Source organism: Macaca mulatta, chromosome 8 (genome assembly GCF_049350105.2).
Source record: "Macaca mulatta isolate MMU2019108-1 chromosome 8, T2T-MMU8v2.0, whole genome shotgun sequence".
Taxonomy (NCBI): domain Eukaryota; kingdom Metazoa; phylum Chordata; class Mammalia; order Primates; family Cercopithecidae; genus Macaca; species Macaca mulatta.
In genome coordinates this window covers 139,009,823-139,154,001 of record NC_133413.1, presented here as the reverse complement: position 1 = coordinate 139,154,001, position 144,179 = coordinate 139,009,823, and the positions used below count along the sequence as shown (strand labels likewise).

The 144,179-nt window shown below is 37.0% G+C and overlaps 1 long non-coding RNA gene and 1 pseudogene across 1 annotated transcript; one reads left to right on the top strand and one right to left on the bottom strand.

The window, feature by feature from the left end:
• Positions 1-46,814: 46,814 nt before the first annotated feature.
• On the bottom strand, positions 46,815-114,597 carry LOC144330637 (uncharacterized). The gene is made up of 4 exons (XR_013396972.1): positions 114,448-114,597; positions 96,435-96,493; positions 53,516-53,655; positions 46,815-49,864 (listed from the first exon to the last, which is right to left on the bottom strand). It is a non-coding gene; the product is annotated as an uncharacterized LOC144330637 (long non-coding RNA).
• LOC695121 (presenilin-associated rhomboid-like protein, mitochondrial) lies at positions 92,682-94,117 on the top strand (annotated as a pseudogene).
• Positions 114,598-144,179: the final 29,582 nt, after the last annotated feature.

The window sequence follows — 144,179 nt, the reverse complement described above, 5'->3', positions numbered from 1 at the left end:
AGTAGCAAAATTACATTATACATTAGGTATATGATATAATTATGTTTGTGCTTTTAAAACAAGAGTATACAAGATTCTTTCGTAGGGAGGAGCGGTCACTCCATTTATTCTTTTCACATTTAGAATTCTATGCCAACAAAATTCTTAGGCTATGCTGTGCCACAGAGCCTTTGCCTTTCCTAATTGACAGGGGCTTCCCTTCTCTCTCTAAGCCTTATCTTCTCTATTGCTTGATGATGTACTTCTCAGATGTAAGTCCTTGCAACATCCCAGTCAAGTAACAAGCGTGATTCCTGTTTCAAAGAAAGAATAAGGTAAGCTGGGTAGATAACATGCCCAGGATAAAAGAAAACTCTATGCTAAGTCAAAATTGGAACTTCTTTTTAGTAAACTACTTGCGAAAACTACAGGGATGTAATAATAAAAATCACACTTATATATTCATTAAAATAGCTACTACTTTGTTTGCCTCTATCAGAATGTCATGAACATAGTACATAGCTCCACGTGCCAGGAACAGGTTCAGGGCTTACTATGCACAGTATTAGGTAATAACAATGATAGATAACATACTGACTATTTTATATGTGCCAGGCACTTTGTTAAATATAATGATGTCTGTCTTCTTTCATCTTTAGAAAGAAATAATGCTAAATGCAATAATGCAGCATTAAGGCTGATGATATTATTCCCTCTTAGCACATGAAATTACTCAGATCCAGCCATGTGCCTATGTTCACACAGTTCAGAAGAGTCATATTTGTTGAGTTTTAAAATCTAAGTTCCAAACCACTGCATCTTTTTGTCATACTTAGCCCTCAAAACAACTATACAAGGTCAGTATTGGTATGTACAGGTAGAGAAACTGTATATATAACTTAACATTTTTATGCCTTTCACTCGTCCATAAACAAGCAATAGTGAGCAGGGATTTGACAACCATCTGAAAAAGCCACGTCCACGTGGTTTGTCAGAGATTTGCTTTCTGCTGTGTTGTTCTACAAGAAATCACTACATAGGCCTGTGTCTGTTGTTTTACCTCATATGCAGAGGCAAGTCATTATCTTATGTTGGTGCCAAAATCTCATACAATAGGAAGTTAAAACAAAATATTTGAGTATTTTCTATTTTGTTTATTCACTCTAGTGTATCTTGCCAGTTTAGTCTTTATTTTTGATATTAATATTTTTAAATTTCTCTTTCAAATTTTCTTCAGATTTCCCAATTCACATCTGATTTTTCTTCTGACTTTTATTTATGTAGTTCTTTAATGTCTTCTATAATGTTAAGACATTTGTTTTTAAATATAAAATTATAATTTTTATATTGTGCACAACTTTCTAGTATAATTTTATTGTTTCTAGGGATTTCATATCTGTTTTTTGTTCTACTTTTTTCTTATGATCACTTTGCATGGGATATGTTTTCAACATTTTTCTATTGGTTGGTTTTGTGTAAAGTTAATTTACATAAATTTTTAGAAAATATTAAAGTTCAGGGTAACACTTTTAACTTCATCTCCTTTACTGCTGTTTTAAGTAGTGTTCGAAACTATGGGAGCCTGCCTTCAGGGATTTCATGGCTCTTTGCTCTTCCTCCGCTTTTATCTGCACCTTCTCTTCTCTCTCTCTCTCCAGTTATTCAGTTCCATTTTGATTCAATTTCTATATATTTCACCTTGTGGAACCTTGCTCTGAAGACAAACTCTGGCTGGTGACTTTTGAGAGTCCATATAATCTAGAGTAATCCAGCTCCTTAAAACAGGCATTTCACACTCACCCTTTGCTGGAGTGGTAAAGAATACCTTAAGTTTTAGCTGATGTTTTCAAATTGCCCCACTTTGCTGAAGGAAATAAAAGCCTTTTAACCTAAGACATATTTCTTTGACATATTTTGAGATGCCTGTTAGAGGGCCAGCAAACAGAAATGGCCCTACAAAGTCATCTTCTGCTGGGAAATATACATTTGTAAAAAATCTGCATTAATGCAGTCTGGCCTTCCCTTGTCCAGATGTAGGAAAGATTAACTGACTCCGTCACCTTCAGATCTAAAGTAATATTTTACCGTCGATTCTCTCTGAGGGCAGCTACCAGTGAATTTTCATCTATATAACAAGACCACCTTTACCAGCCAAGTCTTCTCTGTCCCTCCCAGCCGCGCCTGCCTGTGACCTCCTAGGTCTGTATGGAGCCTCTCCTGCTTCTACAGTCTGCCTTGCCATTAAAACTTGATTTACCACCATAACCTCTTTTTGTCATGCTCCAATCCCACATTTTCTTCTCTAACTCCGAGATGGTATGCCAGCTTCTGTATCCCACTGGAGAGTTGGATCTTCATGGTGAAGACTCCAATGTATAAACTTTAAATAAATTTGAATACTTTTTCTTCAATTAATCAGCCTTTTGCCAGTTGATTTTTTCAGCAAATCTTCAAGGGCCAAAGACCGTGGCCCCTACCTTGCTATCCAGTATTCTATTCTCCTTGCTTTCACCCCATTGTTTCCCTCTTCTTCTTCTAGTGAGTTGCTGATTCTATTCAGGCTACTGGTGATTTGCCTTCACTTGCTTGTATTTTGGAGTTCCTGATGATACTTGCTTTTTTGGTAAACAGTGCCCACGAGATTTTGGTTCTCAGTGTTATTGTTTAATCTTTTCTGATAGTTTATTTTTATTTCTTGCTGCTTTTAAGATTTTTCTTTTGTTTTTGTAACAATTTCATTCTTTATTAGGTTTTTGGGGTTTGTGGTTGGCTGTTGAATCTGTGGTTTGATGACTTTCATAACTTTCAAAAAAATCAGCCAATATGATCACACATATTGCTTCTGACATGTATTATTTCTTTTCTCTTTCTGGGTCTCCAATTATAAATATAGCAGATCTTTTCACTATCTCTCATGTCTGTTATGTAATTTTATTTTTTCTTCTCACTTTTAATTTTCATTAAAAAATTTATTTTCATAATTTTTTATTTTCCACTTTTTATTCTCATTTTGTCCTTGTTGTACAACTGGAAAATTTCAACAGACCTAACCACTACTTAAATTACTTTATTTTACTGCATCTATACTGTTGCTTAACCAATTTAGTGTTTTTATCATAACAAATTTATTTGAATTTTCAGTTCCAAATTTCCATTTTATTTTATGGCTTCTAATAGTCACATGAAATTCTCAATCTTATTATCTGGTTTCTTAAACATACTATTCAGTTATTTTAAAATTTTTAATATTTTCAAAATTTAGAGATTTAAATAATTTAAAAATTGGTTCACCTTTGGATCTGCCTCTATTGCCTTCTTTTTTTTCTCTTGGTTTTCAACTTTTGATTCTAACTATTTGCATTCCTGGTATTTTCTTTATTAAATGCCAAATATTATTTATGGAAAATAGTAGCTACTCTGAAAAATGTTATTTATTTTTCGGGGAAGATTTAATTTTCTCTCCGATTGGTTGAGAAAGTGAGAGAAGTACCTTGTGACAATCAGGAATTGAACAGTTTAACGCTGGTTTTCAGTCATATAAAGGCTGATCTATTTCCAGTTTGTCCTCATTCATAGGATGTAATCTTTCAGGAAACTTAACTGAATATCTAGTGTTTACTAAGCTTCTTTCTCTTTACTAAAAATGGAACTGCAGTTTTTGTCTTCCAAGCACCATGATTTAGCTTATGTTTTATTCTGTTTTAGTGTCTTAGTTGCCACTTTCTACTTGACCTTTGCCTTCATGCATCCTAGGAATTGTCAAGTCTCTTCGTGTAAAAACACTAGAGAAAGTCTAACTCACTTCTGAACACAAATTTAATTCTCCCTTGTCTTATAAGACTGCTGAGAGTTCTGTGCCTCCCTTACTGTTTTTTGTTTTGTTTTTGAGCAGGGGTTTTTAACAGGCAGAAGAGAAAGAGAAACAGCTTCCTCCATAGAGGATGGTGTCTCCGAGTGGAAAGGAGCTGACCACCTTTTGTCTGGCTTCTTGGCCCAGCATAATTTAGAAACTGAGAACTGCCTTTAGGGGAGTGTCTTTATGGAATCTTGCCCCTTCCCATGCTAAATTTCGTGGTTGCCTTGTAAATGACTTCAAACATCCCCATTTTGTCAAAACATTCCTTTATAGTCATTTTTTCACAAGAATTACAATCATGTTTTCACAAAGCACCCACCATTTATACTCATATATTGACATGAATGTTTGCTTGAAACAATCTATTCTGTGATAGCAGCAACTCCTCTTTGTTATGCTATTAAATTATGAACTTCTGAGATTATTTAGTCAATATTTGCTTCTAGGTAAGCTGTATGTAGGTAGAGAACATCTTGTATTTCTAAATTCTAACCAGGATTTGCCATACACTGGCGTTCAATAAGTATCTGTTGATTGCTATTGAGTGAAAAAACTCTATTTTATTTTACTTTATTTTGTTCCTCATTAAGAACACTTTGAACTGTTATTATGCACCTAATTATAACTTGAGAAACTTTTGAGGTACAAAGAAATATAAGATATAGATTTTGCCTTCAAATAATTCATATTCTTAAGTCAGAGACTCCTGTAACTACAGATATAGTTAAGGCCATCCAGATCTGCCAAACTTATTAAACAACTGGAATCACAAAGCTTAAATTGACACTGCAGTCCTCCAGTCTAGGTATAGGTAGATTTTAAGTAACAAGACAATAATAGTAGTTTGGTTTGGTAGTATATTCCTAGACTGCTGTATGGAGAGATATTCTATGGCTACATATGGTACTCACAGAGTCCCAAGATTGATTAATCTTTCCTATCATGTGTGTTGGTCATGAGAATGGCAAACAATATTCATATGTTAGCATTCTCTGATAAAATCTGATACATCATGTAAAAAGCAGACAATTAAGGTTCTAGGAAATAGAATTTGAAAATAAGCAACAGGTTTTGGGCAAGTTGGAAACTTATACATAGTTGTGTTGTAGGCAAAATAGAACTTGTAGGAAACCTCGGTTCATGTTCCTGAATTTCTACTTGTATACTTAACATTTATTATTTACTACATCTCTGGCACAATTTCTAGAGTTTTACATGTATTGACTTATTCACTATTCGCAGCTTTATCAATAAGTTATTATCAGTTTATGATCTTGGCAAATTACCTGGATGCTCTGAGCCTTACTTCCTTACATGTACGGCATGGGTCACCAAAGCTACTTTACAGAGTTAACTCAAAGCTTATATGACATAATGTTTGAGAATACAATCTAAAATCTAAAAATGTAATATGTTATGATTATTTCTGGCCCATCACACTGTGATTGCTATTGAGTGAAGAAATAAAAAATAAAAAGCAAAATGACACAGGGTTCGAATTGTGTAGTATAGTGTGTAAGTGCTGTACTAAAGGAAGTCGTTGAGGGCTGAGGCAAGAAATGAATTCCTGGAGAACAGTGACTTTATTCATGAATTAAAACATGAGAAACAGGAAAAATTAAAGACTGTGGAGCAAGAATAAGAAATTATTTCCTGAAATACCAAGAAGGGTTCCCTGAGTAAAATGAAAAGTATACATTTAAGGAAAAAAAAACATATAATTATAGAATATAATTGAATATTTGTTTACACTTGAAATAAGTATGATTTTAATCACTGTATTTTTTCTAGTTATTACCACTATTTCTGTGCATTTTTTTTTGTTTATGCTATTTGACTGTGAGTGTTTTTAGGACAAGGGCTGCCATTCTTTATTATATCTCTTTACATATAGTGAAAAAATATAGTCATTGGAGCAAGAGATGTGAGTTGAAATCTTTGCTTTACTCAATTCTTGTGTGACTATAAAAGTTTTCTTTCTGGGTGTAACAGCACTTGCCTATAGTCCCAGCAACTTAAAATGTAGAGGCAGTTGGATCATTTGAGCCTAGGAGTTTGAGTCCAGCCTGGACAACATAGTCAGAGCCCACTGTAATAAATAAATAAATAAATAAATGTTTTCTCATCTATGTAATGGAGATAATGAGGCTTGAAATGACAGTGGTGAGAATCAGAAATGTATATAGGGTACACTGTTGACTGAGAAGTGGTATCCATTTGATTGACACCATCATTGTAATATTCATCATCATCATCATCATCATCACTCCATAATCATGTTCATTAGACCTAATACTGTCTTGCAAGGTGGACCAATGAATGTTTGCTGATTGAAAGAATGATGGAATAAGTGGATGAGTAAATGAATAAGACAAGATAGACTAGTAACAAAGCAAGATGCTATATTTTTCAGGGTCTTGAAATTTTATTTTTAGTAAGTAGGTCAAGACAAAAGATAAGTTAACAATGCTTAACTTTAAAGTCCTGCTTTCTGTGAAGTTTTCTAACAGTAGTATGTAAAGTTGCCTTTAATGGAGCCCAAGAAAAGGTCAGAGGCCATGGGTGGGAGTAGGGGTTGGGGGAGAATCATATTCTTCTAAAGGAACTTTTAAATACTTTGGCACCAAGAGAAAAAAAGAGAAAACACATTTTTTTTTCAGTGAGTGTGAGCCAGCAGCTGACCTTCCAGCAGAGGAGAGCAGGGAGTCCAACGTTCTCCTTCAGTAAGTCTATTGTGAATGGACTCTGCAACCCAAGTATCCCTGTTCAGAATCCCAGCATCTGTATCCAAATCTGACATCCATTTTCAGGAGTAAATATTTGCCACGGAAGCTTAAGATGTTATTTCACAGTGGAAATCTTATCAGCCAATTTTAGAAGAGTTTAAAGCTCATGACATTTCCTGTCTCTTTTGGGAAATTTGTGTATGCTAAAAAAAAATATTCTTAAGAATCAGAATCTTTTTTTTGTCCCAAAATAACATCAATTTTTTGCCTTCTCTTTATAACTTCTGATGTTGACAGTCACTTATGCTTGAGGATAAAGACATCAGCCTGAAGGGGGAAAAATCAGATGTGGAAAATATTTGTAAGATTTGAAAGAGCACCCTGTACTATATTTCTGATTCTGCTAAGGATCTTCTCATGATGAGTGAAAGGAAGGAAAACCCACAAAGTCAGCCTCTTGGGTGGGTGGAAGGGAAGAACGGAAGAAATTTTTAAAAAGATACCTCTTTGTTCAAAATGGAATCACTTGCTCAAGACAAAAGCAAAATAAAATGAAACAGGAAGAACCCTAAATTATAAATATTATCAAGAGCTTAGTGTTATTTACAAATTGATTTGAATAAATGCAATTGCTTTTTGTTTGCATCTCTATATATTTGCATTTATGTGTATTTTTATTGGTTTCATTAAAAATGTTTCCTAATCACAAAATGTGCTATAATTTATATGATAGTAAGAGTCTCAAACATAGAGAAATCTGGGCTAGTGATAGAGTAGAAAAAATGAACAACTCTTCACAGTCTTTGTTCTTTTGATCTTTAAACTTAGTTTTATCACTTTGAAGAATTGTAAATTCTCATAACTAATTTTATCCCATTACTCAGAGTAATGAGCATGAAACTCTCTTCCCATGCTAAATACAGTATAGGGGGGTATTTATGTCTCTGGTCATCCTGATTTGCATGAATCCTGAATGTGATCAAAAGAATGACAAGGAAGTTGGTGAAAATATTTGGTGAGGAAAGTATTGAGTCCTAGTTGAGTGTACCTCCAGGAAAATATTTTTAAAATCTTATTGAGTAGATAGTTCAGCTACCTGTGAAAATCAGAGGACAAGAAAAAATCAGGCGAGGTACTTTCCTGTTTCAAAAGTCATCCCTATTTTCAAGAAGGACACCAGGTGATATTGATGCAGACAGTTGGTTAGAAGGCTCTACTTTGAGAAACATTTATCTAATGGGGAAAAGAACAATGAATATCTGCTACTTGCCAAACATTGATAGGTGCTTTACCCACATTATAATCATTCTTCATGATTTTATGAATAAGTATTATTATTCCACATTACAGATAAGAAATTGAGACCAGAAATATTTCATAGTTAATAAGAGGATGAAAGATTTAAACCCATATTCTTCTCTCTATGTCTTGATTTATACCCAAACTTTCTCCTTTTGTTCGAATACGTTTGTTCAATTCTGAGCATCAGGAAATTATTTCTCCTTGGGAACAAATATGCAGTGTGTTTTCTTTTTGGTTCGTAAATGTATTTTTATATTGAACAATATCTGGACATCAGCATGCAGATCAGTCCCCATTCAGTGAAAGCAGAGAGAAAAATGTCTGCTGGGTCCAACTTGGCTCAGAAGCATCTTTCACCAACAGAGCGAAACCAAACCAACTTAGTTGAACTTTTTTTTTTGTTAGAATTATTCTTTGTCTTTTTTTGGTGTGAAAATTGAATATTTCTTACAAAAGAAAATTGGGGGTGAGGGGTTGTAATCAGTCTTGTGGATAATGATTTGTTCTTTTTTAACCCAATCATCTTATTTCTTATGGCTTTATTATCTTTGGAAAGTGGAAAGTTGTGTTTTGCTCTTCCTTTATATTAGTTTTTCTTTCTTTCTTCTGCCCAGATGCTAAAATTAGATTCAGGGCATCATAATTATGCCATAATTACCATGATCATATTTTTCTGCCATAGAAAATTAGTACGAATTTTGATTTTCTCCAAAACTTCAACAGATGCTCTTTTTCTATAGCATTATAATTTTTTTTTATGTGTATGAATATATTTTTTTAAAATTTATTTATTATTATTATACTTTAAGTTGTAGGGTACATGTGCATAACGTGCAGGTTTGTTACATATGTATACTTGTGCCATGTTGGTGTGCTGCACCCATCAACTCGTCATGTACATCAGGTATAACTCCCAATGCAATCCCTCCCCCCTCCCCCCTCCCCATGATAGGCCCCGGTGTGTGATGTTCCCGTTCCTGAGTCCAAGTGATCTCATTGTTCAGTTCCCACCTATGAGTGAGAACATGCAGTGTTTGGTTTTCTGTTCTTGTGATAGTTTGCTAAGAATGATGTTTTCCAGCTGCATCCATGTCCCTAAAAGGACACAAACTCATCCTTTTTGATGGCTGCATAGTATTCCATGGTGTATATGTGCCACATTTTCTTAATCCAATCTGTCACTGATGGACATTTGGGTTGATTCCAAGTCTTTGCTATTGTGAATAGTGCTGCAATAAACATACGTGTGCATGTGTCTTTATAGCAGCATAATTTATAATCCTTTGGGTATATACCCAGTAATGGGATGGCTGGGTCATATGGTACTTCTAGTTCTAGATCCTTGAGGAATCGCCATACTGTTTTCCATAATGGTTGAACTAGTTTACAATCCCACCAACAGTGTAAAAGCGTTCCTATTTCTCCACATCCTCTCCAGCACCTGTTGTTTCCTGACTTTTTAATGCTCGCCATTCTAACTGGTGTGAGATGGTATCTCATTGTGGTTTTGATTTGCATTTCTCTGATGGCCAGTGATGATGAGCATTTTTTCATGTGTCTGTTGGCTGTATGAATGTCTTCTTTTGAGAAATATCTGTTCATATCCTTTGCCCACTTTTTGATGGGGTCGTTTGTTTTTTTCTTGTAAATTTGTTTGAGTTCTTTGTAGGTTCTGGATATTAGCCCTTTGTCAGATGAGTAGATTGCAAAAATTTTCTCCCATTCTGTAGGTTGCCTGTTCACTCTGATGGTAGTTTCTTTTGCTGTGCAGAAGCTCTTTAGTTTAATTAGATCCCATTTGTCAATTTTGGCTTTTGCTGCCGTTGCTTTTGGTGTTTTAGACATGAAGTCTTTGCCCATGCCTATGTCCTAAATGGTACTACCTAGGTTTTCCTCTAGGATTTTTATGGTATTAGGTCTAACATTTAAGTGTCTAATCCATCTTGAATTAATTTTCGTATAAGGAGTAAGGAAAGGATCCAGTTTCAGCTTTCTACTCATGGCTAGCCAATTTTCCCAGCACCATTTATTAAATAGGGAATCCTTTCCCCATTTCTTGTTTTTGTCAGGTTTGTCAAAGATCAGATGGCTGTAGATGTGTGGTATTATTTCTGAGGACTCTGTTCTGTTCCATTGGTCTATATCTCTGTTTTTGTACCAGTACCATGCTGTTTTGGTTACTGTAGCCTTGTAGTATAGTTTGAAGTCAGGTAGCGTGATGCCTCCAGCTTTGTTCTTTTGACTTAGGATTGTCGTGGAGATGCGGGCTCTTTTTTGGTTCCATATGAACTTTAAAGCAGTTTTTTTCCAATTCTGTGAAGAAACTCATTGGTAGCTTGATGGGTATGGCATTGAATCTATAAATTACCTTGGGCAGTATGGCCATTTTCACGATATTGATTTTTCCTATCCATGAGCATGGTATGTTCTTCCATTTGTTTGTGTCCTCTTTTATTTCACTGAGCAGTGGTTTGTAGTTCTCCTTGAAGAGGTCCTTTACATCCCTTGTAAGTTGGATTCCTAGGTATTTTATTCTCTTTGAAGCAATTGTGAATGGAAGTTCATTCCTGATTTGGCTCTCTGTTTGTCTGTTACTGGTGTATATGAATGCTTGTGATTTTTGCACATTAATTGTGTATCCTGAGACTTTGCTGAAGTTGCTTATCAGCTTAAGGAGATTTTGGGCTGAGACAATGGGATTTTCTAAATATACAATCATGTCATCTGCAAACAGGGACAATTTGACTTCTTCTTTTCCTAACTGAATACCCTTGATTTCTTTCTCTTGCCTAATTGCCCTAGCCAGAACTTCCAACACTATGTTGAATAGGAGTGGTGAGAGAGGGCATCCCTGTCTTGTGCCAGTTTTCAAAGGGAATTTTTCCAGTTTTTGCCCATTCAGTATGATATTGGCTGTGGGTTTGTCATAAATAGCTCTTATTATTTTGAGGTACGTTCCATCAATACCGAATTTATTGAGCGTTTTTAGCATGAAGGGCTGTTGAATTTTGTCAAAAGCCTTTTCTGCATCTATTGAGATAATCATGTGGTTTTTGTCTTTGGTTCTGTTTATATGCTGGATTATGTTTATTGATTTGCGAATGTTGAACCAGCCTTGCATCCCAGGGATGAAGCCCACTTGATCATGGTGGATAAGCTTTTTGATGTGTTGCTGAATCCGGTTTGCCAGTATTTTATTGAGGATTTTTGCATCGATGTTCATCAGGGATATTGGTCTAAAATTCTCTTTTTTTTGTTGTGTCTCTGCCAGGCTTTGGTATCAGGATGATGTTGGCCTCATAAAATGAGTTAGGGAGGATTCCCTCTTTTTCTATTGATTGGAATAGTTTCAGAAGGAATGGTACCAACTCCTCCTTGTACCTCTGGTAGAATTCAGCTGTGAATCCATCTGGTCCTGGACTTTTTTTTGTTGGTAGGCTATTAATTATTGCCTCAATTTCAGAGCCTGCTATTGGTCTATTCAGGGATTCAACTTCTTCCTGGTTTAGTCTTGGAAGAGTGTAAGTGTCCAGGAAATTATCCATTTCTTCTAGATTTTCCAGTTTATATGCGTAGAGGTGTTTATAGTATTCTCTGATGGTAGTTTGTATTTCTGTGGGGTCGGTGGTGATATCCCCTTTATCATTTTTAATTGCGTCGATTTGATTCTTCTCTCTTTTCTTCTTTATTAGTCTTGCTAGTGGTCTGTCAATTTTGTTGATCTTTTCAAAAAACCAACTCCTGGATTCATTGCTTTTTTGGAGGGTTTTTTGTGTCTCTATCTCCTTCAGTTCTGCTCTGATCTTAGTTATTTCTTGCCTTCTGCTAGCTTTCGAATGTGTTTGCTCTTGCTTCTCTAGTTCTTTTAATTGTGATGTTAGGGTGTTAATTTTAGATCTTTCCTGCTTTCTCTTGTGGGCATTTAGTGCTATAAATTTCCCTCTACACACTGCTTTAAATGTGTCCCAGAGATTCTGGTATGTTGTATCTTTGTTCTCATTGGTTTCAAAGAACATCTTTATTTCTGCCTTCATTTCATTATGTACCCAGTAGTCATTCAGGAGCAGGTTGTTCAGTTTCCATGTAGTTGAGCGGTTTTGATTGAGTTTCTTAGTCCTGAGTTCTAGTTTGATTGCACTGTGGTCTGAGAGACAGTTTGTTATAATTTCTGTTCTTGTACATTTGCTGAGGAGTGATTTACTTCCAATTACGTGGTCAATTTTGGAGTAAGTACGATGTGGTGCTGAGAAGAATGTATATTCTGTTGACTTGGGGTGGAGAGTTCTATAGATGTCTATTAGGTCTGCTTGCTGCAGAGATGAGTTCAATTCCTGGATATCCTTGATAACTTTCTGTCTCGTTGATCTGTCTAATGTTGACAGTGGAGTGTTGAAGTCTCCCATTATTATTGTATGGGAGTCTAAGTCTCTTTGTAAGTCTCTAAGGACTTGCTTTATGAATCTGGGTGCTCCTGTATTGGGTGCATATATATTTAGGATAGTTAGCTCTTCCTGTTGAATTGATCCCTTTACCATTATGTAATGGCCTTCTTTGTCTCTTTTGATCTTTGATGGTTTAAAGTCTGTTTTATCAGAGACTAGTATTGCAACCCCTGCTTTTTTTTGTTCTCCATTTGCTTGGTAAATCTTCCTCCATCCCTTTATTTTGAGCCTATGTATGTCTCTGCGTGTGAGATGGGTCTCCTGAATACAGCAGACTGATGGGTCTTGACTCTTTATCCAGTTTGCCAGTCTGTGTCTTTTAATTGGAGCATTTAGTCCATTTACATTAAAGGTTAAGATTGTTATGTGTGAACTTGATCCTGCCATTATGATATTAACTGGTTATTTTGCTCGTTAGTTGATGCAGTTTCTTCCTAGCCTCGATGGTCTTTACATTTTTGCATGTTTTTGCAATGGCTGGTACCGGTTGTTCCTTTCCATGTTTAGTGCTTCCTTCAGGGTCTCTTGTAAGGCAGGCCTAGTGGTGACAAAATCTCTAAGCATTTGCTTATCTGTAAAGGATTTTATTTCTCCTTCACTTATGAAACTTAGTTTGGCTGGATATGAAATTCTGGGTTTAAAATTCTTTTCTTTAAGAATGTTGAATATTGGCCCCCACTCTCTTCTGGCTTGTAGAGTTTCTGCCGAGAGATCTGCTGTTAGTCTGAAGGGCTTCCCTTTGTGGGTAACCCGACCTTTCTCTCTGGCTGCCCTTAAGATTTTTTCCTTCATTTCAACTTTGGTGAATCTGGCAATTATGTGTCTTGGAGTTGCTCTTCTCGAGGAGTATCTTTGTGGCGTTCTCTGTATTTCCTGGATTTGAATGTTGGCCTGCCCTACTAGGTTGGGGAAGTTCTCCTGGATGATATCCTGAAGAGTGTTTTCCAACTTGGTTCCATTTTCCCCCTCACTTTCAGGCACCCCAATCAGATGTAGATTTGGTCTTTTTACATAATCCCATACTTCTTGCAGGCTTTGTTCATTTCTTTTTCTTCTTTTTTCTTTTGGTTTCTCTTCTCGCTTCATTTCATTCATTTGATCCTCAATCGCTGATACTCTTTCTTCCAGTTGATCGAGTCGGTTACTGAAACTTGTGCATTTGTCACGTATTTCTCGTGTCATGGTTTTCATCTCTTTCATTTCGTTTATGACCTTCTCTGCATTAATTACTCTAGCCATCAATTCTTCCACTTTTTTTTCAAGATTTTTAGTTTCTTTGTGCTGGGTACATAATTCCTCTTTTAGCTCTGAGACATTTGATGGACTGAAGCCTTCTTTTCTCATCTCATCAAAGTCATTCTCCGTCCAGCTTTGATCCATTGCTGGCGATGAGCTGCGCTCCTTTGCCGGGGGAGATGCACTCTTATTTTTTGAATTTCCAGCTTTTCTGCCCTGCCTTTTCCCCATCTTTGTGGTTTTATCTGCCTCTGGTCTTTGATGATGGTGATGTACTGATGGGGTTTTGGTGTAGGTGTCCTTCCTGTTTGATAGTTTTCCTTCTAACAGTCAGGACCCTCAGCTGTAGGTCTGTTGGAGATTACTTGAGGTCCACCCCAGACCCTGTTTGCCTGGGTATCAGCAGCAGAGGTGCAGAAGATAGAATATTTCTGAACAGCGAGTGTACCTGTCTGATTCTTGCTTTGGAAGCTTCCTCTCAGGGGTGTACTCCACCCTGTGAGGTGTGGGGTGTCAGACTGCCCCTAGTGGGGGATGTCTCCCAGTTAGGCTACTCAGGGGTCAGGGACCCACTTGAGCAGGGAGTCTGTCCCTTCTCAGATCTCAACCTCCATGTTGGGAGATCCACTGCTCTCTTCAAAGCTGTCAGACAGAGTCGTTTGCGTCTGCAGAGGCTTCTGCTGTGTTTATTATTGTTTACTGTGCCCTGTCCCCAGAGGTGGGGTCTACAGAGACAGGCAGGTTTCCTTGAGCTGCTGTGAGCTCCACCCAGTTGGAGCTTCCCAGCAGCTTTGTTTACCTACTTAAGCCTCAGCAATGGCGGGCGCCCCTCCCCTAGCCTCGCTGCTGCCTTGCCGGTAGATCACAGACTGCTGTGCTAGCAATGAGGGAGGCTCCGTGGGCATGGGAGCCTCCCGGCCAGGTGTGGGATATGATCTCCTGGTGTGCCTGTTTGCTTAAAGCGCAGTATTGGGGTGGTAGTTACCCGATTTTCCACGTGTTGTGTGTCTCAGTTCCCCTGGCTAGGAAAAGGGATTCCCTTCCCCCTTGCACTTCCCAGGTGAGGCGATGCCTCGCCCTGCTTCAGCTCTTGCTGGTCGGGCTGCAGCAGCTGACCAGCACCGATCGTCCGGCACTCCCCAGTGAGATGAACCCAGTACCTCAGTTGAAAATGCAGAAATCACCGGTCTTCTGTGTCGCTCGCGCTGGGAGTTGGAGACTGGAGCTGTTCCTATTCGGCCATCTTGCTCCGCCCCAGCATTATAAATTAATGCCAGAGAATATATAAATGTACACACCATTTTCCTGAACACGTGAGGGGTGTGATGAAATCACTGTTTAACTGAAGTTAATTGTTTCCAAGAATTATCATTTTTTATTGATAATTTCATTTCAGAGGGCCTAATTATTCTCCAATTGCATTTGCAAATTGTCTTATTTTTACTATTCAGGAAACTTATCTCTGCCAAAAAAACACTTCATTTTACAAATGAAACAGAAAACCAGAGAAGGGAAGTGACTTTTTCAAGGTCACTTGGCCAACCAGAAATAGAGTTGAGGTTAGATATTTTTATCCCCAAATTATGTTTATTGGATTACACTGGTTTAATCATACTTAAGTCTTAAGACCTAAGACTGGGAACTGAAGTCTGGTTAACCATCTTGCCCTTGTTGCTTTTGAGCAATAGAAGATTATAAAAGATAGTGGAAAGAGACTAAAGCACATCAGGCTAGAAAAGAAGAGCAAAGAGCTTAGTGCCTCAGTAACACCTTGGAAGATAAGACATTGCTGTTTGTTAAGAATTGAATGCTTCTACTTTCTTTTCTCGATGGTTCTTGGCTAAGCGCTGAGAGGAATGAGGCTTTAGGAATCAGTCACTCATTTAACAAATATTTACTGCCAACCTTCTGTGTTTAGTCCCCGGGGATACAAGATAGAAGATACTATTTCCCCTCTACCACCACCACACATGAGAAAGAGTTCCCATTCCAGAGGCAGGTAGAGATATATCAAAATCAGACACAAGATTCATTTTTAACAATCTCTTTAATTTTATTCCAAGATAATAAGAATTGCTTTATTTAAAATATTTTAATTTATATCTTTTAAAAAACTTTCATTTTGGTTCAGGGGTACATGTGCAGGATTATTATACAGGTAACTTGTGTGTCACAGAGGATTGGTGTGCTTGCATTTTCAGGTCACATATGAAAAATGTACCTCTTTGTTAGAGGTAAGAGAAGATCCTTTTAACTTCATGACAGCTGCTAGGAGGACATATAGAGCCATTAGCTACCACCCGATATTGGGAAACAATAAGTTCAAGATTTACGTAGAGTGTCCCTAGTTGATTTTCACTTGACCCATAAACAATTATTCCCAAATTTGTGTGTCAAACTCTCTTTGTCAAACTTAAAGTTGCTGTTTCAGCTCCAATTTCCACTAAGACAATGAAAAATGCTTCTAAAACTTTATATTTGCAAAGATTTAAAAACTACTAACTGAGGCAGGAGGGAAATAATGTTCATTCAAAATAAAGTTCAAATCTTAAACTGATAAATCTCAGAGGAACCTCAGATATTATTTAACTGCAATTACAAACTTGATTACATTTAGTTAAGTGCATTAAAATTATTTGTCCTCCGTTATGTGGCAGAAACTTACTAGGTGAATTCAGAAATCTAGCTTAGACATTTATTAGCTATGTAATCTTCAGTTAGTCATTTATCTGTTCTAAAACTCTTTCACCATTAATAGACAATGTGAACAATGTCATTTCAAACCCATGATGACATTATAAGGATGAATGAGATCATGTATGCGTGAAAAGGGCTTTGTGTGGTAGAAGGTACTTTATATATGCTAGCTCACACTATCACATCATACTATCATTAAAACATTATAAATGCTCTTACCCCAAGAGGTAGAACTTGCTGAAAACAAGTATAGTATAAAACAAGTATATGGGACTGTAAAATCAAACTTTTCCTTATTCAGCCACACCCACAAGCAAAAAACAAACAGACCAGCAATATGCAACCTTGTTTCCATATGAGAAAAACAATATGGGCACGTCACATATTGCATATTAGCTTAGGAAGCATAACATGGTAAACCAGGACAGGGAAAGACCCATCTCTCTTCATATAATAAGGCCAGAGTTGTTCATTCATTTGAAATAGGGTCAAAATTACATTTTAATAATTCTTAGGTTAGACAGAAATTTAGAAAAAGATGATTGATCTTAATGGGATTAATATATATATATATATATATTTTTTTTTTTTTTTTACTTAATTTAAGATGCAGAACCAGCGCTCATCTTGACCCCTTCCCTGGTGGGGTCAGGAGGCCCCGTCATTAGAGGGAGGTTTCCTTCTTTCATCATAATCTAATCATGAATTTAGATCACTCTGTGAGGTAAAAGGAAACATCTAGAAACAGTTACTTGATTATTTGAAGAGGAGTAGCCTTGGTATTCTATAAGGTGGGAAAACGGATTAAACGGAAGATTCAGTAAGAGGTCACAGAGAACAGCAGCATTAGAGAAAGTGTGAATTTTTACCTTGGGCAGCTCAAAAGTGGTAGAAAGTATCTAATCTTAGCATCAACAGAAGCTACTATTATCATTTCTCACATGCTTAGTATACCTTTGTCTCTATATAATTCTCACAAAATATAAATTTAGTGGATACTACTTTGCCCATTTTTTGATAAAGAAATAAGACAGACAAAGTGATAATGAAATTCACATAGTTAAAAAGTAGATTTGGGATTAAAACTCCAGTGTGTCTAAATCAAAGCTGTGTCTCTTACATTATATATAATGTGCCATTAGCCCTTTGAGATTCACCTAAGAAAACAAGCTTGCCTTCCTGTCACTGTGACCTTTTGGGAGACCAGAGTAATATGATTCATTTCTGTTTCTTCTAGTTCCTTAGTAGTATCATAGTTCCTTTTGCTATTATTCCCATAGGTCTTACACATTGCACTGATATTGTCTTCTTTCATATCCATCTCCCCAACCAGAATATATGCTGGAGTTTATCTTGTTGGGAACAACCCCAAGTCATTGTCCATCTCCAGGGTCGAGTAGGTTGCCATGCACAGAGCAAGAACTCTGGATATTTTCTGATGTCTATTCTAATAAAAAGATCTTCCATAGGCCAGTCCTGAAATGGAGTTAAGGTCATGTTAAAGTTCCTCAGCTACCTCTGTGGTTTTGGAACTACACAAGGCAACTATAAATGGACCAGAAACCAGAGTATCTGACACAAACTGCAACTCTCAGACATTTGCTAACTGTTTGAGTACCATAGCATTTTTCTATTTCCTTCAGAAGAGGCATTTAAAATGGATTTCCAGGAGAAATCACAAAGAAATGACCACTCCAGTTTTTTTACAATAGACTTGCTCATCTGTGGTAATGAACAGCCTGGCCAGAAACTGATGATCAGGACAATCTGGCCTAAAGGCCAAGCATGGATGGTGCTTCCTTTGATAAGCACTTTTTGGCCTTCCTTTTCCATTGGTGGTCAAGGATCGCAACCACCAAATAATAGTGCCAGTTATTATTATTTTTTCTGTAGTCACAGACAAAATGAGGAAAAAGCAAACTAAATGGCTGTCTTCACATTCCTTGAAAGAATGCTTGATATCAGACATTATGCCTGGCATATTGCATAGGTTGACACATTTAATTCCACAACACCCCACATGGTATATTATAGAGGTGGTACTTTGTGCCTATAACTAGAGAGTGCTTAAAACGTGCTTGTTGCATAAATAAACAAGATGCATTTCAGCCTGCCCTAGCCAGACTTATGTAGAAAACAATCCAAAACAAAAGCTTTCTGGGGGCTGTGATCATGCAGAAACAGGAGGAAAGCAAGAAGAGGAGAAAGGAAAAGGGTAGGGAAAGAAAAAGAAAACAGTCAAGGAGAGTGATACCAAGCTAGTGACTGCTTTGTGACAAGTGCAGCTGATTCCTTGGTCTTGTGAGATGTTTTCAAAGAAGCTATAGAAATTACTGCTTCAGAATAGCTCTGCATACAGCGAGGAAGAAAGAATAATATATCTTCTGATTGCTTTCTGTCTCTCATCTCCCACTGGTCAAAGACTACTTCATGGGACCTTAACCACACTTCTTAATCACTCCTGGCACGCACTATGAAAGGCAGAGTCCCATGGGAATTTTTTTTGTTGTTCAATGTGTAGTCATAGCAGTCTTTACAAGTCAGAGCTGTGCATGAGGACACTCACTGCAGCAGTAGCAACTTGGATCCACTACCTTTGTTAGGTTTTCCCCAGTCTGAAAGCAAGATAAGTGGCCTTGGCTATAGTCAGGATGGGTGGGGAGGAAAGGCATAATTGCATGGATTTAGGTTGGGGCATAAACTGCATACAATATACAGTCCTAAATGACTTTCTCCTGCCCATGTCTTCTACCCATGTTCAGACCCAGATACTCAGCTTCTTATAATAATCTTTCTTACTTACTTTGCCATAGACTCCAGACACTCAGCCTGATTTCCTTTCCTTCTAGCAGCTGCTATTATGAATTCTATACCTTAGGAGTTTTCTCTCCATGTTTATGTCTTGCTGAGTAATAGCATACTTCCACTTCAAATTCCTTCCCCAACCTCATCAGTGCCTCCTGCTATGGTTTGAATGGTTATCCCCTCTGAAACTTATGTTGAGATTTAATTGACATGGGACCTTTAAGAGGTGGTTCGGTAATGAAGGTATTGCCCTCATGAATTGATTAATGATGTTATCATGGAAGTGGATAATTATTATGAGACTGGGTTTGTTATAAAAGTGGGTTCAGTCCAATTTCTTTTCTCTGTCTTGCATACTTGCTTCTGTCTCTCACTTTCTGCCATGGAATAATACTCACCAGATGCCACTGCCATGCTGTTGGACTTTCCAGCCCCCAGAACCATAAGAAACAAATTACCCCATCTGTGGTATTCTGTTATAGCAGCAAAAAACAGACTAAGACACCGCTTTATTGCTGCTCTCAATGGCAAGCCTTTAAGTCAGGGGTGGACAGCAGGTATCTTTACCTACATTGGCTTAAACTATTATTTATAGTCTGATGTGCTGTGTAAGAGTAGTATTCTTGGGCCTGTTCAGGATCAGGCATTTTAAACAATCATTAATTATATATTTATTATACTTTGAGTTTTATCTCTCTGATAATGTGTGGGAAACCAGTTGGAAAAGACAACTGTTTACAAGTTAAAAATGTTAGGAAGTATAATATTTATTAAATTTTTAGTGTCATGATTCCTGGTATATGGTCTTTACTCTCTTTAAAATAGTGAATAGAAGTTCCAGTGGGTTTATACTCCTGTATTTTTGCAAGGACTTACTGACAGTCCTTTTACACAAAATGCCGTTATACTATTTTTAATGAAAGCTTTAGCAAAAAACATTGCCGTATTTTTCTCTGGGTACTCACCTGTCAACAATGAAGATAAAATCAAATTGAAACAGTAAGAATCCTTAGTCTCAACTGGGTAATTTGTAACTTGAAAAACCTCGATTCTGAGGTATCCTTAGATATTAAAGTTTTGGGGCATGTCCTTATTGTCACTGACTGAAATAGATTGGGAAAAGGTGATATGGGCCAAACACCAGGGGTACAAATTAATAACAATAAAAGTAGGTAGATTCTGGATATATTTTGAAGGTAGAGCCCATAGAATTTGCTGCTTGATCAAATATATATTGAGAGAAAAAAGTTAAGGCTTTTTTCATTCATTCAGCAGTTGAAGAATGAATAACATTTTTAAAAAACAGAGCAGAAATAATCTCAACCCAAAGCACCTAGATGAGAACTGGTTTTGTTTTTGTTTATTTTCCACCAATGACCAGATGTGACCAGTAAAAAGAATGTGGAGGAGGGTCAGACAGTTACCAGAGTGTAACAGTTAATATTGAGTGTCAACTTGATTGGATTGAGGGATACAAAGTATTGATCCTTGGTGTGTCTGTGAGGGTTTTGTCAAAAGAGATTAACATTTGAGTTAATGGACTGGGGAAGGCAGGTTCACCCTAAATCTGGTGGGCACAATGTAATCAGCTGCCAGTGAATGTAGAGCAGGCAGAAAAACATGTAAAGGCGAGACTGGCCTAGCCTCCCAGCCTACATTTTTCTCCTGTGCTGGATGCTTCCTGCCCTCAAATATTGGACTTCAAGTTCTTCAGTTTTGGGACTCTGACTGGCTCCCCTGGCTCCTCAACTTGCAGACAGCCTACTGTGGGACTTTGTGATCATATAAGTTAATAATAAACTCCTCTCTCTCTCTCTCTCTATCTATCTATCTATCTATCTATCTATCTATCTATCTATCTATCTATCTATCTATCTTTCTATCTTTCTATCTATCTATCCATCCATCCATCCATCCTATTAGTTCTGTCCCTCTAGAGAACCCTGACTAATACACAGAGTAAGTAGTGAGGGAATTTTGTCTTAGAGCACTTGAGCATGTTGTTTCCCTAATGCTATTTAAAGTATTCAGTATAGGAAGAAAGTTGGTTTTCCATGATAATGCTTCCAAAGAAATTGCTCTCCATAGAAAATGAACAACTTGAACGGGGAAGACTTCCACATTGGGTACGGAGGTCTAGAACAGAAGCAGGAAAGAGTGTAAAAAGTTTAAAATGACAAAAAAAGTTTAAAATGACAAAAAAATGACAAAAAGTTAAAAATGACAAAAATGCAGAGAAAAAATATGAAGATAGATTTCATCCAAAAAGAATTTCATTAAAATGCTCCATTCCCAGAGAAAAGCCTATTATTTTACCAAATTATTCCTTTACCTGCTTGCCTACCTAACTGATTTTCCTAAAGTTAAATATGTCTATTGACAAATTCCATCCATTTAGAGTTTCAAATTGGATCTTTCAATCAAAGAAGGAATCTGTAAGGGAAAGAGACCTTCGCAACTGTAAAAGAAATTCCAGCGTATTTAAAATAGTTGTGTTGCGGGGCGGTGGGGCAGCGGGGGTCGAGGAGTTGGCCAGCCAGTTTTACCAGAAACGTTAAAAAAAAAAACTCAATAGCATGAAAGTAAAGGACCAACAGAAAACTGACCCTGGGAAAGATATGGATAATTCAGGGAGGAAGAAAAATGAAAATAGTAACAGTGATAAGATTATTAGAGTAAAAAGACTTAAGTCGCTAATGTTGTCACATAATAGTAGGGGTACCTATTTCTTGGAAATTAGATATTTGATTGCCAAAAGTTTAATTTAGCTTGAAATTTTATCCATAAAATATGCAGGACAAAAAACATATTAGCAAAAAGGTAGCAAAAGTGAAGAAAATGTTGCAGAAAGTAGGGCAAAAACCCAAAGAAATATAAAATAAAAGCAAAAAATGTAAAAGTCATAGGGGGTATACCTGAGAGAATCAAAATCTACCTAAACAAAACTTTAAAAATAAAATACCAAGGTCATAGGATCTTTCGATGCTAGCTGGCAACATAGCAAGGCCCAATCTCTACAGAAAAAACTTTTAAAGGTAGTCACATGTGATAGTATATGTCTGTAGTCCCAGCTATTCTGGAGGCTGAAACAGGAAGATTGCTTGAGCCCAGGAGTTTGAAGCTGAGGTGAGCAATAATCACACCACTATACTCCAGCCTGGGCAACAGAGTGACACTCTATCTCAAAAACCAAAAATCAAAGTAAATAAATAGATGCAATGGAGGGAGAAGATAATCAGCAAATTGTTAGAACATTTTCCTGAGTTGAATAAAGACTGGCAAGAAAGCTAAAAATAGGAAAAAGAAAATAAAGAAAGAAAAGAAATGCCTAAACACATGCTACTCATTTTTCAGAACATTGCAGAAAAATTTAAAAATCTGTTCTTCCCGAAAGGAGAAAATAAAAAACTTTCATTAATCAGGCTGATATAATAATATATCAGCAATAACACTGGCTATTAGAAGAAACCCCCTTACTACATTAAAGACATATTCACAAACGCATGAACTCAGAAACAATAACACCCATGTACTGAATCTGAAAAAATTATCTAAGGATGTATTTGAACAAAACAACAACAAAAAGATGACATGAGATAAGAAGTTGTGGCCGGGCACGGTGGCTCACGCCTGTAATCCCAGCACTCTGGGAGGCCTAGGCGCGCGGATCACTTGAGGTCATGTGTTTGAGACCAGCCTGACCAACATGGTGAAACCCCGTCTCTACTAAAAATACAACACTTAGCTGGGCATGGGTGTGGGTGGCTGTAATCCCAGCTACTCGGGAGGCTGAGGCAGGAGAATCCCTTGAACCCAGGTGGCAGAGGTTGCAGTGAGCTGAGATCATACCACTGCACTGCAGCCTGGGTGACACAGCAAGACTCCGTCTCAAAAAAAGAAGTTGTGGCAGCTGGTTGTGGCAGCTGATATTAGGAGAACAATAAAGGAAGCTAAAATACAATTGTAGAAATTTGACAAATTCTTAAGAGTTGTAACACTCTTATTTGAGAAGCACATGGTTTATTTAGCAGCATATGGTAACATTTATTTCTCTTTAGGTCAATCACCCCCTTTGGCTCTGCACGATATTTGCATAACTACATTATTATAATTAATTTTATTGACTTAAACATTTTAGACCCAACTTATAGACAACTAAAAAAAGCACTTTAATATATTGATGGCGCTATTTATTGCTGGTAGACTTTGGAAACTTCACAGTAAAACAGATGATAATGTTTTCTTTTATTTTCTTGCTTTTGCTATTTGATGCAAATTGGGCTTTAAACATTGTGGCAGAAAATATTACATAAGGAAGCCAGAATTAGTACAGGAAAGATAAAAGCTATTGTGTATATTTTATACAGTTGGTATGAAAGAATAATTAATATGAATTCTGAATGTTGTCTAGAAGTTAATAATTACATTATGAAATTTACAAAAACATTTTTTAAAAGACTTTCACTAGTTAAATTCTATTTAAATTCCAAGTACTTGAAGATATTCAGTATCACTGATAGTATGGGAAAAGGAGAATCTCACACAGGCTTTGGGTAGGTACTAATTAGTACAAAAATTCTGGAGGGTGAAAGTATGTATGACTTTACATAGATTAATATAATATTTCCAATTTATGTACCTATCTTTCTAAACTATGTATATGTGCATATGTGTATTAGGTGCACATTTAATAGCAGAAACTTGAAGACAACTAAAAGAACTTACTTGGGAAAATGCTGAAATAAGTTATAGTTTCCCTATATCATATACTATAAAGTAAAGTATTAAAAAGAAGGTTGTAGATCTCTATGGAGTGACATGGAATCAAGTCTATAATATGCTTCTAATTTTTATTCAGTGTAAGTTATAGAACAATGTGCATGGTTTGATGCCATTTTTATGAGAAATTCATAACTACTATTTTGTTTCGTAAAATGAAAATATACATGTATCATTGATTAGTTAAAAAGTGTGTGTACGTAGAGAAAAGCTTCAATTAATATATAAAAAGGTTTCTGAATAATGAATCAGAGGGAACACGTTTCGCCAATCATATGGTTTCAGAAAATAACATTTTCCCAAAGATATTTCTGGCTTTTTCCCATTTTTACATTTACTCTGTTCTGGGTAGTTGGAGTGACTCATCTGATTGTGAAATTGAGAATCATTTGGACTTGCTTTGGTGCCTAACATCTTACGTTGCCCATGCCGAGGACTACCAAAGGCCAGGTAGATAAATCTACCCAATTCTGGAGTCCATTAAACAGGCCCATTTGGTTTTCATACCATGCAAAAAGGTGGCCTCCATCTGCCAAAATTATTCAGATACCAGATGAAAAAGAGAGGTGCTTAATATGTCTCCTCCAAGAGGCATATCTTGCACATTGAGAACATTGAGGAATGAACAAGTAAAAGAGTAGAAATTGGATGAAGACAATTTCACAAAGAGAAGCTTTTGGAGTGTCTAGGCAGTGTTGGCTGCAAACCTTGGGCTTTGTAATGGCAGAGCATTTAGGGCCTGACTGTTTAATTGGGGAGCTTTTATCAGTCCAAGTTTTTAAATGCTGCAGCTGGGCAAGAAGCGTTAAGCCAGCATGCTTTATTTATAGTTTGGGGAGAGACTGTAATTTGTGGTGGTTTTTCTTCCTGAGGCAAGAGGATTCTTAGAGAGAGACAATAATCTAAGCAAAAGTCAAGACTTAAGCAAAGGTTCTCAAAATCTGGGAAAGTCTGTGAGTGACCCTGGCAAATTCATGTGCAGAGAAGTAGAGATGCAGCTGTGGCAAATATTAGACTATAGGCAGCAAGCATTCATTTTCTCAACCCATGTTGACCTTGTAAGGTCCACATCTGCAGGCCTCTGCCAAGGTGACAGCCTCATGGTGCAGGCCATTGCAGCTGAATATGCAGACACATTTCTTCTTAAAAAGGAATGGTAAGGCAAAGATTCAAAAATATGAGAAAGACTTTTTTAAAGCTTTATGGGCAATGGTGGTCAAAAACATATTTACAACTTTTCAAGTGCAAGGAAGCTAAGGAAGCTTAGCTCAATGTGCACTCCAGAGCGCTAGTGAAATCCTGGCCTTAAATTGTCAGTGTCAGGCCAAAGTGCACAGCCCTGTGTGCTCTGCCTCTAGTGCCATGTTGGACTCATGGCCAAGGAAGGCTCTTTGGAGGTGTAACCTTTGGATCCCTGAGCATTATCTACATACTCAACAAATGTTCCCTCTCCATCGTGAGGCTTCTAGTTAACTCTAGTTTGTTAAGGACATATGAGGGAGAAAAATTCCTGGGGATCAGATATCTTAAGCCAAAGCATATCCATATCAAATGGTTATAAAAAGAGTTAATAAGGCAGAAGATCAAAATTTTCTGTCCATAGAAAATTTCTGTTCATTTTGATACTGTTTTGCACTCATTTTGGGACCATAAAGTGAGAAATACAAGGTTCAAGTAAGAAATGGACATTAAGAGCTTAAATTGTTTTCTGAGAAAAAGTAATATGGAGAATGCATGCAGGAAGTTTACCAGAAGATACACTTATAAGGAGGTGTGGAAGGCAGAAGACAGCATTAGTTGAAAACGATTCCTGACGTGGTGGCAACTGAGTTCTTAGCAGGTCCTACAGAAATCTCTGAAACTAGAATGGCCTTTCAGATTTGTCTCAAATTGCAGCAAGAAAACAGGACTTTGTATCCCTACATGTGTCAGTCATTGTCTGAGCCATAGCCTCCTGGGAAGGCTATGGGCTTCAGTGAAGTAGATCCTGTTAGGCAAGAAATAGCCCCAGTGAGAACTCAGCTGTCAGTCATCAGCAACTGAAGACATGGCTTTGTTGGCACTGCAAGGGATCTAGGTTAAACACCAGGGTATCAACTAGAAATAAATTATACACAGGTTGATTTTCTTCTAAAATAGGTGAAGGCATAATGCCAAAATATTGCTGGAAGATTTCTCTCAATTGAGTTTAAACTTGTAAGTAATTAATTCAGGAAATATGGCACAAACTGCCTAGCATTATGGTAAGACAATACCAAGTTTTTCCCTTTCACTCACATATCACTGAGTTTCTGCTATGCTTTTTGGCAATGGTAAATATTGTGTTCTGGGAACATAATTTTGCCAGTGATAATTGCTTTAGGGGGCTGAAGATTAGATTGTTTTTCAAATTTTCTGTGTGTGGCCCAGGGAACATCTGTACATATGAAGCAGAAGGTTATCTCCAATATTTTGCTAACTAAAAAAAACTTGTATGTTCTATTAACTCTTCAGACTCTTAGAAATCTACGTGTCACTGGACTTACATTTTCAGGAAAATTGAATAGAAATACTTTTTCTGTATTACTTCTGCTAAGTAAAACTAAACTCTGGATATTGTACATAAAGCAAGCATAAGAAGACTCTGAGCAGACCAGCTAGAAACCTCAGATCCTGAGGAATGACAGGGTGGTAAGTTAGCTAGGTTTTGTTTTTGCTTCATATATACCACACTAAGGACTAAAGAAGCCATCAAACTAGAGATACCAATGGGCACATATTTTTTCTTTTTTAACAAGCGTTTCAACGAAAGCCTGATCTCTGTAGCCAAGGATGAGAAAAGGTGCCAGTTAGCAAGACAGAAAACTTTTAGACAATAACAACACTACTCAAGCACAATATTGCAGACGACCTAGCCTTACTCCAAGTCATGCAAAAAAGGGCTGAGTGGTGAGCCTAGACTTAGTAAAGGCTGAGAGGTGAACCTCATGAGGATGTAACAAAATACCTCAATACCCCTGCTGGGGTGGTGTCGAGAAAGTAGAGAAATTGGACTTTATTCAAGCAAGACAATAACAAGGCCACTCTTTACCTGTAGACCATGTGGAAAGCTTGACTTTTACCTCTGGCTGGCAGCAATAAGGTACCCCTTATTTCCTTACTGAGATGGTGTCGGAAAAGGCTTTGTGAAGAGTCAAGATGTTCATAATCTTTCAGCAGTAATGGGACCATCCTCATTACAGTGTCAGTGGAGACTCTTTTGGGAGCCAAAACTCTCACCACAACTCAACAGTTACAAGAAGCCTCCCTCCAGGGTATCAACAGAGGCCAAGTGGGAAATTTGGTTTTCTGCCTTTACCTGACAGTAATGAGGAACTGTCTCCTTCTTCCAATGCCAGAGTGATATCAGAAAAAAAGCCAGTTAAGACAGAAGATTTAAATAAGAGATTCATAATCTCACAGCACAATTAAAAAATGCCAAGCTTTCCATTGAAAATCAGTCATTTTACAAAGAACCAGCAATATCTGAATTAAAAAGGCAGTAAATAGATTCCAACAGAGATGTCAGATATGTTAGAAATATCTGACAAATATTTTGAAGCAGCCATAATAAAATTGTTTCAACAAGTAACTACAAACACACTAGAAACAAATTTTATAAAATAGAAAACCTCAGAAAAGAATTAGAAAGTCTTAGCAAAGAAAGAAGACGCAAATAAGAACCAGATTAAAATTTAGTACTCAAAAATACAATAGCACATACAAAGTTCAATGGATGACCACACCAGCAGAATACAAGTGGTATAAATCAATAGGATTTAATTAACATTTATATAGCAGTCTACTCAGCAAGAGTGGAATACAATTTTTTTCAAGGAACCCCAAAATATACAACAAGATAAGACTATAGTCTTGGCCATAAGCAAACCTCGACAATTTTTAAAATGAATTTTATATAGCATACATTGTCTACTATAACGGAAATTAGAAATCAGTAAGCAAACTGGAAAACTGAACAATGGAAATTAACCAATCTGATGAGAGAGAAAGTAGATTAAAAATTAGGAAAAAAAGAAGAACCTCAGGAGACCTGTGGGAAGAAAGCAGACGATATAACATTTGTGTCAGCAGAGTTGTAGAAGAAAAAGACAGAGTAGAAGCTGAAAAAACCCTTAAATAAATAACAGCTGAGAACATTTTAAATTTAGCAGGAAACATAAACGAAGACATTCCATGAAAACTAAAAGAATTTGTCACCTGGAGACCTACACTATAAGCATGACTAAAGGAAAATTTCTAAACAGAAAGGGAATAATAAAATAAGAAATCTTGAAACAGCAGAAAGGAAGAACACAGTAAGGAAGCACACGGGTGAGTTCAACAGGTTTTCCTTCTCTTCTTGAGTCTTCTAAATTATGTTTGATGGATGAAGTAGAGGGTATAGCACTGTCTAAATTGATTCTCAATTTCTGTAGGTAAATATTTAAGTTGAGTGTAATATAAATGTGAGAAGGTAAAGGGACATAAAGGGAGATAAACTTTATATTTCACTAAAACTCCTAAAATGATGATACCAGTAGACTGTGATAAGTTATGTCATATAAACTTAATACTCAGAACAGCCACTATACAAGCCATATAAAGAGTTATATTGAAAAATACTATAAATAAATCAAAATGAGATCCTATAGTGTTCAAGTAAGAAAAAGAGGAGCAGGAGAAAGAAAACAAAAAGGAAAACCCAGAAAACAAAAATATAAAATGCAGACTTAAGTCCTAACATACCAGTAAGTATATTAAATGTAAACTGCTTAAACATATCAATGAAAAGGGAGTGTTTGGCTGAGGGGATTAAAAATTATGACCAAACTATATGCTGTCTACAAGACACTAATTTCACATATAACAGTATAAACAAATTAAAAGTAAAATAGTGAAAAATAATATATCATGTAAACATTAAAGGAAGCAGAAGGGGCTATATTAATATTATAAAAAATATACTGTAGAACAAAGACAATGATCGCAGACAGAGAAGAACATTATAGATTGAGAAAACAATATATAAGTCAAGAAGACATAACAATCTGAAATATGCATGTAACAAACAACAGAGCTGCAAATTACATGAAGCAAAACTGATAGAATTCAAAAGAGAAACAGACAAATCTGGAGTTTTAGATATAGACTTCAATACTCTCTCTCAACTGATAGAACAACTAGACAGAAAATCAGCCGGGATATAGAAAAACTCAATACCACCAGCAATCAATGGGATTTAATGAATATTTATACAGTTGTCCACCTAGCAGGAGTTGAATATTATTTTTAAGGCCCCACAAATTATATAACAAAATAGACCATACCCTTGATCATAAAACAAACCTCAACAAATTTTTACAAGATGGAAATCATATAGAGTATATTTTCTACTACAATGGAAATCAGAAATCAATAACCAAAAGGTAACAGCGAAATTGCCAAACACTTAAAAACTGAAGAACAGACTTCTAAATAATCCACGGATCAAAGAGAAATTTTCAAAGGAAATAAAAAAATACATTGACCTGAAATGAAATGGCAATACAATTATCAAAATTTGTAGGACAGATAAAGCAGTGATAACAGAGATGTTTATAGCTCTAAATGCATAAGTTACGAAAAAAGAAAAGTCTCAAATAAAAACTCAAAGTCTCCACTTTAAGAACCTAGAAAAGGAGCAAATCAAAATAAGTCCAAAGCAAGCAGAATAATAAAAATAATGATTATAAGAGTAGAAATTAATGAAACTGAAACAGGAAAAAGATAGAAAAACATAATGAATTAAAGCTAATTCTTTGAAAAAATAAGATAGATGAACAAACCTCTATCAAGACCAACAAATAAAACAAAGGAGATGCAAATTACTAATACGAAAAAGAAAATCAGGTGATAGCAGTACATTCTCTGCAAATCTAAAAAGAAAATAAGGAAATATTAGTGATTTTACATTTATAAATTTAAAGACTTAGATGAAAAGGACTAATTTCTTGAAAAATGCCAGCTACCACAATTCAACAATTGTAAAACAGATAATTTCTATAACTACTAAATAATTTAAATTCATAATTAACTCGCCTCTTTTAATATCTCTGGACATAAATGGTTTACTAGAAAATTCTACCACATATTCAAAAAAGATTAACACCAATTCTGCATGATTTTCCTGAAAATGGTAGGGAGCACTTCTCAATTAATTTTATTAGCTAGTATTGCTCTGATATCAAAACCAGACAAAGATGAAACAAAAAAAAAACGTACTGACAAATCAATATTCCTCATGAATTTAGATGAAAAAAATCCTTAGCAAAATATTAGCAAATAGAAGTTAGCAATATGTAAAAATTATGATATACCATAACCAAGTGGGTTTTATTTCAGGAATGTAATGCTGGTTTGATATTTGAAAATTTATCAGTGTAGTCCACCTTATTAAAGTTAAAAAAGAACACATGATTATATTAATCAATGCATAGAAACATTTAACCATCTTCAATACCCACTCACAATAAAAACTTTAGGAAAAATAAAATAGTGGAAAACTACTTCAACTGGTTAAAGAGCTCATACAAACAAAACACTATAGCTAACATTACAATCACAAAAGCCTTAAGATCAGGAACAAGGTAAGGATGCCCACTGTCACCACTCTGATTCACAATAGTGCTGGCCATTCTACCCAGTGAAAAAGGCAAGTCAAGGAGAAAAAATAAAAACAGAACAAGTGGAAAAACAGAACTGTTATTTCTTACAGAAGATAAGATTATCAGTGTAGAAAAAATTTTAAAAACTATTTAAAAAACTCATACAAATATAATGAGCAGAACTTATAAATGACTAAATGAGTACAGCAAGATCTCATGATATAAGATAAAAATGCGAAAATCAATTGCATTTCTATATACTACCTAAGAACATGTAGACACAAATTAAAAATACTAAAAAATGATGAAATACTTTGGTATAAATCTAACAAAACACATAAAGAACTTGTATGCTGAAAATTACAAAATATTGACAAAAGAAATAAAAGATCTAAATACATGGAGAAATATACTATCTTCTGGATTGGAAAACTCAACATAGCAAAGATGCCAGTCTTCCCCAAATTGATATTCATGTGTCAGGCAACTTTTATCAAAATCTCAGTGAGAGTTTTTATAGATATAGACAAGAGTATTCAATAATTTATATGAAAAAGCAAAGGAACCAGAATAGCTAAAAGTCTTTAAAAATGACTAATAATGTAGAAGAAATCAGTCTGATCTCAACTTCTTACATAATTACAGTAGTCAAGGATGCATGGTATTGGCATAGAAGAGACATATAGACTGAGAAATGAGAACAGAGAACCCAGAGATAGAGCAAGACAAATATACCCAGCAGTTTTGACAAACGTACTAAAGCAATTCAGTGGAAAAAAAGATTGCCGTTTCAACAAATGGTGCAGGAGCAATTGGATATCCATAGGCAAAAATCAAACTTCAACCAGATTCTCACAACGTATAAAAAATTTAACTCAAAATAGACCACACATTTAAATATAAAACATTACTATAAGACTTCTAGAAGAAAACATAGGAGAAAATATTCAGTCTTCAGGATCTAGTGCTAGGCAAGGGGATCCTAGATAAAAATCCCCAAACAATATTTATTTGAAAAATGAATACATTAGATTTCAACAAAATTTAATGCTTCTCTTTTGTGAAAGACTCCATTAAGAGGATGAAGAGAGAAACTATAATAAAGTAGGAGAAAAAAATATTTGAAAACCACATACAGTATTTGATAAAAAACTAGTGCTTAATATATATTACATATATTCTCAAAATTAAACAGTAAAAAACCAGCGTTATTAGAAAATGAAAACGATTACATCAGGAAACATTTCACTGCAGTGAAGATACAGATGGCAAATAAGCATATGAAAAGATGTTCAACATAATTAGTCATGAGGGGAATGGAAATTAACATCACTATCATATCTCTCTACACCTATCAAAATGGTAAAAATACAAATAGTGACAACATCAGATGCTGGCAAGGATGCGAGAAACTAGATTACTCATACATTGTGAGAATGTAAAATGGCGCAGCCAACTGGAAAACACTTTACTATTTTAAATTTTAAAAAATTGAAAACATTGTAATCTTATATGACCTAGAAACTGTTTCTGAGTGATCATCTTTGAGACATACTTTTATGTTCACGCAAAAACGTATACATAAATGCTTATATATTTATGTAACATGCTTATTACCTTTATTCATAATAACCCAAAAGGACTTTGATATCCTTTAATGTATGATGAATGATTAAACAAACTGTGGTACATCCATATTCTTCAATATGGTAGAAAGGAACAGTAAAAAGGGAATGTTGATACACACAACAATGTGAATAAATCTCGAATTATGCTGAGTGAAAAAAAAAAGCCAATTTTGAAAGGTAACATACAATATGATTCCATTTCTATAACATTCTTGAAATGACCAAATTATAGAAATGAAGGACAGTAGTAATTGCCAGGGAATAAGGAGGGCTATGAGTGGGAAGTAAGTGTGGCTATAAAAAGACAACATGAGAAATATTTGTGGAATGTTCTGTCTCTTTAGTCTAGCTATGTAAATCTTTTTGTGTGATATTGTATTGCAATTTGCAAGATGTTATGTTGGAGAAAACTGAGCAAAAGATCCACAGTTTCTCTGATTTCTTGCAATTGCATATGAATCTATTTTTTATCTCAAAATTAAAAATGTAATTTAAAAAACCAAGTACATTAGAAATTTGGTATGGAATTATTTCTACTTTGGAGGCCTTGAAAATACTACCCACCTTCCTGTAGCCATAGCTGCTTCAAATTCTACTGAGTGCCAAGAATGTTTCTAGTTCACAATGAGTGGAATTAGAAATTGGATAAGAATAACTTTTGGGCTTCAAGTTCTTTGAAATTTAAATCACAGATGACATGGGAGGCGGGCAGGGAAATGCTGGGTAGAGAAGGAAGGGGTCCCTGGTGAGAGATCCAGCCTCGGGCATGTGTCCACAGACCTAAGTGAGAACAGGCACTCCTGTTTTTGCACAAATATTGCATTTTCCAAGACCACTCTGACTTTCCACATCCTTCGTCTTGCCTCCATATAAACTTGAGACCAGAGCAGGCAGAGGCACAGAAGAACAGACCAGCAGACACCAGCAGACCTGCAGACCAGCAATGGCGGAATGTTGCGGCAGAGAAGGAGAGAAGAGGAGGGACATCTGGACACTGAGGGGAATTCTGCCAGGGACAGTCAGAGAAGAGTCTGGCCACTGGGTGGCCCAATTCCAGGGGAAGACCAGCTTCCCACTCCACTTCTTCCTTCTGGCTCCCAGTCCATCTTGCTGAGAGCCACCTCCACCACTCAATCAAACCTTGCACTCATCCTTTGAGCCCAAGTGTGATCCAATTTTTCTGGTACGCTGGGCAAGAACTTGGGATACAGAAAGCTGTCACAGTGGCCCTCAGTAGACAAAGGGTCTACTGAGCTGATTAACACAAGCCATCTGCAGAAAGCAAAGCTGAAAGAGCACATGCCCGTTTGGGCTTTGGGAGTCGCAGACTCTCACCCCTTGATGCTGCTGTGCAGCTGGAGCCCAGAAGGACTTCCTGCAGCCTCTGCGCCTTGTCTGCATGCTCTTGCTAGGGTTTTAAGCAGCAGGGCGACATGTCAGTATGGGAAAAGGATAATAAAGCATGAAAAAAGGAACTTTACAGGTGAGGAAACCTGAATGATTGTATTAGCTCATTCTCACACTGCCATAAAGAACTGTCCAAGACTGGGTAATTTATAAGGAAAAGAGATTTAATTGACTCACAGTTTTGCATGGCTGGTGAGGTCTCAGGAAACTTACAATCATGGTGGAAGGGGAAGAGGCAAGTCTTACATAGTGGCAGGCGAGAGAGAGTGAGCATGGAGGAGGAGGAATTGTCAGACACTTATAAAACCATCAGATCTCATGAGAACTCACTCACTATCACAAGAACAGCATGGGGGAAAACGCCCCATGATCCAATCACCTCCTACCAAGTCTCTCCCTCAACATGTGGGGATTATGGGATTACAATTCAAGGTGAGATTTGGGTGGAGACACAAAGCCTAACCATATTAAAGACTAAGAAATGTGAAAATAAATTTGATATTGCTAGGAACTGGAAAAATGAACGTTACAACAATGAGATATTCATGATCAGTTAGGAAAGGATTAAAACAAGTACTGAGACAAACAGAGGCAAAGATTTTATGCCAATAATGGGAGTCTAAATTGATATAACAACTTTGGAAAGTAATTCCCCAATATTTGAAAAACAATGTTGATGCACGTGTATGATATACTCAGTCATTCTATGTTTAGATAGCTGTCCCTATCAAATTCTTATATGTGGACCAGTTAATTATTGGGAGGCAATTATTCGTGGGTCTCTCAAGTTTCTACATATTTGCAAGCAAAGATACAAATTGTTGTTCTGTTCCAAATTATCTTTCCAAGGATGTTTGTAAGGTAAACAGACTTGGAAGAAAGAGATCATGTCTGTAGAGGGCAGGTTTACTTGCTATTTAGTACAATTAAAGTAATGTTTCCCTTCAGAACAAACTTCAGGTATATTTGTTTACAGCGCGTTACAAAAAAAATTAGGCTCCATAAACTCAGAGTTCTTCAGTTCTAATGCCAATCCACTGTGTATGTAGAATCCTCCTGGGTCTCTACAGGTTGCTCCCATAGAAACCGGGTACAAAAGAGAAATGGGTGAAAATATGCTAATTCTCATGCTGTCTGTTGTGCTATGAGTAATAAAAATCCTTTGCCTCTGTATCTTTTCTCAGAATTTATAAAACTGTGGCAGTCTAATTTAGCTTACAAACAGGGTAAAATTCCAGACTTTTAATATTCTTAACATAGGCTTGTGCAAATGAATTGCAGCACAGTTTATAATTATAAAAGATTAGAAATATAGACCAATAGAACAGAATAGAAAACTCTGAATAAAGGCACACACTTACAACCTTGTGATCTTTGACAAGGCCAACAGAAACAAGTAACGAGGAAAACACTCCATTCAATAAAAGGTGCTGGGATAACTGGCTAGCCATAGGCAGGATAATGAAATTGGATCCTTACCTTTTACCATATAAAAAAATTAACTCAAAGTGGATCAAAGATTTCATATATTTGAGGCTTAAGACCTCAAACTATGAAAATCCTAAAAGAAAATCTAGGAAATCCCCTTCTCCACATTGGCCTTGGTGAAGGATGTTTAGCTAAGTCCCTAAAAGCAATCACAATAACAAAAAAATTGACAAATGGGAGCAAATTAAACTACAGAGCTTCTACACAGCAAAATAAATTACCAACAGAGTAAACAGACAACCTAGAGAATGGGAGAAAATATTCACAAACTATGCATAAAACAAAAATCTAATATATAGCATCTATAAAGAACTGAATGCACCAAGCAAAAATCAAATAACCTCATTTAAAAATGAGTAAAGAACATAAATACACACTTCTCAAAAGAAGACATAAAAGTGGCCAAAAAACATTGGAATAATGCTTATAATCACTTATCAGAGAAATTCAAGTCAAAACCACAATGAGACACCATCTCATACCAGTCAGGATGGTAATCATTAAAAAGTCAAAAAACAACAGATGGTGGAGAGGCTGAGGAGGAAAGAGAATGCTTATACACTTCCAGAGTTCAGTCACTCTGGAAAGCAATTTGGAGATTTCTTAAAGCACTTAAAAAGGAGTTACCATTCTACCCAGCCTACCCAGTATATACCCAAAGGAAAATAGATCATTATTCCAAAGTGACACATGCACTTGTATGGTAATTACAATGCTATTCACAATAGCAAAGGCATGGATTCAACCTATATGCCAATCAGTGGTGGATTAGATGAAGAAAATGTTGTACTTAAACACCATGGACACTGCACAGCCATAAAAAGAATGAAACTGTGTTTTTTGCAGCAACATAGATGGAGCTGGAAGCCATAATCCTAAGAGAATGCAGAAACAGAAAACCAAAAACTGTATGTTCTCACTTGTAAGTACGAAGTAAACATTGAGCATACGTGGGAACAATAGACACTGTTGACTACAAGAAGGGGCAGGAAGGGATTATGGACTGAAAAACTATCTACTGAGTATTATGATCACTATCTGGGTGGAATATACGAATGTTACAAATCCTACACATATACATAACCTTGTATCTGAAATAAAAGCTGAAATTAAAAAATGTATATAGATTAGAATCAACAAGGAGGTATATTTCAAAAGTTGCAGAGCATAATACAGCAGTTAAACTGAAAAAAATTATGTACTGCTGTTTGTATAAGTCAGAACTAGTGGATTGTTGGCAATTTTATAAAGTTAAACCTAACATTTATATCAACATAAATAGATCTCAGAAACATAGCATTGAAATTTAAAGCTTTGTTGATGAAAAACCAATGTATGCAAATGTTTAAAATGAAACCATACTCTTTCTATTCTGACTGACCAAGGAGTATGTATGCTACTGTATTGTAGAAGGAGAGACACTGAGTTTGGCATAATAATTGTCCCAGACTGAATAGAATGATGATGAAAATAAGATAAATGCCACTGAGATTTCAACTGTATCTCCCAAATGCTAGTTCTAAAAGCAAGAAAGCTTAGAAGTAAATATACGCTAAGTAGTAGGTTTTTTTAGATTGTTTTTAGAGACAGGGCCTTTCTCTGTCACCCACGCTGCTGGAGTGCAGTAGTGTGACAATGAATCATTGTAGCCTTGAACCCCTGGGCTTAAGCAATCTTCCTGTCTCAGCCTCCCAAGTGTCTGGGACTACCAGCATGCACTACTATGCCCAGTTTTTGTTTTGTTTTGTTTTGTTTTTTCTTTTTTAATTTTTGTAGAGACAGGGTCTCGCAACATTGCTTAGGCTGGCTTTTGAACTCCTGGCCTCAAGGAATCCTCCCACCTCAGCCTCCCTGGGGCTGAGATTACAGGTGCACCACATCCAGGCATAAGTAGTTTGTATTGTAAGTGGGTATACTTTCGTGATTACCTTAAAACTTCTTTAACTCCACTTTATGTATGACATACTTGTTTCCTAATTAACATGATATTAAACTACAGTGACTATACAGAGGCCAAAAAGGGTGACCACAACTTGGAAAGCAGTCATCAGACTGGCTTTCCAAATCTCCAGAAGCAGTACCAACTCTCAGTCCCCTCATTTTCTCAGAAGGCCTACCTTGGTTTATAGGGCACTGTTTTTTCTTCTAGAAAATACACTATGAGTCACTCAGAGGTGTATGGCTTATTATAAAATTTTCACCATGTGTCATTAAATGTCATAAAGTTCAATATCAGGAAATTCTTTTCTCAGAATGAGAAATGCAAACTTTGGGGTGGTTTCAGGTTTTTATTTCTTTTAATCCTGAGAAAACCTTGAGTTGTACTTAAAAAAAAAAAAAAAATCTTTATACTGTGACCATGTCCCCATTAAGTTATCTTTCTATCTACCAGCTTTCTTGTTCGTTTTGCTTTGTTTTGTTTTTCAGTTTGCAATGCAGTCAGCCCTCTGTATTCATGGGTTCTGCTTCTGTGGATGATTCAACTAGACATGGATGGAAAATACTTGGAAAAAAGAGAATGATTGTGTCTGTACGAAATATGTACAGCCTTTTTTTCGGGGAGGGTCAGCATTCCCTTAACAGTACAGTGTAACAGCTATTCACATAGCATTTACATTACATTTGGTATTATAAGTAATCAGGAGATGATTTAAAGTCTATGTAGAGTGTGGAGAGGTCATATGCAAATACTAGGCAATTAGGAACAAGGGACTTGAGCATCCACGAATTTGGATATCCATGGGAGGTCCTGAAACCAATCCTCCATTGATACCTAGGAATGACTGTATATATTTCTAGAAAGGAATTAGAGTCTAAATAAAGTAAAAGCAGAGAATTATAACTGATTAAAGCTTAAAGGATTTTTTGCACCTATATTTTTATTTTACAAATGAAAAAATTGTAGATGTCTCTGGGTAATGGCTCTATGCTCATGTTTGAACTCTCATCTTCTGACCCACAAAACAATACTAATTTTAACATGCTAGTCTAGACTAAAATTCTAACTAACATTTACTGAGTGCTTACTGTATTGCCAGACACTGTTCTAAGCCTTTTTCCTGTATTACCTCATTTAATTCTCACTTAGATCTATGAGTTAAATATAGTTACTTTTTTCCAATTTACATATGAGAGAACTGGATGCCAGAGAGATGAGGTACATTTTCCATCAATACAATTTACTAAGTAAATTACTCCAGTATTGTTTTTGCATAGCTAGTATCAGAACAAAAACAGTTGAAGCCCAACATTTGACCATTATGATTTTACTTAGCACACACTTTATGCTATTTTCTTGCTCTCTCTCTCTCTCTTTCTCTCTCTCTCATTATTTTATTTTTATAATGGAAAACACTGAGCACATAATAGAATCTGTCTTACTTTCTACAACTGAAAGTCGTATCTCCAGCCTTATCGTTTTACAATCTGGCTGGAATATTAACCTCCCACTTTAACTAGTTGCTGATTTGTGCTTCCCATTGCCTATTTTTTTTTTTTTTACTATCAGTTACTAATAAATACTCTGTATTTACATCACTCTCTAAAAGCAGCTTATAACATCATGTGTATCTCAGACACAGAGTAGACTGTCCTGCCTCTCAAGAGAAAGAGAAAGCGCCACCAGGGGTCTAGGCTGAAGAGGAGACTATCACTCCGTGTCATGCCAACAGTTCCTGCTGACTCTTTCAAAGTGTCATTCATTGACAGTTGGCATAGAGTCCAGCTTTGATGTTGGAGATTTTTGTAAAAAGTAGTATGATTTTGAGATTTCCCTACACCTAAATTCTGGTTCTGGCACTGCATTATACCCACCAGCTTAGCGACTTTCACAAACTGTTTACTCTCCATTTTCTCATCTCTAAAATAGAAGATGGGGTGAGAGGGTGATGCATATTTTATAACTCTCTTGTAAGAATTAGAGATTACTTGTTTAAGTGTCTGGTATATAGTAGGAATATGTCTCAGTTAAATGCTTGATATCAAGTAGGTATTCAAAATATGGTAGTTATTTTATCTGTTTTTGTGTGCAGCAGAAGCAAAATTGCTAACTTACAGGGCAAGAGCTCAGTAGAGTTTTAATGTGACATTTAGTCCACTGTCAATGTGCTTGAGTCATTGACATGCTGGGCATTAATTCTTTACCAACTTGAGAAAATTTTGTTTTCTTTTTTGAAGTTTTAGTTGACAAATAATACTTGTATATATTTATGGAGTATAATGTGATGTCTTAGACAAAAATTTAATAATAAAATATTTCTGTTTGACAAGGGCTCTTTGAGTATGAGCTTTTGGAAAGATATCATCAGGCACCCTTATTCATAACACAATAATAATCAATTAATTCACAAGGCATTTCCACAGTGTGCGCAAAACAGATGTATCTACTTATGGATTCCAATTGGCTGTAGATCACAAATTATGATAGCTTCCCTAAAAGGAAGTCATACGTAGGAAGAAACCACAAGGTCAAAGATTATATAATTTTCTCTAAGGGTTGTTCCTACTGCTTGTTGCTGGGTCTCTTTTGCCTATTCCTGAATTGTTAGCTTCCTGCCAGGGATTCTGGATGTGATGCTAGGGAATGTTCAGAGTGTTAAGTTCTAATATTTCATCAGGCATACTCTGACCCACTAGAACTTTCTAAGTATGCCTGCTCTAAATGTTCTGCTTATTTCTGACTATCTTCTTTCCTTCTGTTGCCCACAGTTGAGTATTTTTTACTTCTGTTTTACCAGGATTAAATGAGTCTCTTCTATACAAGCTTATTGGTATTTCTTTGTATGAGGCATCAGGCTAGACTCCAGAGATAGTAATTTATTTTCTTTTAACTTCATGTAACATTTTAGTTAAAGGAATCTAGCAGAACTTTTAAAATCCCCTCTTTTTGTTACCAATGAATTTTGGAAACTGGAGCCTGTCCAAGCCAATATGAGTTTGAGGAAGTATTCAACTCTGGGAAAGGAAGGATGTGATCTGTCAGTGAAACTAGAAGCATGAAATGTGTAAACCTTTTGTGACTTCATTATTTGGTTGTTAAGGGGTGGTTTCAATATCAAAAGCTTACTTTTAACTCACATTTGGCAAAGTGCCTATGCCACCAATGTTAGTGGTAATAGAAGTGCTCAGTGGTTAGAACTTATTACAAATTCTTCTCTATGTGAGAGCTTCCAGGAAAGGAAAAGACACTTTATTACAGTACACTTAATATTTATTTAACATTCTCACCCTACACTGAGTACTAGGGTTACAAATATGAATGTTGCAGTGTAGTCCCTGAAAATGTAAGTAAAGTGAGTGGTACAATTAAAAGCAGGCAATTAATAAAAGAAAAACATCATGATTACTATCACTGTTCCTTGTATAGATTCAATAATAAATATATATATAGAGAGAGACAAAATAATGGAGGTTGTGGGAAGGAAGTATTTAACTCGACTTGGGAAGATTTGTAAATATCTTCAAATAAGAGGAGGCAAAAGTATTTGCCAGGAAGAAAAATTGGCAAAGAGTGATTTCAAGAACATGACAAATGCTCAATAAATGTTGCCTATTATTATTTTTGAAGGAGGTGGACCTTTGACAAGTTTTGAATGGTATAATGATACTAGGAAGGAAAAGATAGAAAATTCCAGGCTAGCAGAGGAGTTTGTGCAAGGGACAGGGACACCACACTCTATTGTGATATCCTGAAATGGCACTGAATCAATACTGCTGGGGGATACAGTGTGAATGAGATACACCTGGAGGGGCAGGCAGGCTGTCATGAAAGGTCATGAATGTCAGGCTTAAAAGCTTATTCCAAATCCTACTGATTATAGGAAGTCACTAGTAGATTTTAATATTTCAGGATAGGATCAATTTGCATTTTAGAATTGTTACTTGGGTGGCAGTAGAGAACTGCTGGTGAATGGTAAGAAGCAGGGAAAGTGCAGGGGTATCTGGGAAAAGTTAAAATAACAAAGAACCTGACAAGTCTATTTCTAGGTTTATGTCCTAGAGAAATCCATACCCAATACGGCATTTGTTCCTTTGTTGCAATGTTGTTGATAATAGCAAAAAATGTTGGGCACAATCTAAATATCTAGTGGCAGGGGAACAATTATATGAATACTACAATCTAAGAAAGTAAGCAGTAGATTATGATGAACTAAAATGAATCAGTTAAGTGTAAGTCTATTAGCAAGAGTTGTTTAATATGTGTGAGTAAAAAGAAAAAAATCAAATTGAATAATGTTAAATACAATCCTATGTTATTCATAAACATGTAATAAATAATACTATTTATGGACACATATACATGAAGCATATGTATAAAGTCAGGCCTGGAAGAAAAGTTACCAAATTTATTACAGTTGTTATATTATGGGAGGGAGGAGGAGCCTGAGATTGGAGGGAACAAGAAAGGAGGCTTCGAGTTTATCTTGCATGTTCTGTTTCTTAATAAGTCAAATTTTACAGCAAATTTAACAACATATTATTTGTGATTTACATTAGTTAGGGGCATGGGTTTTATTTATTTATCTATTTTTATTTTTAATTATTTTTTAGATAGTCTCACTCTGTCACCCAGACGGGAGTGCAGTGGCACGATCTCAGCTCACTGCAGCCTGCACCTCCTGGGTTCAAGCGATTCTCCTGCCTCAGCCTCCCAAGTAGCTGAGATTATAGGCATGCACGACCACACCTGTCTAATTTTTGTGTTTTTTTGTAGAAATGGGGCTTTGCAATGTTGGCCAGGCTGGTGTCAAACTCCTGACCTCAAGTGATCAGTCCACTTCAGCCCCCCAAAGTGCTGGGATTACAGATCATGTGTTTTATTTTTTAATGGTTTCTGTGCTTTCAGAAAATTTTCAAAAACGAAATATGTGTCTGATTTTGTTTAGTATACGTGTGCGTGTGTGTGTGTCTAAGATTCACGGACTCTAACTTCTCTCTCCAACTGTTAAAGAGAGGGTCTAAGTATGCTGAGACTCATCCTCTATCAACCCCCAAAGTTAGGAAATGGCTGGGAGGAAGAGTGGTAACTTCATCTTGAACCCAAGAAGGGTGTCCAGGGAGAGGGAGGGTTGCATACTACCAATTGTCAAATCTTTCACATAACATGAGGCTCTTCATAGTTTTCAAATAAGAGAGTCAATGAAGACCAAGTTCTTAGTTCATGAGGAAGAGTTGACTTTTCAAGGGGGCTTAATGATTGGGAGGTGGACATCGAGTGGGTATGATGGTTCAAAGATCTGTAGTAGGAGTGAGTCAGTCCCATAGGTTCAGGGATAGCATCTTTTGCCACTGTCAGAAAACAATAGCTTCTTTTGCAAATGGCCTTAAAATTCTGATTTTGAGGGAGAGATGGAAAATGCTATCTTCACAGTCGTATTCTCTTATTGTTGTTATTGAAAATACAGTCAAAGGCCCTTAAAGAGAGACACATAGGAAACAAGCTCAGTTTAAAAAACGTGAGGAAAATACTCTCTTGGGTAACTTGAGTTTTCAAATCAATTTAAGTCAGCAAATATTTTTACATTTCCTTTTGCTGAGTGTGTTTTGAAAATTATTCTAGATACTTTGCATTCAAGACAGTTCACAGTCTGTTTTATACAGGAAGTAAATACTAAGAGCTATATTATTTTTTGGCTCTGCTCTGCATCCTCACACAAATCTCATGTCAAATTGTAATCTTCATGTGTCAGGGGAGAGGCCTGGTGGGAGGTGATTGGATCATGGGGGCAGGTTTTCCTTTTGCAGTTATTATGATAGTGAGTGAGTTCTTGCAAGATCTGATGGCTTGAAAGTGGCACTTCCCCAATCATTCTCTCTCTCTCTCTCCTGCTGCCATGTGAAGAACCTTCTTACTTCTCCTTTTCCTTCCCCCATGATTGTAAGTTTCCTGACATTTCCCACATGTAGATTCCAGTGTTGGAAATTTTATAAGGAAGGATAGCTTTTCAACTGTCCTCAAAGTGCAGCAATTATAGACTAGGACATGAACAGGAAAAGCTGGCACATTTGAAAAGAATGTGACATATTGAAACATAATTACATAAGGTGCTGATTAATAATGTTCAGAAAAGCAAAGGATAAAAGGCAAAAACTTAATTCTAAATTCTATTTTAGAGTAGTTTCTAATATCAACTTTTTATATAGTTACAATATTAACTTTAAAACAAAAAAGATCTCTCTTTCATAGAAGAAGTATAACCTGGTTATTAAAGATAATTGTGGATGACTGAATAAGCAGAAATCCAATGAAGGGAGAAAATTATCCATTGTTCCAAATCATCCCAGTGTATCCATTTTTGTAATCTTGAACTAATAGTTAATTTAAATCTGTAACAGATACATAATGTTCAGGCACAACTAAAACTTATTTCTAGTGTTAATTACCAATATCCACCTGACTGGGGTATAGATGTGGCCATAAGCACTAATAAATGCTTGTTGAATTAAGCCAAAGAACTTACTTGGAAGGAGCTAGGTATATCAGTTCTCTAGTACTGTATTAAAAAAAACTGTAAAACGTTGTCCCTTTTAATATAACAATCAATTGTTTATGATCCTGTGGCCCAACAAATTGGGTTGGTCTTAATTGGGTAGTTCATTTGTTGGTCTTGGGTGAAGTCACTTATGTACCTGGTAGCTCATCAGAGACTGGATAATCCAAGATTGCCCCACTCACATTTTTGGTGAATGAGACTGGCTGTGGATTAATTGGTCTAGGGGCCCTCAGCTGGGATGATTTGTCACTGCTCCTCATAGCCTCTCCTCAGGGCAGCTAGATCAGGTTTCTTCACAGGATAATGGAAGCATTCCCAATGGACAAGGAAAAAAAGCTGCAAACCTCTTGAAACTTAGGTTTGCAAGTTACACAGTGTCTCATCTGAAACATTTACTTAGTCAAAGCGAAGTGTAAGGCCAGCCCAGATTCCAGGGAACAAGAAATATGTGCCACAACTTGATGGAAGGAGTGGTCACACTGCAAAGAAACATGTGTTCTGGGATGTGAAAAACTGTTGAGGTCATCTTTGCAAACTATGTACCAACCTTCATTCATCGCCCTTTGACAACTCAACGCTATATGCTTTATGCATGTTTATATCAGACTAATCAGTGCTGAACAAATGTGAAAGATTCTTAGTTTTGTTCACCTTGTGCAAAATTCAGTCATTAAAGTATAAGAGATATTCCACTGCGACTACATAAAGGTATGTCCAATAAGTGTTTCTTATTTTGAATATTTCTCTGTCTGCCTTTTCCCCCCAAATTTGTACAATGCATAAACTTCAGACAACAATGACTTCTTCAAATGAAATGGATGCATTCTAAATTATCCTCCCAAAAGCCTATGTCACCAAAGTGGGAGGGTCTGTTTCTATGTTCCTGACTTCTGTAAGAAAATTGAAATTTCTAGTTAAATGTTGCATTATGACATTTATCAATGTTATCAAATTTATAGAATTGAGGTGAGGATTAAATCTGGCAATGTAGAGCAGCAAGAACTGTGGCTACCTCTGGGAAGCTTTCAACCTAAGAGGAAAGATTGATACACACATGGTATCACAAGAATGAATCTTATCCTTTGAAATATCCAGCTGCTATATGACTCCCCAAAAACCATGCTAGTCAATGCTGACTCTAGGGTTTTAATGGGAAAATCTTTAAACATGAAGATTTTCTATTGAGTCTGTGTAGAGGATCATCCATCTATACATAGAGAGATGAGCACTCAAAAAGGGAAATGAACAAGTTCCAATAAGAAATTAAAAGATGAAGAAACCACAGGTAGTTGTAGAGAGCAAGAAAGGGCCAATATACTTCATAAATGTTTGTTCTCTTTTTCCATTTTGCCTCTCTGAATATGAGTTTTTTTCCTCCCTATAATGAGAGTTATAGATTATATAATTTTGGGAGTTCCATTGAACTCTAACATTTTATGCTCACCACATAGGCACTCAGTTGGCATCATAATTTCCAATGCTAGTGAGTCAAAACTGTTCCCCACAATCTCTGAGAAATAATCTACTGTTCCATGAAAAATAATTGTCAAATAACAATCTATTTGCATCATTTATATTCCTTCGAAATGATACCACCCTCATCCAAGAAAAGTTGATAAGAAGGGCCTAACCTTTCAGTTGACATCTGGGTATAGAATAGAAAACAAAACAACCAGTCACAATGTAAAAAATATGTAAATTATTGGGTAGATGGTCATTTTAGTGATATTGATTTTTCCAATTCATGATTATTGATGTCATCTCTGATTTTTTTAACATGTGTTGCAGTTGTCATTGTAGAGATCTTTCACCTCCTCAGTTAGATGAATTCTTAGGTATTTTATTATCTTTGTGGCTGTTGTAAATGGGGCTGTCTTCTTGATTTGACTCTCAGCCTGGACATTATTGGTATATAGAAATGCTACTAATTTTTGCACCTTGATTTTGTAGCCTGAAACCATCCTAAAATTGTTTATCAGTTCTAGTAGTCTCTGGAAAGGTCTTTAGGATTTTCTGGATATAGAATCATATCATCAGTTAAGTAAGATAGTTGGACTTCTTTTTTTTCTATTTGGATGCCTTTTATTTCATTTACTTGCCTGATTGCTCTGGCTAGAACCTCCAATACTACGTTGAATAGGAGTGGTGAGAGTGGGCATCCTTGTCTTGTTCCAGTACTCAAGAGAACCAACGTCATTCTCCACAGAATTAGGAAAAAAAAAAAAAAACTAAAATTCATATGCAAGCAAAAAAGAGCCTGAATAGCCAAAGTAATTCTAAGCAAAAAGAATAAAGCTGGAGGCATCACACTACCTGAATTCAAACTAGACTATAAGAGTACAGTAACCAAAACAGTATGGTACTGGCACAAAAACAGACAAATAGACCAACAGAACAGAACAGAAAACTCAGAAATAAAGCTGCACACCTACAGCCACCTGATCCTCAAGAAGGCCAACAAAAACAAGCAATGGGATAAGGACTTCCTGTTCAATAAATGATGCTGAGGTAACTGACTAGCCATATGCAGAAGAATGAAATTGGACCTTTACCTTTCACCATATACAAAAATTAACCCCAGATGGATTAAAGATTTAAATGTAAGACCTCAAACTCTAAAAATCCTAGAATAAAATGTATGAAATACCCTCCTTGACATCAACCTTAGCAAATAATTTTTGACTAAGTCCCCAAAAGCAATTGCAACAAAAATAAAAATTGACAAGCAGGGCCTAATTAAACTGAAAATCTTCTGCACAGCAAAAGAAACCACCAACAGAATAAACCCACAACCTACAGAATGGGAGAAAATATTTACAAACTGTATATCCAACAAGGATCTAATATTCAGCACCTGTGAGTACATAAATCAATAAGCAAAAAACAAATAACATTATTTAAAAATGGGCAAAGGACATAAGCAGAAGAAGACATACAAGTAGTCAAAAAACATGAAAAACTGTCCATATTCATTAATCATCAGAGAAATGCAAAACCACAATGAGACATCATCTCGCATCAGTCAAAATGGCAGTTAATAAAAAGTCAAAAAACAACAAATGCTGGAGAGGCTGCAGAGAACAGGGAATGCTCATACATTATCAGTGGGAATGCAAATTAGTTCAGCCACTGTGGAAAGAAATTTGGAGATGTCTCAAAGAACTTAAACCAGAGCTACCTTTTTTTTTTTTTTTTAATAAAAATTTGTGCCAATTTGAAAATACTAGCAGAAAAAACAAGTTGATTTCACAGAAGTGCAACACTTTGCTATTTAATGTAATAGTATGATTTGCAAATGTTTGTATAAGAAAATATATCCTCTAATCTGCTCTGTTGAGTTTTGTTCTCTTCTGCAATTTTACCCAAATCCTCCACATTTACTTACAGCATTCAGATCATTGTTTTTACCTGTCAAATACCGAAAATCCCAGTATGTTTATATTCTATTGTACTTTATACATTTCAAATAACCTTCAAACACACTGTCACATTTGATCATCAAACAAAACTTGAAAGATTTTTATGAATAATTAAATTGAACCCTTAAAATCCAAGTGACTATTCTCAGTTTACATAGCAGGTTAACAACATATTGAGGGTAAAACCAGACACCTCACCTAGAAACCAGGTTTTTCCTACTACATAATAAAGGGGAAGTTTTTGATAGTTGCGTAGGAGTGCCTCTATTTTAAAGACAATGTTACTTAACAGTTTTATTTATCTGATATTCAAGCAGTATAAAAAAGAAGCAGAAATACTTGGTGCCAGCTTGGCCACTTTGCTCTTCATCCCCCTATCTTTCGGACAGCTGGACAAGGCAACAGCTGCCAATCAAGACTGTTTTACCTGACACTTTCAGATCTACTGGAACCCAAAGATGTATGCCAGTTAGTGCTTGCTCTTGTTGAACAGACATTGTTTGAGTAGAGTATGGCACCAGTTTTTATGTAACGCTGTCATAAACCTTTTCATAATGCAAAAGTTAACATCAGAGCTAGAGGGTAAATCAGACTCACTATTGAAAAAAGTTTAATTTTGATTTGTGGAGCCAGAAGCTGCTGGTTATTGTCAGACAGGCCGATGTATAAATCCCAATTTTGCCCCCTCTCAATTGTGTCACTTCAGAAAAATGACTTTGCCTGCTCCAACTTCCGGTTCCTTTCCTTACATGGCAAGAGGGCCTATCTTACAGATGTACCCTGAAGATGCATTTGTGTTTAAGAAAGGGCCCTGCATGTTTTGGAATTTCATTCAGTATGAACTGATCCAGAAGCCACCTCAGTCCAGAGCCTGGTGCAATCCCAAGAAAAGAAGTGTCTGGGGTTAAATGATATCCATCTTCAATTATCTGAAGGACTGGGAGATATTATTCTGTATTATTCTAGAGACAAGAACTAAGGCCAAAATTTCCAAAGTTGTGAAAAAATAAATTTATGTTTGAAATTAGAAGCAACTTTCCAACAACCATAGCATTTAAGAGGTGGGAATATTGAGAGTGATGTGCTGTACCAGAGACTTCTGGAAAGGAATAGGCTGAATCACCACTCTTATAAAATTATAAAAAGAAGCCCCTTTTTCCTCTACCTTAAAAGATTCAGAAAATGTGTTGTGGAAGTTAGCAAGCATGAACGGAAATGAAATCCAAACTAGCCATCTAGAAATAAAGAAGTGTTAAGCACTGGGGAAGTGTAATGTGTATATCTCTCGCTAGGCTTAACTCCCTTGAGGCAGAAAAAGTAACTTCAGCACATTTATTTTACATGCAGTAATTTTGACATGGAATACATTTGACCTGTGTTATTTGCTAGGACTGCCATAACAAAGTACCATAACCTAAAATAGCTTAAGCAACAGAAAAGTATTATTGCACAATCCTGCAGGCTGGAAGTCCAAGCTCAAGGTGTTCACAGGGTTAGTTTCTCCCAAATATTGTGAGGGAAAAATCTGTTCCATGGTTCTCTCTCAGCTTCTTGTAGTTTGCTGGAAATTTGTCTTTTCTTGGCCTGTGGAAACACCATTCTGATCTTTGCCTTCATCTTCATGTGGTGTTCCCCTAGTGTGCATGTCTGTGTCTAAAGTTCTCCTCTTTATAAGAACACTAGTCATACTGGGTTACCTCTGGTCTTAGTTCTTCTGTCTAGATTAATATAGAATAACACCTCCCAGTCCTTCAGATAATTGAAGATTGATATCACTTGATCCCAGACAGTAATGACCTCATCTTAACTAATTATGTATGCAATGACCCTGTTTCCAAATAAGGTCACATGCTGTCATACTAGGAGTTAGGACTTTAACATATGAATTTTGGGAGGATATATTAAACCCATAATAAGACCTTATACATGGTAGGTGTTCAATAATGCTTTTATGCCAGAATACAACTAAAACTAGAGGGCTCAAACCTTAGAGTTAGAAAAACATGGATGAAACAAGCCCCATCTCTGCTAGGCCTGGTTCCCCTTTGTAATTCAGGCTTTTCCTGGATGCTTCTAGGGATGCCTGTTAGACGTAGAGTTTGTTTCGTCTGTTTATTTCCATCTCTGAGGCTCTATGACTTTGTGGACGGATAGGGAAAATACTGAGGAGAGAGAATTTTAGAATAATAAATGACTACTTACATAATTTAAATTTCTTTGCCTGCTAGGAAATTATTAATTACTACTGTTACACTATTAAAAGCAGAATACATAGAAAATAAATAGTTAATATTTACTAAGCACTTATTGTGTGTCAGATATTACACTAAGTGCATTATGTGACTAAATGGAACATATCTTACAACAACAGAGGTGTTGTTATTTATGCTCATTGTATTGAGGAGGAACTGAGTCCTGAATAGCTCAAGCAATTTGTCCAAGATCACATTATTTTAAAATGTCTTGAGGTTCAAAAGAGGTCTCTCTGATTCAAAGGCCTTACCTCGTAAGTCCTGCGCTATACTGACTATTACTTTTTTTTTTTTTTTACCATAAAACTCAAATAGAATGATCTGCTTAGTGGATCAGGGTGAAAGTGGAGAGTGGTGAGTAGGATGTGTGTTTATGCATTCATGTGTGAAGTCAATACATTCTAAAGAGGAAGGAAGGGAGGGAAGGAGACAGAGAATTGGTAGGAAGAAGGGATAATTCCTATGAATTTATTTTTAGGTAGGTAGTAGGTAGATGAGTGGTTACTTATAACCTTTCTTCAAATTATGTGTAGCTATTGGCACCATTTAGTAATATATGACAAAAGAACATTTCAGAAAATTTTATTTCCTAGAAAGGCACCGGGCCTTCTTTTCTGTGGGGGTGTGAGGAAGAAGCCACGTGTGCTGAGTTTTGCCTAATCTAGTAGTCTTCTCTGTGTCCTCGTCACAGCCCCTGAGAAGAAAAATTATTTTAGATCAATTAATTAAATAAAGGTGCAATTGAAGACATATTTCACCTTTCTAGGTTAATGTTGTGACAGTGAACAGAAGTGCTGAATACCCTGGGGACGTTACCTCACAGGCTCAATATTCCATTTGATTTCTGGACCGCAGAACTCTTTTGTGAACCTGACACATTGATCTTGGGAAGAAGGTTTGGAAACTAGCCGTGCTCTTCCCTAGGGCACATCACTAGTAAGTGGTACTGCTCTCCATGTAGAAACACGTTAAAGTGAATCCATAAAAGCTCTCCCAGTTTCTTCCAGGCTGGATGCTGAGGTTGCTTACTTTGTTACCATGGTTCTCCTTTTAGAAAATGGCATGTAGAGTATTCTAAAATGACAAATCCAAGTTTTCCCCATGTCCATTTCGATACTTCTGTTCATTCATCTGACATACTTTGTATATGTGCTCCTGAAGAATTTCACATATTAGTAGATGCAAAATATTTTCACTCTTCCCAACAAAACTATTTGATAGGCCTTATTTACCCCACATTACAGAGTTATATGGAGTTGAAGTGACTGAGGAAAAATGCCAAGTTTCCTGGTAGAAGCTTAAAGCATTTAAGCAGAAGCTATATGGCTGACTTTTTTTTTTATTCAACAGATACCTTTAGATGGCACTGGTGGTGAAGACAGAAAACTTAGTAATGCAGTAGGGCCCCTGCTTTATGCTTTTTACAGTCTATTCGAGAAAGAATTACAAATAGAGCAACAAATCACCATATGATTATAATTGCAATAAATATATCTGAAATGAGAGTGCATGAAAGAGAGACCTGGCTTGATCTGAGTGTTCAGAGAAGGCTCACTGAGGACATAATAATTAGAACAAGACACAAGGGATGAGTAAGAGTTAGCTGGAAAGGAAGAATGGCAGATGGAATAGCAAAATGAGCATCAGTTTTGAGTACTATGAGAATGAAGATCCAGGTGACTGAGAGGACATGAGGAAGGAGAAAGGTGGCATGAGGTTAGGCTGGGGTAATAGGAAAAGACCAGATCATGTAACTAAGCCATAGTAAAGCTGGTCAATGACCTAAGAATAATAGGAAGTTGTTGAAGGGCAAGGGAGGCACAGGGTCAAAAGAGTATTTAATCAATCACTCTTGATAGAATAGGAAGAAGAGGGGCAAAAGAAGATGGGTGAAGACTGGATGAAAAGATTCTGGAGATTCCATGGAAAAGATGTGGTAGCCTGCATTAGGGTCACAGCAATGAATTTGTAAATATGTGACTGGATTTTAGAAAATATTTAGAAGGAGTACTCTGAAGATTTAAGTATGAATTGGATATGCATCTGAGGACAAAGGAGATGTCCAGGATGACTAAGGTAATAGCCATAAACCAATGGGATGTTGGAGGTGTCACTTATTAAGAGAACCATTAGGGATGTAGCATATTTGGGGGAAAAATTATGAGGTCAGTTTGGGATGTACTAGGTTGCATTTACCTGTGGAAACATCCAGATAAAAATGTCAAGTCAGTGACTGGATAAGCAGGCACATATCTAGAGCCTGGAAAGCCATAGCCTTTGAGGTGTTAATGAAACCTTGGGCAGAGAAAATACGATCTAGGGAGAAGCTCTAGACTGAGGTGACAAAATAGTGATGAGGAACCCAGAGTTCTTGGAGGTCTGTTTATAAAGTAGAAAAACGACAACTGGGAACAGCTCTGACAAGCAGTGACCAAAGGTTTAGGTTCAAACAGGAGAACAGTGTATCAGGCAATTTAAAGGAGTTCCACCTCAAAAATATGGTGATCAACATTGCTCATAGATCCAGTAAAGAGGATGAGTGCAAAGACTGTGTGGAATTGGTGGCCTGAACATCACTGGATTCTTTTGGACAGACATTGACAAGAAGTGATGGGAGTAGAAGCCAGGATGGAGTGGGAGATGAGAAAATGGAGAAACATACACAGAAACCCCTCTAAAGGTGGTGAGAAAGTCAGAAAACTAGTACAACAGTTAAAAGGGAATGATCTGGGTGCTATAAGGGTAGCTTTTCCCATCACCTTTGGAACCAAATGACCTCCAAGAACATTTTCAACTCCTAAACTCCACCATAGTATCATAATTGTCTATGCCCCCCATCATCAATGTGAGTCTCAATAGTTATGTTTCCTAGAGTATGTATTCTCAACTCATGACACAAAGCCTGTCTGTGCTGTAGATGCTACTAAATGTTTGTGGAAAGATTAAAGCTATTATTAGTGTAGTGCCTGCTGGGTGCATGAAATACTCACAGGAAATAGAAGAACTGTTTGAGTGGAGGTCTAATCAGAATAAAGGCCAAAATCTTTCAAAACCAAATATGTGATATCTTTGTGAGCAGAATGACTAAGTGAGCTGCAGAGCCCTGGTAAGGGAATGTACACTTATTGGCCAATGAAACCACCAATGCAGATAGATACACATTAAATATGATTGATTTAGAAAGTACAATGGCCCAACAGCCAGAAGCCTTTTTAGGGTTTCTTTTAACAGTCACTATTGGAATGATCTTTTCTCATACTTGAATGCTGTGAAATTAGTGACAGGCCTCAATGTCTATAAGGAAATGATTGAAAGCCAGACAGAGTAAAGATGAAAGTGCCTTCCTTCTTGAGTTTCTAAAAAATATATTGACTTGATTGCTTATCAATAGCTGTCCGTTACTGGTTTTAAAGCCTGAGGTTAGAAAAGCTTGAGAAGAATAGTAGGCAGATGATTTTCTCATATGCTTAGTATTTGGAGATACTCAAAATGTATAAAAGGTCATGCAGCCTATTGTGTTTGACATTAATCTTGAGACTAGCAAACTTAGACCCTAAACTAGAATTAATAATGGTGGCTAACAAGCAGTTCTATCCCACTGTGCTTCTAAATTTGCCATTTTCTATGCCTAGTACACAATTTTAATGATAATAATAATAACAGTTAACATTTATTTAGTGCTTAATACCTGTCAAACACTGAATACGTATTATCTCATTGAACTCTGAAAACAATATCCGTTTTACAGAAGAAAAAAACTGAAGACAGGACAAATGACTTCATCAAGATGGCATAACTAGCAAACGGTTCAGCTGGGATTTAAATTTAGCTGAGATGCTGACCAAGAATAATAAAATATACCAGAATATTTATTCTGAAGTGAATGCAATCGAGGCAAATATTTACTAGCTGGGAAAAAAGTACTATCTCTGTCAAACCTAGCAAGGACTAGAGGGTGAAACAAGTACCCATACACACATCTAAAGGCCCCGCCTTTACTGAGAGAACAGAGAAAGCCTTCTGATACTCCTAGATGTCCCCCTGGGGAGAATGAAGGGGAGTGGATGAAAATGTGAAATATTGATAGTTTACATCTTAAATATTCTTTTAAACTGTTTGGATTTTATTAGTATTATAAAAACTGAGGTATTGAGATATGGCAAGTTTTTTCTTTCTACCCAGTAGATTTGAGGCTCAGAATCAATCTTAGATGAGCTATACACAAATTAAAAAAATGCATTCCTTTCCCCACATGCAGTATGGTGTAAAATTAATGATACTATTACATTAGGAACAGCAGGCTTCAATTCATTGCCTGTCTCCAAACAACATTGATTGTTCTCACCTATTTAGCATACTTCCTTTGATACAATTCCAGAAGTTTCTGTAGTTCTCCAGCTCTGTGATTCCTCTTTCACATTATGCCAGGCATACAACCTCCAGCAGCATGAAATCACTGTTGTTGTCATCAACACTTTGTGGGGTCTAGAACAGAAAATTCAGGTACACATATCAAGATGGAAGCCTCGTTGGGTGATGCACAGGAAGGAGTTGATGCTTCCCCATGGCCCTTTAGTTGCTGCGCTTGGGAAATCCACAGAGTGTGCAGATGCAGGGACCTAGGAACTAGAGATTTACAGCAATCACCTAAATAATTAAGGAGAAAAACTTTAATGGGGTCATTTTCTGAGTCAATTTAATCTTAGCCTCATGGAATCTCACCGTTGGGATAAAATTCAGAAATTGCATGGTGAATCTCTCTGGGACTGAGATTTATAGACGGGCACCCAAGGTGACAAGTGAAGTTAATGCAAGAATGAGACTTCTGGCCCAGGGATCTTTCAGTTGGTGACACTGTTGGATGATTTTAACCCTCAGTTATCGAGTGGATAAGTTTTATTTCCATATTTTCTAGATAACCCCTCCCGTTTCATGTATTCATGTGATAATCTATACAAGTTTAGAACCACTCATTGGTATATTGATTTACTGAAAAATTTCAGGACATTGTTTATTGCTAAGCATGGGACTAGGCACTGATTAGAGAAGATGATTGAGATATAAATCCTTCTCATAGAATTCAAGTATAATAAAGACAAATGTAAAAATGCAAAGCCACACAACCCAAATACATTAAATTTGCTTGGGAATTACTGCCTTATGGTGATCCCCATTGTCAGTGCATAAGGTTAAGATGGCTCAACCTGTATCTCTGTCCACAAGATTTGCCTAATATATAAATAAGAAAAGTATTACTCTAATAGAAATGCTTGATCGTTTAAGAGAATACATTATCTTTCAGCAAATCCAATGCTTTAATGCAGATACAAACAATGCCTGGGGCAACTTATTCACAGAATCGCAGGTTATTTGTAGCAGAAAAGGGCTACTTCATAAACAATCCTGCAGTTATTAGGCTGTTCTGCCAAGCACTCAGCTTAAAGAAGAGCTTCTAGAGCTACTGCCAGGGGTTACATGAAGGTCCAGTGGTCTCTGACTTGAGTTATGCCAACTCTACTCCCTTGGGTTTCGTTTTTTGGTTTGCACTAGAGATTTTATTTCATCGAAGAATTTGCTGCTTTAAAATGTATAAAATTAAAAGAATGAACTAATCCCTTAAATCTCAAAGCAGAGACATTTAAGACTAAGAAGTTAAGTAATTTTGACAAGGTCCTAATGCCGGTTAGTAGTCAAACAGGAGTGAGGCAAACATCCTTCTTGCCTGGCACTCTTTCCACCACACTTCCCTGCCTCCTTCCTTTCTTACTCATGAGAACCTGTCCCTGTGATGGAATGTGCAAATCATTGATTCTCATTCCCACACATATTCAGATAGTAGATTTGTATTTCTTTACAAAACAAGTCAGCCTCTGAGTCATTTCACAGAACTAAATGGGCTTTCCACTGAAGGCTTACTGAAATATGAAACTTGCCCTATCCTTGGAAGGATTATCTGACATTTGACAAAGCTGTTATCTTAATAAAGAGGGCCACACAAGTATAAATAAATGTATGATTCCAATGACCTGTTAAAGTTAACACAGAATGGAAATTATTTTTACTTCTCTGAGTGTAAAAAAACCCCAGCATTATAAGAATAAAAGTAACATATGAGGTAATGCTCAAGACAGGCCATACACATGCTTATTTACTTCAGAAATTATCTTTAAGAATGAACATGCAACCGCAAGTACCACAAAAAATAAATGAGCATCTGATTATCTATTACAAGATAAGATGGTTTTAATAGTTTAATCTTTCATGTTATAGGTAATGATTTTATTCAAGCTTGGTCATCAATAATATAATCATTCATGTACATCTAAAATGAAAGCATTTTCCATTTAATTTAATTAGTCCATATAAATCTACACATACAGAGTTCTGATTATGGCATAAACACACATACATGGACAAACAGTACACTTTGTAATTATGGATACACACTTACATACAGCAATAAATTCTCTTTAGAGTTGAAGAGACCATAAAGAAAGATTGAAGAACCATAAGTCAAAAAATTATAACAATATGAGGATTTTGCAGATTATGTAACATCTTGAAAATTAGACTCAAAGATGGTAATTTTCAGTTTTGCGTTCTCCACCACAGTGGTCTATAAATATTTTTCTGTAAAGGGCCAGTAGCAATTATATGGACTTCTGCAGGTCATATGGTCCCTATTGCAACTATTCAACTCTGCCATTGTAGAGAAAGCAGGCATAGGTGGTGTGTGAACAAATGGATATGTCTGTGTTCCGATAAAAATTAATAATGACTAACATTTAAGTTTCATTATAATTTTCAAGTATCATAGAATATTATTTTTGTTTTGATTTTGTTTTCAACAATTAAAAAAATATAAAAACCAATAGGTGGTGGGCAGAATTTGTTCTTCAGACGGTAGTATGCCAACTCTTCTCTATAGCATCAGTACCTCTTATCTTATCAATGATAGTGGTGTAATTGTTCTCTGAGGTATAATGTAGTGTGCTCTTTTATCCAGGGATGAAATGGGCTGTCTTGGGAAGTATTACATGCCCTCAAATTGAACCATTTAGGCAGAGCTGAGCTATGCGTCTATGTGAAAAACCTTTCAGAAGGTTTTTCAAACTCAACAGGGAAAGGACAACCTTTAGAATATGTACCCTCAAGCTTGGAGATTTCATGTTTTACTTTAGGCATTCAGTGGAGTGGTTAAAGACAACAAATTTGTGGATGAGAAGCATCTTTCACGTACTTACTCACATGGACTTCGTCTTTGCAAAACCCCTCTATAAATTTAAATTTTCGGAATACTTTAAATCTATTTCTTCTTTTAAATTAAACGCAGCATCATCATTTCAGTTCGAACCTGAATGTCATGAGCACCGAGTCTTGAAAAACCTGGGGAATAGTCATTCCTGCCAGAGGCAACAGCTGCTGCAAAGGCCATGCAGTGGGAAATAAATGGAAATGTTAGAATCAGGGATGAAATTTTTGCAAGGCTGAGTCAAAGCAACAGAGAGAAAGGCACAAGATGGAGCAAGCAAAGCAGATAGAGTCCAGAGCAGATCCTGGTTATGGGTTGTGGCCTTATATTCTACACATAGTATGAAATCAGTATGTATGTTTTATGCATATACTGAGAAGTCATTGGAAGGTTCTGGATACAAGCATGACAAGGCCAAAGTACCTTTGACTCCTATGGAGAAAACTAGGTTGTAGAGAATAAAAGGAAAAGCAGGGAGCCTTGTTAAAAGTTTGTTGCAGAAACCCAAGTGAAAGGTGACTTTGACTATGGGGATAGCGGTGGAGGTTGAAAGTAATGGATGAATTCAGATGTATTTGGGAAGAGAAGTTTCTGATGCATCAGTGTTGCAGCATGAGAAAAATAGAGAAATCCAGAAGACCTAGTGTTCTAGCTTAAGAAACTGGGTAGCTAGCATCATTTACTGAGAAGGGTATTTTCTCTAATGATCAATTACTATTAAACTGGTCAGATGATTTCATATTTGTGTTTTTCTTTCCTATCATCTTAACTACTCTATGGCTCAGGTTCTTCAGCTATGAAATAGGGACATAATAGCCATCCTATGTTATTACCCAGAAAATAAAATAATGTATATTATTATATATTATTATAATACTGACACAGTGTCTGATACATCATTAGCACTTTTACAAGATACTGTATTTATGTCCCTTGAAACTAATTAGACTTAATAGTGAGTGCAATTGATCAAATACCCATTCTGCACTAAGCAGGTGTTTTAAAATTCTTGATCTCCCATACTTACAACAATCATAGATATTTCTGCTTCCATTTTACAGATGACGAAACTGGGCCCCTGAGTTGGTGAATATTTTGCACAAGGTCAAACAACTCATTAGAGAGAGTCAGGGTAAAAATTCAAATTCATCTGACTCCAGTGCCCATGTACTTCCCCTCATAAAAGCCCTTCTCTCCAGAAGGAAAAATGTAATGAAAATAAAAATAATTACTCTTTTTAATAAACAACTGATGATAACCACATTTGCCTTCTATAGGGTAAAATAATGCACATCAGTGGGAGGATGTCTTTACATGACTGCCTTCCTTGTCAACATACGCGAAGCTATACCCACATAGTGAGTAATTTTTAAAAAAAGATTGTAGTTTCAAAGCTTCTATCAATTCTTTGGTTGCTCCAAGTTGAGAACCCCAAATAGATGGCCCTTTGTTTAAGAGAAGACCATAATAACCGTTTACATATTGGCAGAGCTGTAAGTTTGGGTGAAAAATAAATTGCTCTGTATATGAACATATAAAATATTTATTTATTTATTTTTTTTTTTAAAGATGAGGCAGAAAACAAAGGTAGAGAGAGATTCAAAAAATTGGGGAGAACATGAGGAATTTGAAAAGACAGTCAGTGTCTGGTCAATATGGCAGACAAGACGGCCACAAAGAAGACTTCAGACAGTGAAAAATTAACTTTCAAGAGTGAGTCTGCAGTTCTCTGGAAAATTGAGACTTCATTAGTAATTTTCAGGGGCTTTCTGCATAGTACCTCCAAAAAGAAACAAACAAATGAAAAACAAACAACTTCCTCTTCTCTCCGAAGCCTGAAGTTTGACTCAAAATAGGCAAAAGACTGGCTTCCAGATTTGGGTTGACCCAAGTTAGAAAAAAAAAAAAAAAGCCACAAATAGTGAGAGCTAGAATCTAGAAGAGAAACTTGGAATAAGAGAAGACAGGGGGAAATGTGTGCCCTTCCTCAACAGAAATCCAAGCACAGTTAATTTTAAAAAAACAAACAAAAAAAATTCTTTTTTGACACGGAGTATGGCTCTGTCGCCCAGGTTGGAGTGCAATGGCGCGATCTCTGCTCACCGCAAGCTGCACCTCCCGGGGTTCACGTCATTTTCCTGCCTCAGCCTCCTGAGTAGCTGGGACTACAGGTGCCTGTCACCACGCCCGGCTATTTTTATTTATTTATTTATTTATTTTTAAAGTAGAGACGGGGTTTCACCGTGTTAGCCAGGATAGTCTACGATCTCCTGACCTCGTGATCTGCCTGCCTCAGCCTCCCAAAGTGCAGGGATTACAGGCGTAAGCCACCATGCCCGGCCGGGATTTTCAATGTATGCAGGTGGCTTCTTGAATCTCTCTTCATTTGAATATTAAAGGAAAATGGTGAATGATGACCATCAGCTGGAGGGCTTGGGAGATACTCAGATCGGGTACTGGTCATAAAGAGGAATTCTGAAATCAGCCTAGACTCTCTAGCATGAAAGAAAAAAACTCTTTAAAAATAAGAGTTTTTCTGCATTTCTTTTCACTTCACTGCACAGTGTAGATTCCATCAACATCAAGTAGTTTTCTTCATGCAAGTATACTGTGATTGTTTAGGCTTACCATGTTTTCCTCTGTCTGAAAGGCCCCTTTCCATCTGCAACAATTCTATTCATACATTAATGTTATCTCCTTATGAAGACTTATTTTCCTGTTTTCTTGTTCCTTAATAGCACATTAGATCTATCTCTACTATAGTCCCTGCCCTCTGGACTATCACTACTTATAACATGACTGCCTCCCCATCTAATCTGTAAACTCCTTGAGTGAGGAGGCAAAACATTGTCCAAGCCTGTGTTTCAGAATGTAGGCAGAACTGAAACATAATAGGTGCTCAATAAATCTTTATCAGCTTGATGGTGTCTTGTTAGGTAACTTTGTTCAAAACTTTTTGGAAGAGAGCTCAAATAAGTGCTTAAATTTTCTCTGGATTCCTACCCCACCTCAGTCACCATCTGTGATAGAGAAGCTATAATTATATATTCCCTGGGAGGATTATCATGACGATAAAATCACAATCTCAGCCAACAAAATTCAGGAACGCCATGCTCAACTGCCTTGAGTTCTTGAGAAATGTAGCAATTTGAGTTTGCAGTTTAGCTGCTTTTCTCTTCTGAAGTATTGATTTCCAATTTGATTGTTTCATTTTGTTAAATTTTGAAATCATCTCAAAGAATTACACACACACACACACACACACACACACAAATTCTGTATACTCTTTCATCCAAATTCACCAGCTATTAAAAGCTTTCCACATTTGTTTTTATCCTTCTGCTTTCTCTCACATATATACTTATATATCTTTTTTCTTTTCCTGAAACAGGTGATAGTATAAGGCAGATGTCTTGCCCCTTTATCCCTAAATACTTCAGTGGGTATTTTTTTTTAATTAAGAGAATATTTATTTTTTAATTGATTAAACTTGGTGATTGCTTTTTAAATACATACTTTCAGTTCTGGCATACATGTGCAGAATGTGCAGGTTTGTTACAAAAGTATACATGTGCCATGGTGGTTCGCTGCACCCATCAACCCGTCATCTACATTAGGTATTTCTCTTAATGCTATCCCTCCCCTAGCCCCCCACCCCCTGACAGGCCCTGGTGTGTGATATTCCCCTCCCTGTGTCCATGTGTTCTCACTGTTCAACTCTCATTGGGTATTTTCTAAGAGCAAGAGCATTCACTTCCATTTCATAGTACAATTATGACAATCAGTAAATTTAATATTGGGACAATTTTAATTAACCCACTGATAATAATCAAATTTCAACAATTTTCCTAATAATATATTTTCTAGCAATTTTTCCTGGTCCAGGACCTAATTCAGGATTATATGTTATATTTTGATTCTGTGTCTCTTGGTCTTCTTATTGGGATATGGTTTCTCAGCCTTACTGTCTTTTATGACATGGACACTTTTGAAGAATACTTATCACAAATTTTGTAGACAGCTCCTCAGCTTGGGTTTTGTCTGATATTTACTAATGATTAGATTTATTTTAAACATTTTGGGTGGGAACACCACTAAAGTGATATCAGTGCGTCTTATTAGAAGCCACATCGTGACGGTTCATCTCATTCTGGGTGATGTATTCTCCACAAATGGTTTAATAATTGCAAATGGAAAAATTGTAACTTTACAATGGAGAAACCTGATGAACATACCTTAACCAAGTGATCAAAGTTAACATCATCTCTCTCTATATATATACCTCAATAAAAGGTTCAGCTATTTCGCGAGTTTATTTGCCACTCATGAAAATTACACTTCTAAAAAAGATACATTAAAAGCATGACTTTGGTGTTTGCAACAATATTTGCTCAGCACCCAGTGCATAAGATCTAGAATAAATTTTGTGGCTGTCCAACTAACTCCAAGTCCTTGCTAACCAGTTACTTACTGTTAACACTTCTACATAACTTTTCAAATTTTCCCATGACATGTACAGATGTAGAAACAAAAGTAACTTGACCGACATCCCCAAACTCCAGTACGATGCTGGAATGTGAATGTTCTCGCTTTATTCTTCAAGTCCAGTGTGCTTCACTCTGTAAGTGTTTATTTAAAACCAGTGAAAATATGGGTGCCCAACATTAGAAAACCACTTAACAAGAGCTATGGGAAAGGCCAGATTCGAATTATCTTTTCATCCTAATAGATAACACTCTATAACACCTTTTTTTTTTTTTTTTTTTTTTTTGAGACGGAGTCTGGCTCTGTCACCCAGGCTGGAGTGCAGTGGCCGGATCTCAGCTCACTGCAAGCTCCGCCTCCTGGGTTTACGCCATTCTCCTGCCTCAGCCTCCCGAGTAGCTGGGACTACAGGCGCCCGCCACCTCGCCCGGCTAGTTTTTTGTATTTTTTAGTAGAGACGGGGTTTCACCGTGTTAGCCAGGATGGTCTCGATCTCCTGACCTCGTGATCCGCCCGTCTCGGCCTCCCAAAGTGCTGGGATTACAGGCTTGAGCCACCGCGCCCAGCCTATAACACCTTTATACAACTGCAGAGATGGAGGGGATTGAGGGTTAAGCAGAAGTGACAGAAGGGGAAAGGATTACATTTTCCCCACAAAAGATTAGTTTTGCCTATGGTTTTATAAAATGCAACCAATTCTAATCTGGATGTGGGTATTTCTCAGTGACTGGGCCTCTGTTTGCAAGCTCAAGCCCCTTTTTCAGAGAAAGTCGGAAGCTGTGTTTCACTATAGATGGGAACTTAAAAGCAGCAGCTATATATAGCTCTATAGCCTTACACACACACACACACACACACACATACATGCACACACAGCCTCTAAAGAGCCCTTAACTTTCTGTTTCAATCACCTTTAGGTTCTACATAACCCTCATTTTCTGGCGGGAAACTTATTAAGCAAATTTTCAGAGGAGGTATCATAAAATGGAGGCCATGATGATGTTTCTGGTGCAATTTCCTGAGAGAGAATGTAGCATAGGACCAGACAGAGGGAAGGAGATTACAGGGCTCTCTACTTTTCTACTTGAGCTGAGCTAAAAGGAGTCTCCTTCCATGTTGGGTCTGCAGTGCAAACTCACCTATACCTGTGAAATCAGTGAGACGGGAAAGATGCTTTGCAATTTTCAACATTTGCAGCTATTAAAAGTGATTAGCTGGTTTTTTCTGACATAGCCACCTGAATAGGTGGCTATACCTCTACAGAGGGTAGATGTGGTTAGAAGATGCCTCCAAAGGAGAAGTGGAGCACAAAACACTGAATAGATATTGGAGTCCTTGAAAAGTGTGTTGCAGTCACTAGCAGGAATTGTTCCAAAGTGTATCTTTACTTTTCCCTCTTTGCCCCTCTGGGAGGATGAACCAGCCAGTGCATGAGAAGAACTTATCTAGATCACTTTATTTTTATTAGCAACTCTTGCATGCTCTGTCCAACAGCAGTCAGATGAATTATTCTTCCCTGGGCCACTTAGTCACAGCTCCCCACTCAAGAAGTGCATTATTTTCCCCTTGCTGATCCCAGAAGTTTGGCTTGTTTGCTCTCTTTTTCATAGCTGGCACTCTCAACTTCTCCGTAAGGGGCCTCTTTGTTAGAGTGGAGCTCTGCCTCTCCAGCTACCTGTTTTTTGCATCTCTTGAAGGCCAGGACACAAAACCAAAAGTGTAAGACCATGAAATTGCACAGGGCAGGCAGAGTGGTGAAGGTCTCAGACTCTGAAATCAAACATATCTGGGTTCAAATAGGGTTCCTCCTGTTGTAAAACTGTGCAATTTTAGCCAATTCTTTGTCTCAATTTTTTCATTTGTAAAATTAGAACAAAAATAGGACTAATGTGTCACAAAATGCAGGCAAGTTTCGTGGCACATAAGGACTTAATACATTTTAGTTATTAGTATTAGTGTGACCATCATTATAATTACTGTCATTACCATCATTATCATCATCATTGTCTTCTTTAATCATTATAAAGAAGTAGACAAAAAATGAAAATCGGAGATTAGGAAATTTTTAGAAATTTTAAGATCTTACTAAATTCTCACTGATTTTTTTTTCCTTAGGAATATGTCTTAATCCCCTTATTTAAATGGCATCACTAGAAACTTTTATTTCTCAAGAGAAGATGTAAATTTACATTGAGAAATCAGTAAGAAGAAGGAAAGGTTCATGTCTTCCCCACCCCCAACACCTGGTGCAGCTGGGCCTAAAGGAAGCAGAGCAGGGGTGTGGCCACCCAGGGTCTCCTGGCAGGCAGCCTCTCACTTCCTTTTTGCCCTGTACAGAGCTCAGCACTTGGACTTCCCTTTGCCTTCTAATTCCCACTCTATATTCACAGTAGGCTCTAGTGCTATGGTTCATTTTCTTAACTGCTTCCCTGTCTAGACTACAGGTGCCTCTGGAACAGGAAGTGTGTTTTGTTCAGCTTTGTGTTCTTCCTGCCAAGCACAATGTTGACTCACTGACTGGTTACTTTTTTTTGTCTACTTCCTCATAATGATTAAAGAAGACAATCATGACGATAGCAACAGCAACTACAATAGTGATCAAGATACTAATAACTAAGATTTATTAAGTCTTTCCTAGATGCCTTACCACTACCTCTCTCAGTCTCACTTGAAGTTCCTCTTCTATCAGTGCAGAGTCACATTAGGACAGAATCATAGATGTAAACAACTCCTTCCCAAACACACACACTCATTCTAATGGACAAATGGGCGAATGGGCTCTAAGAGGGACTGTCTGGCATCTGAGATTTCACAGCAAATGAGTAAAGTGGCAGCGGCAAGACCAGGATACAGGTCTCAGGGCTCCTGGTCCCACACAGCCTCTGTGTTCAAGGGCTGACGGGCTCCACTTATGATTTGGGGGAACCCCAGATAGGTGACTCACCACAGAGAACTACCTTGTTTCCACAGGAAGGATCACCTGCACTCCTCTGTCGTGCTTTTCTTGGTGAAAACTGCCCCTGAAATTCAGTGACCACATCCTCTCTTTGTCATTTACACCTTGCCGGGGTCTTCCCCTTCCTCCTTCCCCACCTCCACTTTCAGCAAAATCAGTTCATCCTGGATATCAGCCAAATTCTTCTGTTCTAATGCAAGGGCGAGCACTAAAAATGTCAAGTCTATATGATTTCAGAGGGGCCTTACAGAGGTCAGCGTCTCTAATCAAAGAAGTGATTGCATATCTTGGGGTCAGGAGGGCAGATATGAATGGCGGCATTTTCAGATCGTTATGGAGGCTGGGGAGTATTATGCTGCCAGACAGGATACAAACACGGCAGCTTGTACCCTTGAATGTGTTGATAGTCCAGACAATTGGTGAGTGAAACATGTATAGTCTAACCCAGAGGCTACATAATGTTCCCCATTAGTATCCAAAGTCTCAATCACACTACCTGTTCCTTCCACTGAAGTCGAAATAATAAAATTGGAAGTAATTGTTATCAGAGCTATTACTTGTTTATTGACGTCTTACTGTGTGCAAGTGAGATATCATGTCTATCACATCATGTATATTATAGTAAACCTCAGCAACTCTTCAAAGTAGGAGTTAATATGAAGAAAACCAAACTCAGCGACATGAAATAATGTTATATGATTTATAAGTGGCTCTGAATCCAGGCCTGCCATTCTCAAAAGCCTATTCCCTTGTATTACCCTATGTGGCAGTCATGATCACATAGATTTGTTTGGCAGAGAGATAGGAGGGCATGGCTTTAGAGACGGGACTAGAGGGAGAAAGAATGCCTTGCAAGAGATCGCCAATGGGAGGCCTATCGGTCCCTTTTGTGTTTTTCTGTTTTCTTTGGGTACAAAGGTGTTTGAAAGAGAAAGTAGTTAAGTAAGGCCAACTGCTATCAATCCAAGCAACTTGCTCCCTTTGTCTTACACCTGTCGTGGCTCACAAATTTATGACACTTGCCAGTAACTAGAGGCATTTGAGGATTTGAGCCTGGAGAAGAACTCAGAGTATAGTGCTGACCAATTGCATCCTGGGATGTTATGGCCAGAGAGATGCTTAGAACACTGAGACAGAAACTGCCTGTGTTGGCCCATTCCTGTGCCACAGCTCACAGCCCACAAAGCCTTTCCTAGCCCAGCCATCCTTTTATTCTTACCTCTTAGAGTCATCACAACCTTCTGGCAGGGCTTACCACTCCTACTTTCCTTCCTTGCAGTACTTTGGGAGCTATCATGACAGAGTCTGATCACATCATTGAGTGTATTGGGCAAAAATACGCTCCTTCTCTTGGCAAGTATGGTGTGCTTGTTAAGTCATGCACCTACCATAGACCAAGTCCAAGTACTTTTCTGTCTTTGTTGGGATGTTTACTCACTCATTTGTTTGCTAAGCGAATTTGTCTTTCTGCAAAGTCCAGTCATTCCCGTATCTCTGACATACTCAGGTTTAATCCAGAGCTCCTCAGCTGAACTTGCCATGTATCCTGACCATGCCATCTAATGCTACGTTTATTTGTTCTCTTCCCATAAGCTACTTGAGGATAAGGATTCTGTCTTACTTCTGAGTTTCTGCACCTTTCCTGGCATATAGAAGACAATTGATAAATGATTGTGAAATAAATAATGTGATTCTCTCTAATTTTGACAAAATAAGTGAATACCTCACAAGCCTTTAACAGAACAGACCCAAGCAATATGACAAGTTGTATGGTTCTACTCTTCCTTCTGGCAAATAATGTTCTTTCAAGGAAGAAAGAACAAGATGGGCAAAAACACAAAATAGGTAAAACAGTTTGGTGTCCACGTGCAGGACTGCAAGGGAATAAAGTAAGAGATGGCAGGGGTTTGGGGATGGGGGTAGGCAGCAGCCATGTAATGCTGTGTGCATTTCCCCTCATTGAGGGTTTAAACTGCTTTCTGCAGGAGAGGGAGCACCAATGAAATTTGAAATAAGACAACAATCATGCTTCATTTACTTGTTCGTTACAAAGAATCATGCAGGTCTCAAGGTTTACTAGTTTGAGTATCAGATCTCAAATTTATTTATTTATCTATCTATCTATCTATCTATCTATCTATCTATCTATCTATCATCTATCTATTTATTTATTTTGAGATGGAGTCTCCCTCTGTTGCCCAGGCTGGAGTGCAGTGGTGCGATCTCAGCTCACTGCAAGCTCTGCCTCCCAGGTTCACGCCCTTCTCCTGCCTCAGCCTCCGGAGTAGCTGGGACTACAGGCACCTGTCACCATGCTTGGCTAATTTTTTTGTATTTTTAGTAGAGGTGGGGTTTCACCGTGTTAGCCAGGATGGTCTCGATCTCCTGACCTCGTGATCCACCTGCCTCAGCCTCCCAAAGTGCTGGGATTACAGGCGGGAACCACTGCGCCCGGCCTCAGATCTCAAATTTCAACACAGGAATTTCAACCCATGGAATCATCACTCCAGTATATAACCAAGATATATTTATTTTTTCCGCAAAGGAAATTTCTGAGCCAATAATAATACTTGTGATCATCACTGCCATTGAACATTTACTCCGTACCAATTAACATTCTAAGCACCTTTCATGTATCAACTCACTTAATACTCCTCTTGCCCTTTTGGAGCTACTCACAGATAAGGCTCAATCACTGGTTACAAATCACTCAACTGGTATGTTCAGGAGCCTGTTTCCACCCCACGCTGCATATAATTCTGTTCTTCTTATTCAGTTCCCTGACCATTTCCCTTGTTCTCTGGAAGGCTGATTGCACCACAGTGGACATTCCTGGAGAATGGAGGTTTTTCTGTGCATGGTACGAGATAGGTACTCTAAGTGATGGCTGTTCTATGTATCAGATACTCCAAGAAAATAAAAAAAAAAAAAACAGCAGAAACTTAACCAGCCAAAAAGATATGTACAAAAGTCTATATATCCAGAAATTGGAGTTGCTGTGGATGACTCACTTACACCACTCCGCACAGCCTACAGGAACTATCCAGTGGCCTGAAGACAAATGCCCCTTTTGGGAAGGACAGAACTAGCCTGGGAGAAAAATGACCATACGTCAACATGCATAACTCATTCTAATGTCTATAAAGGGGTACCAAAGCCTTTTGTCATTTTGTAGCATAATGGACATAATCTAGGAAGCTTCTCTCTACAAAATTTTCAAAAGCAATTTCCCTTGAAAACTAAGTAGGGGGCAAGTTTCCTGACCCTATCCATTTATTTATTGAAGTAGAGTTTTTCTCATACACTATGTCTGAAATTCTCCTTCTTCTTGAGGGATATTGCTGGACTTTTGAATCCTAAAAAAATGTTTGGGTTCCCAGCCCTATCAGATACCAGTCTTGTATCAGCAACTTCAACTGTAAGATGAGAAGGATTCAGTAATTACCTTGCTTGCAACAATGCACTTAAAGCGAAACACAAAATATCCAACAGATATTGGTATTCTCCTGCCCTCTTTGCACAGATGCATGTCATTACTTGCTCATTTGACAGTGATTTTCTTTCTTTCTTCCTAAAAGTCAATTTTCAAGTTCTATCACCAAGGATTACTTAGGACTTCCTTGACCAGTCCTGCAGGCCAGTAAAATCAGCATTGACAAACTGGATCAAATTAAGAAGAAAGTGATCAGAGTTAGGAACACATTCAGAACCATAACGCGGCAAGAATTCTTCAAAGAAACGAATTGTTTGTCCTGGAGAGAAGACTATTTGTGTCATTGTTTTCAAATATGTGAATAATTTTTATGTAAAAAAAATTATTTTTAATGAAGTAATAAGTGGCAGAATTCAGACCCACTAGTGAAAAATGCAGGCAGCAGAATTTGGAACACCTGGAGAAAAGAACTTTGTGATAGCCACAGAAAAATACTGGTTGACTTGGAAGGTAGTGGGGTCTGGTAGAGGTGTTCACCTGGGGACTCACTGGCCACATGGTGGAGATGTTGTAGAAGGTATTCAGGTATCACCACAGAGGATGAACCCTACGACCTTGAAGGTCCCTTTGAACTCTGAAATTTTGTAAGCCTACAAATTCATACTTATTTGTATCTAGTTTGTGCTGACTGAGGACTGTTGCAGAGCGTATTGCAGCTTTCATAGAAATTTATAAGAAATGATCCTTGATTTCAAACAATAGAATCACCAATATTACAGCTGAAACAAAACTTAAGAGAGCACCTCACCTGACTCTCATTGTAAAAATGAGTGTGCTAAGGCCAAGAGAGTTCAAACCACCTTCACAAAATCACTCAGCAAATTGTCACCAAGTCAGAGCTCAAAATTTCAAATGAGAGATAAAAGATATAGGTTAGAACTCCAAGGAACATTTAGAGGAACACCTCCTTTTAAAAAGAAAGCTGCAATGAATAATCTCTTCTCCTGCACTTTACTTAGTAGATACAAAGTACACAGCTTAAAAAAAAAAAAAAAAAAAAAAAAAAAACTAACCAAGTGATCCATATTTAGCAAAAAGCAAGGAAGCAAGAAACAGAGTATTTATGCAGACTGCTCCTAAATTTTAGAGACAAATGGGCCTGAAATAGCAAATTAGTAAGATTTTAGAAAAGTTGCAGGAAGATAGTCCTTAACTTGAACTCCTGCCCTAGGAGACATCTGATAGGAGATTTGGGGCTTCTAAGGGAGTTGAGGAAGCCTATTTCAGGTAAAAGGTGTCATTCCTGGGCAAAAAGCAAACAAAATCTACAAAATACTTCCCCACTGTTGTAATGCAGAGAAAGATGCCTGTCTTAGGGTTTCAGATTGTGTGTGGAGTCAAGGAAACTTCTTACCCTTCAGCATGTTTATGTATTTGTGAACAGCAAAAAAGGAATTAAAGCAATTCTAACAGAGTAATTGATGGTGGCAACTTTAAAGACCAGAATAAATTGAGAAATTATACATATAGAGACATATAAATCTATGATACAGGAAATGACCAGTCTAAGACAGGTCCCCGGATCTAGTGAGATGTTCACATCTCCTAACACTAAGCTCCAGACCTCCAGTGCTGTAGACAGGAATTCACACAGCAGAAGTTATCACGTAATTAACACTTAACATGAATGGAACCCTGCCACACAGAAATGGCCAAGGCTTATATCCTGGGAATCATGATGAAGGTCAGGGCCAGCTCTAGGCGAGACTCAAACAACTCTCATTGCATTTTCTGCATTAGAACTAAATTATACATTTTCACATCTATCTTTCAGGTATAATGTGAATAGCTCAAAGTCAGGATCTATTGAAATCTATCTTTTGTTCACTGTGCAAAGCCCAGAACCTGCTATAGGGTAGATGTGCAATAAATTTTAGTTAAGCTGAAGCTATACTGCATTTCCCTGATATTCCCTAGTGCTAAGAAACTGTACATTAATCTCAAACTTTCTCTCACAAATATATCTTGGCACTAGGGATGTGTATGTAAATGTAGCATGTTTAAGCTCAGCATAACTTTGGCAATTTGTCTTTAGCATCGATAAGACAAATGGCTTAACTTCTCTAAAATTCAATTTCTTCAACTGTAAGATAGAGGTAATTATACTTACTTCTAGATTTCTGAAACAGTGGTGATTATAAAAAAAATTCTATATGCAAAGTGTCTAGAACAATGTTTGTCACAAATAAGCATTTAATAAATGATGTCGGTGACCATTATCAACAAATTATTCATTTTTGTCTCTTTATTAAGATCTGAAATAAGAAATCACTTGTGTTAACTTTAAGATATGAGCTCTGTGCCAGTGGGATCCGCAGAGAATTCAGGCAGGATTCTCATTCTCAGAGAGGACATATCTGTTAAGAGGACATATCTAGACCAGCACTGTAATAATACATATTCCTGTTTGAAACTGCTCACTGTAAAACATCATAGAAAATAATTATGTTGTTTAATTGAATATGCCATCCATTAACTTGGTGGGTAATTTTCGCCAAGTATATAATATTTTCTGTCACTCCCTATTTTTTTTACTTTAACTTAATTTAGCCCATGGCTTTATACTGCTCCTACTTCAGAACAGGATTTTCCCCAGTCTCTCTGTTTTGCTGAATTGCATCTTCACATGTTTCAAAAAGAGAGAACAAGAAATGAGAAGACAATGATCAAGATCCTTTCCATCTTGTTGCCTGTAAGAGATATTTTAAATTGAAGACATGAAAGGTTATATGACTAGTAAGGTACTGTACAGAGGGGGAAATAAGTAGACATAAGAAAAATATAAAGGTCCCTGGACTAAAAGAATTGTAGACTATAAACAGCCAGTTGTACTCTCTCTAAGTCTCCAGGCCTTTATCTACTAAAGGAGGAGGTTGGGCTATAAGACCCTCCCAGGGGCTCCAGAGGACACCAGTATTTTTGGTCTCTGTGATCTTCCTCTTCCCTCCTCTACCACTTTGGGGCTTTGAGATCTTAAGGTATTAAAGGAGAAAAAAAGAAACACTAAATAACAAAAGATCAATAGAAAAGCGCAACTTGAATTTAGAATCAATCATATACCTAATCTTTTGCTGCAAACGCCTTCAGGATACCGAATTTAAAGGCACTAAAATTAGTTTATATGTTTTGCATATTCAATGGCCAATGATGGGAAATTACTCAAGATATGAATGGAACAAAATTTTTAAACTGTTCTGGAAATGTTTGTACTTTTTTGAGATTGGGTAGTTTTGAAAATCTTAAATACAGATTAGATAAAAATATGTAATATAATTAAATACTATTAAAAATAGTACATTTTCAAAGTAGAAATGCAAAAAACTCATGAACAAAGAATATATTTTATACATAGTTTCTTACTCAAATCAGTTTTATATGAATGATATAACATTGCCATTTCACAGTTTGCAAAGAATTACAAGTTGATGCTCTGAGAAGTGATGGGATGTGCATATTGTATAACACAAGTACTTTTGGAATAAAGCTAGGATAAATCTCCGGAGTTAGAGTTTTTGAACTTGGGTTATACAATCAAGTTAAGGTTTTTGCAAATCTTTGAAATGACCAAATCAAATCTCAAGTGATTGTTTCGAGTTCATATTTTTGTGCTACTGAATAACAACTATAGACAACACAGTGTTTGGCGGAAGAAATGGTATCATGACATCCTTGAAAAAAGGTAAAGGCAAAGATAAAAACCTGGGTGAATACTTGCAGTTAAGAATGTGAAATAATATGATTTAGGGATGATTTAGGGAAGCAAAAGTTTTTTTGACCAAAAAAAAAAAAAAAATTGGCCAAGAATCATGGAAATGAAACCTCATGTAAGAGTCATGTTTGATGAGTTGCCTCAGGCACTGGAGTTGCCTTAAGAAAGTTCTCAGTGAACATCTCTTTGGGTCAGCTTCTGGATAAGTGAGTTGCACAAAAGCCTCTCTGACATAATGGGCTCCCAATCCTTGAGGAATCTACATTTGGGCATTAGTTCTCTATGATATAAATTTCTAGTCAATCATATTTGAGAAATCATCACTTAAAATTTTTCCTGTCCTTAATAGAAAGCTCTGTCAGTGCTTTGAAAACAAATATGCTCTATAAATGTAAAAGTCAACATTAGCATTGCCATTATCATTAACATTTTTTATTTTCCATCTAAATGCAATGCTTCATATTTGTGGATAACTTTCTTTCAAAAATCTCCAGATTTTGTCACTGGGCAAATGGTACACATTTGTTTAGAAATTGGTATAGGAAAAGTAAAATACAAACAAACAAACAAACAAAACTTCAAAAGATTTTCAGAAATAGCTCTTTCTGTAATTTATTTCAGAGATCATTGCTTTTATTAAAATTATTTTTGAAGTTTGTAACTAAACTTTAAGAGGAGAAAGATTTTTCGGTCTGTTGTATTAATATCATGTCTCATATTGCTTATTAAGTTTTCTTCAAATTTATGTGCCTTCACCAAATAGTTATTGATAGTTCACCAAAAAAACAGAAGGGAAGAGACATGAACTAATGTGTATTAAACATGAACTATTTGCAAGATATTGTGATGAATATTTTACATTCATTGTTTGATTAACTCCACCCATTATGAGCAAACTGACGGTCCTCTAAGAGCTCATAAATGACTCAGAAATAGTCACGCAGCTTGTACAAGATAGAGATTGGGCTTCAACAATTTCTGGAAATGTTTCAGGATTTCCCTTGGCCCTGACCCCTTCCTCTACCAAGTAATAATTTTTGAAAGCTGCGTATGAGAGAGGTGGAGTTTTTCAAAACTCAGTGGTTCCAGGCAAAATAACTGAGTGAAGTTTGTGAGCTGAGAAGAAGCCTGCAACATGGTAGAAGCTATCAGAAGGTTAGCACAGTCAGAGGGACAGATGTAATAGAAACTTCAGGTGAATTTAGACCACATGCGACCCTATGGACCATGGTAAAGTTTTTGGTCTTCATATTAAGGTAAATGAGAAACTTTTAATGGTTTCCTAAGATTATGACATTATCATATCAGTGACTTACGAAGATGGCTCTAGCCTGGCCAAGATAGTGAAACCCCATCTCTACCAAAATACAAAAATTAGCCAGGTGTGGCAGTGCAGTCCTTTAGTCCCAGCTACTCAGGAGGTTGAGGCATGAGAATAGCTTGAACCCAGTAAACTGAGGTTGTACTGAGGCAAGATTGTGCCACAGCTCTCCAGCCTGGGCATCAGAGCAAGATCCTGTTAAAAAAAAAAAAAAAAAAAAAAAGATAGCTCTGATTACTAAGCAGAGAATAAGTGAAAAAAGGAAAACCATTCAAATAGATGGCAGTGAGAGAAATTTAAGGGAAAGATGCTGGTGATTCGGATTTCACTGTTGGCTGTGGAGAAAGAAAGAAGCCGAAAGATTCGAGACATAACAAAAATCAACCTGGTTCTGTGGTTGACTGGATAGAGTAAAATCAGGAGAATGATTTCAGCCATGATATCAGGTTTCTATCACAAAAATATAGACAGAAATTGGAATTATGTATTTTTGATTAAAGTTATTAATCATGCATTTTTTATTAAAACCGTGTTTTTTAGTATCTCAGTAAATTAAAGAAGGATACACTGAAAAACTTTCTAATCTAGAAATGTTCAACTAATCAATCTAGACTGAAGAATTTCCCAACATATATGTGATGTGCATGTTCTCAGGAGATAGCATGCATGTTCATTCCTTCTAAATCAATGTCTACACTGGTAACCTTAAAATATCAAAGAACAAAAAATAAATAATTCAATTCAGAAACACTTGTAGTTAAATGTGGCTGAATAAATGCATGCCATTATCTGTGCCCTTTTCTGAAACAAAGTCATGAACTCCAAAGACAAAGAAAATGGAAGAGAAATTAACAGAGAAAACAAGGATGAGGAGAAGAAAGTGGAAGAGGAGAAGAAGGAAAGGAAGTACTGAAGAATGGAAGGAAGGAAAAAGAGAGGGAGGAAGAAAGAAAAGAGAAAGAGAAAAGAAAGAGAAAGAAAGAAGGAAGGAAAGAAAGAAAGAAAGAGAGAGAGAGAGAGGGAGAAAGAAAGGAAGGGAAAGAGAGGGAGGAAGGAAGGAAGGAAGGAAGGAAGGAAGGAAAGAAGGAAGGGAGGGAAAGAAAAAGAAAGAAGGGTAGGTGGGCAGAGAGGGAGGGAGGGAAGGAAGGAAGGAAGGAAGGAAGCAAGGAAGGAAGGAAGGAAAGAAGGAAGGAAGGAGGGAAGGGAAAGAAAGAGAAAGAAGGGTAGGTGGGCAGAGAGGGAGGGAGGGAGAGAAGGAGGAAGGGAGGAGGGAAGGAAGGAAGGAAAGGAAGGAAGGAAGGAAGGAAGGAAGGAAAATAATTCATGATTGGGGGAAGATTAAAAATGAAAGGAGAAAATAACAAAGCAGAGAAATATCATTCATCTGTACAGAGGAAACCCATAGAGGAGCAAGATAACATGTAACAGTACTCACAAAGTTCCAAAAATTAGCAATATCATGTGCCAGCAAATGTGAGAGTTAGTAATAATACTCCAAATAAGGGGATGTGTTAGACAACCAATACAATTGTGGTCTTACTTCCAACATCAGGCAATTCTTCTACTCCATTCTAGTAGAAATTTCATTTGGTAGATTAATTGAGACAGAGACCTCAGGGTCAAGTATACTTGGCACGGCACAGGAAACCAGGAGGATTAACGACAATACAGAAATGGAATGAGGCTACTTTTAGCTCCCTTTCTTTGCTAGGTTCTGAAAACCTGGGTAATCAATAACTACTGTCACCACCACCACCACCACCTTCACTTCCCATCCTACCTCATTCTCCAAGGTCCCCACCATGTCTTCCTTAAGCAGAAGATTGGTAGAGTGTTCACTAGAGAAAAGAAATAATCCCTGAAAATATACTTGTAATTATTTTTATTTGAACGCATCTCAATAAATAAATAAACTGGTCCCTACGATGTCATCTTATCCAAAAGTTTATCAATTAACAAATCTAACCCATGCATATAGAGCTTCTCATAAGTTTTATAGCACCTCATTCTCAAATATAAATGAACAGCCAAATAGTATCAATAAATTTAAAATATCTTCCAATTTGAAAGGCAAAGGACAAAATAAATAGGAAGAAAGCAGCTTGGAGGAAATAAAGACAATGCAGATAACAGAAAATGAATATCTTGAAAAATGCTATAGCTAATATCCTCAGATAGAAAATAGAAGATAGTCTGTCCATAAAACAAGAACAGGCTATTATAAAAGGAGCAATTAGACGATAAGAACTATTTTAAATTAAAAACGATGGTTAAAAAAGTCTCAACACTATATTAAAAATTAAAATTGATACAATTTCCCAACAAGTAATACAAAAAGATAAAAGAATGGAAAATAAAAAAGATAAAGTTGCTTAACAAATTTAAGATATTCAAATTGTTAGAGTTTTAGAAGAAGAAAACAGAGAACAGAAAATTATACAAAAGAAAATGAATAAAGAAAATATCTCGGAATTGAAGAACGAGTGTCTCTGAAGTGCCAAGAAAAATAAGTCAAAAAAGACGCACACCAAAGTATATCATCATATAAGCTCAAAACACAAGTGTAAAGAGAAAAATTCTAAAATTTTGAGGATAATATAGAAAGTTCCACATTAAAAGAAAAAAAAAAGCAATAGCACTGGACTGGACTTCTCAAAAGCAACACTAGAAGCTAGAATACAATGGACGAATGTTTTTAAAATTCTGTAGAAAATAATTTTCAACCTATAATTATTTACTTGGTAAAATGAAAGTTAAATATAGGCCTTGAATAAAATTGCAAGGTTACAAACCATGGACACCATATGCAAGCTCACAAAATTATCAAAAAATAGATGATGCAACCCCTGGTTAAGATAAGGGGAAGTCTCAGGATGGCAGCTGTGTGGCAGACCTATGAACTAGCCTTTCTACAGTGGCATGGTAAAAAGAGGGATACTCTGGAAAAAGATCTCAAAGAAAATGGAAGGCATGGGATAATTGATATGCTTGAATGTTAGAAACATTTTACATAGAAAGACTTTATATTACTTTGAAGGGCTTGGGAAAAATATTGATAAAAGAAACATAAAAGCCAAACAATAAACAAAAAAATAACTGCAGAGAGAAAATTTACCCAAAAGTAAACATTGTGTATAATTTTGAATTACTATTGAAAATACATATTTTTAAAAATCCAAACACCAACTAGCAATTTTACTAAAATTATTATGTTCTAATGATAATAGAAGTAGATAAGGGAATTAGATAAAAATTACAAATCATTTTCACCAATCTACAAAATCAATAAAAAATACACAAAATTGATAAATCAAGAAATTGTTTTGAGAGCAAAATATTTAGTATGAATTAAACTGTCAGGAGGACACAAATATAAGTGAGTAGAGGAATTTAAAAGCGAAGCATATGGCATAGAATATGTTTTTAAATTATAGTCTTATACTTTGATTTTATTTATTAAAATGTAAAACGTTGGGCCGGGCGCAGTGTCTCATGCCTGTAATCCCCGCACCTTCAGAGGCCAATGCGGGTAGATCACGAGGTCAGAAGTTTGAGACCAGCCTGGCCAACATGGTGAAGCCTTGTCTCAACTAAAAATACAAAAATTAGTTGGGCGTGGTGGCAGGTGCTTGTAATCCCAGCTACTTGGGAGGTTGAGGCAGGAAAATAATTTGAACCCAGGAGATGGGGGTTGCAGTGAGCCAAGATTGTGCCACTGCACTCCAGCCTGGTTGAGAGGGCAAGACTATGTCTTTAAAAAAAAAAAAAAATTAAGTGTTTTAGATATATACAAATATAAAAAGTAATTTATTAAAAATGTTGGGGAAAATAGTTGGGAAATCCTCTTGTAGTTAAAATGAATTTAGTTTTACTAACTATGCTTAGAGTTTTATTAATAAATGTATTTGCAATATCAAAATGATCTTTATATTTCTTCTTGCATTTTACTCATCAAATGCAGAATATACTGATATAATGGATAACCCCAAGAAGCTAACTTTCTGAAATGAGGCCTAGTTGAGCAGTTTTTCATGTAAAATAAGGGTCAAAGTAATTTTGTCTCAAATCAAGCATTATCAACCATTATCTAGACTTTTCTTGAGCAGTCTTTCTGTCATAAGGAAATAGCAAAGCATCAATAACAAAATGCTATGTTTGACAGTGGATCAGATAATAGTCACAGCATTATAAATAAGTTTCAATATGTGCTTAGAAAGTATCCTTTTATTGATTGAGCAAATATTTGTTTGATTATTTGTCCATGATAAAATTGAAGCTTGAGTTGGATGAACATAATCTTAATGGTTGTAATAATGGTCAATAAAATTTTCAGAAACCTTTTTACTCAACATACAGACAACTATAACTAATAATAACAAAATAACAATGACAACAAGGTAATAATAACAGATAACCTTACAGAAACAAAGCTGACAGCCAAACTGGATGAAGTGATAAAGATCACTGAGAATTAATAATTTTGATTTAACTAATATTTATTGAGCACACAATATGTACTAAGAACCATATCTGGTACTTTGCAAACATTATCCCATTAAATCTTCAATTTATTGATGAGAAATCCAAGATCACAGAAGCTAGGTAATTTTCCCAAAAATTATACAACTAAAAATAATTATAGAACCAGGGTTCAAACTTGGCTCAATCTAAATCTAAAATCCATTCCTTTCTACTACGTCAGAAAAAGTTTTTTAATTGAAGTCTTCAGAAGGATTACTTTTGAGACAAAACATGAGATGTTGTGACTACTTCTAAAAGAAAAGAATGAATGTTAACAGAGGTTTACAAGAGAAAAAGTGTTTTGGTTGTGGCTCCCCAATGAGTCAGTTATGCACATATTGAGTTAAAGAAGGAGAAGAAAATAGAAGATGACCATGATCTCTGATTAGATATTTGGTTAGCTTGATAGAAAATGAGTACTGAAATAAAGTAGAGATGGAGATGAAGATCAAATAACAAAATAAAGTTGGAACAGGGAAAAATAGAATGAGAGAAGATAAAAAAAGGGAGAGAAAGAATAAAATGAAAAGACAAGAGAAGAGACAAGAAAGAAAAGTAAATAGAAAAAGGAAAGGAAAGAGAAGAAAGGAGGAGGGAAAGGAAGTGAGAAAGCAAGAAAAAAATCAATATCTCTCTTTGTAATAAAAATAAATGGTGTGAAATCACTTACGGAAAAGTTGAGTAGATGTAATTTTCCCTAGTCTTCCTGCTAAGTAAAACAAAAAAACTCTGCATATTATACATAAAACCATTATAAGAATATTCTGACAGGTAGAGTGAAGGCAGACAAGCTAGGGAGCAAGGAATGATATGGTGATGAGTTTCCTGAATTTTATTTTTGCTTCACATTTCCCAGATTAGAACTGAAGAAGTCAGCAACCCAAAAATGTCAATGGGCACAGATTAAATAATTATTAATAATAATAAATAAATAATTAAATCTGTTCTCTTGAGTGAAAAGATCAGGAAAGGAGCCATCTAGCAAGTCAGAAATATTTTACACAGTAAATGTACTACTCTAGCCAAACATCAAACACCACAGTATACGTTGTGGCTTTATCCTTACACATGATAACAAAGGCTAAGTAGAGAACTCATCTTTCACCCTTATCTGGCACTAGCAAGGTATTCTAACCTCCCCACTGCGGTGGTTTCAGAGAAGTCTGTGTAGGGAGTCTATGCTTCCATTCCCACCTGACAATAATGCAGCACCCCTACACTCCCTCCTGGATTTATGCCAGAGGAATCCCTGTAGAGAGTCAGAACTTTTACTACTGCCCAAAAATAACAAAGCTAAAACCCTTGTGGTGTTGATGGTAGAAGATGTGCTGGTGTTGAACACATCTTCTTTAGAACTTTTACTACTGTCCGACAGTAACAAAGCTAAAACCCTAAATGGTGTTGATGGGAAGAAAAGATTCTGAATCATTATTGCCAGATGAAAGTAGATGTTCAGATTCCCTTCTTAGCCTTTGTTGACACCTAAGGGAGGAGGCTCTTTGGTAATGCTGCGGATAATGGAAGTTTTGGCTCCTCACTAGGTCTACGCTGATATCTCCCAGACCAGGAGGGGTAGGAGTGCATCAGTGGAGAACCAGTGAAGAGCCAAAACTTCCACTATACCCAGCGTTAACAAACAGCCTCCTCCCTTGAGTGTCAACAGAGGCTAAGAAGGAATTTTGACATCTACTTTCATCTGACAGTAATGATGCAGCATCTCTTCTTCCCCTGCTAAAGTACTGTCTAAATAATTTAGCTAAAATATAAGATTTACATAATATCCAGAGTCTTATAATACTGCAGATGTCCTAGGTTTGAAAAATAAGTAATTTGTCACAGCAGAAAAACAGGAAGATCTCAAACTAAATAAAAAAGACACTAATTAATGTGAAGACTAAGGTGAAAAAGATACTAGCATTATCTAAAAAAAATTAAAGCAGACATCATAAAAATGTTTTAACCAGCAATTACAAAGATTCTTTAAATAAACAGAAAAACAGAAAGTCCTAACAATTAAAAAAAAAAAAAAATCTCCAACTGGAAATTGAAGACATTAAGGAGAAACAAACAAAAAGGGTAAGCCTAAAAATATAATAACCAAGTTAAAAATCTCAATGAATGGCTCAACATCAGAATGGAGGGAAAGGAAGGAATAATCGAACTGGAAGATAGGACAACAAAATTACCCATTCCAAGCATATAGTGTTCCTGGAAATAAGTAACAGCCTCAGAAATACATTGAACTATTTTTTAAATGCTAAAAAATAGGGGGGCTAAAAATTTCCAAAATTTGAGAAAATACATGTAGAGATTCAAGAAACTGAATGGATTTCAAACAGAATAAATCTGAAGAAATCCACAACAAAATACATAATAGTCAAAATTCTAAAAACTAAAATTAGAAATCTTGAAAGCAGTGAAATAAAACACCTTACCTATGGGAAAAATACTTCCAATAATAACAGAGTACTCATTAGAAACTATAGTGGTCAGGAGAAAATTACAATAATTTCAAGTATAAATGTTTCTTGACTTATGATGGGGTTACATACTGATAAACCCATCATATTTTGAAAATATCATATCAAAAATGCATTTAATACACCTAACCTGCTGAACATCATAGCTTAGCCCAGTCTTCCTTAAATGTATTCAAAAACCTACATTAGCTTATAGTTGAGCAAAATTATCTAACAAAAAGCCTATTTTATTGTGTTGAATATCTAATGTAATTTATGGAATATACTACTAAAAGTGAAACACAGAATGGTTGTATGTGTACTGAAAATGCAGGTTTTACTGAATGAGTATTTCTTTTGTGCCATAGCAAAGTTAAAAGTAATAAGGTGAACTACCGTAAGTTCAGGACCATCTCTTTTAAAAAAGAAACAAAACAACAACAACAAAACAAAAAACTAACAAACGATAAAACCCTGTCAACTTATAATCCTATATGCAGTAATAATAAATTTCCGTAATGAAGAAAAAATCAAGACATCTTCATATGAATGAAAACTATCAGAATTTGTCACTAGGAGACCTACCCTAAAACATTAGGTAAATGAACTTACCTGAACAGAAATCAAACAATAAAAGGAACGTAGGAACATCAGTAAAGAAAAACAAACAAACAGAGTAAGCAAAAATATGGATAATTTTCTCCTTCCCTTGAGATTTTGAAATTATGTTTGATGATGGAAGCAAAAGTTGTAATACTGTTTAATGTGGGTCTAAATGCATGTGGCAAAAATATTTAAGACAAATATATTATAAACAGGAACATAAAGACTTGTAAAAAGAGGTAAACTTTCTACACTTCACTTAGACTGGTAAAATGATGACACCAGTAACTCTGTGAGAGAGTGTGTGTGTGTGTGTGTGTGTGTGTGTGTGTGTGTGTGTGTATTCAAAATGTATTTAACATGCCTAACCTATTGAACATCTACAATTATAACTACCTACAATTATTACATATTATATAATAACTAGATCTACAATTAAAAATAGCTATACAAGAAGATACACTCAAAATGCAATCGATAAATTAAAATTGAATTTTAAAATATGTTCAAGTAACCCACAGAAAGCGAAAAAGCCAGGGCAGTGAAAAACAATAACAAAGAGTAAATAAAAAATGAAATGAAATATTAGAAATTTTATAAAATGAAATGAAAAATTACTCTTTTTAGTCCTAACATATTAATAATTACATTAAATTCAACCAATTAAAAGACAGAAATACCAAGAGGATTAAAGACATGGGTTAACTATATGCTGTCTACAACTCTTTTCAAATATGACATTGTTAGAAAATTGGAAGTAACTTAATAGAAAAATATACAATGAAAACACTAAGTAAAAGAAAACAGGAGTGACTAAATTAATATCAGATAAATTATATTTTAGAGCAAAGGAAATTAGATGAGATAAGGAGAGATATTATATAACTACAAAAAGATTACTCCACAGAAAAGTTATAGCATTTCTTAATGTGTATGCATTAAAATACATAACTGCAAAATATAGAAAGAAAAAATTATAGGACTCCAAAGAGAAATAGACAAATCCATAATTATATTTTCTAACTTCAACATCTATTTCTCAAAAATTGATAGAACCACTAGACCAATAATCAGCAAGAATGTACAAGCACCATCTATCACCAGGATCTAGTTAACACTTATAGAACACTCCACCCAGTATCAGCAGAATACACATTATTTTCAAATGGCCATAGAACATATTCCTTGAGGCATGATATCTAGAAACATTTAAAAACATAAAATTAAAACTAACACATTTTAAAAATTGAAAATAACTGTTCTCAGACAACAATGGAATGGAACTAAAATTTCATATTAAAGTGATATCAGAAAAATCTCCAAACATTTGTAAAACAAACTGTGTACTTTTAAATAGTATGTAATAAAGAAGGAACTCTCATTGGAAATTTAAAAAATTGAACATAAAAATTAACCTTATGAACATAAAAATTCCACTCTGTTTCCAATACCACTTTTGTTTGACGATTAACTGGAATAATTCACAGAACACGGAAAAGCTATTGTACTCACCATTATAGTTTATTACAGAAAAAAATAGATGAAAAATAGCAAAAAGAAAAACACACATGGGTAAAATCCAAGAGAAATTAGATGTAAGTTTACAGGTGTCTCTTCCTAGTAGTATTACATAGGGTTGTACTTAGTTCTCCTACTAATGATGTGTCATAACACATATGGAGTATAGCCTACCAGGTAAGCTTTCCTGAGTCTTGGCATCAGGGGGCTTGCAGAGAGGTGGTCAGTTACATAGGCATGCAGCACCTTAGCAACTGACCTCAGTTATTCAGTCGCCTACCCTCTAGAGGTCAAACTGACATAGCCTGATCAAGAGTCTCAGACATATAAAAACTGACATTTACCATAAACCACATTGCTAGCATAAACTATCAGGATTCAACAGAGATCTATAACATGGGCCACGATCTCAGAGACCTATAGTATAAACCAAGATCTCAGGCATACACAAACACTCTTATTTGATAGAATATTCTAAGGGATAAAAAGTTACCTCCCAGCAGCCATTCAAGACCAGATCCTTCTTTCGAATGTGTAGCGTTTGACACACAGGTCTGCTAAGTTAATCTTCTGCTACACAACAATATATCACAATTTGTGGGACACAGCTAAAGTGTAGCTGAGAGAAAAATTGACATCACAAAATGCATTTGAAGTATTGTAAAGAAAAAATAAAAGTTTAAAATCAAAAGTCTAAAGTATTATTTGAAGAACCTGGAGAAAGCATACCAAAATAAATCTAAAATAAGGGAATCAGAGTCGTGACGGGGTGTAAATCAGGCAAAAATCCACTGCAGGAGACAGTTCTGATTAGTCCATTCTTGCTGCAGTTTCTGATTCTGTGCAGAGCAACAGCCATGGCCACTGTCTGCACCATCACCTCTGCCTTCATTGTTATTGGAGGTTAAGCTGTCCAGACTTTGGCATCACTGCTGAGGAATGAGGAAAGGAGAATAGACTCTGTGATACACCTTGGCCTAGGGCCTTGCCTTGGAGCTGTAAGGAAAAACATTCTCCCCTACAAAAGCAACTTCAAAAAATTGGAACAAGTGACTTCTACAACAGATATGTAGAATCAATGGAGGACACAGAAAACATGAAAGAGTAGAGAAATATGACACTACCAATGGGCAACAGTTGTCTAGCAATAGATCCCAATAAAAAATAATTTCACAAAATTCAAGATAAAGAATTCAAAATATTGGCTTTGAATGAAATGAGAAGCTGAGTAAGATGAAAGAAAATCTGAAATCAATACAAAGAAAGCAGAAAATCAATTAAGAAAATGAATGTAAAATTTACCAAGGTAATAAATATATTTTAAAAAAACAGAAATTCTGGAGCTAAAAATTCAATGAAGGAAATACTAAATACATTAAACACCTCAATAGCAGACTAGACCAAGCTGAAGAAAGTCTTTCAGAACTTGAGGACATGTCTTTTGAAATAATTCAGTGTGACAAAAATAAGAAAAAAAATAAAAAAGAATAAACAAAGCTTTTGAGATATCTGAGATAACATAAAGTGACCACACTTATCAATTATTGGTATTCCCAAGAGGAAAGAGAGATCAAAACGTTTAGAAAGCCTATTTAAGGAACTAATCTATGAAAACATTTCAAGTCTAGCAAGACAATTAAACATCCAGATATAGGAGGCTCAGAGAGCCTCAGGCAAATGTATTGCAAAAAGGACTTCGTCACATCATATTATATTTAGAATGTCTAATGTCAAAATGAAATAATTTTAAAATTAGCAAGAGAAAAACATCTAGTCACCTATAAGAGAGACTACCTTAGACTAACAGTAGACTTTTCATCAGAAATCTAAGAAGCCAGAAGCAAATGGGAAGACATTTTCAAAGTATTGAAAGGAAAACAGTGTCAGCCAAGAATTGTACATCCTGCCAGAGCAAGGTTCATAAATAAAGAAGAAATAAGGTATTTCCTAGATAAGGAAACACTGAGGGAATTTGTCACCACTAGACTAGCCCTACAAGAAATACTCAAAGGGGTGTTAAACATTAAAAACAAAAGATCTATAGTTGCCATCAGAAAAGTACATGGAAATATAAAACTTACACTTCTTATAAAACAATCATATGAAGAAGGAAGAGACAGGAATCAAATGGCAACAGAATAGAATTTCATCAAACCACAAAGACAAGAAGACAGAAAAAAAAAGTTATACAGCTTATAAACAATTAACAATAGTACAGGAACAAAGCTTCACATCTCAGTTTTAATCTTGAGTGTAAATGAGTTAAAATGTACCACTTAAAATATAGACATTGGCAGAATGGATTTTTAAAAAGCATGATGCATCTGTATGCTGCCTACAAGAAATTCATCTTACCCAAAAAGACACATATAGGCTGAAAGTAAAGACATTAAGAAAGATATTCCATGCAATTTGAAGCAAAGGCCATCAGGATTAGCTACACTTATTTCAGATAAAACAGACTTTAAATCAAAATTGATAAAAGTGACAAGCAAGATTATTACATAATGATAAAGGGATCAATTCAGTGAGAAGATATAACATTCTAAATATATGCACCCAACATCAGAGCACCCAAATTTACAAAACAAATATAACTAGACATAAAGAATTAGAGAGCAATACATTAATAGTGGGAGACTTCAACACCTCACTCAGAGTAGTAGACAGATTGAGACAGAAAATTAATAAAGAAACTTTGAACTTAAATTAGACTTTAGACCATGTACACTTAATGGTCATTTACAGAACATTCTACTAAATGAATGCAGAATATAATTTTTTTATCAGCATATGAAACATTTTCCAAGACATACCACATATTAGGGCATAAAGCAAGTCTTAACATATTTTTTCAATTGATATTATATCAAGTATCTTCTCAGACCACAGTGGAATAAAACTAGAAATCAATACCAAGAACTTCAGAAACTACACAAATACATGAAACTTAAACAGCATGTTCCTGAACAATCATTGAGTCAATGAAGAAATTAAGATATAATTTTTAAAATTTTTTAAATAAATGAAAATCATGCACAACATACAAAAACCTGTGTGATACAGGAAAAGCAGTGTTCAGAGGGAATTTTATAGCATTAAATGCTTACATCAAAAAAGTGGAACGATCACAAGTTAGTAATCTAATGTTGCACATCAAAGAACTAGAAAAACCAGAAAAGCCAAAGCCAAAGTTATTAGAACAAAAGAACTAACAAAGATCAGAGCAGAATAAAATGGAGACCAAAAAAATTACTAAAGATCAACAAAACAAAAGGTTAGTTCTTTGAAAAGGTAAACAAATCGATAAACCACTAGCTAAACTAAAGAAAAGAGAAGACTCAACTATGATCAGAAATGAAAAACAGACATTACAAATGATACCACAGAAATATAAAAGATCATCAGAAACTATTATGAACAACTATATGCTCACAAATCCAAAAACCTAGAGAAAATAGATAAATTCCTGGAAACATACAATCTGCTGAGATTGAACCAGGAAGAAAGAGAACTCCTGAACAGGCTAATGATGAGTAGCAAGAATTAATTAGAAGAAAAAAAAAAAAAAAAGCCCAGGATGAGATGGATTCTACCAAAAAATACAAAGAAGGGCTAATACCAGTCATCCTGAAACTATTCCAACAAGTTGAGGAGGAGAGAAATTTTCCTAACTCACTCTACAAGGCCAAATATCCATCATGAAAATAGACACAAATATCCTCAACAGACTATTAGCAAATCAATGGCTGAGTGTGGTGGCTCACACCTGTAACACCAGTACTTTGGGAGGCTTAGGCTAGAGGATCATTTAAAGCTAGAAGTTTGAGACTGGCCTGGGCAACATAGCGGGACTCCATCTCTACAAAAAATTAAAATAAAAAATAAATTATTCAGGCATACTGGAATATGCATGTAGTCCTAGCTACTTGGAAGCCTGCAATGGGGAGCTCATTTGAGCCCAGGAGTTCAAGGATGTGGTGAGACATGACCATGCCACTGCACTTCAGCCTGAGTGACAGAGTGAGACCCTGTCTCACAGAAAAAAAAAAAAAAAACTAGCAAATTAGATGTAACAGTGCATTGAAAAATAATAAACACATTATGATGAGGTTGAATTTATCCCAGGGAGGTGAGGATGAGTCAACATATATAAATCAATAAATGTGATATACCACATAAACAGAATTAAGGACACAAACTATATTATCATCTCAATAGATGCAGAAAAAGCAACTGATAAAATTCAGTGCATTTTATGATGAAAATTCTCAACTATGAATAGAAGGAACATATTTCAACATACTAAAGGCTGTATGTGACAAATACAACAAACCCACAGCCAACATTACAGTTAACTGGGAAAAGTTGAAAGCGCTCCCTCTAAGAACTGGAACAGGGCAAGGATGACCATTTTCACCACTCTTATTCAACATAGTACTAGAAGTCCTTACCAGAGCAATCAGGCAAGTGAAAATAAAAATTAAAGGCATCCAAATTAGAGAAGAGAAAGTCAAATTATGCCTGTTGGCCAATGATATAATCTTATGTCTAGAAAGCTCTAATGATGCTACCAAAAACCTCTTATATTTGATAAATGAATTAACATTTCAGGATACAAAATTAATGTACTGAAATCAGTAGTGATCCTATACACCAATAATTCTCTAACTGAGCACCAAATCAAGAAGGCAATCACATTTACAATAGGTATAAAAATGTCTGGGAATATATTAAACCAGGGATATGAAAGATCTTTATAAGAACTACAGATCACTGATGAAATAAATTATAGATGATACAACCAAATGGAAAACCATGCCATGCTGATATGGTTTGTTTGTGTCCCTACCCAAATCTGACCTTGAATTGTAGCTCCCACAATCCCCATATGTCAAGGGAGGGACCTGGTGCAAGGTAATTGAATCATGGGGGCAGGTTTTTGCTGTACTGTTCTTGTGATAGTGAGTAGGTCTCATGAGATGTGATGGTTTTATAAAGGGCAGTTCCCCTGCACATGCGCTCTTGTCTGCTGCCATGTAAGATGTGCCTTTTCTCCTCCTTTACCTTCCACCATGGTTATGAGGCCTCCCCAGCCATGTGGAACTGTGAGTTCATTAAAGCTCTTTTTCTCTGTAAATTACCCAGTCTCAAGTATGTCTTTATTAGCAGCATGAGAACTGACTAATATATATGCTCATGGATTGGAAGAATCATTATTATAAAAATGACCATACTGTGATATGGTACACATGTGTAATATATGGAATAGATATGGCATAGTATTACAGGTATAATATATGAAAGCACTTTATCTTATATAATCAGATTCTTCTAGCTAATCCGTATGCTTAAATTTAATTGTGATATTTCACTTGAAATAGCACTTTACTGATTACACCAGCTTTTACGTATTATTAAATGAGCCAGATTACATGAATGCATTTGGAAAGTCTCAAATGCCACTGAAAGGCAAAATACTTGATGGGTTATTAACAGTTATTGAGCACTAGTGTTTTGCCAGGTATTCTACGTGACATGTGCAGGTGGAGGACATGATCACTGCCTTGGAGGACCTCAGATTAAGCAATTTAAACAGCACAGTAAATGTTGCAAAGAGGGAAACACAAAATGATATGGAACCACATACAACAACCACCTAGCCTAGACTTTGTGAGAATATGTATAACTGCCTACCAGTAGTGACATCCAAAGTCAGATCTTAAAGAAAAGAGTTATACAAATAGAGGTAAATGAGGATTTTAGGCAGAGTACACTACAGATGCAAAGGAACCACTTGCATGAAGTACCATTTAAGATACTGTATTAGTTTGTTCTCATACTGCTATGAAGAAATACCAGAGACTAGGTAATTTATAAAGGAAAGAATTTTAATTGACTCACAGTTCTGTGTTGCTGGGGAGGCCTCGGGAAACTTACAATCACGGCAGAGGCAAAGGAGAAACAGGTACCTTTTTCACAAAGTGGCAAGATGGAGTGAGTGCAAGCAGGGGAAATGCCAGACACTTCTAAAACCATCAGATCTCATGAGACTATCACATGGGAAACCACCCCCATGATCCAATTACTTTCCCCTCGTCCCACCCTTGACATGTGGGGATTATGGGGATTACAATTCAAAATGAGATTTTGGGTGAGGGCACAGCCAAACCATATCAGATATTGACTAAGAAAATATACTGGAGAACTCAGAGTTCTTGCTTCTGAACCAGCTCTGACATTTACACTGTTGTAAATGTATGAAAGCAAATCAACCCCTATGAGCCTTAATCCCCCTATCTCTAAAATGGGAGTTATCATATCTTCCATAAGAGGTGTTTAAGAGCTATATAAACCGAAGAAGAGAAAATATGTAATGTGCCTAGAACAGCAGACAAACAAAGGTGCAGTGCATAGTGGCTCTCACTAGTACGATGTATTTTGATATATCAGTGCTATGGAAATATACTTAGTAACAATTCTCATTATTAGTCCTAGCACCTTGTTTATCACAACGTTCTCCGAATTGCATAAGATACAAACACAATCCAAAAAAATTGGAAATATAGCCAATTAATTCATCTCTGAGATATTTAAGAAGACTTCAAAGATGATGCACATTATGAACATTATTGAAAGTCTTTTTGGTTCTCAGGAAGAGAAATATTGTTGCTTCCAATTGTGTGCATGGGAAGAACTCTTGAAGTTCTTTTTGATGAGAATAAGAGCCAGTAAATAAGAAGGGTAGCATTATAGCAAGTTGTCAAAGGAAGCTGGAAGAACATCTTCAAATGGTTTTTGGCCCTCAGACCCTCAAAGCAGAACTTTTTTTTTTTCAATACTGTCTAGTTTTCTATTCTAAGTATTTCCTCAAAAGGATCACAAGGTTAAACATAGAAGGTGGCTTATTAATGACTTTCAAAGGATAGCGCCACCCCTATATGGTCCATTCAGTGAATGAGTTCTACAATGGCAGAGTGCTTTTTATTGAGAGGAAACACTCAGCCTGCACTCTGGTCAGGATGTTTTGTTCTCACGGAATTGCTGCTTTGCTCTTTCATCAATGGCTGTTTTATTTTTGGCTCAGTTCCATTGCCAGAAGAACCATTGATCAGCAGTGAGAGGAGGCCTTTGATAGGTGGCCAAGGCAGAACAGAGGGTTGTCATGGATAATGTGATTCAGAAGTACAGTTTATGAATGAAGAAGAAGGAGAAAAAAGCTTTCACCTGATCTGCGTTTTGGTCTATGAGTAGGAAGTTAAGCAGAAAGGAAGACAGCAATTAAAAAAATTCAATGAAAAATACATATTTGGAAAGAATGTGATGTTTCTAACAGACCTGCGTATTGTACACATTGACTCCTTCCTTTCTCTCTTACCTTATTCATGCCATGCTCAATCTGGAAACTTCATCCAGCAGTAGAAAACTATTTGTAGTTTCCTGGAGACACTGTGCTATTTAATACCTCCATGTCTTTATATAAACTCTTTCCTCTGAATGGATTATCTTCCCTGACCTCCACTCAGGTCTGATTTCAGCTATGAAAATTTCTCTTATTTCTTATTTAAAAACGAGATTAACAGCACTTTGGGAAGCCAAGGCGGGCGGATCACGATGTCAGGAGATCGAAACCATCCTGGCTAACATGGTGAAACCCTGTTTCTACTAAAAATACATAAAATTAGCCAGGCGTGGTGGCATGCACCTGTAGTCCCAGCTACTTGGGAGGCTGAGGCAGGAGAACGGCATGAACCCGGGAGGCAGAGCTTGCAGTGGGTGGAGATCAAGCCACTGCACTGCAGCCTGGGCGACAAAGCGAGACTCTGTCTCAAAAAAATAAACAAATAAGTAAATAAATGAACAATTTGTTTCTTGACCATTTTATGATGCTTCTCTGTTGGAGTCATCACTGCTTCTTGGGCTGAGTTTACATATGGCTATGTAAAGGTCCCAGAAACCCACATGGGAAGCCTAGCACATTTTTTAAAATTTACCAATTTTCCTGGAAGAATTTGAGATTAAAAAGCCCAATGAATTAGAAGAAACATATTATGTAGAATTTACAAATTTTTCTTAAAATATAGAACAAGAATCCCAAGACGTTTATTCTTAGATATTTAAATATTTACTCTGTGGCTACTTATTGTGATTTTTGGCTTCAGATTTCTTGAGGGCAATCTCTCTCTTCGATTTTCATAGAAAAGTTTAAGAATGAGGGGTGGAAACTTCTGTGATGCTACACTTCACCTTACATTTTGCTCATTTGTTCTTTTGTCTGTATTACTGAGAATGTCAGGAAACACATTTAATAAAGGCACCCATTGTTATTCATCAGTGTGTCCTTAGTATCATGCATACAGAACAGAATCAGGTGTCTTTCAAGTTAAACCAGAATGAAGCATATAGGATTTCATCAAGCATAGTAAAAAATAATGACATTAGACAACTCAGTTAATAAATCTGTTCTGTGAAGTGCTGAAAGTGGATGTCGCATAAGAAAAGGACAAAGCTGGTTTATACAACAGTCTGTCACAGAAATCTCCCTTAATCAATATTTCATTGACACTGATCTTCATAATGTAGGCCTCAGAATAATTTGTGAGGCATTAAAAGGAGGTCAAATTTGATTAAATCTTATTTATAAACTCTCAGGGCTGGAAGTGGACTTAGAAATCATTTGGTTCAGAGATGGCAAATGTGCATGTGTGTGTGGCCACTTTCACTTTCTAAGACCCTGTCAGACATCATTAATCAATCGTGAGACTTCCTTTCACTGAGCCTAGTTACTGATGCAGAACATTTCTTAATTCACTACTCTAGACAGACACAAACAGTCAAAATGATCTTGCAAAAAAACTAACCGATCTTTGATTGACTCCAACCCTAAATTCAAAAAAATGGATGTCCTGTGTAATATTCTGCATGAACAAGCATCAAGTTCCTGATTGAGCACTTCTAAAATGAGGCATTCCCTGAGTAGGTCTTTTATCATATTATGATTATGTAATCAGTAATGAATACATGTGTCCTTAAGAAGAGTTACATGCATCCAGCAAATCCTAGCCCCCACATACTGTAATCCACAGGACACTGCCAAACAGGAATTATTAATCCCATTTTATAAATAGGAAAAATTAGAATCTAAGACAGAGACAGGGAAAAGGCAACACATAGTTTGGCCTGCTTAGTGTTTTAAAGATAAAATTAAGCCTACATTTAAAAATCAGAAGATTTTGCATCAAAAATGTGGTTTCACCACTTTTTATTTAAAAGTAAGAATAAACCTGTTTTTTCATATGGTGGCAATTGGCCCATGCTTTATAGCAGTTGGACCCTTTGATGGCTTTGTACTTGCAGTTTTCCACAATTCCCACCATGTTCACAATTCACAAGGGTTAACTTTTCTTCCTGCTTTCTTCAGTCATGCTACCTGTGAGTCTCTTGTAAGAAGCTGAGTTGACATTGACTCCAAGTTTCCCAAAGCTCATGTGGCTATTGTTTTTCTGCCATTGCATTTGCTCTTCCCTCTGACTTGAATGGCTTTCTCTTCCATTTCTGTATTACTGAAACTAAAAATTGGCAGGGGTGGGGAAGACTAGGACTCTGGAGATGTGAAAACTTTGGAGAGTTTATCTTACTTCTGCAGCCTCTTATACTCTGGGTAATTTGCAGATTTTATTTACCAAGGCAGAAAGCTAAGAATCCAGGTTTATACCAGTAAAGGACTGCTGGTGTGGGTCCAAAAAAACAGTAGAACTTTTAGCAGAGACCTTGATGGTCTCATTAAGCTTAGTATGTGTTTTCTAATTTCACCTGTATTTTTATTCATATCATACAACCTGCCAGCTCACATGTCAGCTTACCATATGGAGACTCTCAGTTCTGCATGCGTAAGTCATACAGGATCTCAATAAAGTCTCATTGCCTTTACAGTGGTGTTTTGATAAGTGCACTTACTTTGTTGTCATGTCTTTGTCTTTCTCCTCCAGTGCCTATCTAATTACCTGTCACATAGTCAGAGCTCAATAAACGCTTCCCAAAGCATTCAACTGCATCATTGCTCAGCACCTTAATCTCTTCCTTCACGGTCTCTTGCAGATATTATGTCATAATCTACCCACAAGCCACCAAGAAGTAGGTGGAAAATGTTGTTCTCATTCCACTGATGGCAAATATCAGGTAAAATAGGAACCACATGATTTACCTGATATCTTACGTAGCATTAGGGCACAAATATAGTTTACAAAATAGTATTTGTTAAGTCACATGTCGCTGAGAAACAGTGAAGTGAAACAGAATGAGTGTGGAATCTGAAACAAATTCTAGAGCTCATTGTTACTAGCTTCTGTCACCTGTGTCAGGTACTTCCCTTGGTTTTCTTGGGTACCAAGCTTCAATGCCTTTCAGGTGCATTGTAGTTTTTGGTTAAAAAGAATGACTGTCTACAATTTCAAGATGCTTAAACAGTTCTGTGCATATTCAAAAAGTTTTATTTCAGTTTTATGCCCAACTATCTTTCCTTCTGTAACTGAGTCTCAAGTACAGGTAGAACAGTGATGTAGGACAAAGCTGGGGGAGTCCTAGTGTTAGATTGATAGCATACTGGTTTCCTTATTTCCAAAGGCTAACACAAGATTCTTTCCCTGGCTTTCTTGTTAAAATGCATTATCTCCCATGATGTGTCTCAACCCTTCTGATAAAGTGTCTTGTGATAGTTCTGCTTTATTGATGAGCCAGACATGATTATATGTGAAATATCAAGTGTAGGCATAGAATAGGGTGAAGCTGGAATCATTAACCCTAGAGATATGTACAGCATACGACTGGGGCAAAGAGATAAATGAGAGAAGCAATCAAGTAAACTTAGAGGAGAAATAAAAGGGGGTATAGGAAAAATTTCAATGTAAAAGTGATACTTCTGTTAGATCTTGAAGGATCTTGGTGAGTAAAAATGTCACCAAGGCAACACAAAATTAAAACCACTTTAGCCAAAGGAAACCAAGGAGGCAAAGAAGTGAGAACCATGGCCGGGTGCGATGGCTCACATCTGTAATCCCAGCACTTTGGGAAGCTGAGGCAAGCAGATAACTTAAGTCAGGAATTCGAGACCAGCCTGGCCAACATGGTGAAACGCCTCTCTACTAAAAATACAAAAAGTCGAAGGTCGGGCCATGGTGAGGCAGAGGTTGGGAAGATGGCCTGGCGAGGCTGGGCACAGAGAGCCTGGGGCTGCGGCCAGGCGTGGGCTGTGTCGGTGGGCGGCCACACCTGCGCGGAGCTCCCTGTGGCCCTAACCCCGCCACGGTTGCTCGGATGCAGGTTTAACTTATTTATTCAGCAAAAAATGCGGATTCAGAAAAGCACCCAGGAAGGTTGAACCTCGAAGATCAGACACAGGGACAAGTGGTGAAGCATACAAGACAAGTGCTTTGATTCCTCCTGTAGAAGAAACAGTCTTTTATCCTTCTCCCTAACCTATAAGGAGTCTCATAAAACCTTTATTTTTTACTGTTGCGTTTACAGACTGTGCATTTGGATCAGCTGCTATTTGACAGTATGAATCACTGAAATCCAGGGTCCAGATTTATTTTGTTTTTTTTAAAATTTTTTATTATTATTATACTTTAAGTTCTAGGGTACATGTGCATAACGTGCAGGTTTGTTACATATGTATACTTGTGCCATGTTGCTGTGCTGCACCCATCAACTCGTCATTTACATCAGGTATAACTTGATGGTATAAAAGCTGATTGGTTGGATAGCATAAGACCACATAAAGAAGGAGACTTCAGAAAGGAGATTAACAAGTGGTGGAATAATCTAAGGGATGGCCAGCGGACTGTGACAGGTATTACAGCTGCAAATGTCCTTGTATTCTGTTTATGGAGAGTACCTTCTTTGTAGCGGACAATGATCAGATATTTCACATCGAATCCAGCCTCAAAGGTCCTTTGTTCTCCAAAGCTGCTGTCAACATTCAGTCATTTCTCCTTATTTCACATGGCAGCAAATACGTATGGTTTGTGGAGCTTCTCTTCCAGCATAGTGAACATTCTGGGTCAAGAGCAGTTCATGGCATTGTACCTATCTGCAGGTGTTATTTCCAATTTTGTCAGTTACTTGGGTAAAGTTGCCACAGGAAGGTATGGACCATCACTTGGTGCATCTGGCACCATCGCAGCTGTCTGCACTAAGATCCCAGAAGGGAGGCTTGCCATTATTTTCCTTCCGATGTTCACGTTCACAGCACGGAATGCCCTAAAAGCCATTATCGCCGTGGATACAGCAGGAATGATCCGGGGATGGAAATTTTTTGATCGTGCAACACATCTTGGGGGAGCTCTTTGTGAAATATGGTATGTTACTTATGGCCATGAACTGATTTGGAAGAACAGGGAGCTTCTAGTGAAAATCTGGCATGAAATAAGGACTAATGGCCCCAAAAAAGGAGGTGGCTCTAAGTAAAACTGGTATTGGACAATAGTGGTGCATCTGGTCCATGATGCCGAGAGCCCCAGGAGACATCGGCCCTAGGGTGATCACTGCTCTGCTCCCGCCTGGAAGATGCCAGCATCTGGCCTCCCAGTGTTTTCAGCTGTGTGCCCCAGTCTGTGTCTTTTTAGCAAGTGAATGATGATAAAGTTGTGAAATAAAGGTTTCTATCTAGTTTGTAAAAAAAAAAAAAAAATACAAAAAGTTTGGGCATGGTGGTGCATGCTTGTAATCCCTGCTACTCAGGAGGCTGAGGCATGAGAATTGCTTGAACCCAGGAGGCAGAAGTTGCAGTGAGCTGAGATTGCACCACCACACTCCAACCTGGGCAACAGAATGAGGTTCTGTCTCAAAAAAGAATAAAAAACAAAAACAAAACAAAACAAAAAACTAAGAACAACTATCATGGTAGGAGGCAATCAATTCTGTTTTAGCAGAACACACCGGGGGTATATGGCTGGAGATTGAGCAGAAAAAGGGCTTTTAGTACTCATGAATGAAGAAAGGAAAGAATAAAGGACAGAAAAGAGGGAAGGAGGATGGGGAAGGAAGAGAGAGAGAGAGACAGAAAGAGAGACAGAAGAAAATTGTCAGAGGCATTATTACAAAATATATTTATTAGTTTGGCATTTAAAACTTTCTCTAGACTTAGATTTAGGTAGAAAAATCTTTGCACAGGATCGACCAGTTGGAAAATGGTGGAGCTGAGTATGTTTGTTTGTTTGTTTTGAGATGGAGTCTCACTCTGTAGCCCAAGCTGGAGCGCAGTGGCACAATCTCAGCTCACTGCGACTTCCGTCTCTGGGGCTCAAGCGATTCTTGTGCCTCAGTCTCCCAAGTAGCTGGGACTACAGGTGTGCGCCACCATGCCCAGCTAATTTTTGTATTTTAGTAGAGACGGGGTTTCACCATGTTGCCCAGGGTGGTCTCAAACTCCTGAGCTGAGTTTTATTTTGTTTTGTTTGAGACAGAGTCTTGCTCTGTCACCCAGGTTGGAGTGCAGTGGCCCAATCTAGGCTCACAGCAGCCTCTGCCTCCTGGGTTTAAGTGATTCTCCTGCCCCAGCCTCCCGAGTAGCTGGGACTACAGGCGTGTGCCCCCACCCTTGGTTAATTTTTTGTATTTTTAGTAGAGGCGGGGTTTCACCGTGTCAGCCAGGATGGTCTCAATCTCCTGACCTCATGATCCATGTGCCTTGGCCTCCCAAAGCGGTGGGATTACAGGTGTGAGCCACCACGCCTGGCCTGAGTTTTAATATAGGCCCTTTGATTTCAAAGCCCATGCTTATTCTCTGGTGTCACCCAGCACCTCCAAGATAAACTTCTCTGGTGAGGACTTGGCTGTCACCGAAACTGGTAAATTCTGATGTTTGCTTCCAAATTAGCAGTATTCCTTTGTGCTTAAACTTTAACAGTTTAAATGAGATAGTTGCCACCTCACTTTGGATCTCTTTCCTATAGTCCCAAAGCACTTTGAAGAGCTTATGCAAGAAGAGACAATTCAACAGATATTTACCAAAGCCCAACTCTGACTTTAATTAGACCTATAATTTTGGCAAGACACACAAAACTTGTCTTTCAAGGTTTTTCATTTAGTAAAACATTTTAAAGGAGATCAGTTTTGAATATTTAAGTAAGAAGCTCATTAGAAAGCTCATTAGAAAGATCTGGGTTTGAACCTTCACTCTGCCACTTTCTACATGCATAATCTTTATTATTATTTAACTGCTCTGACACTTAAGTTTCTTATTTTTTAAATGGGAAAAATGAAAATCATACATTTTCAAAGCTTTAATATGAAGGTGAAATATGACCACATGTGTAATATTCCTACTGCAGTACCTACTACAGATCTTTAGAAGTAGAAGGTAAATTTACTTTTCATATGCACAGAGCTTCATATGAAAGAAAAATTGCCCTTATACTCACGGACCTCAGTTATGGAACAAATACAAAGTGATTGGGCAGCTTTGGAGAATTTCCCAGGATGTTTGGGGCAGAGGTGGGAAACCCGCTCTGTTGCATGTCTTAGTACAAGATCTCAATTCAGAGAGGTTCTGCAGGACTTTTGCCTAGTACATTGTTTCCATTAGTTCCCCTGCACCCATTTTTACTTTCTCCACCCATTCTACAAACCATGTCAGAACCCTCTGCCAGAATTCTCCGCTCCAACTTCACAACCAGGCTGAGCTAGGCTGATTCACAAAGGCTGTTCCCAAGTTGAAGACGGGCCAGGATCCGCAGTGAAAGTTGACTGGTTTGGCATGGGCAGTGATTAATGATTAATCAGAATCAGTGTTAGCTGAACACTACAACTATGGCCATGCATTCTGAACAGGCAACAAATCAGTGATAGCTGTAATAGAGATGCGTATTTGGAAAGTTTACCTTTAGTTTAGTTTAATACTGAACTAGCAAACAACCAGTGAGAGGAATACACAGGAAATCAAAGATACCTGTGGGTGAAAACGCAGCTGTCAATGCCACCCTGGCTCCTCAGAGGTGTGACTTGAGTCTGTAATAGAGCATAATAGTCCATGCCGAGTCAGTGTGTTTCAGAACCTTCCACTCTTTATCTTTGGGTGCAAGCAGCCCCAACCCTCAAGGATCCATACTGTTTGCACAATAAGAAAATTTGACCTGCCCAAGGGTTATATACTTCTGAGTATATTTCTTGCATCACTAGGAGTACTTAGCTTCCTGGTGGCCTGACGAGGGCCTTCTGCAGCGCCAGCTTAGCTGACTTGGCTTGTCCCCACTATACTGGGTACTGTCTAGTGGCCTCCATAGCCAGGTAGCTTGAGTTCAAGATTCCATTTCAACCACTTAAAGCTGAATGTAGATGAGCAATTTAAGTTCTAGAAATAGACTCTATGGAAAAAACAAGCAGACAAACAAGCAAACAACCAAGAAAGCTGTTCCTCAAATTAACCTTGACTTTCCACCTTAAACTTTTTAATTAGAAAACTCTTTTGGAAAAAAAGGAAAGATCTTAACTTTGTCTATCAGGTTTACACAATATAGGCCTTCCTGGACCCTCCTGCTGGATTTCCACTTATGCAGTGTCTCTGCCTGCACAAGCCTTTCTTGGTTCCTTAGTTACCCCTCTGTTCAAAATGTTGTTCTTTTATTCTTCCCTTATTAACTCCAGGTCACTTTCAGATATCAGACTTACGAGTTCTCCAAGGTATGTTTCCTTGAGTCCTTCAGTTTAGGCTATGTTTCATTTGTCTGGTTTTGTTTATACTTTCAATGTCTTTTATACTGCTAAGCAAAACCATAATATATTAATCGGATGGATGAAAATGACATTACGCTATACCAGTTATTGTTTCTACTGCAGAAGAAGTTACCTAGGGAAAAATGTAGCTTCTATTCTATCATGATTAACATAATTTGCCCCAAGAAAAGGACAAGATATAAAAATAAAGAGTTAATGGATTGTCAAGACTTTTCTTTTTAAATACTATCTTTTAACATTTTCTGATATATTTTTTAAAAGCCTAGGGAAACTGAAAACCTAATAGAAAAGTATAGTAATTATTTTTAATATTGATTTTCTGCAGTACTTACAGTTTATATGACTAATTTGGCCTGGGTAAATTGTCTTGTATTTTCCCTGCATGTATTTCTTTTTTTTTAACAGCTTCATTGAGATATAATGTACATACTATAAAATTCAGCCATGTAAAATCTGCAACTAATGGTTTGTTTTTAGTATATTTACAGAGTTGTACAATCATCATCATATGATAATTTTTAAATATAATCACTCCAAAAAGAAGCTGCATAAGCTATTTTTTAAATACATTTTTTGCACAATTATGTATCTTTCTTACAGAGCACTGATCTCCTTTGTTAATACACATCTATTAACGTTTTGTTCAGTTAATACCTATTTCTTACTTTAAAGCATAAGCATGGGAACAGAGTTTGTATCTGATTTGGGGTCACCTTTCTGTCACTAGTACCTAGCAGACTACTTGTCATATAGTAGAAGCTTTATTCCTTTGTTAAGGAATTTGACTCACAAGCCTCAATATTATCATCTGTAAAGGAAGATGAAAATATTAATACATATCACACGGGATGTTTTGAGAGTCAAAAAATATAACGCATGCAAGTTCACTTTTTAAACTGAAATACCATATACATCTTAAATATTATTTAATAAATATTTTCAACTCAGGGAAAAATCTAGGTTACAGAGATATGAAATTGGGAATATGATAGCAAGTGATGAGATGCTCTCAGTTTCTCTTGCTTTTCCCAAGAACAGAGGAAGAATAAATTTCCTGGAGTTCTTTATGATTCTTATTGGCCATAAAAGATACTTTCATGACTACTGCTGGACAACGAGATGGGAGCAGGAGTGATATGCACCATTTGCAAGCCCAGACCTTAAAATCATCTTGAGGTTCTCATGACAAAAACAAAAGAATATGGAGTTGTAGTCACACTATGGAAGAATCATGGATGCATTTCTTTAAGGAAAACTTCTTAGAAAAGCAATCCAATCTGCAACAAACTATAACATGAGGGAGAATTCCACTATTTTGTGTACTAAGTCACTGAGATTACCAGGTGGTTGGTTATATAACCTTATACAGAAATCGGTACTTTGAAGAGGGGACTACCATAACACAAAGATAAATATTTGGTATTGGTTAAGCATTCAGAGATGAGCATCAAGGAAGCTGACACAGGCTGGAAGCCTAGGTCTTCAGATTATGCAGTTGCAAGACACTTCATTTGAATCCCTTCTTAGTTGCAGTTGTTCTCAATACAGATAGCATGCTTAGTCAACCAATAGCTCTAGCAGAAAGGCTTGGAAAGCAGAATCTTAGTAGAATATGTTGGCTACCAATGGGTGGTCTGGTAAGATATTATAAGTTATGACCTCAAGGAAGAATTAGATACTTTGCAGGCAGAAATGAAAGAGAATAAAGAAAGTTGAGAAATTCAAGACCTTTTAGGGGTGAAAAAGTGAAAATATTCTAGATTCTAGACCTTCAAAAGTAAGATATGAGATGTTTAATGACTTTGAAATACTAAGTCTAGGAAAAATCCTTCAGTTGGATGAGTGACTAGAGCAATGATAAATTCAGACTCCATCAATCCCATTCAATCCCACTAACCTCAAGGTAGCTTTAGTTAAGACAGAGAGGCAGGGTTTTGAAAAAGCGAAGAAATAAAGTAGGTCTGAGAACTGTGTCTAGGAAAGGTTTTAGGGTGTGGTTACTGGACATGAAACTGGCTGGAATGTATAGAGATTAGAAGCTATGAAGGTGTTGAAAGAATTACATTGACAAATAAGTCACAAATTCATTCAAAACGTCTTTGGCTTTTTGAGACTTGAGGTGACCTTTAGGATCCTGACCTATCACAAGCAGGCAGAAAGCCTCAAAACCCCTAACAATGGTATGCTCTCCAGCATTCACTTTAGAGTCCCCAAAGAAACTGAACAAAGAGAAGACCCTCAAGAGTAGAGCCACAGTCCATAAACTATAAAAGACAAGGGATTTCCTCCAACAGAGAGCAAAATCAGAGCCTAAAAGGAACTATTTTTACCCACCCAGACTAGAGGGAATTCATAAGATTGGCCCCATGGAATTTCAGAGCAATTATGACCAGTGTTGAAGCTCAAGGCCCTCAGGAAACAGATTCAGAGACCCTGAGATATGTGTGCCACAGGTTATTTGGGAAATGTTGGAAACAACACCTCTAAGGAGTAAGAAAAGTAAGATTAGGCAAAGGGAAACATTGAACCAGTGAAGTAATTTCAACAAAGAACTCAGCCAATCCCACCAGAGGTTAGAGGGTAGGAGATCCCTTCAAGTTGTCCTCATTGAGACAAAGAGTTGATGTCTCATACTCTGCACTAGTCATTGGATGCAAGCTTCCACAAGGCAGGTCATACTCTTCGTCAAGACACTGATTTTTAGATAGCAGTTCCTGGAGGGGGGCTCATTTGTGAGCCATCAGCAGCTGAGAGGCTAAGGACCTTGTTCATAAAGGAAGATCTGGGGAGGGCACCACAGCATCCACTATAACTATTGATTTATGTGTCTTGTATTTTTCCCTTCACAAATGAGAGTACACATTGCAATTATCCCATCCCTATTCTACTATTGTATATTTGATGGTGGTAGCCAAGGAGGGAAACTGGGGTTGGATACTGGTCTTCATGAACTATCAGACCATAAAAATAAAACTGGCCCAATTTTTCAATAAGCCAGGAGCCCATAGAACTGAAGCTTGAGAAACTTACATTTTTACAATGAGATGCACCCCGCCGCCTGTTGACCAACTCTGCTTCCTTACACTTCCCCAATTCTTGGTTTCCCACACGTGGTTATAATGAGATGCAAGACCTCTCTTTAATCACCTGCTGCCCGTTGACCAACTCCTTTTCTTTGCCCCTCCTGTTTTCCTTTGCAGTTGTATAAACTACTAACTTCAGTTGAGAGGGAGACACAGATTTGAGATTTGTCTTCAATCTCTTTGGTTGGCATCACCTGTAACAAAGCCTACTTCCCTGGCAATACCCATTGCCTCAGTAATTGTCTTTCTGTGTGGCAAGCAACAGGACCTGAACCCCTGGCATTCAGTAACAAGGGCACACATGTGAATCTAGTGTAGAGGCCTGAACATTATCTGGAGACCTGCTGTTTTGAAAAGGATATCAAATTGTTCTCCATGGGGAGGATGAGGACATATTTCATGTTTAGAAGAAAGAATAAACTTGATCCATGATGATCAGACAGGATTAATCAGAGACTAACTTGATGCTCATCAATACCATTTCTCCTTCAAGAGGACACAGGAGAACATTATTTTCACCTTCCCTTGCACTTAGCTCGTATCTAGTTATAGCCAACAGAATGTGGAGATAAGAGAAGGAAGCCACTTCTAGACACAGTCCTTAAAATCTTCAACAAGTATGTCAGTCTATACTCTTATCCCATCCATGAAGCTGGAAGTGAAAGACCCCCAGGTTGGTAGAGCTATTTTATAGACTATAATATGACTGAGCCAAATTATAGAAAGAACTGAATTCCTAAATGACTTTTCAAAGAAGAGCCACCTAACCTACAGTGGATTGTACCTGAGAAATAAACTTTTGTGGTATTAAATCACTGGGATCAGGGATTGTGTGTTACCCATGAGTAGGAATGGCAAACCTGAATTATGCAGAAAACATAGTTTTATATGTGTTCCTGAAGTTAGGAGAGTAGATAAGATTACCCAGAAGAGTCACAGGAAGACACAACTTTTCCAAATTTCAAGGAAAATATTCAATTGCATGTGAGAACAATACAATGCCTGAAGATGCTTCTTATATATGAGTAGGTGATAAAGAAACATAAGTTTTGGCTGGGTGCAGTGGCTCATGCCTGTAATCCCAGCACTATGAGAGGCCGAGGCGGGCGGATCATGAGGTCAGGAGATCGAGACCATCCTGGCTAACACAGTGAAACCCCGTCTCTACTAAAAATACAAAAAATTAGCCTGGCGTGGTGACGGACGCCTGTATTCCCAGCTACTCGGGAGGTTGAGGCAGGAGAATGGTATGAACCCGGGAGGCAGACCTTGCAGTGAGCAGAGATCGCGCCACTGCACTTCAGCCTGGGGGGCAGAGCAAGACTCATCTCAAAAAAGAAAACAAAACAAAAAAACCAAAAACATAAGTTTTAGCATTTTCATAGGTCTTAAATACCAAGATAACAGTTAAGATCTTGAACCCGTAGGATAGTTTTCCAAATGTGGAAAGCCAGTGTTCTGTAGGCTCCTTAGGGCCTTTAATATGCTCCTACACATTGCTACCCCAGCCTACCACTCCCACTCCTACCACCAGCTGGTACCCACTGCTCCCACCCCCACAGGCTTCCAAGCCCCCAGGAAATCAACTGAAGCCTCTTCTAATTTTTTTTTTTACCTGTTGTCAAGGAATATATGCTTTTCCAAGCCTACAGAGATGGCTCTTTACATCCATGTGTTCCACATCCATACATTCAACCAACAGGGAATAGAAAATATTTGGGAAAACAGATTGTGTCTGTACTGAACATGTGCCAGTTTGTTCTTCTTGTCATTATTCCCTGAACAATACAGTGTAACAACTATTTTCATAGCATTTACATTGCATTAGGTACCATAAATGATCTAGAGATAATTTAAAGTATACAGGATGATATGCATTGGTTATATGTAAATACTACACTGTTTTATATTAGAGACTTGAGTATCTGTAGATGTTGATATCTAAGGTAGGTCCTGGAGCTAATTCCAGACAGATACAGAGGGATAATGGTACAGAATACATTTCCAAAATCTCCTCTATACCAGCGTTTAAACAAAACAAAAAATACATGGAAAGCATTTTTATAAGCCATGAAGTTGTTTTGATTGTTTTCATCACCAGAGAAGGAAGATAAAGCCAAATGGGTAAGGGAAGTGTTAGAAAAATAAAAAGCCTGGTGTACATTCTGCCTTCTTCTTTCAGTACTGAACCTTATTAGTGGTGGAGAGCATTGAGGCACCTCTAAGGGGAATGTGATGCTTTCTCCCTGAGCTGCAGTAATCTCAGTTATGGATGCTGATCAAGAATAGCAAATTAAAGATCCCCAGTCTCCATCATCTAAGTGACAGTGTCATCGAGACAGTAGTGTAGTAAGTATTGCACAGCTAGATGTCATGCATCATCATACATATGCTGGAATTTTATGCATTTTAAGATCAAAACAGGTGTTTAAAATGATAGCTTTTGCTCCAAGGCCTAGAAACAGGAGAAAGGCACTGTTTCTCTGCTTTCAAGAAACAATTGCTCAGAAGGGGGAAAAAAAAGCTGTTTAAAACTTCATGCCATAATTCTACAATTGATTATTAGTGCCACAGAGAGCATAGTACAAATTTATTTTCAACCACTGAGAATAATAAAAAATAAAAAAGTGTCTTAAAAGAGGGTATTTTTAGCATAATAAGTGATTATGTGGTTATATATAGATTTTGTTTCACTTTCTTCCAACTGTGAATGTGATTGTTTTCATATGCTTGGGAAATTTGCATATAATGTGTGCTATTTGTATCATGGCCAAATCACTTGGATTCAAGCTCAAACTGCTCACTGAAACAGGATGGAAGCCCACTGAGATAAATATAGTTTCTTTCATTTCCCAAGACTCTGATCCAGGAAAATATCTTCCCCTTTTCCTAAATTTGCCTGTCTGTCAAATTTGCAAATAATTAGCAAATTCTCACTGCTAGGAAAATGAGCAATTGGATAAAGCATCAATAATTGTGGTCTATAGCTTGGGAGCAAAGAGAAGAAAAAATTTGCAAATGAAAATGCATTTGACTTCTTACTATGTTACAGGTTGAATTCATTAAAAAAAAAAAAACCTTACTTGTGAAACTTTTCAGCAGTAGAAAAAGCCTTCATATGTTTTTTATTAATTGAAATTTTATTTGCATACCATAAAATTTACCATTTTGATTACACAATCTAATTGTTTTTCGTATATTCACAAAGTTATGGAATCCTCACTATTGTTCAACTATAGAACATTTTAATCACCCTAAAAAGTAGGCTTGTTCCCATTAACAATCACTTCTCATTTTTCTCTCCAGCCCCTTGAAATCCCTAATCTACATACTGTGTATATGGATTTGTCTTTCTGAACACTTTATGTAAATAATGTCACACGGTCTGTGTTCTTTTGTGTCTGGCTTCTTTCAGTAGCCTCACTTTATGGATAAGTTAGATAGCCTGTGATAGGAAAACAAATTGTCCAAGTTACATAAATTTTTCTGGGCACATCCAGAACTAGAATCTGCTCTCATGAGATCTGCATTTAGCAGAATACTAGCTGAGTACTTGCCGGGAGCTCTATTCTCAAGGGGGCTTTCAACCTCTTTGGAAATGTCACCAAATAAAGAAAATTGTGTTTATTGTAAGTCTCCTTTGAGAATACTATGCAAGATTGGAAAAAGACTTTGGTAAGCTACATGGGATGTAAGAGGAAATATGAGCTCACTCTATAGCATGACCAAGTCACAAGAGATTGTACCTAAATTGCCCTATAGTAAGTATGGATTTGGTGAAGAATATGGCATTTGTGTTGCCGAGTGGGTATATGATATTGGGGCTGAGTCTCCCAAAATAAACTTTGAACACATATATAACAAATATATTTGTGAAGGAATGCTAAGGAATAAGCTTGTCCAAGCCTTCTGCATTTCCACTCAGCTCTCACATGCAGGCCCCTGGCTCCAACACCAAGGCCCCCTCAGTTGAAATTTTTACAATACTGACTATTTTGGTAAAACCCATTCTGCCTGAAATATTCCCTCTTGAACTCAAACCCCATAGCAACATCACCCTCTTCCTTCATGAAATCAGTCTATTTCCATCATTGCAGACCTGTAAACTTTCTTACCTCTCTCAATTGTATTTCTCCATCTCAGATAACTCACCATATCTTTTTTATTATAACCCATACTGGATTTCAAGTGAACCAACATAAGTAACTTGTCTTCCTAAAGTCCCAATGCACTAACTGTATCTTCTGTCCCCAGTTCTGTACCCACCCATGGCCCAGGTTACAAACTTAGACCTCTGTGGGGCTACACTGGTGTGGAGTCCACTTTTTACTCATGGTGACTTTCCTTTTATTAGATCATGCAAAAATAATTGCAGTTTTTGCCATTACTTTTAATGCAAGATTGGAAGAAGACTCTGGTTGGCTACATGGAATGTAAGAGAAAATATGAGGAATTTGATAATTCCTTCAGGAACTCCAGGACTCCAGTCTGCCTCCTCTCATCCAAAGACTAGAGGCCTTGGGGCTGACATTCTTCTGCACCTCATAGATAAGCCAAGGTACTGCCTAATAGCAGATCATTAGCTGGGGATTATTCTCCAGATTTCCAAATTTTAAGGTTACTTACTAGAAGAGCATTAAAACGGCAGTATGGTGCAATGTTTTGAAGGTAAATGAACAGGATTTGTAACTCAGGCTTGACTACTTCTTAGTAGCCATATGATTTTAACCAAAAATCTTAACTTCTCTAGGCCTCAGTTTCTTCATTTTTAAAATAAGGGTAATAGTACTTCCTACATTATGAAGTCATTCTGAAGACTAAATAACCTTCTATATGTGAAACACTTAGGTAACTACTTGTATTATAGAATTTGTATAAAGTTAATAACTATTATTTTATCTACACACAAGTAGCTACTACGAAAGATTTATATGGAAATGTTAAAGTTTTTGTTTGTTTTTCATAAAACTTTAAAATATCAACCAGGAGAAAAAGTGCTAGACTGGGAAATAGGAGTTCTAGAACCTAGTTCTGATTCTGTCACTAAGCAGTATTTTAATATGCACACTGAATTTTTTTAAGATGGCTAAACATTTTCCCACATTCATGCCTATAATGTATGTATTTGTGAAAGCTATCTTTATAGAAAGTGAAGATATAAAAATCTAAGTGATCACAGAAGCCAAAATAGTGGCTTCCTAATAAATGAGAGATTCCTCTCCCTCAGGCTGATTAATTCTGTAGCTCAGCAACACACATTCATCTTTCTGAGTTGTCTTTGCTCTTAAAGAAAAATTTCATCCAGCACATCACTAAATGATAAGGAGAAATGATTGCTTATACAAATCAGGGTATCAGAAAAGCTGGCCAGTTGGGGGCTGTGTCAACTCCCTCCCCACTCCAATTGTGCTACAAAATCTACTAAACTCTGTCTAAACTCTTCTCTCTTAAGTACCACTCCCTCCTAATCAGGTCATTTTATCCCAAACAGCCTTCTAAGTAGTATGACTAGCCGTCCAGAAAAGGTGTGAACATTTTGCAGTCTATCTAGAAAGTGGAGTGCAGTACATACCCCAGACTCTCTTCCTTTATGTCCCATACACTCTCTGGTTACCTTAACTTTACCTTACCTACACACTTACCTTACCTTAGTGTGTCTCCCTTTTCTTATGCCCAGACTGGGTGTTCTGAAAGAAGACTCAATTATATTGAAATATAAAGAAGACTGGGTGCTCTTTAGATTGTCAGCACACAGTATTTAATCAGTGCATTAAAAATACTTGACTTCTGTGAGTACATATGGTGAGTGAAGTCAAATGTCTCTTTATCCAAGCTATGCATTGGTCCTTTTTCACATACAATCCCTCTGCCTGGAATGACTCCCCACTTAATGAGTCATCCTTTACAGTCCAACGAAGACATCACTTCATTTCATGAGTTATCCTCAAGTCCCTTAGATTTTCCCTTCTCTGCATCACAATAGTGTATTTTCTTACAGATTGTCAGAGATTTCTCTTATGGCTATTCCCATAGTCTTTGAAATAATTACATTGATTTTAAAATTTACTTGAAAGTAATTTACTTACTTACAAGCCTGGTTTGTTCATAGGGTATGCACTCCTCAAAGACAATAAAAGTACTTCCTTAATCAGTATTCCCATAACTTAGCACAGTGCCTGGCGTATTAACAGGTACTCAGTAATATCTGTTGATTGCAACTATAGTGAACAAATTTGAATTGCATTCAGTTCAAATTTATGGAGAAAATTCATCATGGTAAAGGGTTTGTGGTATAATTGATATGGCCAAATGAAATGGGTCAATTACGAAATGTATACCATTCACTCTTCCTTTGGGGAGCTTATAAAGGATTTTACCATTGTAACATAATGTTTTAAAATATTATTTGAAGTTTTCTCCTCCTGATGTTTCCTTCCTCTGGGCACAAGTGAAAGCGTCCATTTGTTTCCAGAAAGATTAGGATTAGAGAAGAAGAAAGGAAAAATGGTCAATATTCAACTTTTATCTTCCAAAATAGGATGCAAAGCCCAAAGGAAGTCACAAGTCTTACAAGAAGAATTTCTCTCATAAGAGAAAAAGGCATTTCTAAATTCAAAAATTTCTCCTTGTGTAGTAGGAGAAAATCTTGAAGGTTTGAACATGGAGTATTATTATGAGCTATGGATACAGAGAACTCCACATATGGCCAAGGATGCTTCTCCCTATTTCAAAAGGAGGTGGAGAACTTTTCTACTTCAAGGATGAAATAGTGGTTGGAAACACTTTGAAGGGATTAAAGGTAGAGAAGGGACTCTACTTTGGTTTTGCAGGTATTTACAGTTTCTACCACCTTTTACAGACCTCAACCGTGGAGTGAATTCAGGGGGTACCCTGGAGATAGAAACCACAGATGGGTCATATGGGGAGCCACAGGCAACTGGAGCACTTGTATCATTTCCGGTTGAGGTGAAACTGTCTGTCCTCTAACATGGAGTGGATAAAGCCAACTATGACAGTAGCATGAAAACTTTGATCAGAGCAAGGACGCTAAAAGTATACTTCTACTTTCCTACCTTTTATGAGCAGGAAATTGCTGAGTACCTCTTAGGAGATTTAGAAGACCATGGGCAGGGAGTGCTGGAGGCTGAATCTGTGAATGGTGATGGGAGGGGCAAAGCCGCTGAGGATGCATAGTAGTGTTACCAATTTTGGGAGTAAATGGGATGTGCAGCTAGACCCAGGGTGAATTCCTGTGGAAACTAGCTATCCAGAAGAGGTAACTGAGCATCACCTGTGCCAAAGTAACTTTACCTCAGTAGTAAGTAATTCCTCAGAGGAATCCCTGTCCAAATACTAAGGAGAAAAGGTATCCCGAGAAAAGGCATCCCAAACAAAGGGCAGCACCAAAGTATAGAAGCTTCTTCCTCTGCTCAAAGGAAGCAGAGAAGGGAGATTTCTTAACAGAAGAAATAAATATCCTTAACAGGAAATTTGAACTTTAGATCTACAGATTATTTGTACAAGTAAGAGTAAGGCAAGAGAAAAAGAAAAGAGACTGCTTTAAACTGGAAGGGAATGGAAAGTTAAAGACCAACTCCCAGCTTCTTTTGTCATCAGCAGGAATGGGGGCCCAGAACAAAAGAGAATGTTTTTCAAAAACAAGTGGCTTTTTTAAAATTTGTATTTTTTACATTTTGTTTTATGTGTAAATTTTGACTCCACTTCACATTGTTTGGGTTAACACAATAGTTTTTGAGAAGAAAGAATTGCCTAGGCCAGATGGGAGTTCTCCCTATACCAACTGTCTGGCCTTTGTTTGCAAACCACAGTTAAACCATCAAATGGGCTTCATGCATAGCCCAGGAGTACATTAGCAGAGCAGATGATAAAAGGTCAAGAATATGGGCTATTTAGATATAGATGAAATCTGACAGATGAAACACTAAAGTAAACTAATAAGACCAAGAGGGAACTGACATTAAAGTTTGGGTAAGAAACTGATTACCCAAGATGCTACATAAACAATGAGGACCACTATGGCTATTGAACTGTTGTTGGAAAGCAGTCATCTCCAACAAAAGTGCTCAACAAATATTGAGATCCTGACTCTTCATGGATTCCCTTATCATCTTTGCTTCCCAAATACATTAAGAAAATCAAGGAAATTAAATTAGGATTTTATCAATAATCTAGAAAATAGAATTATTCCAGTAAATTGAGTGTTCCAGTTAACATAGTTAACATTCGTCACCTATAAGGCTTACTAACTATTCAAGAATTTAAAATGCTATGTATTCGTCAATGTTCTCCAGAAAAAAAGCAGAACTAATAGGAGATAGATGGATGGATGGATGGATGGATGGATGGATGGATGGATGGATGGATAGATAGATAGATATGGTCAGCTCTCTGAACTCATGGGGAATTGGTTCCAGGACATCCCACGAAAAACAAAATTAGAGGATGCTCAAATCCCTTATGTAAAATGGCATACACAATTGCCCTTAATATCCATGATTCTGTGTCTGTGATTCAACCAATCATGGATTAAAAATAAGTACTTTTGGCCCGCCATAATCAATGGTTTTGATCTGTAGTTGGTTAAATCCACAGATGCAAAACCTGCATATATGGAGGGCTGACTGTATTGAGAGAGAGAATGAGATTATAAGGAGTTGGCTCGCATGATTATGGAGGCTGAGAAGCCCCACATTGTGCCCTTTGAAAGCTGGAGATCTCAGAAAGCTGGTGGTTTATTTATTTTCAAAGAAGGAAGGAGAAATGATTGATTAATTTATTAAGGGTTGACACAAGAAACCCTCATGTCTCGTGTTAGGCACGAGAAAAGTTTATCTTCTTCTGGAGTCCACAACCCACTCTTGAGAACCAGGAAAACTGATGGGGTAAGTTCTAGTTCAAGTCTGAAAGTCTGAGAACCAGGAACGCAACTGGTGCAAGTCTTGATCTGAGGGAAGGAGAAGTCCAATGTCTCACTTTGCTCAGTTGGGCAAAGAGAGAGAAGTTTCCGTTCCTCTGCCTTTTGTTCTATTCAACCTGCAATAGATTGGATGATGCCCATCCACATTGAGAAGAGCAATTTTCTTTACTCAGGCTACAGATTCAAATGGTGATTTCTTCCAGAAACATCCTCACAGACACATCGAGAAACAATGTCTAGCTAGCTATCTGGGCACTCTCTAGCTTAGTCAACTAAACACAAAATTAACCATCATGCTAATTATTTGAAAATTGTTAATCCTCTCGTTGTAAAGATGCAAAAAGAGTGGCTATGCTGCCTGCCTCCAAGTTACTCTCAGGTCTAATTCTTTATTGTGACTGAAAGCAGTGCAGTCTTCAGAAGGGAATGATTTTCTCCAGCATCACCTAACAGGTGAATTTAGTGACAGTTTACAGCTCCTTGTTGCTAATCATGATCTCAGAGGATACAGAATTTCTTTGCTGTCCCATTGGCATGTGTCTGTGTCATCTTTAGATGAAACATCATCTTCATGCCAGCTCAGCATTTATTTTTAATTTGTTGTTTGCTGCCTTGCCCCAAGAGAGCAGAGTTTCCATTAACCAGAATGATTCCCAAGAATGGTGTTTTTGTTTTTTCTTCCTCTCAGATAAAGATGTGACTTTGAACAAGGAAGAAGTACTCAAGTTGTGGGATCACAGACCCAAGTCACAGTTTTATCTTTGCCATTTATTTTGAACACAATACTTCCCATCATTTCTCAAATCTGAAAAGTTAGCAGATAGCTAACATAATCTCTAAAGCTTTCTACACGCTCTGAAAAACAATTAAGTTTATGCCTAGGTTGTTGTCTTAGAAAAATTTAGTATGCCTATGGTGATACTAGATGAAGACTGGAAACAAAAATAAACAAGATGCAGTGCTTGCCACTGAATATCTCAGTCTGGTAAGGAAGGTATATGAATCATTAACCACAGTACGCTGTGATGAGTGCTAATCAGGGGATATACTTGATCTAACCTATTCACACCATCTTATTATCAAATTCAAAAGACTACAAAATGACGCTGAAGGTTAGAGACTCTTTTGAGGACATAGATAACTTTTTTTAAAATCCAGATGAAACCAATGACCTTTCTTGTAGGACATTATCACAAGGTTCTAACTCCATGTACTAAACAATATTTTTCTTAAGTGTGAGAACAGAAGAAAGAAAGGCTAGATTTACAAGGAAGGAAAAAGTGACTCAAAGGCAAAGGCCATGATTTAATTTTTCAAAAAATTGGTGGTGCACAGTGTCTCAGACCTATAATCCTAGCACTTTTGGAGGCCAAGATGGGAGAATCACTTGAGGCCAGGAATTTAAGGCCAGCTGTGCAACATAGTGAGACCCCAGTCTCCATCAAAAAAGAAGTAATAATTTTAAAAAGTATATATATATATATATATATACACATACATACACACACACACACACACATATACATATATATATTTGAACACAATTTTGAAAAAAAAAATAATTTCCATTACCTAATACAGATCTTGGCATGATACACGTGTTCAGGTACATGCTCATTTATTCGTTCACTCACTTACTCATTTGGTACATACTGAACATCTGCTATGTGCCAAATGCTATGCTGAGTACTAGGGATACAACGATGTACAAAGCATCCAAGGTTTCAGTCCTCAAGGAACTTATATTAAAGTAAAAGGTGAACTATAAACTAGAAAACAAAATATTTTGATTAGTCTTGTGAAGGAAATAAGTGGTGACATGACAGAAAACACGGGGAGGGTTGCTGCATGAAGCAGGCTGATCTGGAATAGTCCCTTTTAGAGGTTAACAATGTAAAGGCCCTTCTTGGTGCATAGGAAGGGAAGGAAGAACACAAGACCACCAGGATCATATTTAGTGAAGAGAGAGGATGGTAACAACATGACTTTGTGAAGGTGAGTAGATGAAGCATGTGTTGTCAAGTCAGAGCCTAATAACATGGCTGCAAGGGATGAGGAGAAGGGAGGTAGTAAATATTATACCTAAATTTAGTTAAATGAACTAGAAATTTAGTTAAATGAACTAAAGGAGAAGGAAGAAAGGAGGGAAGAAAGGAAGGAAGGAAGGAAGGAAGGAAGGAAGGAAGGAAGGAAGGAAGGAAGAAAGGAAGGAAGGAAGGAGGAAGGAAGGAACAAGGAAGGAAGGAAGAAGGAAGGAAGGAAGAAAAGAAGGAAGGAAGGAAGAAGGGAAGGGAAGGAGAAATAATTGATTAATGTACTGACTGCTGACCTATATTTTTGTGTTAGATATAAGAAAGATGTGCTTTTTCTGGAGTCTATGACCTAAAAAGTTATGCTAAATTCTATGATTAGTCAAAGTATAGCATTAAAAAAGAATACTCAATTAGAATATAGGCTCTAAAAGAAGCAGTAAAGCCCTTTGATGGTGATAGAATTTTGGATAATTTGGGCAGTTAATCATTTTCGCTCTGTGATTCTACAGGAATAAAAGGGAAGATTTATCTTCAAAAGTGAGTGGGATTCACCAGGTTACAAAATAGAAAAGCACATTTCAGGCAGGGATAACAGTGTGTACTGATAAATGGAGACATGAACAGCCTAGTACACACATGAGAAGTCTCCAAATAGTTCAGCAAATCTAGGGGAGAGAGTGAAAGAAAAAGAGTGTTGAGAGATGAAATTGGAAAGTCAGGTGGTATCAGATCAAGTTGTGCTTTTTATGCTGACAAAGAACTTACTAGTAGTTAATGCTTCTGAAGATCCAGCTCTGCTGATATTCTGTCTGCGGCTCAAAAAAGCCAAGTTCCTTCCTGTCTCAAGGCCTTTGCAGTAATTTATGTCTCTGATTCCCCCACCCCAGAGGCTCTTGTGCTGACTCCTTCCCACCATTTGCCAATCATGTCTCGGCATAAATATCCCCTTCTTAGAAGGGATGCTTCCTGCAGCTTTGTCTTAAATTGACTCACCAATTTCTCCATCACTGTTTTGTTTTCTCCTTAATGTTTTCTATTACCTGGGATCATCTTGCTTAATATGTGTTTATTTGTTTATTTTCTGCTTTTCTCTGCTGGGGTAAAAGCTCACTAGAAGAAATATTTTCTATTTTATGTACCACTGTATTTCCAATACCTGTAAAAAATAGTAGGTGCCTATTAAATATTTGTGGAATGACTGAACGTGAAAGCATTATTTAGGGAGATACATGATCTGTCACATTTTGGAATATCAGTTTAATTGCGGTATGGAAGAATTGTATCTTCCCGAAGGACAAAGTCCTAAAGTCAGTATGGGATATTTTTTTAAATGTACAATTAAGAGTATCTTGAAAATGGATTACAAAGGTGTGCAAGGCCACTTTGTAGACTGACATATATCCTTCCAGGAGAGTAGGTTCAACATCCCTAGAGTTTTTTACTTTTTTGTAATTCCAGAAAAGGATATGTCCCTTTCTGCACTTGACACCCTATTCAGAACATTACTGAAATACAAATTAGTAGAGTGATGGGAGAAATAACCTGAACAATTTATTGTTTTGTCCTGGTTGAGACTGAGTGTTGCTGAATTGGTGTGAGCTTAATGCTCATATGATACCACTTTGTGAAAGGTAAAAGTAGAATGTCTAAGTTTTGAGGCTGGGAGAGCACTTAACAATGGTGTTTAATCACCTCTTGATATGAAAAAAAAAAAAAAAGACATCTCTTTGGCGTTTTCAATCTTGTGATACCCAATTTTATATATTTGAGAGGTTTCTGCAGTGAACTGAATGTTATTTTGATTGTTTTCGAATCCACTTTCTTTATCCTAGGCATAGTTTGAATATTGTTGCAGAAGATGCGTTGGAATTAAAAGACCAACAGGATCCTTAGTGTATCTACGACTTCTAATGACCTGGATGGTTAGTTCCCACTTTGTCCGTCCTCTTATCCTATTCCTACCCACCACAATCCTTTGAGACACCAGCAAATACTAGGTGAGTCAACATTTTCTTCCCTTTTCTCTCCTATCCCAAAAAGATTAAATATCAAAGTCTGGCAAAAATCGAGTTGTTCATTTAAATGTCAGTTCTCAAATAATGGCCTCTCTCTCTGCCTCATAAACATACAGTCAAATTTTGTCTTTTCTTCCAAGCAACTAGGAATGGAAGAAATATTAGCTCTCCATTCCACCTAATTCACAACAATTGCTGTCTAACTTGGTGTGAGATCCAATTCTCATCTAAATGATGATTCATGTATAAAAGACATTTGAAGACTGCTAAAAATGTTCTATCAGAAGCCAAATGTTTTGTACTTCTATTTGCTTTTTGCCACCCCTCCCTCTCTCACACCCCTATCCCAAATATCTATCCCTCATAAGTATGCGATTATACTAGAGAATTGAATTGCAGATTATAATAGATACAATTTGGTTTAACACTGTAGGATAACAGGTTGAAAAGAGACTAAATCGAAGTATGGGCTCAGGACAGCCATGCACCAGCCCTCACTCTTCTCATCTTAGCTAGAATGGATTTATTTTTAGAGCCATCCAGTGCTAGACAGGCAGATGCAATAAATGCCTCAATGCTTGTTGTCCTGCAGGAAGGTTTGATGGACACATTTGTCCTGTGGAAATGTGACCATGGCATAGGATCATTTTAATAATGCTTTACAAATCAAAAAGCATCTCTGCTCCATAGATGGGTAACACTGGGCACTCCATGCCAGTTCTAGTGTATATGAAGACAAATGGAGCTCAGAGAGGTAGGACTTCATTTTTCAGTCTGGGCTCAGCAGATTTGCGGAGAACGGAATCTCAGGCTCCCTGCCTTTGAGAGCTCTTAATAGGGGTAATATATTCAACCTTTCACTGCCTCATCTTTTTGTGTGAAAATTAAGGATAATAATAAACCACATCTCATAAAGTTTTGTGGGGATTTAAGGAGATAGTATAATAGAGTGATTAACATGGTAAGAGTTAACAGTCCATATATTTTAGCTGTTTAATTATGTTAAAGAGACAGCATAACCAAAAAGTAATTATGATACTGGTGATGATGATTCTCATTTTACATATCCAGAGATAGAGTATTGGTGATGCTAAGAAACTTGACTACAGTCACAAAAGTCCTCAAATCTTGTCTCTGGGTTCCAAGCTCCAAACCTTACCTTATTTCCGGGCTCCAAGGGCTCAGTGAAGGGACTGGGGCTAAATGCACCTGTGAAAGAGAACCTGTCTGTGCTCATAAGGATTTCTACTGCAAAACCTTTCTAAAAATGAGTCCAATGAGAGTTTCCAACTCTTGTGTTTCCATTTTTGTCCTCATGAACAAAGCGAGTGCACACTACAAGCCTAACTTGGATTTGACAGGAGGAGCCTCTTGTACTATTTGAGTTACTAATGGGATAGCAAACAGCTCTTGTAATTTACTTTGTACTTTGATAATGTCTTGGCTTCAAGGGTCACGCAGGCCTTTCCAAACATTAACTTATTTCCCTCTCTTTACATTTTGAAGGGGTCAGAAAAGGTTAGCTTTCTTTTTGTTTTGTGGCTGAGAAGACTGAGATTTAAAAAGGGTATGCATCCTACCAAAGTTGCCCCAGAAACTGAGTGCTATCCAATCTGCTACAATTAGCTACAGACACTGTAACCCACACAAGGAAATTTGTCCAGGGTGTTTTGCATTCTGACCTAGAACTGCCACTGAATGTTATTTGTGTTACTTTTCTATACTCCTCAAGCAATGTGTAGAGCAAACAAGAGTATATAGCAAGTCTGGCTTCTGCAGCACTGTAGAGTTAAAAGAGCTGAATGAACAGGAGCAAGCCTAACTACAAAATGTATTAGTTCCACACAAATACAACTTATCACATTAAGAATGAGCTGGGAAGGCTGATTTATTTGTTTTAGAAGCTGGGTGGAACAAGGAAGAGAATATGTAGGCGTACATGGACCACATTTCAGCACCTCTTCTGAATCCAGGGAACAGATTCATTCAATTAGGTATTGACTCCAGGTCCTAGTTTAGATGGTTTCCCTTATGTCGTCTCATTTAATCATCACAACAACCCTGGTTTCTGTAAAGTGTTATGCATTGAGATGGTGGAGAGAGAAAGCCTAAATAGATGGCTTCTTTCACGTACTTATTCAAGTTACCTTCCCACTGAATTCTTCCTTTCCAGGCTGCTATATCTAAAATCATGACCTCCTTTGCACTCCTATCCCTTTTCCTATTTACCAAAAGTTAATATATCACTGTTGCATGAGCTAATATACATATCTGTGTGTGACTGTGTGTTTGTGTGTGTGTATATGTGTATTAGATTGGTGCAAAAGTAATTGCGGTTTTGGCCATTACTTTTTATTGCAAACACTACAATTACTTTTGCACCAACCTTATGTGTATATGTATATATTGCTAGTGCCTATTACACATTAGGGTTCAACAAATAACTATTGAATTAGTAAATGAATGTATTCATGTTCTCCTAACAACTCATGGCTGCCTTAGTAGCATGCAATTACATTTGCTATTTAAAAATTATTTGTGTGGTTGTTTTATTATAGTTTATCTCATCCTCTAGAAGGATCTGTGAAAACTGACAATGTTTTTGTTTGATTATAAAGCATGTTGCCTGGCAGAAAGTAGTTCACAATGAATACTTTTAATGAAAAAATAAACAAAGTAATTTGATCAAGTAAAAAACTGACATAGCAAGATTTAGAATGTTTTCATTTATTAAATAGCTATTTATTGAAAAACAGGTATTATTGCAGTCTTCATGGGGTTTACCACCTCATGGACCCTTCTCATGCCAAATTTCAGGCTAAGCCTTTATTAAAAATCTAATGTTTAAATAAAAAGTAATTTCATTTATGTTCTAATGTTTAATTCATAGTTCAGACATGCCTTATAAATAAGAAAGTTTTATATTTGACAACTTCATTTGTCTGCAACTTCAAGGGTAAGAAGCAGAAAATAAGCCAGAAAAGCCTATTTCCAGCTAAAATAGTTCACAAAGTTTGACAACACTAGTCTCTTAAATTGTAATTCACATTTCACATACTCTTAAATATCAGCGAACTACTTTGTCGTCTTAGAATCATTCATCCTCTCACATATTTGCCCTAATCCATCTATTGCTAACCCCTACAGGTACTACAGTCAAATGCCTTTTATCTCCAACTCTGTCTTCCCATTTCAACTTCTGCTAACATATTTTAGGCATTATAGGTTCCAACCTGGGTAACTTCCTCTCTTAACTGGCATCTCTGCCTTCACAGTTCTTTTCTCTAGCACAGAATGGAAAGTTAATTTAAAAAAAAAAAGAGAGAGGAGGTGAAGTTCATGTGCCAAACAAGCCCCAGTGTAAGAGAATGATACTAACTCCATTCTGATGGTGGAACCTTCTATGGCCATCTGTAGTCCAACCGAATGGATAATCCATCACCATGCGGCATACTTTCTATGGAGTCTGACTCTCACTGATTTAGTTTCTAACTCAACAATAACACAATTCTCTGAACACTCATCCTCAAGTCATCTCTTGATTTCTAAACTTTATTTTTTTAATGAAAGATGAACTCATTTACTATGGCTTTCAAGGCTCTTTACAATCCATGCTCTAACTGGAATCTGTTGCTCATCATTGCCACATATATTGTACTTGTTTGTTTGTATGGCTGTCTTCCTACTGGATATGTATTTCTTTAAACATAGGGTGTGCATCACTAGAGAGATGAGAGTTGCTTTTACATTGTACTCTATGGTGCACTTCATAACGGTTAAGGATAAGTGGAAAAAATTCTCCTTTGCCTTCCCTTCAATCCTTCTAATGACTGGAGAAGGGCTAAGTTTTGTGCTGGTATGCCCTTAACAACTCTTTTACACTTAATAGTCTCCTTTTTTTATCAAGCAGACTGCAAATCTAGGCTTGGAGCCTTCAGCAAATAAAGTAGCTGGGCTGAATTTAGTTATATATACTGTTTTAATTGTGTTGGGTTTAATAATTACCTTCTATTTGTGGCAAATGAGACTCGCTTTTCATTGAGACCAAAAATAATGCCTTTTCAAATAAGTTTATTAAGACATAAAAGTATATGTAATTTTAAAAAATACTCTATGATAATATAGAGAGCAAAAAGACATAACAAAAATACGATGGGACATTTGAATGACTACAGTTTGGGAAATAATGGACGATAATATAATTTCTTTTCTCAGAGCAGGAAACATGTCTGTTAATTTCTCCATCCCCAAAATTCGCATGTTTCACAGGCTATCATTAAACACTTGCAGGAGGAAGGAGGAAAGCTTATATTCCAAGGCCCATTATTGAGATCATGCTCAATAAATTCTCAAATCCTTTGCCCCTTTCTCCTTATATAGACATATCTTGGAGATATTGTAGGTTCAGTTCCAGACCACTGCAGTAAATCAAATATCTCAATAAAGTGAGTCACACACATTTTCTTTTCCTAGTGTAAATAAAAGTTATGTTCACACTACGCTGTAGTCTACTAAGTTTGCAATAGCATTATGTCTAATATATATCTTAATTTTAAAAAAGTTATTGCTAAAAGCTGCTAATGATCATTTGAGCCTTCAGTAAGTTGCTGGGGGAATATCTTGCCGCGATGTTGATGGCTAATGACTAATAAAAGTGGTGGTTGCTAAAGGTTAAGGTGGCTGTGGCAACTTTTTAAAATAAGACAATAATGAAATTTGTCACATCAATTGACTTTTCCTTTAACAAAGATTTCTCTACAGCATGTGATGCTATTTGATAGCATTTTAGCCATAGTAGAGCTTCTTTCAAAATTGGAGTCAGTTCTTTCAAATCTTGCCACTGCCCGACCAGCTAAGCAGACCCAATATTCTAAATCTTTGGTTGTCATTTCAACAATGTTCCCAGCATCTTTACCAGGGGTAGATTCTATCTCAAGAAACCACTTTCTTGGCTCATCCATAAGAAACAAATTTTTTTACAAGTTTGAGTTTTATTATGAGATGAAGCAATTCAGTCCCATCTTCAGGCTCCACTTCTCATTCTAATTCTTGTGCTGTTTTTACCACATCTGCAATGACTTCCTCCACTGATGTCTTGAACCTCTGAAAGTCATCCAGGAGAGTGGGAATCAACTTGTCGAAACTTCTGTTAAGATTGACACTTTGACCTTCTTCCCTAAATTACAATTTTTACTAATGGCATCTAGAATGGTGAATCCTTTTCCAAAGGTTTTCAATTTACTTGGCCCAGATCCATCAGAAGAATTGCTATTTATGACAGCTATAATCTTATGAAATATATGTCTTAAATAATAAGACATGAAAGCCAAAAATTACTGCTTGATTTATGGGCATGAAAACAACATGGGTGCCATTTATTGTTCCCCAAAATAACTACAATAGTAACATCAAAGATCGCTGATCACAGATCACCATAACAGATAAAATAATAACTTAAAAATTGAAAACTTGCAATAATTATCAAAATGTGACGAAGATACAAAATGGGCATATGCTGTTGAAAAAAAATGATGCCAGTAGACTTGCTTGATGCAGGCACACACCTTTAATGTGTAAAAAATGCAGTATCTATGAAGCATAATAAAAGAAAGTGCACTAAAATGTATGCCTGTCCTCCCCTTGCAAAACCTCAATTTGTTGTTAAATCTAACATTTTTTTTCTATTTTATTCCTGTATTTTGAACAGCTAAAATGGCTTGTGAAAAATATACAAGCATATTAACTTGTTTCACATAACATAACCTAATCTCAAATGGGCAATTAAGCTACCTGACAATCCAGCGATATCTCCATAATCTATCCACCTTCCCAATATCTTAAATAACTAATTCTTCTCTTCTTTTACCTCTAATTGCCCCCCCTTCCTCACTCTCAGCTAATGAAGATAGAACCAATTACAAGAGAACTTCCTCATGTACACTGTCACCTATACCGATCTATTGGTTTCTGAACTTACAGATTTCATCATCCTTTAGCAAATCCAAGATCCGAGATCATTTCCTCTACTTGTTTCCTAAATGCCTTCTCTCCTTATTCAAAGATGTCATTTCAAGGTATTTCCTTTCTCTTGTATCCCATCTCTATTGACTCATTCCTGTCAGCCAGGAGTATGCTGAAAAATAAAATATCTTCCACCTCTTGACCTCACATTTATATCATTTCTGTTGTCTCCTTTACAGGGAGCCCTGTTTTTAATTTATCTCACTTTCTTTCTGGAACTCTTCCCAATATGGTCTTCACCAAAACAACTTTGATCAAGGTCACTACATACCTTCATTTTCTAAATATGAGAGCAATTCTCAGTTTCCATCTTACTTGGCCTACTCAACAGTATTTGACACAGTTGATCCCCTCATTTTCTTGAAAACAGTTTCTTCACTTGTCTTTCAGAAAGTCCTGGTTGTCCTCCTATTTCAACCTCATTTTCCTGGCTTATTACTTCTTCAATACCTATAACAGAGTGACCCAAGACTCAGTCCCTATATCTTTTCTCTTTATTGAACTTACTCTTCAATTGATCTTACTAGATAAAAATGTTGAGATACAATCCACACACTGATAACTACTATATTTATACCTTCAGCTCAGACCTCTCCCCCAAACACCAGATGTGCATATACACCTGCCTACTTGACACCTCCATTTGGATGCTTGGTAAGCATCTCAAATTCCTCATGGCCAAAATCATCTCCAATCTCATCTCTTCCAAATCTGCTTTTGCCGTAATCTTTGACATCACAGTACACGGCAATTCCACCCTTCCATTGATCAGGAAAAAATCTTGATATTATCCTTTGCATTTCTCTTTCTTCCCAACCCATATCCAATCTGTCAGCAAATCTTAACTATTTTACCTTCAGAATATCTCCAGAACCTGACCAGTTGTTAACATTTTACCACTGTCACTACTCTCATTGCTCTCCTGGCTAACTGCAGTATCTCCTAACAGTTTTTTGTTTTTTGTTTTTCCTGATTTTATCCTTGCTCTTTATATTCTATTCTTTACACAACATACTGAGTGATCCTTTCAAAATTTAAGTCAGATCATGTCACTCCTCCACTCAAAGCTCCCAGGGGCTTCTCATCTTACAGGGGCCGGGAGGACCTGGGGGATCTGGCCCCTGCTGACTCCCTGAGCTTGTCTCCTATAGATCTCCATTTGGCTCATCTTCTTCAGCTGCACTGTCCTCTGTGCTCTTCCAAGCATCTTCTCAACTCATTTGCAGGCCCCTCGGTCTGGACCATCCTTCACTCGGAAATATATGCAACTTTTACAATTCTGTTAAAAGTCATCTTCTAATTGAAATAGTAAGATCCTCCTTGACCGCCTATATTTAGGAATAATATTTTTCACACCTAGCCTAGCACAACCTGTAACTCTTTCTCTGCTTTATTTTATACCATGGCAATTATTTCATATATGTATATGTGTACATATATATACACACATATATATACACACATATATATAAATATGTGTGTATATATTTATATGTGGTGTCTATATATGCTTACATATATACCGTACGCTTACATTTTAGCGGAAAGATGCAGACAATAAGCAGATAAATATATATACAATGAGTACATACACATTAAATAAACCCAAGTCACTCATATGTATGCTCATTGTGAATCTACTTAATTGTTCATTGCCTGTGTTTTCCCAGCTTATCTGTAAGTGCCATGAGGATGGAGGCCTTGCCTGTTTGGTTCACTGCTGTGTTCCCAGTACACAAAACAGTGTCTGGCACATAGTAGGCTCTTAACACTTATTTGTGAAGTGGCCTTGTTGTCTGGAGTGACACTGAGTTTCATTGTCTCATGATGATGGAGATCAAGGATTTGGACACACAAAAAGTGAAGTTAAGAGAGGAAATGAAATAGACAAAAGAAAGAGAATAAATAGCTCTCTGCGGCCGGGCGCGGTGGCTCAAGCCTGTAATCCCAGCACTTTGGGAGGCCGAGACAGGCGGATCACGAGGTGAGGAGATCGAGACCATCCTGGCTAACACGGTGAAACCCCGTCTCTACTAAAAAAATACAAAAAACTAGCCGGGCGAGGTGGCGGGCGCCTGTAGTCCCAGCTACTTGGGAGGCTGAGGCAGGAGAATGGTGTAAACCTGGGAGGCGGAGCTTGCAGTGAGCTGAGATCTGGCCACTGCACTCCAGCCTGGGCGACAGAGCGAGACTCCATCTCAAAAAAATTAAAAAAAAAAAAAAATAGCTCTCTGCTATAGTGAGGGGTTTTGGAAAAATGGGTTGCCAATCTGTGGTGAAATGCAACAGGGGTTTTATAGATTAGCTAGTGGGGAGGTGGTGTCTGATTTACGTAGGGTACGAAAACCATGTTAGGTTTTCTGCAAAGGGTGCAAATCACTTGCAGCCCCTACCCTAATCTTTTATTATGCAGGTGGGTTCTCTTCCTGAGCTTCTCCATGATGCCCTTTTTCTTACTGTACACGTGCTAACAAAGAAGGGAAGGTGGAGCCCCATGATGAACATTCCTGGCCCTCAGGTAGCCCTTTTCTGTTGGTGCAGCTGCAGGCCTTCCCCATTGCAAGCTTCCAGCTTCCTTACCGATGTTTTCAGCTTGATCTTTCAGGCTGTCCTTTGTTAGAAAAGAAATGATTACTTTGGCTGCTTTCTGTTAGAAGGGAAGTTCTGCCGAGGCTTTGTTTGCCTTCGCTATCTGCCAAAATAATTTCTTTCTGTCTCCTGTATCATTTGTTCAATAAGTGAAAAGAAAAAGGAAGAAAAGTCAAACACTTGTACCCACTACATCTTACATGTTTATATCCGCATTATATTTGGTTTTTGGTTTTTTGAGACAGACTTTCGCTCTGTCGTCCAGGCTGAAGTGCAATGGTGCAATCTTGGCTCACTACAACCTCCACCTCCTGGGTTCAAGGGATTCTCCTGCCTCAGCCTCCTAAGTAGCTGGGATTACAGGTGCACACCACCACGGCCGGCTAATTTTTGTATTTTTAGTAGAGATGGAGTTTCACCATCTTGGCGAGGCTGGTCTCGAACTCCTGACCTCAAGTGATCCTCCCATCTTAGCCTTCCAAAGTGCTGGGATTATACAAGCAGGAACCACCATGCCCAGCCCATATCCACATTATATTTGACATGATGTTACCTTTTTCTGAGGTTTAAAAATCTATAAAATAGCTATTGTTGGGGTTCAGAAGTTGATACCCCATAATATGACAAATGGACATGATGAATTGAAGAAACCTGAAGGTCTCTCAGACCATCCCCCCACAACCTTCACAGTCTCTCCCAAAAAAGCTGAGGCTCTTTTATCTGTCTCAGATCCAGACTCACCAAAGAGAGCAATAGTTTTCTTTCTCTCTCTAAAAGACTGAGAATGTAACCACACCTGCAAGACTCTTTCACAAGATAATGCCTCTTCCTCATACACATTGAAATTCCAAAGAATATCATTTATAAGTTAACTTTTGTTTCCCAATCCAGTCATTCTCCCCAGTAATCATTTATTACCCCTCAACAGAATTTCTCTTTTCCCCCTGCCCCCATAACCTATTTTACCAAGATCAAAGCCCCCATTTTTTTTTCCAGTAATCTCAAGATGGTTTGTAAGTTTTGTACTTCATTGAAAGGTTAGGTCTTTATTCTGAGGACTGCCATGTATATACGTTAAATAAATTTGTATGCCTTTCCTCCTGTTAATCAATTGGCCTCATGCTAGTAACTTTTGAACTTTCAGGAGGCAAGCGGTCTTGGCCCTTACAGTATGTATTGAATGCCCCAAATCCCTGCCTTTGAGAAAGGAGAGGAGAAACAGACATACAAATGAAGGAGACATACACTATGCTAGAGAGTGTAAGTCTACAGACTGTCACTCGTACTCTTTGGGTTCACCTTGTAAGGCTCAGTTCAGAGGTAACATGTGTGGTAACCTTAGTCACAATTAAACATCTTTCATTTTATTCCCATTATACCCAAGGATCTCAAGTGGGCATCCCTTGATCAAGTCCAACTAGTGCTTTTGTTTGTATTTTTTATTTTCATGTTTTAGAGGCAAGGTCTTGCTCTGTTGCCCAGGCTGCAGTGCAGTGGTGTGATAATAGCCCACTGTACCCTTTAACTCCTGGCCTGGTGATCCTTCCACATCAGCCTCTTGAGTAGCTAGGCCTATAGGCATGCACTACCGTGCCAGATTTTAAAATGTTCTGTAAAGGTGGAGTATCATTATATTGCCCAGACTGGTCTCAAGTAATTCTTCTGCCTTGGCCTCCAAAAACTCTGGGATTACAAGCTTGAGCCACTGCACCTGGCCTGACCAGTGATTTTAAAATAAGAAAATTACAATTTAAACAATGAGGATCTGGGCCGTCAACATCAGTCTGATAAACATGAACTGGAACTAAGTAGCAGCTGACATAACTGTAGCCCCCGTAGGACAGTTTCCTATATTGTTTTGCAACCTATGTTCCTATCTCATTCATCTTACCTGGTCAATCGCTGTGGGAATCAAGGTTTGAGATCCCCGTAAAGCACTTGTTTCTTACCCTTATAAGAATCTATATGGCGTTGCATTGTGTCTTATTTTATAAATGCCTGTTTCTTCATCAGCCCACAAGCTACTTAGGTTTATTCATTTCTGTATCCCCAACTTCTTGTACATGACTAGCATGGAGTAGACATTCACCATATTTTTGAAATTAAATAAATTAAAGCTCAATTATTGTATTTCCTTTTCTTTTTTTTTTTTTGCCATAATAGACAGGAGCCAGTCAAAGGCAGACATGTTTCCCAAAAGAGTGTGTAATTGCTGAAAGCCTTGCAGAGAAGCAAGGGACAGAAATCCATTTTGAAAACAAACATAAGAATTACTACCACACAGCAGTCTGAGGCCAGTTAGTGTAAAGCAGAAATACACCAGACACTCACGTTGACCTTGATCGCTATATGGTGATAATGATGAACACGTTCAGGCATCAAGGAAAGATTAAACGTATGTGATACAGTATACATCAGAGCTTCATAAAGCTAGGAAGTAGGAGAGATGTATTAGTGGAAAAAGTGTTCAATCATATGAATACTAAATTATAGGAAAATTTAACCCCACAGAATTACTTATTTCCAGAAAACTGGGGTTTTACTGTAAATTTGGAATATCTGAAAACTTGCCAACTATTTAAGTTTCTAAAGACCTACTATAATTCTTTAAAAACTGAGAATCTTTTTTTTTTTCTTAATTTCAATACCCTTTGTGAGAATTCATTAAGCATTTGGAATTTTAAAAAATATCCTTTGCTGAAAAGATATAGTAGATATCAGGGGAAAATGAAAGCTCTTAACAGATAGCAAATACTTAGAAAAGAGTCTTGCAATACCAAGTATTTGCATGACAACCATCTAAGTCTCTCTGTTTCTCACTCCTCCCTTACTTCCTCCTTATTTCTCTTTTATCCTCTATTACCTGGTCTTCTGCTCTCTGTGTTTAAATCTGCTAACAAGATTTTAAGTTTATACTTCACTAAATCTTGCCCTGCAGTTGAAACATTAACAAAATTCTGTTCCTGGAGGTTGTTGACACACTGTTACACCCGAACACTGGGGCAGGAACCACCCTGGTATGGTTGATTCACTTTTGGACAGGAAGTGATAGAATCTGGTTTAGAGTTCTCTCCCATGCAACTCAACCTAGTTTTATGCTGATGATTCTGAAGGTTTGATACTGCTCACTGATAGCACTCTGTATATTCTGAAATATGGTTAATTATGGTAACTGGGAAATCCTGCTTTTAAAAAGGCTCAGAGGCTATGTTCAAGTTTTTATTGCAGCTATTGCCAAGAGAATTGTCAGACATGGCTTGGGCCTTTGAAATGTGAATCTGATTGAAATGCAAAGATAGCTGTGGAATGAATTCCAGAGGTAATTTGCATATAGTATATGTGTTAATTCACTCAGTCCGCTGCATAATAACACCCTCAAAAATATTTGAAAATCTAAGGTGAGCCTGAGAGTAGATGAGAGTATGTATGTGTAAAAAGAGATGAGATTAGGAGAGACAATAAGAAAGGAAGCTAGAGTAATAATAATAATGTTAATAGATTTATGTATTGGAGTATAAGAACATGACAGTGCCAAGTGCTTTATATGCATTATCTCATTTAATTCCCTTGACAGACCTATGAGGTAAGTTATTATCATCATCCCCATTTTCTGGATGTTAAAACTGAGGCTTAGATAGATCTTGTAACTTATTTAAATTTATACAACTACTAAATGACAGAGTCTAAGTATAAACTCATACTTTTCTCTTTTTTTAAATTTTAGATTTGGGGGTTCACATGCAAGTTTTTTACATGGGTTTTTGAGTCATCTGAATTTGGGCTTCTAGTGAACCCATCACTTAAATAGGGCACATAGTCCCCAGCAAGTTGTTTTTCAGTCCCTTTCCTCCTTTCTCTCTCCCTCCCCTCTTTTGGAGTCCCCAGTGTCTATTATTCTCATCTTTATGTCCATGTATATCCATTGTTTAGTTCCCGCTTATAAGTTAGAACATGCGACACTTTATTTTCTGTTTCTGCATCAAATCACTTCAGGATAATGGCCTCCAGCTACATCTGCATTGCTTTAAAAGACATGATTTTATTTTTTATTATGGCTGTGTACTATTCCATAGTGTTTATGTACTACATTTTCTTTATCCATCCCACCATTGATGGACACTTAGGTTGACTCCTGACTTTGCTATTGTAAATCATGCTGTCATAAACACATGCAAACTCATACTTCTCTAACTTCTGATTTTGCATTCTTAACCACATTAAACCGCTCGGCTCCTTCTAACAAGTCACTACTGAGAGATCAGGAAAAAAAAAAACAGCTCTCCAAGATGGTCCCATCACCCCCTGCAACTATCCACCAAGCCTTTCCGCCCTTGGACTACTGTTGCATGAATGAGACAGACATGAGAAGACTTGAGTCTCCATGTGGTCTTTCTCAGTCACCTTGGGGCCCCACCAAATATTGGTGTTTTTTCCATTTGCTCCTTGACAGAAAGAGTAGGAAGTTCATGAAGGTTAATGTGTCATAAAGCATGAGAACACTGGAAGGTTGAATGAATCACTTGCTTTGGAGGCCTTTGAAAACAAAAACAAAATGGCAACAATTTAAAAAAGTACTGGGTACCTATTCTGTTCATCACTCAACTTGTTTTATGTGCACACATATCTGTGTGTGTGTGTATATATATATCACATGCATACATATACAGAAGTATATATATATATATCTTCATGTAGATGTGGGTATATATGCATGTGTGTGTCTGTATATAAATACATATTTATATGTGCGTGTGTATATATATGTATCTATGTGTGTGTATATATGTGTGTGACCAGTGATAAAGGCATTCACCCTTTTCAATTAGAACACCGAATCTCAGAGTTTAGGAAACGTGCTCAAGGTTATATATGTAGTGAGTGAAAGTTCTCATGACTTTGTGTATGTCATAGAACCTTCCTGAGCTTTAGCTAACCCCTCTGGAAAATGAGGAAAATAACACCTGCCACCAGGAGTTGATGAAATATTGTACATAAGGATACCTCACCTGGCACAAACCAGCAGCTCATTACACATAACTGCAATAAATTTGCCCCCTCGACCACTCAATGTCATCTTCATGTGGGTGAATGCTGAAGGAGTTAGAGCTATGCTCCTGTCCCTGTAACTTTGCATCTGCTGTAGAGGTGATGGCATGTACTATTGGAATAGATTATCTTCGACACAAGCAGAAGTTAGAATGTAGTATGCGACTTTAATTATGCTTTAATTGAACTGCAATATACATCACCACTTGGCACAGGCCCTTTGAAGTCCAGAATCACCACCCTACCTCGTGAGAATGTGCGCCGTTACCACTAGCATAATTGTTGGAGCAACTGACATGTTCCCAGCAGCAGCTATTTCAGCAGGTAGTGAAGGTAATTAGGAGAAGATTTTGATCTTGCTGACTTATGGTGAAAAGCCAGGTATCGAGGGATATGAATGTAGAGACAATCAAGTCATATTAAAGCCAAACATGAAAGCTCCTTTTTAAAATGAGGAACAAAAAAGCAGTAAAAACAAAGCTATTTTCAATTTGAAGAGGGAAAAATGCTATCCTTTGATCCCTGACATAATATGACGGGGAAACAAAGCACTCAGACAAATCATCCTGTATGGTAATTTTCTTTCTCATTTGAATTTTTTTTGCATGACAACCAAGTGACTGCTGTTTGAAAAAGTTTATTCACTTTGTTCATCTAACAAACTTTATTAAATGCCTAACATGGGCCAGCCACTATGTTAGGCTCCTGGATCTTTGCACTCAGCCATTCACAGTGTACTATGGGGACTGACATATTTTCAGATAATTAGAGTACAATGTTAGGCATCAAGTATGTTAAGCAAGGGACCATTGAAGCAGGAAGGAGACCCTCTGTAAAAGACTGGTAAGAGGAAGGTGGGTGCATGATGAGATCAGAGGTTGCTTTCTGGAGGAAAAAGCATTTGACCAATGGATAAAATAGAATTCTGCTGTATTAAGGGAAAAGGCTATTTTCTACAAGGCAAAGAGCTTATGTTTATCACAGCACTAGTCACAATAGCAAATATATGGAATCAAACTAAGTGTTTATCAACCCATCAGTGAATTATTAGATGAAGAAAATGTGGTATATATATGCAATGGAATAGTACTCAACCATAAGCGAATAAAACCATGTCTTTTGCGGTAATATAAATGGAACTGGAGGCCATTATCTTAGCGAAACAACTCAGAAACGGGAAGTCACATGCTGCATATTCTCACTTATAAGTGGAAGCTAAATAATGCTTACCCATGGATGTACAGTGTGGAATAATAGATATCAGAGATTTGGTAGGGCGAGGGGGTGGAAGGAGGGTGACTGGTGAGATATTACTTAATGGTAATGGATGTTCAGGGATCAATAACTAAAATCCTCGACTTCACCACTACACAATTGATGCATGTAAGAAAATTATACTTGTACCCCATACATGTATACAAATTTTTAAAAAAAAGAGCTTCTGGAAAGGCACAGAGGGATAAGGAAGTTTAAGGAAGAGTACAAAAGTTCCATTTACCACCATGTTGATGTAGGTGATTGGGTTGTGAGAAATGAGAACAGGTAGGGCAGGAACAGTGATGTGTGCTGTGCTGAGAGGTTTGTTCTTTAATCTAAGGGAAATAGAACATCTTGGAGTAGATTTGTAGATTTGAATTTGTATCTTTAATAATCACTAGGTTGACTGATGAACTGAACTGAAGAGAGATGACTTCGAAGGCAGAGAGGTCAGTTAGGAGGCTATGGCAAATCCCCGGGAGAGAAATCGTACGGGTCTGAACTAAGATAGTGGCAAGAACAGTAGGAACAGAAGAGTAAGCTAGAAAAAAATCTATCTTTGAAGCTGAATTCAGAGTAGATACAACTAAGATCTGAAACTATAAATTGAAGAAAAAATAGAGACGTCTACATTGCTCATATTTAATGGGGATGATAAATAAGACTACCTTTGCTTATATATGGGATATATACGATCCTGAGAAAAATCCGTATGTGGATTAGATTTTTATAAAGTAAATCACATTTGAATATGTCAGAAAAGCTTGTGGTTTACTCTGGTGTTGACTGATTACAATATAGGCAATAACCCTCTAACTTACTTGTTTAGTTCATATAAATTTTCAGATTTGGGGTTACCTTAAAGCATATTTTAGACACCTTTGCTACAAATTCACTTTTATTTGGTCAGATAATATACTTTGGTATATAATAATGTGTGTGGCAATCTCTCATTCATTATAATAGCTTTAACCCTGATTGCTTCAGTTTCAGCAACGTTTTGGTTAATATTAGTGGTTTACCTAGTGCCTCAAGTTAATATGAATGATCCATTTACTATATAAGGTGATTTTGTGAATGACATTGTATTAGTCTGCTCTCACACTGCTAATAAAGACATACCTGAGAAAAAGGTTTAATTGACTCACAGTTCCACAGGGCTGGGGAGGCCTCAGAAAACTTACAATCATGGCAGAAGGGAAAGCAGACATGTCCTACCTCCCATGGAGGCAAGCAAGGAAATGTGCTGAGTGAAAGGGAGAAAAGCCCCTTATAAAAACCATCAGATCTGGTGAGAACTCACTATTATGAGAATAGCATAATGGTAACCACCTCCATGATTAAATTACATCCCATTGGGTTCCTCCGATGACAGGTAGAGATTATGCGAACTACAATTCAAGATGAGATTTGAGTGGGGACACAGCCAAACCATATCAGGCATGAAAAGTGTTTGTGATGGACAGATAAGTGGATAGATGGGTGGACACATAAATAAGAAAATAGGTAGCGACTGGTAGACTGATAGAGAGATATAGAATTCGTAGACTCATACTTTCAATAAACTTTAAATATAATGTCCTGTGAACCAAACGGTAGCTCAGAAAGCCTGAGCCACAGAAATTGCTAGTGGTCATAAATGAATTAGAATTCAGACCACCTAATAAAGAATTTAATGCAACTTACACACATTATACTGATAATTGATAGATTTTAGATAAAGATAGTACAACAATTTTATACTTCTATAGCAAAAGAAAAGTTACATGAAGTAAATGGTAGTGCCATTAATATTCCACATAATAGACAGTCTTGAAATTAAAAAACAAAATGATGTTGCCTCAAAAAATAGAAGAAGTCACCAAGCAATGCACATCTATTGTCCCATTTAACCTTCACAATCGACCTAGCATTTGGGTATTATTATGTCCCTTTTACAAATGAGAAAATGGAGACTCAGAGAAATTAAGTGACATGTCCAGCATCATTTACCTCTAAAAGTTGAAGAACCTGGTAAAACTGTTATCTTTGTAACTTCCATGGCTTCTATGGGTGTTTACCTCCCACTCAAGCTAAGATTCTGCAAGCCAGGTGAAGACTCATCATGAATGCCTTTTGTTTGCTTTTATGAAATTGTTTTTGAATTTCTCTCCAGGGAGTAGGTGGGTGAGTTACTGGAAAATGTTCTTGTTTAACACTTTGTAGATAACAAATACTTTTATTCTAATAATTCCAAATGCAGTGTTTTGAAGGGTTCACAACCATGTGTGGATGATTGCTGAAATCTCTCAATTACTTAATCATGTTCCCATGAACAAATACAAAAAAGAAACCCACGAGGTCAGATCAGTGGTTCATTCTACCCGGTGTACAGCACCAATGCTGACACGTAAGGATCATTTGTCACTTGTGTTCCATGATGTCAACTTCAAAAGATTCAGTGACTGCCCAAGCAGGTCAAGCTTGTCCTAATTACAAATGGTAACTCAACCATTCATCATTTCAGCACAACCCTTTTAGAATGTATTAGTACAGATCTATAAAGATTTTATCCACTTATGCATCTGTTAACTCAAAAACATTTATTGAGCTCCTTCTGTGTGCCACAAAATTTCTGAAGTATTGGATTCAGAGATGACTGAATTGCTTCTCAAGAGCTCAGGTAAAAGGACTTATTGTCCCTCAAAAGCTCTGGTAAACAAACACCTGCTATGTAATTATAGACAGATTATGATGGAGAAGAGCAGGAAACACCATAGAATCACAATATGGGGGGTGTGTTTTCCCTTGGAGGAAAGTGTTTCAGGTAGCTTTGGCCTTTTCATCCCTGACCCCCAAACAAACATACAAAAAGCAAATATGTACTGAGCATATTCTTGGAGCCAAGCCCAGCAAACCTAAAGCTTGAAGCAAAGTCCTGTCCCAAGCTCAGCCTGAATCAGCTAAGTGGTCGTGCAACCCCATGACCCCTAGAGCAAATTCTTGTTGATCATAAGCCTTTTGTTTGGGTTTGTTTCCTTTTATGCAGCATTATTGCAACAACAGATGACTAATACCAAATATCAGGCCCTGTCACATGAAAAAATTTCAGTAAATGCTAGATCTAACTGTTCTTATTCTTCTATTCCTGGTATCAAAAGTCCATTAAAAATGGGTTATTTATTTGAGTGAATGCATATCTACACTGTATTTAAACAAAATATTCTACTTCTCCATCACCAAAGAGTATGTACCTCCACATTACAGGGAGGGAAACTGAGGTACAGACATGTACCTTGATGCCTGAAATCCACCCAAATATATAGAACATACAGGGTAATTGCTACCTGTAAAAACTGCTGCCTAACATGCAATGTAAGCTCAATACATGTGTTCATTGTTCTCTCAAAAGAAGAGAAGATGCTTGGAAATATGGAGAGGGCTGGCCAGGCTTCTGCCTAAGACCCCAGTGGCTTTTCTTTGGAGGGAGGCAGACATAAGTGTCAGGTTTGAGATTGCAGGTGAAAAAAAGTCACCGAATGACTCATAAAAGAACCTTCACTACCACTACCAGTGCAGGCAACCTAGTTTCTTTGTTGGTCAAAGCTATTCTGAGCCCCCAGTAAAAGGAGAAAGGCAATTCCAAGCTCCCAATAAAAGGAGAAAGCCCCTCTTCCCCTGATTAAGAGGAAAAAAAAGAGCCTAGTTTGATATTGGAGTTTTCTTTACTTTTAAGAAAGGGAGAAACTCAAACTTGTCACAAACAAACAATATTAAATGCAAACCTTCAGGTTCCATTTACAGAATCCACATGAGATGACCTGGCCTTTGAGCATCTTGACCTTTACTCATGATATCACCCCACAGGTTAATAAAAGGACACATGGGAACATTTATACTTTTTACTCACACAAGTAATGTGCTGACCTTACTTTGCAGCAGCAAAGGATTTCATATGTGGACACAATTTTGAGGAAAAAGAAAAGGAAATTAACACTTATTGAAGGCCAAAAATGGCGGTTTTTTTCCTACAGTTTATTTAAATCCTCATAACAGTCTTACAGGATAAGTGGAGTGTTTCATATTTTAAAAACAGAAAATTGAGTCTCAGAATGATGCCTTATGTTGGATTTCCTGCAAACAGACTCTGCAGGAGAGTTTTGCCAGCAGGATATTTATTGGGAACTGCATTTGGGAACCATACCTATACGGAAAAGTTGGAAGCAGGATTAGGCAATAAAAGGTGAACCAAGATGAAGTTACAACAGAGACCTCAAGGGAATCTACAGGGAACTCTAGAATGTTCTTAGATTGAGACAGGGAGTTAAGATACATTCAAATAATTATGCAAGTAGAATTATTAATTTCTGATTATGAATATTCAGGTAGGAAATATATTTACTAATTTACTTTATTTACTTATTCACACATTGATTCATTCATTCTTTCATTTACAAACACTTAGAGAGCCCTTACTATATGCTGGAAACTATGCTAGGTGCTATATCAACTCTGAATAATAATTAAGTGTACTTTTTGCTCTTTGAAGGCCTTGGAGTCCAGCCTTGTGAATGTCTAAGTAAATGAAGTCTCCAAAAAGGATTTTTTAAAAACACCTACTTTAAAATTTGTATCAAATTAAAACAAGAAAAACCCTAATCTGCGAACAAACAAATTTTCCTCAAGGCTACAGGAAATCTTTGAGAGACAAGAAGACACTTTTATAAAGCAACCAAGTGTTCCCTCCCCCCTTAAAAACCACCCTTCGTGGGTAGAAACTAATGAAAGAGTACATTTTGCTGTCTCATCTCCTCTGTTTGATGGATTTGGCTCTACACAGAGGCCAGAGTCTACTTGGATTGCTTCTGAATTTGCCCTTGCATCAACTGAACTCTCTAGACTACTCTTTCTGCCACAGGGAAAAAAAATGTTCTTACTATGAATAATAACCTCTTACATGAAGTAACTCTAAAGAAAGTAGATTGGAAAATAAAGACCGAGCTAAATAAAAATGTCATAATAGGTAAGAAGTCTTGCCAGTATTTTTCCGCTGGGATCCTTAACCTATTATCCATCAATATTTTGGGCTTACAGCAGACAATGTAATTAGCATGACACCACTTGCTGAGACCTCCATAGACATGAAAAACTATAGTTCTGGCTTCAGAGCATACTTGTCAGCAGTGCAATATGAACAAAGTATCTACAACTACAAATACTTACTAAAGACAAGCTAAGTTTTCCACCAGTTTGAAACAAACAAAATATACTAACAGCATGTTGACTTCTGAATCTTTTGTTCTATCTAAGATGAAACTTGGGAGTTTCTGTTACTACCTATAGTGGACTGCCTTGTACAATGAGATCATAAAGAATAAAAATAATTTAGTGTTCATAGAGGAAAGGAGAGCTGACATTTAAAAAATGTTAAACTAGGGTTGAATTAGGCTAATCTAATTTCTTAGAAGCATCCAAACCAACACGCTTCATTGCTAAAAGAGAGTAAAAGGAAAATCCTCTGGAAACTGAGAAGTATAACCCATTTATAAATTCATTCATTCATCTGACCATCCAGCAATATGTATTGACCACCTACTAGATCCCAGACATTATCGTAGGAAATGAGGATGAAGTGATAAATACAAGAAACAAGGTCTAATTTTCATGAAACTTACATTCTGAGAGGGAAAAATTAGAAAACTATCAAGAGAAAAATGAATAATATAAATATAATATTGAAGACTGATAAGTGCTATGAAGAAATTAAAGCACAGTAACAATGAAGAGAATAATGATGGGATCAAAGATTTCAGATGGGGTGATAAATAGAGGCTTCTCAGAACTGGCATCATTTGAACAAGGAAGGAAGAGGAGAGGAGAGAAGGGGAGAAAAGAGGAGGGGATGGACAGGGAGGGGAGGAGAGGAGAAAAGGGGAGAAAATGGGAGGGGATGAATGGGGAGGGGAGAGGAGGAAGAAAGGAAGGAAGGAAGGAAGGGGAGGAAGGAAGGAGGGAAGAAGAGAGGGTGAGAGGAAGAGAGGAAGGAAAAAAGAAAAGGAAGGAAGGAAGGAAGGGAGAGGGAGGGAGGGAGGGAGGGAGGGAGGGAGGGAAGGAGAAAAGGTGAGAAGGATGATAAAGAGACTTCTATGGGAATCTGTGAGAAAGGGTACTCCAGGAAGAAGGAGCAGCCAATGTAAAGGCCTTGAGGTGGAGGAAAGTTTAGCATAAATGGAGAAATTCTGGCAAGCCCAGTCAAGATCTGTTTATGAAGCTGTGTGCCCTGGTGTATGACCTTCCAGGGAAAGGACTGCTTGTTCTTAGTTTGTCCAGACACTAGATGCAGCTTTGGAAGGTCCAAGAGCTTAGAGAGCAGGGTGGAGAATGGCAAGAGGTATGACTGGCAAAGCCAAATCATGATGTCATTGGAAAGGCAATGTACCTAAAGTTACATCCTTGTTTCTTATTCGGACGCTGCCACTCATGAGAAGGTGATCTGGGGCCAGTCCCTGCTCTACTTAGATCCCCAGTCTCTTTTCTACAAACAAGGAAGCCGAACTGGATGCTCCCCAAGCCTCCTTTTCACCACACTCTTCATGATTCTATGAAGCCACTGTTTTAAGTGCAAGTATAATTTAAATCAAGAGCCTTAAAACTTCGGCCCTTGGAGAGTCCAGCGGGTAGTACTGTCATGTGATGTTTGGCTTTGTTGGTTTAGGCTAAAATAATTAAATCAATTATCTTTTACACAATAACCATCAATTAATTTTTGAATGAGATGAGTAAGCGAATTTGGAGACCAAACGTGATGGAGAAAGAAGATAAAAGGTGGGTGTGGACCTTTGCCATGGTTGAAGAACACCTGGCCTCATTTGCACCCCGTGGTGGCTGACTACATAGATTTTCTGGATTTTAAAGGTTAGTGTGTTGTTCTTAAGAACCAATTACAGATTGCCAGGAATTTTTTAATAAGAGAGATAATTGGATCAGATGTAGTTAAAGCATCCATTGAATGATGAACATGTCTACATTTTTTTAGATTATTAAAGAAATATATGAATTTAATTTAATTATCCAGATTAGAGAGAAGGTAACCTCTTCACCCTACAAATGAACAAGTAGAAGTTCAAAGTAGCTAAGGAAATAACTTAAAATTGTTGATTTCCAGCAAAGCGAGGACTAGAGTCCAGGCTTCCCGATTATACATTCTGTACTTTGAGATGGGTGTAATTGAATGATATTATAAATATATTTATGTAATATTCACAGAGCTCTGGCTTCTTTTATACCACCTAGGTCTCTGTTAATCCAAATAGTCCCTTTGTGTGAATAGCAAAAAAATGAATAAGTAAAGCAGTGCCATGCCAGAGTGGTTGGCTTTGTCAGCTGACCTCAGATTGGACTGCAGCCCTTCTTTACCCAAACCTGGCAGCCCTAGTTATTACATTTGCTTTGTGCTTTGCAATATACTGAATTACTGTATTTCATACTATTTTGGCGGCTCTCAGGAGCAATCTTGTGAGACATTCAAGGAAGAGAAAGGATTCCTGCCCCCTATTGGATTGATTAGGAAGTGAAGATTTAGAGATGATACGACTTTGCCATGCCCACAGTCCATCAGTGGGGGAATGGATCTTGATCCCAGAGTTTCTGATGCCAAATACAATCACTTCTCTACTCTTCATGTAAGCCTACTAATTTATGTTTCTTAATTGTTACAGCTCTTGGACAAGAGGTTTGGGGGCAGGTCTTAAAATGTGAGCTGCAAGGGAGTTCTGCTATGATCTATGGATTTCATATTTCTGAGGAATCTTTGTCCTTCATTAAGTTGAACCCAGTAAGTTGTTCCCAGACCTGAAGAACTTCTGCATGCAGGAACATAGGTTAGGCTAGGCTGAACACTCTTTCTTTTCTATTTGGGGCTTGGACCTGTCCAAGTGCAGACAAAATGATGTTACTTATGAAACACTAACATGTAATTGAAAAGCAAAACCAATTATGTTAATTAATAGTTGCTCGGTTTTTGGAACACTATGAAAGGGTTTTAAAAGTTGGAAAAATTTCACCAAAATAAAGTATGATATTTAAGAAACAAAACTCCTCCACACTCTGTATTGTGTTTATTATGACACATAAATATGAGCTAATAATTTATTGTCACTTTTTAACTCTTTATGTTGGCATTATCAGAAGGATTAGAAAAATATTCCATAGAGTTGAGCTCCTGAGTGGAGGGCAGATAATCAGGACAAAATATCTCAGCATTAAAAATGTGGGAGGAGACACTTGGGTTAAAACAGAGAATTGCTATGGACAGGTTTGACAGCTTATGTCAGCACAAAATCTTGTCTAATTTCTGTTCAATAATATTTGGGAATGTTTACATTCAAGAATGTATAAACAAGCCTGTGGTTTACCTGCAAGTCTTGTGAAAATACATTGGCCTAACTTGAATGGCTCCAGTCCTGCCACTGACCATTCATTGCTCAGGGCATCTCTCCAGGTTTTGTGTCCTAAGACTTGCCTTGGTGTGCAAGAACACTCAGTGTGCTTTTACTTTTTTCCCTAGGATTGGCCCCTGGGAATGGATATTTAGGAACTCCCCATAGTTCCTGGGCCTACCTTCACTCCAAACCCAGCTTCCGGGTTTCTCTGAACTGTGTACCTTATGATCATAGGCCAGACATAGCCTCACATACCTAACTATGCCTCCAAGTGCCCTGTCCAGGCAAGGGCTATGGGACCTCTGCCGAAGACACTGTGGCCATTTTGGGGAACAGTCACTGAGACTCTTTTGAAAAAGAAAATGAGCTGGAGGACTGGGTGCAGTGGCTTATACTTATAATCTCAGCACTTTGGAAGGCTGAGGCAGGAGGATCCCTTGAACCCACGAGTTCAAGACCAACCTGGGCACTACAGTGAGAATTTGTCTCAAAAAAAAAAAAAAATGAAAGAAAGAAAAAGAAAAACAAAAGGATGAAAGAAAGAAAAGAAACTAGAAAAACTCTAGGCTTCCCATTATCCTCAGCAAACTAACGCAGGAACAGAAAATAGAAAACCAAACACCGCATGTTCTCACTTATCAGTGGGAGCTGAACAATGAGAACATGTGGACACAGGGAAAAGAACGACACACTCTGGGGCCTGTCCAGGGAGGGCAGTTGGGGGAGAGCATTAATGCATGCTGGGCTTACTACCTAGGTGATGGGTTGATAGGTGCAGCAAACCACCATGGCACACGTATACCTATCTAACAAACCTGTACATCCTGCACATGGACCCCAGAACTTAAAAAATAATAATAAAATAAAGTATTTTTTTTAAAGAAAAACCTGTAGGTTCCTTTGGAGGCAAATCCAGATATTAAAAAGATAAAACATTTTAAGTAAAACTGTAAAAACAGTTGAGAGAACCTCTATTAGCTATACTTATTTTGAGCAAATATTATCTCTCTTCTATTAAAGCACTGAACATCACTCTTCTTATGACTAAGACTAGAGTTTAACTATCAGTGTGTAAATATATGACTGCATTTTCTCTGTGGACTTTGCCAGAAAAGAAATATACCTTCTTTACTCTTATGCAGATTGAAGGGACAACTAAAATCTGTGTGAACTCTCCAAATGAGTTGGACTGACATATTTGAACAAGACTATAATTGCCTTTGAGCAATTAATGATAATATTTAAGGATGATGATAAATGCATCAAAGCACATGGGAGATTGCTTTCTTTAAAACTGAACTTTTTAAGTCAATTTGCTTCATGTTGGTCACATACAAGCTTGCTATTGTAAAGGAAGGGTCTAAAGAAGGCATGCTACTCATCCTTACTATAGGCAATCACACTTGTGGTTCAAGTCTAATACATCCAAATGTGCATCCGAGCTACCTACTGCAGTCCATTGCCTTATACTTTCATAGCAAGTGCAATTCTGTAGAGCAATACTTGATTTTTTTAAACAATTGATCTGAAAATCTAAGTAAGTCCATTGCAGAACACTCTCTTTGACTACTAGGCTCATGATGTTAATAACAGTCCATCAACCAGAATGAGATGCTCAATTGCAAAGCAACTACATTCCCAGGATCGAGTTTCATCATTTGGGAAGTAGATAGCCAGAGCATGTTGTGTGGACAAAAAAATGAGGTTATGTATTGATTCCTTTGACAGTGTGAATATTTCTGAAGAGAGTAAACATTGTCAGAATAATTTTGTAAAGCAAATGCATACAGTATGCATGCATATTTAACCATAGAATAATGGCTGAGGGAACAGACCTGGACTCATATTAGTTGGGGGCAAATCCTGATGCTGCTACTTCCAAACTATGTGATATTGAGCGAAGTGTGCTGTGCATTCCTATTTTCTCTGTAAAATATAGACTGGAACTTGTCCCAGACTTGCTAGAGAGTAAAGGAGATTATATATATAAAGTTTCTAGCACATTTTCTGTCATTCAATAATATTTGCTATGAAAATTTTCTCTAACTTAGAAGAATGAAGACTGACATGCTGAAGTCATTGCAGAAAATGAACGACAATGCTATCCTACTAAATAACACCCAAGCCTCTGATTTATAAAACACATGTTGGAGATAACTGAGACAAGAAAGAAAAAGTCCTGGTTTCACAATCAGAACGCCTGAATTTGAATTTTTCCTTGTGTAATCTTTAGGAAGTTGTTTATCCTCTCTCTATCTTTTTATAAAAAGGCAATTATGATGCCTACCTCATACTGTCATAATAGGGACTAATGAAAGCGTGTGTGCAAATGAACTAACACTGTGCCTCCCAGGAATTAAGAAAGTGCTACATAAATATTAATGTCTTCACCCTCTTTTCCCTTCTTCAGACTCAAACGTCACAGTTTTTAATTTACCTAAATTGAAGACTTGAGCAATGAGATTTCTCAGTGAAGTTTTAGGTCAAGACATTTGTCCTACAACCGGTTCATGAGCCCCTATTTGAAGTGCTTACATTGGACATATTTTCATCACAAAATAGCTGCCAACTTCATGAGTGAAGGAAACCCTGTTTTAGAACCTGGTTCAGTTTCATGCTCACATGCATTTCATGTGTCTAACATGGCTCTTTGTTGATTGCAATGACACCGAATCTCACATTTCAGATTCATGGCCTTCAAAACAAGGGACTGAGAAATAGTTTGTGAATCTGAGTCATCTTCTCCAGACTCCAGACCTGTCTAGAAAAAAACATCACCCCCTTTTTATTGGAAACATCTGAAGGCCTAAGTCATTACTGAGTGTGTTTCTCACCCACTGAATCCAGTCTCTCTCTTCCTCCTGATTCACACTGCTCTCAGGATGCTAACTGACAATTTCTATTCAAATTAAGTGGACCAGTCAGAGATTTTATTTTGCCCACTGTTTTGCTAGATTTTAATAAGGTAAAATGGTGACTAACGTGTTCCAGTTTCAGTCTGGGACAAGATAACCCTTTCCCAGAAAGCTGCTTCACTGTTTTCAAAGACAAAGTTGTGCTGTGCAGTTGAAAGATTGGTTCGGGATTTCCATTCTGGTCGGAAGTCTGGTAAATGTATGCTAATTTTCAAATACAGGATTGACTTGGACTTCCCTAGTGTAAGGAGATTCTGTTTAGAAGTCAATGGAAAATCAATTCCTTGCTGTTTTAAAATTAATGCATTCAGTTATGTGAAAAGTGAAAGAGAGCCGGAAATCAGACTTCCTTTTAAACTTGAACTTACCAGGCCACAAGAGCTTTCTTAGCAAAATGTTTTTCTTTTCTATTGCATACAGCATAAAATAAATGTTCAGCATTGTGGCCAGACCAGCATTAATGTTGTAATCAAATGTCATGATATTTCTATTCAATATTCAGAAAATGATTTGCATCCGCCAGGAAAACATTTGAACAGCTTTTCCAGCACTTCAGTTGCAAGATGTGTTTCTTCAAGAAGTTCAACACAAAGGTCTGCCTTTCAGGCTACCTTACTAATCTAGCTTTACAATAAATATGAAAGGGTTTAAGGATGTGTACTGACTTACTTAAGCATTTCTACTACGGATACCTGTTACACAGACTTAGTAAATAGCGATATTCAGTCTTGGAGTGCGTGCTATTTGGTGCTTCACAAAGCCTGCCACAAGAGTCTTCATTGTTATGAGAAGTGGCTTTTGTTTGTTTTTATTTTTATTCCTTCAGTGCAGAGATTCAGATACAGATTCAGCTAGTGTTGGTAGGCTCTCACTGTGTGCCAAGCATTGTGATTGGCATCTCATCTACGTTATCTCATTTATCCTTGCAATAATTGTTGAAGCATGTCTTACTATATTCCTGAGCTTCTGAATTTGAAATGACTGACTTAGGCTCACTCAATTGTGAGCGGCTAGGGCAATTCCCTAGAAAAATGGCAGAGCCAGGATTTGTACTAAGTCATCCCAAGATAGAAAATAATTGTACTTTGCCAAATCTGTGTTCAGTAGAATGCAGTCCTATTGCAAAAAGAAACCAAAAGAAAACTCAAGTCCTGTGGTCAAAGAAATTTGGAAGGTATGGAATAAAAGTTAACTGGTTTCTTAAATGTGAGATTTTCTTAGAACCAAGAATGAGATTTCATATTAGTCAAGAAGAGCCTATGGTTGGATTATATCCCAAACATTTTGTCAGTGAAATCCTTTCTATGAGGAGCCACTCATAAGAGTCAGCACATGTTGGGAAATGCTGTCTGACATTTTCTGAGCTTGCCATTATGTGCTATTTCCTGAGCTTTTCATATCTCAAAGAGAGGCTGAGTTTGGTTTATAACACAGTCCCACTGTTCAAGGCATTTAAGGTATAGCTGAGAAAACAGGGCCTACACCCATGAAGCCATTAGAAGCCCACAGAGGGTAGATCATGCTGCGTTTATTTCAAGGATTTCTGCTTATCTGAAAATATCAGTAGGATCCTTTCCCTGAAAGCAGGAATTTAGAAATGACCTATGCAGTGAGCTTCAGAGTTTGTCTTCTAAGAATGTAGGTTCTAGGAGCCACAAAGGGACTTTTTATGTTTCATTTTGTGATTTTCTGCTGGAACTTTATAGGCATCAAAATTCTGGGAAATAATATATAGTCCTCATGAGGATCTTTTCTTTCCTCATTGTGTGTCTGAAGGAGAAGAAATTCTTTGTGAACTCGTTCAGTCCCAAAACACCTGGGAAGGACTCAAGAGAATGAAGATTATAGAAGAAGCAGTTTGTAGGTATAAAATTTTGATAAAATTCATTGAAATGAAGCAAAACTTCTTGAATCTTAGATGTCCTGCCTTTCTATAAACAAATCCACTATTTGGGCTGGTTAATGTGGATTTACAGATATAATGGCAACTAGTAGTTATGGGATTGGGGGTTGGCAATCTCTTCGTCCGTTAACCGTTGTTAATAGCAAATCAACAATGTGAAACAAAGAAGGTGAAGAATGACTAATTCCCTCACTTTAGGTTATTGTACTCACTCTCTGAAGATGTCACTGCAGCTGCTCTTGTTTCCCATGTGTAAATGTGGCTAGAATTCTTGATATGCAACAGAAGTTCCTTCCACATCAAGGACATATTAAGTCTGTGTTCTATATAACATCTGCATGAGCAATGGGTAGTTCTTTTGTCATTGTGGCTGTTAGACTACAACTCCATTCACTGTCAACTCTGCAGCTGTTAGTTCACACTCTTAGCTGCTTCCTTTCCGTCAATTACCTCACCACCTAGGGTGTACCACTTAGGATCACATCCCACTCTATTATAGAAAAGGTGGCTACCATCTTTGTGAGCTGACTGACAATTCAGCTTTTCTTGCTATCATATTTCAAGTTTGGGGATATATCAACACACATAACCATATACAAATTCCAAGATACGTATCTTAACATATGTAATATATCTTAGTATAAGTCAATACATACATAGTTACGTGACCTCATTTATCCACCATTGTCAGTGAGTAGAGATGTTGATATAGAACACTAGACTTACTCTGGCCATACCATAACACTATGTATTTGACTTTTTGGCAAGAAACTTAACTTCTCCAGGAGGTTATTTTCTCATTTGGAAAATGAGGGTGATAATAATGACCTAGCTGTGTGATTATGACATTGTTCATTTAAAAACATTCTGCAAATTGTGGCAAGAAACATATTTTTGATAACTTAATCATTAATTGATTTAGCAAAAATGTGTTATTAATGCATTATGTGAAAACACTAGGCAAGGTCTAGGGTGGCAAAAGTAATAAAGTCTTATCTACCCAGAAGAATCTCCTACCTATAACAGAAGCACATAATGCAGCTATATTCATGATGACTTTGTTGTAGTATTTAATCACATTCTTCTTGAAACTCATTTCTCTTGTATTCAGTTAAACCATACTCCAGATGTTCTTTCTCTCTTTCAGTTTCTTTCTTCTCAATTGCTTTGGCCAACTGAGTTCTCTATACAATTTCCAGTCTGTCTCAAGTCAGTCCTTGATCTAGTTCCTACAGGCTGTCTCAAGTCAGTCCTTGATCTAGATCCTTTCCTGCACAACCTTATCCACTGACTTTAAAGTTCTTCTCTATGTCAAAACCTCTAAAATTTGTATTTCTAGCCCTAAGTGTGATTTCTTAAATTCAAAATTGTTAATATAACTATCTGACTTTCAAACTAAGCATGCCCATACTAGAAACCTTGACCTGGCTTTTAAATCTGTGGCTACATTTGTTTTTCTTACCCCAGTAAATGTTACCTCCATTTACCCAGATTAACAGACCAAAAACCTGGCCTTCATTATTTATACCTTCCACAACACACCCTTTCAAAGTCCACCACAGATCTTCCTACCTGTAGTGCCATCATTCTATTAAAAGCCATCAGCATCACTCACCTGCATCATGGCAATAATTTTCTAATTGATCTCCCAGAGTCATCTTTCTCAAACAAAAATGTATTTTTTTCCGAAAACCCTACAATAGCATGCCATCGTATTTTTCAGAACCAAAAAAATTAAAAAAGAAAGAAAAAGAAAATCTTTAGCATGATGTACCAGCCTATGAAGTCCTGCTTCTCCCTTTCTTACCAGTCATGTCTGGGGTTACCCCCTTCCTGACATCCAATCACTTTATTCTTCTTTTGGGTCTTCAGGCACAAGCACTCTCCTGCCTCAGGTTATTGCACTTGTTCCAAACTCTCTTGTTGTCTTCTCCCATCCACTGCACCTCCACTTAGCTAAGACCGACTCACACTTCCAGGTTTAGCTTAATGTCACTTCTGCATTTCGAAGGAAGCCTACCCTGACTTACCTATCTAAAGTAGACCCCCTGATATTTTTTCTCATGGGAACCTGTAATATCCCTTCATGGAACTTAAATGATACTAATTATATGTTTATGTTTATATGCTTACAGTTTGTCTTCCCACTTGAGAACATACCCCAGGGGGAAAGATATTAGAACATTTATATTGCTAAATACCCAGTCCCCAGTATAGTGCCTGGCAAAAAGCAGACATTTAGAAGATATTTATAGAATAAGTTAAAGAAGACCAATGTTTTTATTACCCAGATAATTGAAGCTTGACCCTTTAAATCACAGTTTTTAGCTACAGTGTTTTGAATGATATTTTCATTAATCATTTACATCAGTCCTTATATTGTTTTTTAAAAATTTTTGTGGGTACATAGTAGGTATATATATTTATGGAGTACATGAGACTTTTTATACAGGAATGCAATGTGAAATAAGCATATCATAAAGATTACTTTTTATATTGAAGGAATAAAACATAAAATCATTTTTTTTATAATTTAGATAAACAGGAAACAAAAGGTAAAAATTTAATGCAGACAAGGCTTACATTTAAGGTCAAAAACGTACTGAAATAGCATAAGTTACAAAAACTTAGCTTTATAACAGTTAATAAGAACATAACTCAGGAGTTTTAGTTTGACTGTAAATTCAAAATGAGTCAACAGTGAATATGGCTGACACCCATAGACACAAGCTGTATTAGA